Source organism: Protomyctophum parallelum (assembly GCF_964188405.1).
Source record: "Protomyctophum parallelum genome assembly, chromosome: 23".
NCBI classification, from domain to species: Eukaryota; Metazoa; Chordata; class Actinopteri; order Myctophiformes; family Myctophidae; genus Protomyctophum; species Protomyctophum parallelum.
In genome coordinates, this window is record NC_139715.1 from 19,409,490 (window position 1) to 19,553,668 (window position 144,179).

The window sequence follows — 144,179 nt, forward strand, 5'->3', positions numbered from 1 at the left end:
CTAAGAATTGACCTCGGATGTCAACTCCTCCTTATAACCACTAGGTGGTGCTACAGTAAAACATAAATACAACTGGACTTTTAGTTTAAAATTAAATGCACATCTTTAAATGTTGTTTGATATTGCCATTGTTGGGCAGAAACCCTGCAGCTATCCATTTGTTATCTTTTCTTTCTTTTTTTTTTTAACAAGTCAGTGCTATTGAACACACTTTATGCCTGTGTGTGGGCTTTACAAACTTGAACCAAAGTGCTTCTGACTAATTTAACCTCCTTAACTCCATTGGATCCTCAAAACAGTCGGTCAAACCACCTAACTCTAACATTGTTTATTCCATCATTGTTTAGAAAGACAGTCACGGAGTCAGACGTGAACAGTAATGGTCAAAAACCTCCTACCTCCACTTGAGCTGTATTTGGGTAAAGTGATAAATACCAACACATTCAAGTATGTGACAATGTATCGATAGTTTTGTTCTTTGGACAGAGATTTGCTTATTAATGCATACCGTAAACGTCCAGGGAACAGGAGGTGCTCGTCTCTCCCATGTCACATGTGTAGGTGGCGGAGTCGGCCAGGCTGCACTCCAGGATCTGACAGAAGCGTTTTCTCCCCATGGAGTAGATCCTGACGTTCTTCCCCGGTTTGATCTCCACACCGTCCTGTGTTAACACAACACAATGAACAGGTAGACATGTTGGTCTCATCTCCACTCGGTGGTGGAAAAAGTAATAAACTTTTTACTTGAGTGAGAGTATCAATACTGCAATATAGAAATACGCTTGTAGATTGGCTATTTTCAAATGGTCGGTATGTATATGGGGCTGAAATGGTTAATGTATGTTTTGTAATAATCAAAATCTTCAAAGTAACTAAAGTTTTCAAATAAATGTAGTGGAGTAAAAGTACAATGTTTGGATCTGAGATGTAGTGGAGCAGAAGTAAGTACTGCACATTAGAAATAAAGTAACATACAAATACCTCAACATTTTACTTAAGTACAGTAAATGTACTTAGTTACTTTACACCACTGCTCCACACCATTCTATGTTCCCACAACACAATGAACACGCCATATGGTAGGATTAATAGGATCTAAATACTTGCAGTGAGGTTTGACACTAGAGGAGAATCTGGGTGTAACGATACAGTATGGCGGACATTTTGTGGTTCCACAATCTCTCCTCCATGTTGTTCCACAAGTCAAAAGCCCATTCATTTTTTTTCTCCATAGTTTTCGTAGCTCTGGTCTGAAAATATTAATATTATTATATAATATATAATATTAATATTGGCCTGGAACCAAGCCATCCAGGCTCCTGGTGAATCATGACCACAACACTTTTGGTCAGGTTATGAGAAGTTATTGTTTGTGGTGGTATAGTGAAGTTGGCCAGTACAACAACCCATTTTGGGCGGGAACCCCTTTTGGTGTTGGCATTATGTTATGCTTTAGCTATTGAAAAATAGCAGATCTACAAGCTCATACGAGCTTGTAGGTCTGCTATTTTTGAAAAATAGAAACATACGACTGACATAGAAACATAGCTTTTTCTGAAAACTGTCAGGATGTAGAATACATTTTTAGAATCTGATCTCAGGTCAGAATGGGATAATGAACATGACTAGTTAGTTTGGTCTGTAAAGCAGAAGGAAGCTGCATTTAGTTTCTACCTTGAGCCACTTGACCTCCAGGTGCGCCCTGGAGAACTCACACTCCAGGGTGGGCTGTGACCCCTCCTCCACACGCAGGGGGAGCAGCTTTCTGAGGATCGTCACCGGTGTCTCTGTCAATCAATCAGTCAATCAATCAATCAATCATTACAGTCAAACATGATTCTGTTATGCTGTGGGTCTTCACTGTGAATCAGGGTAACCTATTTGTTAATATCAATGCTATTTTTATTTTTACAATTTTAGTATTTATATAAATAGTTCTAAAGAAGTTACCATAGAACCTGAACCTTTAAAGCAGGATTTGAACCCGGTTTCCAGCTCAAATGTTTCAAACTTGATATGGCACATTCTGCATAATGAATACTTTTTTACTTTTAGTACTTTAAGTGCCGCGCTATGAACTTGTAGGTCTGCTATTTTTGAAAAATCGTGAAAATGTGGCACAAATCTTTGAATATATTCTTTCAGAGCGAAAGTTTTTAACTCAAATCTTTGCTTCTGAGGGGTTCCTGGAACAACATATTTTCAGATGTGGGTCGATGGCCAATTACATATAATTTTTGGGGTCCTTGACATGAAATATTGAGCACCACTGATACAGAATCATAGGTATTTCAGAAAACTGTCAGAATTTCCAAGACATCTTTTGAAAAGTCGACGTCGGGCCTAAATGTAACAAATGCGCGTACTTTCTCCACCACTGCTATGTTACCTTTAACGGTGAGTCTGGCGGTGGAGCGCACGCCCTCGGCGGAGAACACGATGGTCCCGGTGTCCTCCAGGGTGAGGTTGGGCAGGGTGAGGCTGTGCGTGGTTCCGTTGACGCTCACTCGCCACTGGTTGTTGGACTTGACCCGTATGCCGTCCTTCTGCCACACCCCCTCTACGTCGCCGTGGGACAGCTCCGCCTCGAAGGAGGCCGTCTCGTGCTCAAACGTCTCGGTGTCGCGGAGGCCCTTGAGGATGGAGATCTTACGAGCTGCGTGGGGGGGGGGGGGGCAGCAGAAAGAATGCAGAGAGAGAGATGAGCTGTTGTAATAGATTTCGGTAAATAATGTAAATTAAAATGACTAGATTCTGAGGAGCAGACTAGACAATTCGCAATGTAGGCATTTAATCCAGAGTGATTTACACTAAGCAAGAACAAAACAAATATATGCAAAAATGTCATCAAGAATCATACGTAAGATAATAACCTAACAGTGGAATATATATATAATGAAACTATGCGTATACACTATTGAGTGCCATGTCTACATAAAATGCTATCTAAGGTACATAAGTTGAGCCTTTGCATACACTTGTAAGGTTGTCGAGGCTGGTGCCACGGGCTAATGATGGAAAGTACTACGACTAGTGACTGGTGTAAAATAAATGCCATTTAATGGAGAGTGTGTGTGTGTGTGTGTGTGTGTGTGTGTGTGTGTGTGTGTGTGTGTGTGTGTGTGTGTGTGTGTGTGAGAGACTGTGTGACTGTGTTCAGGTGGGTGGTGCTAAGGTGAAAATCAGGTATACTTAATTAACTGGTGGGTGTGGCCACATACAGTAAAACATAATTTTAACACTTTCTGTACACTTTTTTGAAAATTATAATAATCTTCCTCCTAGTATAATCATAGTACATGATCATGTTTTAGGAGGGAGGGGGATCATTTTTTATTTATCCCACGATAATTGTAACCCATTTTTCATCCCTGTGTCAATTATCTAATGTGATCCTGGGCTCTACACACCCTGCGCCAACCTGGGGAGAGCAACGGACTTGAACTCATGCTTCCTTCATGCATCCAAGTTGCTCCTTTACACCTGACAGGGGGGAGTTTCCCTGGTTGGACGTAGCGCGTGGAAGGAACACATTATTCCAACCAGTTCCTTTCCCCTCCATCAGTTCCCCGGCTGGCCAGGGGGAGGCAGTTTAGAGACCAGGATTACTGCATGTTTCTTGTGAGGGTACCCAGTAAAAGCCTGCGTATCTCAGTAATACACAGTAACCGTGTTGAGTCTGTTGTTGATTATACGTTCCAAGGACAACCAGGGGACGTTCAACTATAGCCTCTACACAGCAGCTGCTTCTGACATGTGGCATAAAGTAGCCCACACCTAGGCAACGATATTTTAATCCCAGCATCACTCAATACACTATTCTATTGTATAACAGCTTTCACCAAGTGGGCTTTAGCCCCTGCTGGCATCTATTTTTAAAAGGTGAATCCCAGCTACTGTATTAATGGAAGAACTGGCTGGTCGCAGATCATTCGGTGCATTTGTTTTAGTTACAGGATGTACCAGATGGGATAAGTCGGGCAATGGCAGCAAAGATGCCAACGATAGAATAGTAGACATACTATCTACTTTGGGATGCTTTCCAGTGATTGAACGTTATGTCACTGGTGTACACGAGGAGCACTTACGTAGAACACAAACCACAAAATTCAGTGTAATGTATAAATGTGTCGGGGGGGGGGGGGGGGGGGGGGGGGGGGGGGGAGGCAAATGAACTGTTCAAAGTAAGGCCCAAACCACAATGATTCGCCATGCAACTGGTTGCAAGGAGTGGTTGCTTCTGGCCCTCAGGACGTCTTACTGGTTTAGTTCGTTTGACGAAAATATTTATTATTTAATTTTAAGTTTTAGTTAACTACAACGACCTTGGGTAGGTGTGACTTACGTTCGACGTTGAGCTTGACCTGCGTGCGGTCGTGCAGGGTTTCACAGCGGTAGGTGCCTCTGTCGGACAGCGTCAGGTTGCAGATGGTCAAGGTGCGCCTGCAGCCGTCCTGCCCCAGCGCGTGCCGGGGCCCGGGCTGGATCACCACGCCCTGTCTCATCCACTGCACCTCGCCCGTCTCCAGGCTCACCTCCGTCTCCATGGTGGCGTCGCCAAACTCCTCCGCCATGACGGCGTCCATCCTCTTGGTGAACATCACCTGAGCCTCTGATGCGCACAATGGAAAGAATCACAGGTGTCGTCATCAAGACAATTGAAAATAGTGCAGATTTTGTTCACAACTTGTGGAATGGGACATTCTGCAATATGATTACTTTTACTTTTAGTACTTTAAGTACATTTTGATGATACTTTTGTACTTTTGCTCAAGTACACTTTTTTTATACAGGACTTCTAATTGTAACGGAGTACATCTACATTGCAGTATTTATACTTTTACTTAAGTGAAACATTTGAGTATACCTTTTCCACCACTTCCTTCTATAGGCTACATTATCTGTACATTATCCCTTCTATAGGCTATATACAGTACCTTCTCTGTACATTATCCCGTCTATAGGCTATATACTGTAAATTACCTTCTCTCTCACTCACCTTGCACCTTGAGGCTGGCCTTGCTCGTCGTCCCCTCCGCCTCGGCCGTGATCTTGGCGTTGTCCACCAGCTGACACTTCCTGATGACCAGCGTGTGGCACAGGCCGTTCTGCGACGCCTGGAAGCGCTCGCCGAGGGCCACGGCCTCGTTGTCCATGAGCCACAGCAGCTGCACGTCGTCGGGGGAGACCACGCACTTGAAGGTGGCGTCCTCTCCCTCCAGAACGGTGGTGTTGTGGAGGTCCGTGAGGAACTCCACCACCCGAGGCACTGCCAGGAGGAAGGAGAAGGTAAATAAATCACACCCGTGTGAACTGAGCGGTGCAGGCTGCTCGACAACACAGCTGGCTGGCTGCAGTTATAGTTATAGTGCTCAGTGTGCTCAACAGTGCCACTTTAGGTCACTCAGCGGTATTTCAGCTGGGGATCATGGATCACAGGGGAGATACAGTATGTATTTAGGCGTATTTTCGGAGGTGCGTTGACCATGAAATCACAAAATTCCTGGTTCGATTCCGGCTGTCTCTCCTGTCGCACTGTAGCCTACTGTCCTTTAAGCACTAAACACATCATTTATTCCATTATACAAGTTTTTTAAATGCACAATTTTCAAATTTTTCATGTTTCTATCTGATCATTTTCATTTGTTTTTAAAGCGCATCTCTTCACTCACACTCCACTGTCAACGTGGCCGCGGTCCTGTCGTCCCTGGACTCGCAGGCGTACTCTCCGGCGTCCTCCCTGGTCAGCCGGTGGATGGTCAGACTGCGCTCGGTGCCGTCGGCGCGGATGGTGAAGCGCCGGCTCGCCGCCACCTCCACGCCGTTCCGCAGCCACTGGACGTCGGCCTTGGGCTTGCACACCTCGCAGCGCAGGGTCACCATGCCGTCGGCGTGGGCCAGCGTGTCCCGCAGCGCCTTCACGAACTTGATCCTCATCTCTGTGACGAGAGTGATCACAAGAGATGTTAATGTCTCTGTCTCTCTCTCTGTGTCAGGCTACTGTAAGTGCCAACTACAACGTGTTTGTTAACATGTTCTAGTAGGACAGAGATGTCTAGTACACTAGTACCACATTAATTGTAAATTGGCCTCAATCAGTTTTGAACCTCACTCTACGCTCTTAGCTCGGTCGAATGTCAAATTTGATTTTCCAACTGACTTAGGCGCTAATGCCTCTCCGGCTGTGACTTCAATAAGCTATGTAAGTGGTTGTTTCACTCCTGTCTCTGACCTGCCTGTCCTAGGTTTATCATCTGTAGCTCGCCAGAAATATATTTACTTTTTTGGAAACGATACTGCAAAAAATTGTTTTCCCCACTGTTTTTGGACTGCTCAACCCCCTTTTCTCCCTCCTATGCGGAACCTCTTCTCGGAGCGTAGAGTGAGGTTCCAAATGGGGCTGGTTGTAAATCGACCTCACCTCTGACCAGCAGGCTGAAGTGGATGCTGTCAGTGTGGACGTCGCAGGTGTACTCTCCGGCGTCGCAGCGCCTCAGCGGGTCGATGGTCAGCGTGCGTGTGTGGCCCACCATGCTGGTGTGGAATCGCTCGCCCTCCACCTGGGTCCAGTCTCGGAGCCAGCGCACCATGGCGCTGTCCCTGGACACCATGCCTGTCAGGGTGACGCTCTCCGCCTCGTAGGCGGTCACCACCACGTCCTCTTCCTTGTTGACGAAGGTGACCGGATGCTCTTTGGACCAATAGGGAAAGAGAGAGCAGTGACTGGAGGCTCTTTGACCAATAGGGAACCAATAGTGACTGGACACTGCTCTCTCTTTCCAAACACTTTCCAAAATGACATGTACAGCTCTCCCGGACAAACAGTTTATTATTGTAATCAAAATTTTCATTTTGAAATACTCTATATGCATTAAAAAAAAGCAGAAATTATGCAATATTTCATTCAAATCGATATTTAAACATTATAGTTCCAGATTAAATCGAATTAGATTACTGTTTTGTAAGTACTGTATTAAAGGCTGAATTCTAACGGGGGGGGGGGGGTGGATTCGTGAAAATCGTGCACTTGGTGAAGTTTTAGATTAATGGCATGATGTTCGGTATGGGCAGTACCTTGAATCCTAACGATGCTCGTCATCTTGTCGCCCACCGCGTCACACTCGTACTTCCCGGAGTCCGAGGAGCGGACGTCACAGATCATGAGCCTTCTCAGAGTGCCGTAGCTTTCGATGGTGACGCGAGGGTCGTCGTCGCTCAGCGGCCTGTCGTTGTAGTACCACTGGACGGGAGCGGCGGCGCGCGAAACCTCACAGGCCAAGATCAGATCTTCGCCCGCCATCATCTCCTGGATTTCGGCGTCACTCGAGTTGCCCACGATGGTTACCGGGGGCTCTGTGAGGTATGAGAACTTTTAGGACTGTTGCACATTATTTTGTCTAGTTAATTTTATCAACATCGATTGACCTATTGCTTTTATTGTCATATATATATATTTTTTTTGGTGCTTATTACAAGACACTATATGCTGTGATACAACAAAATACATGTATGTATCATATATACTGTATATGCACGCAGATTGTGTAAATATTGTAACATTGCTACTTGACACTGTAGCCGGAAATGTTGGTGCCTCATCCGCCGCCTAGGAGTTGCACAGAAGCCCCCAGCCAAAGCCAAGCATCTATCACATCACACCCAACTGTCTATTGCAAAATAAACCCACTGTAAGAGCAGTTACAACTGGGCTAAAGAAACATCAAAGAACGCTCAAAGAGGATCAAATATAATAAAACCCTGAGCCTTTCGAAGGTTGCCGAACTGGAGAATGCCCTGCAGGCCTGGAAATGTGGAAAGGCAGCAGGATATGACAATATTCTCTCCAGAGTCCATGATACCTCTTGGCCCTTCGAGACCTAACCTGGCTGACACAAATCTACACCAGGATCATACAGACAAACCTAGATGATCCAAAAAGAAGCAGCCAATAAGTCCAATGTATGCTTGTCCACACAAGTAAACAAACTATGGAGCACATTATTGAAGTTTGTCCTCGAGGATTAGATTAGTAACCCCTCCATACAGCAGACCAGGAGGCAGCTGCTGGCTTAAGGACTTTGCATTTGCTAAATAAAATAAAGTCCTCTCTCTCTCTCTCTCTCTCACACTGTCTCTCTTTCTTTCTTAACACTTTGTCGATCCAAAAACTAAAGCCTACGTTAATCCACCGGCTGAATCGGTTTACCTTCTACGGTAACGTGAAAGGTGACGTTGTCGTCGCCGACGTCCAGCAGATACTCTCCAGAGTCTCCCAGTTCAGCGTTGAGGAGGATGAGCGAGCGGAACGCCCCTTCCTCCTCCTCGCAGAACCTCTCGTCGTCTTCGACACGTCGGCCGTCTTTGTACCATCTGGTGGTGCTGGTGTTGGCCCGGGACAGCTCGCATTCCAGTTCCATGTCGTCAGACACCAACACCCTCACTTCTGTTTTCAGGTCCGCCTTCCCGACGATCTTCACCGGAGGCTCTGATGATGATGACACAAAAGTCAATCACCATGATGATAATCATAGAATATTTAATGTGATTAAATTACTGTTATGAATTTAAAAAAAGTATTATACGTTTTATCCCACAATAATTTGTAACCCATTTTTTCACCCAGTGTCAATTGTCTAATGTAATCCTGGGCGCTACACTGATCTCATGCTTCCTTCTATGCATTAGGAGTCCAAGCAGCTTCTTTTCAACCTGACGGGGGAGAGTTTCCCCGGCCGGACGTAGCGCGTGGAAGGAACACGTTATTCCGACCAGTTCCTTTCCCCTCCATCAGGCGCCCCGGCTGGCCAGGGGGACGTAGTTTAGAGACCAGGATTACGGCATGTTTTTGTGAGCGTACCTACCCTAGGGGACACGGGGAGAACATGCAAACTCCACACAGAAAGGCCCTTTCGCCAACCCCGCCTCGGGTATGGGCACTGATGACACGGAGGAGGGAACACACCCCCAGTGCCCACAGCGTCCCCAGCGGGAATCGAACCCAGGACCTTCTAGCTGTGAGGCAACAGCACTGTACCGACTGTGCCACCGTGACCCCATAAATAATTTTAATTGTTTAATTGTCAGGCTAGCAAACTGTGCGTGAACTGTCCAGCATTGAGACACAGAGAGCAGACGGACATCGTTGTGACATTTATATTGAGCATCAGTGACAATCAATTATACGAAGATAAGGTTAAAACATGGGCTAAGCAAGGGCTTCTTTAAACAACGGGTAGTCTTAATTCAACCTTAGACATTTCCCACGTCACAAATGTCCGTACCTGAAACGTTGACCGTGAACTCGACCTTATCGCCGACGGCGTCGCAGGTGTATTTCCCAGAATCCCCAGCTCTGGGAGAGTGGATGGTCAGCCGGCGGATGAGGCCGTCCTCCGACGCGGTCACGTTGCTGCTCTCCTCCACCCGTCTCCCATCCACCCACCACGTCACCTAGTGTTGATTTTGAATTAGTTTTAGTCCTAGTCTTTTGAATTCCATTGAATTACTTTTAGTCATATTTTAGTTATCTGAAATGTTTTAGTGTTAGTCAAGATTTTTGTCTATTAAATCTACAGTTGATTTAGTCGAATAAAAAGTATTTTGGCGGGCCTTGATGGCGGCGTAATGGCTGATTCTAAACTTGGTTGCATGCTGAAAATAGAATATCTACAAGCTCACAACGCGTTTTCAGAAAAATGTGACTTCAGCATAATGTGACTTCTCTCTTCTCCCTAACATTTTGTCGTTTTATTCGTTGACGGAATTGTCAATATAGTCATAGTTTTAGTCATCATACCTTACTTAGTTTTCCTCAGTGGAAAAAAGGTAGTAGTAAAAAATAGTTTGTCGACGAAGAACCAAGACTCACCTCTGCGTTGGGCCTGGACACCTCGACCTCCAGCACCAGCGGCTCACCGGCCAAATGCTCCGTGTCACCCGACAGAGTGCCGGGACGGGTAAGCGTCACGGGAAGGTCTAAAACACGGAAGGAGACAAAGTACAGGAATTTATGTTCATAATAATATACAAAAGATGGCTCCGTTTGGAACCTGACTGGTAGCTCCAAGAAGAGCTTCCATGTCAGGATATCCCTCCATCGGTAGAACGGTTGTTGAGCCGTCCAAAAAACTGTGGCGAAAACCCTTTTCGCAATATCGTTTCCAAAAAGTAAATAATAATCTTGGGACAGACACGTAAAAAGTTTAGACGGGGGTGAAACAACCGCTTACAAAGCTTATGAAGTCAGCCAGTCGGTACCATGTTTTCCCAATGCAATCTTACAGAAGCATTGAGCCATCATCATCATCAGGTGTCCTTACCTGTAATGGTCACGAGGAATGCCACCGAGTCGTCCTCCGTGTCACACACATACTCCCCGGTGTCCTCCGTCGTCGTCATGGGTAGGACGAGCCGCCGCACGGCCCCTTCCTCCTCCAGGATGAGACAGGAGCTCTCCTCCACCTCCAGGCCGTCCTTGTACCAGCGCACCGGGGCAGAGGCCTGGGAGAGCTCGCAGCTGAGCTCCAGACGCTCGGAGGCGCACTGGGTCAGCTCCACCTCGGACTCCTCGGGGGAGACGATTCGGACCGCAGGTTCTGGCGCCGGAAGATGGGAGCGTGGAAGTGTTATTATTTAGTGTTTCGAAAAATGAAATGCCCTAGGTGGGGTTGACAAAAGGGCCTTTCTGTGTGTTTACATGTTCTACCCGTGTCCCCTAGGATAGGTACCCTCACAAAAAACCTGCAGTAATCCTGGTCTCTCTAAACTTAACGTTAGTTACGTTAGTTCAAGATGAGATATTGCATCATATTATATTTATATATTATATTGTCTATACTCTAGTCTGTGACACTCTTCATCCTACCTGTAATGGTAAGCTGGAAGAAGACAGAATCTCCGTCCGTGTCACAGACATACTCTCCAGAGTCCCCCGCGGCTGCACAGAGGACGGTCAGTCTCCGGTACGGCCCCTCGGACGACACTCGGACGTTGGCGTCGCTCTCGTCCACCTCCTGGCCGTCCTTGTACCAGCGCACCTTGCCGCTGCAGCGAGAGAGCTCACACTGCAGGCCGACCTCCTCCGAAATGCAACGCTCCATCACCACGTCCTGCTTGGGCTCCACTATCATGACCGGAGGCTCTGCGATTATATTTAAAAAGAGGTACAAAGATGCACGTTCATGAGTTTGTTTTCTCTGCCATAATACAATTTGCATACTATGCATGGATCAAGGTTCAACTTTATTGTCAACAATACCAACTACAAGTAAAAGGCATGTCAAATTCCAAAACAGCTACAGTCTCAGAGTAATCTAGCTATGTTAAAAACTAAGTTGCTTAAATAACTACAATCTCTAAAACTATATAATGTGCAAGTGCTCAAGTGCAAAATGCCAATAATTAGCCACAGACATATGGCCATATAGTCTGGGCCATGTAGTGTTCAATGATTGAACTTCAATTTGTACTGTACATACTATACTGCATGTGTATGTATTTTTGAACATTTCATTTTTGAATGATTTTACGTCGGTGGACCATATCAATGTGTGGGTGCAAGTTTGAGAACCCTTAAACCTGACTCCACCAGATGGGGGCAAGTTTACAACACAGCCTCCATCTGGAATCGCTGACGCAGTAGCGATGAACCGAACCGGACCAATCAGCGGCAGCGGCGATCTGCCAATCACCTGCCAAGTAGCTTGAAAAAAAAGGGCCCGCCTTCTTCAGCGATTGGACTGCAGTGATACCAGATGGAAGTAGTTTGTGAAACAAGTGTGAAGAGAGCTACTTCAATCTGGCGGAGTCAGGTTACTAGTTACTGCCCAACGCTGCAAAGAGTTAAACTGACCTCTGACGTTGACCGTGAACTCCATGCCGTTGCCGCCAGCCTTGCAGGTGTAGACGCCGGCATCGGAGGCGTCTGCAGAGCGGATGATCAGCCTCCTCATGGCGCCCTCTGCCTGCAGGGTGATGTTACTGTCACTGGGCTGCACCTCACAGCCGTCCTTATACCTGTGGAACGCCATCAGGTGAATAGGAAATTAATCCAAGTTTAGTAATAGAATACTAGGTTTCCACTCCTAGGTAAACGTATTTGTTTGTTTTCAATTTTGAGATATGTTTGTGTTCAGAACTTCCTACTGAACACAAACATAAGAATGTACTTTGGTGCTTCATATTATGTCCGAAAGACTGATCAAAATATTGCTAAAATAATCGTCAAAGAAAAAAACAAAAAACATTGGTTGCAGTCCTACATAAACTGAGCCAATAAAAACAATCTAATACATTTAGTCAGTGTTCTCACTTTATCATACTGTATGTGCAGCCTTTATGTTCCCTGGGTTTTCCCTTTATTTTCCCCACAAAAAAATCGCAAAAGCGTGTGCAAATCTTTGAATATATATGCTTTCACAACAAACGTTTTAAACTCATATCTTCGCTTCTGGGGGAGGGGGTCCCTGGAACAACATATTTTCAGATGGTAGTCGGCGGGCCAATTACATATAATTTCTGGGGTCCTTGACATGAAGTAGAAACATACTACAAAGTTTTTCAGAAAACTGTGATTTAGAAGACATTTGTAGAATCAGGTCTCAATGGGTTTAACTAACGCTCATATTTTGTCCTGCATACCACACAGTTTCAGCGTCCTCTCTGGAGACCTGGCAGTAGAGAACCACCGGGTCCAGCTCCATGGCACTCTTATGCAGCTCCTCTTCAGGAATGGGAGTGAAGTCCACCACGGGTCCTGCATGGGGGAGAGAAGGGTTCAGACGCTGTGTAAAGCAAGGTGAAGAATGATGGGCAGAGGGAGGGGGGACCATTGTCTCCTGAAAGTGTTAGGTTAGAACATTGTTGGGTGTTACATTTCATTTCAGGCATGCATGTTGTTGTCTTTGTGGTAAATCCCAGCTACCTGACACCTACAGTAAAAGTCCTAAAGTGTAGGGCAGGCTATCGTTAAACACGCACGCCCACACACACACACACACACGCGCGTGTGCACACAGCTTTTGTGGCTTGTAGTGACCATTTGTTAGTGGTAGTTTTTTACCATAATATGGCCAGTGCACTAAATGTCGGCACCACTTGGCACCCTGAATATTCCCTTTTTAGTTGGTTTAAACTGGAACTCTGCAAAAAACACTCATTCATCATGACACAAGGAATGTCGTGAGTAAAGAACACATTTAGAATCAATCAATATAATGATCGGCTTGTACATCAATCACAAATTTAAAATAGAAGCTGCAAGATTAGATGAAAACACAATGTTACGACATTCAACGGTAAAAGAAGGACGACATCGACCCTGATAACAAGCGATTAACCGCAAACCCCTGATTTATATTAGGTTAAAACCAACACGTTGACTTTATAGCATCTCACAACAAAGAAACACCAGTAGTCTTCAGCCTTCGTTAATATCACCTTTGACCTCGACCTTAAACGTAGCGCAATCGTCGGCCGTTACACACGTGTACACGCCCGAGTGAGACCAAGCGGCCGACTGGATGAGCAGCGTCCGCCTGTGGCCTTCCTCCAGAAGGTCTAAGCCGGGTAGGTTGAAGACCTGCTCGCCGTCTCTGTACCAGTACACCTGTCCGCACGGCTCCGTGAGGTAGCACTGGAGGGCCAGGGGCTCACCCTCCTCCAAGGACTTGGTCCGCTCATCCTCCGGGATCTCGTAGAACTTGACTGGAGCCGCTATATTTATATGAGCGTTTGGAGTCGGGTTAGTGTGGCAGATGAGACATGAGTTTAGAAAATGGCATTTTCAATGTGCAGGTCGAAATAGACTTTTAACTAATTTGCCGCCTAGAACGTCTTTTGGCGGCTAACAACGTTGAAGTGAACGGTGGCGGTCTTCAAGTATTAATTCAGCCACCAGATGGTGGTGTTGCGGCGTTAAACATGTGTTCAACCAGTTGAACCCAGGCATCCCTATTTCGGGCCTGTCGTTGGAGGTGAATGGTTGTGATGGCATGATGTTCGGCATAATGGGGGTTATTCATAATTTGAAAATGAAAGAACCCCTCCACGCATGCACGCAGACACGCACGCACACACACACACCCAGGACATACCTGCCACCTCCACTTTGAATTGGACGGCGTCCCCTGTACTTTCACAGGTGTACAGGCCCGAGTGCGACGCCTCGGCCGTATGGATGACGATCCTCCTCATGTTGCCCTCCGACTGGATGTTGAGTCCGTCGCCTATCTGTAGCTCCTCGCCGTCTTTGCGCCAGCGCACCATGGCGGTGGGGTGCGACACCTCGCAGTAGAGGACGATGGACTCGCCCAACTCCACCTTCTTGTTGGCGTCTCGCTCCATCAGCGGGCTGAACTTCACATCGGCAGCTTGGTGGGCAACGGAGGAAGAAGACGTGACATTAATGACTCGTCGTAAATGCCAGTGCATGGTGTAAAGTAGGGTTTTTATGTGGGTAATATGTGTATTTTTTCTCACTGCTGGATTACTCCAAGGACCATTGCTGTACTCACCCCACCTTGTGGAGAGGGAGACGCAACATGTAGTCCAAAAAGTAGTGTAGTAAAAAAATCTAAAAACTGTGTTTCTTGTCTCCCAAACATCATTAAAATAACATCTGGTTGCAAATGGGGTGAAATGTCCCTTTATGTACTGTATTTTTAGGTATTTGTACTTATTTTAGATATTTTCATGGACACTGTGCCCACTTCCTTCCTGAACTACAATTCCCGTAATGCTTTGGTGCGCTGCTCCTCCGTGTGGATAGGGGGAGGGCTGTCTTACTGAGACAACATGTAGTCCAGGAAGTAAGTGAGTCCAGCGAAAATATCATATTACAGACATAAAGACCCTCAGGAAAGTGTTCTAAATCCTCTAAACGTCATTAACACCCTTCTTGTAGATCTGTGCAAATCTTTGAATATATATTCTTTCACAGTGAATGTTTTTAACTCATATGATATCTTTGCTTCTGGTGGGTCCCTGGAACAACATATTTTCAGATGGAGGTCGGCGGCCAATTACATGTACGATTTTGGGGGTCCTTGACATGAAAACGTTTGAGAACGACTGACATCGAAACATACCGGTAGGTTTTTCAGAAAACTGTCAGGATTTCGAAGACATTTGTAGGAGAATCTGGTCTCATGGTCTCAATGTGTTAAACATACAGTCTTTTACACCTACGTTTAACCTTGAGGACCGCTGAATCCCGGACGCCGTTGGCTATGAACGTGACCTCGGCTGTGTCGTCTGCGGTGCACGTGTCGCAGATGGACAGGGAATGCAGCGTCTGGCAGTGCTTGACGCAGTAGCGGCCGCCACTCTGCAGCTGGGTGCTGTTCAGGAACCACGTTCCGGCCAGAGACGCCGACAGTTCAATGGAGAAACGGGCATCTTCTCCCTCTGTGACCTCACAGCCTTGGAGTTGGCTGCGGATCTTGGGCCCAGGCACTAGTGAATGACAGTGTGAACAGTAAAGATAATAATTAGGGATGCACTGATATGGAAGTTCTTGGTCGATACCAATGTTTAAAATAAAAATCACACCCGTGTGTCAGATATGACCTACAGTATGACAAATAGACATTTATAAGAATCGTGGCAATTATTGGCAGAGGTTTTCCTCTGATATGCATATGCCGATTTGCTCAGTGACAGACAAACATTAAACTCTGTCCATTGTAGATGACGTTTTTAATGTTTATCAAGACAAGACAAACATTAAACCGCCCCTCAACAATTTAGCTGATACTGATACCGATATTCATATTCCTATGTGCATAGGAGGGGTTCTAGCCCCTCCTATGCACAGCTTTGTGTGTAGGTGTGTTTGAGCACGGACTGTGTTTGTTCACGGATTGTTTGTGTAGCACGGAATGTGGTGATTTGATTGGCTGATGTTTTAGTCTCGTCCGGCCTCCTCCTAGAGGAGCTTCTTGTCCAAAATAATTATTAAAAATAAATGAAAAACACACCCCCCCTCACGTATTAGAAGAACAATATCAGTCACCATAAAAAAAGGTTGGATGTTTTCGATGAATCTATCATGGTTAAAATGGAGTTTGGGGGGAGGGGGGGGGGGGAGGCAGCTAAAATGAATATCAAATATCTAAATACTGAATCAAGTAACTTAAACTGTCTGGGGTGTTCACATAGTAGACGATAAAATTACCAAACGTTTTTTGAAAGCGTAATATCCCTAAAACATTTTAGTACTTTTTCCACCACTGCCGATGGGACTGATATTTCTCTCTTAAAAAAAACTCGCAGCTGTGTCCGACTCACCCAGGTGCACGACATTGGGGAACTCCACGTGGCCGCTCCGCCCGTACTTGTTGATGCAGCAGACCCTGAAGCGGAAGTTCCCCTCGCACGGCACGCTGTCCCCAGTCACCTCCGTCGAGGTGGCACTCTCCGACGTGAAGCACTTGTGCCACTCCTGGGAGCCCACCTCCTGCCTCTCCACGACGAAGATGGAGCGCGTGGTGGTCTGCGGGGTGGCGGGGGCCGGCACCCAGGTGAGGAGGGCACCGTTGGTGGGGCCGTCCATGTCCATTTTTACCCCCGCGGGGCAGGTAGGGGGGCTGTGTCTCGCAGCTGCAGCGAGAAAATGCATTGTGGAAGGATGGGGAAAAGAGAGAATAATAGTCTACTTGCCAGCCCATAGAGCCCCATTGTGAACACGGACATGTTGAGTACACCAAGGTTTTATGTTAGAAATGTTGAGTATGGGTCCCCAGCATGTAGAAACTGCCAGATGCTAACTTGCGTATGTTGAGCAATTTTCATAATTGGCATAATATGTGACAATACCATTAACAACCTGCTAATGCATGGTTGGCTGCGGGAGTACAGCACTGACTGACAACCCCTTTAGGTAATCAGCGTAACAAAAAAAGGGACGTTGTCTCCTTTCTCCAACCTGGAACCGACTCGAGCCCGGAACACAGACCCTGATTGGGTTCAAAATCTGGACAATGCTAATGTATCACTTTCATTGCTTTTATGGGTTGGGCCCTGTCTTATCGCTGCTTGCAGCTATATTTAATATTTATACTTGGACAATTTAATGAAGCGTTAATGTCTCTTGTTTCCTACGACGTACCTTTCACTTTAAGCCGCGAGGACGTCTTTGACCGTCCTGCCACAAACGTGACGACCCCCGTGTCATGATGGGCAACGTTGACGAACACCAGGATGTGGGTTTTCCCAAAGGACTTCAGGATGGTCTGGTGCGACTCGCGAAGCGGCAAGCCGTCTTTGTACCAGCTGACCTCCATATCGTCATCCTCCACCTCCACACAGAAAGCAGCGTTCTCCCCCTCCATTACCTCCAGCTTACGGGGAAGTTTGCGAACAATGGTACCTAGAATATATTAATAGAACAGTAGTGATTTTCCACTTAAGTAAAAGTAGCAATGCCACAATATACTGTAGAAACTAGAAAGTATTGGTATATCCAAAATAAAACTATATAGTATAATAGTTAAATCACTATATTCCACTATATTCCAATTTTGTATGCTCATATATTTGTGTCATCGCTTACAATTCCACTTGTTTAATCTGTATCCTGATGAGTATGACTGCGTTCTATATCCTGATTGGATAAAATTGGTATCCCACGTATGCAGACTCCTGTTACTGAACAATATTTCACAATATTTTTAACACTTATTTTAACCAAAGAAAATCACTTACCCTACCTCTAAGTACTGAGGCCTATTTCATCATATTATTATGCAATTAGTAATGCATTCATTTACATCACTTTATTGTTGCAGCTGCTACAGCGCAAATTTGCATTTGTATCTATAAAGTTTTCTTCTGGGTTGTTGTGGAGTATAAGTTTAAATTTAAAATGCTAAATAGAAGTAAAAGTACCTAAAACATGTATTGAGTAAAGGTAGTTTGTTACTTTCCACTGCATGGAATATCAAAATATAGACTCAATCATGTACATGCCAGCTGGCTGGCAATAGGCTCTAATATTTTGGAAAGAACTTGGACCCCGCCCCCTTCCCTACTTCCTTCATTGGTGTTACCACTAATACTAATGAAGGCTCTGTTCCATTCTGGTCACACAGTCAGGGTGCTGCTGCTATGTTGGCTCACTGGAAACACTCAGCTACACCAGTGGGTCTCTGAGTGTCCTTGAATGGGTTCCAAATGGCCCTGTAGGCCTGTACAGGTGTGTAACTCTGAAAATGTAACAGAAATTGACACTTATGGGTCCATTTGGTTCCATTTGTACACTCTCAGAGTTGTGGGGGTCCTTGAAATTAAAAAAGTTTGAGAACCACCACTGAATGGAACAGAGCCTTAATTAGTATCATCGCGAACACCTGTGAAGGAAGTAGGGAAGGGGCCCGGAAGTAGGAAGAGTTGTTGGCTGTGGCAATACCAGATTGTTCAAATGTAGTGCTAAGTTCTGACAACACTGTTTGACCTCGGCATACCTTTCACAGCCAGCTCTGCGATGCTCTTGCCACCGTCCGGCATCTCACACAGGTACACCCCATCGTCGTCTGCGCCGACGTCGTGGATGGTGAGTCTTCGCTTGCCTCCTTTCTGCTCCATGGCGTATTTACTGCTGGGCATCAACCTCTGGTCCTCGAGGTACCAGGCGATGGGCATGGACTCCTCCGGCACCTCGCACTCCAGTACGGCTGCGTCTCTCTCCCTCACCTCCACGTCTTTCAGAGGACGCCTGAAGCGCACCGCTGGGCCTATGGAGACCACAGACTAAAGTTAAGTGCCAAAAAGTGTGCTTAACTAAGCACACTACTACATGTAGAGTTTACATCTAATATAACTTCTGTACGTTTGTGCTTGACCGGGTTGAAATTTCCTCCAGTGATGTACTGTAGGCCAGCTAGGGTTTGACTTTCGCTGAGGGCCTGAGGCTAAACAAAATTCTACAATTTTCTTCTAATAAATACTGCCAATTTTCCACTGTTGGATCACCATTATTCTCCATTTGCTGAAATAGCTTTTATATATTAAATACTGGACAAAGACAACCAAAACTACGTTGCTTACATTTCATGAGCTTTCATTTGTCAGGTTTCACCTGACAAAAAGAATGAATAACGACAAACGAAAATGATAGTCTAGCCTAACAGACAGCTTACAGTTTACAGACAGCCTGTGCTTTCTATAGTTGCCATTCCATAGCCCATGATTCATGTACTAAAAATATAGCAAGACACGAGTGCCTTGTGTAGAGTCACAATTGGGAGGCAATAGGCGTTGGCGATGGAGAGTTGGAATAGTTGTTGACTATTGAATAGTTGTTGACTATGCCTGTCTGCTGTACTTCATTGGTACAGGAGTGTGGGGAGCTATCTTCAATATCGGCTTTTATATTGATGCTTGAATATCTAAATGTGCAGCAGCTAAAATAATTATGTACTTTGAATAATACTATACACTAATACTATACAGTACACGGCCGATCTACAAGCTCACAACAAAATATACCTACATATAATATGCAGAATTTGGGGATGCCATGGTTAAAGTGGTTAAGCTGGACTCAAGCTCTGTAATTATTAAATCAAAATGTCAGACAAACCTAGTACAGCTGATGCTGCCAGTTGGCAAAGTGTTTTCTATGATGGAGCTATGTGGCCCTAGACTTATCCCTTCCATTATGACGGGATTAGGAGGAAATGATTAGCAGTTAGAAACATGACGTCTGTCATGCCGTTTCTACTGTCCATACAGAGCGATTGGTGGCAGGTGCAGTTGGGACTTAAAGGACCATAGCAGTCTAATTTAGATTTACTGTAAAGCCATTAGCAGAGATGGATTGCCCCCGTCTCCAAAACATGTTGTGTACATTCAGTAAGTGTATGCAGTGCATACTTTAGTAGATCTCAACATACATTATAAAATGTCATTCACTGCCATTCATGTTGTTGAGACTTTAAAGTTAGGTATAGGTCATTCAGATTGAAATTCATCCTTTTGAAAGTCACTACTAGTCATATACCTGTATATATGTAATCTTTAAGGAGTAGTGCCACTTTTCAAAATAAATTTGTGTTAAATCTGTGTGAATAAAATGATATTAACATGACATTATGAGATAATGAAAATCTAGATTTTTCTAAAAAATAAATAAAAAGAAGCCAAGCCTACCTTTGACAGACAGGTGAACAGCGCTCAGAGTGTTTCCCAGGGCGTTTGACGCTGCACACACATAAAGCCCTGTGTCTTGCACCTTGCTGTACAGAACCTTCAGCGTGTAATAACCCTCTCTGTCCTCAAAGATGAGGTGGCGTCTCCCGGCATCTAGAGGCACTCCATCTTTCTTCCAGATGATCTCGGGTTTTGGCTTCCCGGTCACAAAGCAGCGGAACTTTGCATGTTTGCCCTCTGCCACGGCAAACCTTTTCACTTTGGCCGAGTTGACGGGCGGCTCCTCCGAGTACCTCGCTAGGCTGTGCCTCCCTCCCCTATGTTTCGGCGACAGCAGGCCGCTAGAGAGACCATTTGAAGACCTCTTTCTATCCTCCCGCTCCGGAACGGGCTCCACCAATAGAACGGCGCCGGCTAGTGCCTCGCCGTGGCAGTTAACGGCCCTGCAGGTGTAGACGCCCTTGTCCGGCATGCGTGTGCGGAAGATCTTGAGCTGAACCCAGCCCCCCTCTTGTTTGCTGACGCTGAAGTGGGTGCTCTCGAATATGTCGTTCAGCTTCTTGCCATCTTTCTCCCAGTCAACCTCGGGCAGGGGCGTTCCCCAGAGTTTGCACGAGAAGGCGGCGTCCTCTCCCCGGTCCACACGCAAGGACAGAGGCTTGATTAGGAATCGAGGCTTATCGGCCGGCGGCAGGTCCGCTTCACCCGGAGGCTGCAGTCTCTCACCGACGTTACCGTTGCATTTAGCCGATTCTCCATTCTGTCGCTCGCCAAGTATACCACTCAAGGTTTCACCATTTTGGTTCAACGGTGCATTCTGGTGCACTTCAGCATGGCCGTTGACTTGTCCTCCCAATTCTCCATTTCCATGTGTCGGCTGCTGCACGCCATTGACCCCTGTATGCCTTTGTTCCCCCTCCTCACTCTGGGCTTCCCCTTCCACTTTTAGGGTGGCTGCGGCATAGGTTTCTCCTATGCTATTTCTAGCCTTGCAGATGTACTGGCCGGCGTCCTCCAGGATGACTCTGGCAATGGTCAGCAAGTAAGCCTTTCCGTCCTCTGAGAGTCTGTAGCGTCCCTCAGTCGAAATCTGAGCGTTCTTGCGCTCCCAGATCACATCTGGTCGGGGGTCACCACCTATCTGGCACTTCAGAGTGACGGTGTCACCCCAATGTGCCACTACCGGACGTGGATAGCCCAATACGCGTGGGGCACCCCCAAAGATGTCCATGGTGATTTTTTAGCTCTTTCTACGTTTTTGAAGGATGAACAAAGCTTTATCTGGAATCTCCTCTGAAAGTCCCAGTCGTCTTGGGTAGATATATAGAAAAGAGAAAAGAAAAAGGAAGTTTACTTTTGTGGCCATACAAATATAACATTTATAGTTGATTAACATATGTAAACAAAGTCATCATTTCAGAATCTATAGTTTTTGAAACTGAGAACATGCTATATTTGCTCAACTCTTCTCCTTTCCATGACTGTTAGAATGCTTTGTCCTCTCTGTGTCTGTGTATGTCTCCTCCGGTTTACAGTTGTCTCAGCCAGCTGGCATCGCGTCACGTGACAAAGTATCTAATTTGGGAAAGAGATCAGACAATCTATACCGAAATGACTCCCATCAGGGATTTGGACCGCAGGGTGAGCTGAATGACGGTTTCCAAGTAATTCAAATGTCTTAAAATGCCAGTGACCGCAGCTATACTAATGTTAAGGGAATACACTGAGCTCTGAGCATCCAGCCTATGTTGACAAGTCTTCAACAGCTGGTGCTGTAACTCATTGAAGAGTGTATTTATAAATGTGTGTGTGTGTGTGTGTGTGTGTGTGTGTGTGTGTGTGTGTGTGTGTGTGTGTGTGTGTGTGTGTCACACCAGCGTCATCACACCTGCAGTCAGTAAAGCTAATTACTGTGGAACACCCTGACCCTACTACAAATGTTTAACCACATGGACATCCCGATTCTGGGTATACAGTAGCGTGATAGATAGCAGGTGAACATTCTGCAAAAACAATAGGCAAACATTTGGCGGAAATAGCAGATACCGGCTACCGGAGGGTTGATTGGCTAGCTTTTGGATGAAGATATTTAAATAGCAGATACCGGCTACCGGAGGGTTGATTGGCTAGCTTTTGGATGAAGATATTGAAATAGCAGATACCGGCTACCGGAGGGTTGATTGGCTAGCTTTTGGATGAAGATATTTAAATAGCAGATACCGGCTACCGGAGGGTTGATTGGCTAGCTTTTGGATGAAGATATTGAAATAGCAGATACCGGCTACCGGAGGGTTGATTGGCTAGCTTTTGGATGAAGATATTTAAATAGCAGATACCGGCTACCGGAGGGTTGATTGGCTAGCTTTTGGATGAAGATATTTAAATAGCAGATACCGGCTACCGGAGGGTTGATTGGCTAGCTTTTGGATGATGATATTTACATAGCAGATACCGGCTACCGGAGGGTTGATTGGCTAGCTTTTGGATGATGATATTTACATAGCAGATACCGGCTACCAGAGGGTTGATTGGCTAGCTTTTGGGTGAATATATTTGGTGTAGAAGGAAAAAAGGAGGGGACCAAGCATATGTGGTTTTCTTTCTTTTTTTCCCTTTTCTTTAAAAAAAATCACACCAGTGTGAACCGAGTGGTGCAACTCCCGTCTATTGGTTCTCTGTATCATTCCAATTTGTATCGTCCAATTTCTTCTCTGTATCGTTCCAATTTCTTCTCTGTATCGTTCCAATTTCTTCTCTGTATGTCTGGTGCCCCCTACTGATATAAATATGTAACATACTCGTGCTCACTTATACATACATACATACATACAGGTACACACACACACACACACACACACAGGTACACGGACGTTGCTGGATGTACAGTAGGAGTGGTTGCACCACTCAAAAATAAGCATTAAATAGCTCAATATTCTGATAATTATTGCTGTATAGTGTATGTTCAGTAACAGGAGTCACCATGTCTCTCCAACTTTTTCTTAAACAGAAAATGCATTTTCAGGTAGGATACCTATTCTATTTCTGTTTATTAAAGACCTGGAGAGACGAGGAGAACCCAGTTACTGAACAAACACTCTATATACTGTAGCAATGATTACTATCCGAATGTAACGATTTAACCTTTTAATTATTTGTCATTCACTCATACTGGTAGGCCTACTAGCAGTAGAATGCTGCTAGCAGCATTCTACTGCTGTGTCACTAATGTCTGGTTACTGGTACCGTACCGTCTGGCACATGCTACAGCAGGGTACCCCAATAGGCGGCCCGCGGGCCATTTGCGGCCCACAGAGCGCCCCCTTGTGGCCCATGAAAGAATTTCCAAAAAAAAAAAAAAAAAAATGTTCATTTTTTTTTCTTTTTTTTAAGGGTCCCAGATATAAATGGCATTAAATGGGGGTCAGTAGCCTATGCATGTCAAACTGGGCATCCTTTTCAAATGGGGTCTTGCCCTGAAAATGAATTTTCAGGGCAAGACCTCGACCTCGCGCGTGCAGACTCGGCCCACAGCCTGGTACGCTAGTCAAAATATGGCCCTTGAGGAAAATTAATTGGGGAACCCTGTGCTACAGTATAGCTACAGTATAACTACCGTAGCTCTGTGATGGCTGTCCTGATGCTGATATGATCTAGGACACTGTTTCTCAAAGTGGGGTCTGGGGACCTCTATTTCAGAATGCAGCTGTAGTTTCTATTGGCTTGGAATCCCCATTGATGAGCCAGGTTTTTGAGTGTTGCAAGGCCCTCCTATGCACAGCTTTGTCTGTTTGCACGGAATGTGATGATTTGATTTGCTGAGCACGGAATGTGATGATTTGATTGGCTGAGCACGGAATGTGATGTGCTGTATGGTGATGTATAAGAGTCTGCCAATGAGACGCAAAGTAATTGGAAATTAGCAATTAAAAAAGAGCCGATCTACAAGCTCACGTGTCAAAAGTTGACGAGTCTTTTCTTATTCCCTGGCACAAAATATTTTGCAGCCAAATAATACTCAAATACTAAATCAAGCCTTGAAGTTCCTATCTTGTTTATATTTCCATAGGTTCCAACATTTCAACAATGTGTATTTTGTTGTTCCATTATAGGCATGTTTTCATAAGGACGATTTGTAGTACAGTTATTAACTACTTCATCATTATGGTTTAGCGTTTCCTTAGGAGCGGTTTGTTTGATGGTGTAGCCGATGGAAATGACACTGTAGCATTTCACAGAAGACGCATACAGTATGCAGGCCAGGAGGAAACTATTTTTGTTTACATGAGCGAGTGTGATATTTAGAATGAAAACAAATCCACAGGGTAGAAAACATTGACTAGCTACAGCTGGTAACACAATTACCACACTTTTGCGAGCTGCTAATATTTCCCACATCCTCTAGTTGTACCAAATTAGTTACAGTAGACCTCTAATTACAGTAGATCCACATTACTAACAAAAAAAGGTCAATAGTTAAGCATTATTGATATCAAGGTATTTGGTCAAAAGTATTGTGATATTTTAGTTTACATTCATGTCTGGTGAGTGAGTATACTTTGGAAATTGTTGTTAATTTAATTCATAGGCTGAGCTTACCGGTGGGAGGTCTGTGTCCTGTTTAGAGCATTACATTGACAGTATGGCGCTACACAGACTTTGCTGAAGATCAACAAGTTCAAGTAGATTTATGACGCCGGTCTGCTTAGTTGAATTTCCACTAGTGACCTTTGCCCCATGTGCAAGTGATTCTCGGAACCACTCAGAATGGAGAGCATCGGCCGCCTGCGTGTCGCACCGTTGTCCAGCAGTGTAACTCCTGCGTGCTTCCTGAAGGGTTTCGTTCCTGTGGATTCACGTCATCCAGTCCTGTCGTGTGCCGTTTCTGTTGACATAGTCTGACGGGATTGGCTTCAATCGATCAAAATCAAATCAAATCAAAGTTAACAAAATTCAATTGAAAAACATTCCATTCACAACTTCGAGGTAAAGCTTGTGGTTCCTCCTCTGCTCGTCTTGGTCATCTTGGCCCTTTGGTTTTAGCATTGGTTAGTGATGGTAGAGTCGCCGGGAAATGGACCATGTTCAATTGTTCTGAACGCTTGATATTTGTGTCAGTTAGTCCAGTCGTGGCCTGGCACGACAGGGAGAGAGAGAGAGTGTGTGTGTGTGTGTGTGTGTGAGAGAGAGAGGCAGAGAAAGGGACAGAGAATTGGGTTTGGAGGCGGGCTGTGCGGGGCAGTGGGGGGTATTGGGCGCTTTCTCAGCTGCTGCCACTGCGAGCCACCCCCTAAAAATAGCACCAGCTTCGATGACAGTGAGTCAGATAAAGTTAGGCACTCCATTCACAGACCGTAGGTCTGCTAAAGATAGAGGGGCAGGCAGAGCTCTGTGGTGGATCACTCAGCTTAGCAGATATCCTGACATAAACCCCACAAGAGAAGACCACCCCACCTGCTGGGCCGCTGAATCCCTGCGTCATGGTGTGTACTGTGTGTACTGACCTCATTGGCAACAACACAGTGTCGCTTAAGTTGACGTGTGTCATTGAAGAAGCATGAGTACCGTATGGATTTCTGGTGTTCATGTGTGTCTGTTTTGAAAGATGTCGGAGCTCATCGTGTGGCGGATTCCTTTAATTTGATCTGAAGTCTTGTTTATGGAACAATCTTCAAATAAATGTTTTCTGATCTTAGGGGGGGGGGGGGGGGGGGGAGACAATCAGGATCATGAACTGAGCTTTGATTCAAAACACGCCGCTATGCAATTCAAACAGTTTTCATTTGCCTACAACTTTTTTCCAGTTCCAGAAAGCCCCTCAAACAAACGCCAAACTTTGCAGTGTCACTATGTAGCAGAGGGGCTCATAGCCTCAGCCTGATGGCCTCAAAAGTCTAATATCTCCCCCGGTCCATAGGGATATGCCTTTGGTCTAGTGGTTAAGATATTGGACTTTCACACGGGAGACCCGAGTTCGAAATCCGGGCGTTTAACACAACTTACAGACAAGTTACGACTAGACTAGACTTTGGAGACAAGAACACACTACACAGTGAAATGGAGTCGAGAGGTTGTGACACATGTGTCACGTCGTGTGAATGAATGGACCCCTGTATGTCATTTGTTGTGATAAGGCCACTATGGACCACTCACTGCAGTAACGTATGGGACACGGATAAGGAAGTGACAGTGAGTGTGTTGTGCACTGATGAGGTTCATTATGATCTGGCACATAGAGGCCACCGTTATGCCTTATTTCTACTTGGTTGTGCATCATGTTTCAGCGCGTTGCAGCACAACATGTTGTGAGCTTGTAGAGGCTATCGAGTAATAGTATAACTCGGGGTGGATGTTCATCAGTTGGTCATATATATTACCTGCCGCCATGTGGACCTCCTGTTCTGTGTTACCACTTTCACCTGTATTATGCTTAATGCACCTTAATACCTAATGTATACTGGGTGCATTCGGATGCACACACCGCCCGGGAGCGCACTCACGTATTGGTTTGTATTGCACGGTGCGCTATTATACAAACGCACCTATACTGCTTACTGGTCTTATGCTATATGTATACTGTATATGTAGATATCTTGATCTTTTATGTTATGTTCTCTTTGACATGTTAGATTTTGTCCCTCTCCCTGCCTCCTTTTGATCTTCTTCTCCCTTTCTGAAAGAAAGAAATGACGGAGCTTACGCAAAAACTAATTCCAGCCATTGCTTTACCAGTGACACTTGTTCAGTGTCACTGGTACTTGGTGCGGTGGGGAAACGGCCACCCTTTATGACAGGTCTGGATCCCCTACTGACACGCATTCGTCCACATTCTCAGACGATAACTCGCCAAGCTATCACTGAAGTGGAGTGTTTGGGGCACCCAGAGACCGGTCCAAAACGCAAGCTGTCATCGTCAGCATTTGACCTTTTTTAAAGGAGGTCTCGTATCTCCATTTCCTTTGTTTTATTTGGGTGACAGTTGTTGACTGACATCACTTGACATTCCTTTTCAAACTGGCCTCACACAGGAGAATCACATTGTGTTCCTTTCTTACCAGACTTTGTTGTCCTCAGGGGAAAGGGGTGTGGTTTTCTATAACGCAAGTTTCTCTACTATTCAGGATATCGGCGGTTTTCTTTTGTGCTATATTTAACAATGAAAGTCCAAATCCCTCAAGTGTGAGAAATGTATTGACTAGAAATGAAGAGGTTATCTACTGTACATACAGCTATTATTTACAGCTCGAAAGAAAACGATGTACTCGGCTAACATGAAGGTATTGATGTAATGATTTATCTGAAATGTTAGTGCCGTTTGAAGGTCTCAAGCCACAGTGACCACTCCACATAAGGTGATCAGTACTTCTGACATTCTCATAGCCACAGTCATCCCTCAACATCTGTGGAGCTACAGTATGACAACCGTAGTAGGAATCAGATTCATACTGTAGAGCGTAGAGTGATTGGATTTCAGTATGTGCTCTTCACTAATGGAAGGCGGATAAAAGCCCTGCTGTATATTTGCTGTGTAGATGCTCACCCTAGCCAAACCAACCATGATTATATCGAAGTCTCAACATTATTTACAAAGGAAAAACAGTAATTTGGACGGAGCTGGGGTCTATTTTATCAGGCACGTTACAGACTAGTTAATGCTCTAATCTAGAGAGAATTAAAATGAAAGATATGGCAACGTTCATTGTTTTCTTTTGCACGGGAAGCGATTTAACACAATGTTGTAATGTGTGGTTTCTTTGTTTACATTTTTACACTGCATACAAACCACCATTTCCAAATGGAACAATAAACCATTGTGTTAAGTATAAAATTGGAACTGAATTATGCTGAACTAAATTGAACTGATCTCAATTGAACTGATCAAGGAGATTGCAAGGAGAACCTGGCATCCAACCTGACGACCTTTGTTCATATAGCTACTGCATGGATCAACATCTCGAGCTTCAAGAAGCCTTGTTTTGCCTGAGGGGAGGTAATGAGGTACTGTTGCATTAGCAGCCACAGTCACCTGAGGGGAGGTAATGAGGTACTGTTGCATTAGCAGCCACAGTCACCTGAGGGGAGGTAATGAGGTACTGTTGCATTAGCAGCCACAGTCAAACAACACTTGTCAGAATGAGATATAGGGCTCGCCTCTGCCAAGAAAAACACAAGTGCTGACACCCTCACTTCACTTGTGTGGGTGAACGTATCTCTGTGTCTGTGAGCATGCATGCCACGTGCATGTGTGTCTTTGCAATCCGGCCACATAGAAGAGGTTTAGTGGGGTAAACCTATAGAGGTGACTGCAAACAATTGTTACCTTCGCCGCCATATCCACCTACCTATTGGTGCCTGATACACAATGGGGTGGGCAACTTTGAAGCTGGAGAGGGCCACTATATAGTTGCACACTCACTCCAGAGGGCCACAGTGCATATACTGTTCTGTTCTGTATCAAATATAGCAGATCTACAAGCTCATGTGTTGAGCTTGTAGATATGCTATTTTTGCTATATTTGATTTGAAATCCTGATTTATTTATTTTATTTTTAGCTATTTATTTTTTCAATACTAACCGCTAACAAACAATCCGTAATACCACCACTTTTACAGAACATAAATGATACAAACCAACGGACAACTACACAACCCTTTGTTGCTCTCACAAGAATGATGCTGGCAAAAGGATTCAAGATAGAGGGTTTATTTGTCACTCACTGATACAGGTACAGTGAAATGATCATGATGGCACTGGCAGAATGGCAGCAGGCCTCTCCCAGTGGCCTGCCGCATATTGGCCTGCCTGCCAGTCAAAAATAAATAAATAATGATCGTATAACTTGAGCGGCCCCCTACAGTTTCGGCCCACCGGGAATATGCCTGGTACGTCCTATGGCCAGTGCACTGGTGAGGTGAGACCAGCTATGTTGTATGGTTTAGAGACTGTCACACTGAGGAAAAGACAAGCCAAGCTGGAGGTATAGCAGAGACTAAAATGTTGAGGTTCTCTCTGGGAGTAAGGATTGATATGATCAGGATCGAGTACATCAGAGGGACAGTGCATGTCAGATGTTTTAGAGATAAAGCCAGAGAAGCCAGACTGAAGACACCTGAACGTGTACAGAGGGATAGTAGTGAGTATATCGGTAGAAGGATGTTGAGGTTGGAACTGCCAGAACAAAGAAAATATTTATGGATGTAGTGAAAGAGGACATGAAGTTAGTTGGCGTGAGAGAAGAGAAGGCAGAGGACAGGGTTCTGTATTGTTTATACTGTTTCATCCGTACTGCGGTGCTGCAATGATGACAGAATTTCCTTTTGTATTAGTAATGGTCTATCGCATGCTGTCCTGTCATATCCTATCCTGAATCCTAGTACCTAGTAGGGTAGGATTCACACTAATGTCCATGTGCTACTGCGTGTTCCCTTGTCCTGAAAAGACAAAAATGTATTCTTCACTTCTTAACACGTCTTTCTCTGCTCTCTTCAGGATTAGAAGAAGAATATAATCTGGTTACTGTAACTTTGGCCAATATACTTCACACTGGTCACTTGTGTTGAATGAGGGCTATACTTTTGTGCTCATTGTTAGTGATATATGATATATCATTTGCGAGATTATTCAATAATTTGCTGTAGGGCGAATGTTCCATTTGCCGGCATAGAACTAAGGAGTCTTTTGTGTGTCTCTGAAACTGAAACGCTGCCAAAGTTGGGCTGAAGGGATGACTCCAGTGATGTCACTGGGTGGGAACGCGATGCGACACGTGACCACGAGCTTGTCAAAGTGGTTAAAGTTGTAGTTAAAGTAAAGGTAATAAATCAGTTTACAGTACAATTAGTAGTCTGTCAGAATTTGCGATGCAATGTTCTCAACCCCCGTTGGTATACACTACAGCATGTGTTCAACTTTGGGTCTGTTTGTGTGAACATCCCTCTTTGTCTTGTCAATCAAAATGTTTTCCACTTAACGCCAGGTTAGATCTCCTTGATGGTGGCGGTGCTATCTCTGACAGGTGTTTTTGTCTCACCACAGGCGCACACAGGTCGCAGTGCATAAGTGGCACCTCAGAAATTGCCCTTCCTGAGTCCTTGACAGCTATATGGTAACAAAGACGACGGCTGGAATGTCGGAGCTCTACGGAGGGCCTGTAGTGCAAGACAGCCGAGGGCAGGATTTCGGAGCAGTGTGGTGAAATCACCGCGGAAAACGACCTTTTTTTTTTTTTACATGTACAGGCAGGATTGACATTAGAACTAAGCACGAGGGAGGGGGGAGTTCAGAGAGACACTCTGCATCCACAGGGAGAGTTGTGTCAAAGGGAGGATTCTTCTGTTCAATTGTAATGGTTCGCCTCCTTTAAAGGAGCTCATGGGCATGTTCTGACAGACCCTATTAAAAGGCACTGATATTTAGGCCTACTTAGCTTGGCTCACTGCGCTGTGAAAAACAAAGATGGATTAGATTCAGCAAACTGTTTAAGAAATGAAAGCAAGTTATGACTTTCTGCATGCCCTGCATCTATTCTATTGTGTTGAGTGATGTACTGTATGTGACCATGTGCCCCGGCCCTCCGGACAAACGGCAGTGATGACTTTGACAAGCTCACAGTGCATGATGCAGCGACTTAATGTCTTCAAATAGATATACCGGTATTTAGAAAATGTTAGCTTACCGGTACTCAAATGACAGATATATAAAGTTGATACTGTATGCCGGTTATGTCATGGGAGCTGGGGATTTGTCTTGCTGCTGCGTGCGCATGTGCGTGATCTGTCATTCTCCAGCCTTTCTCTCTGTATGGAATGCAGTATTTGGGCCAGACCTCAGACAGGTGCCATATGCTACTATAAGCCAACAAGTCTGAACAGGGATATAGTCAAATACATGTGATGCTATGCCCTTTGCAATATTGCACATTTCTGTGTATCACAATTATGACTGGCTGCCATATGCCTGCCATGACTTAAATGTAAAGCCTCTGTCACATGAAGAAGTGTTAAACCTTTAGAGACTCTGGGCTAAAATTGTTCAAATAGCTGATCTACAAGCTCACAACATGTAGATGTAGATCGGCTATAGTTTAACTATTTTAAAATAAGTTTAGGGAAAAGGGTGGCGCAAGATGGAGCCCTTGAGAGAGAGAGAGAGAGAGAGATAGAGAGAGAGTGTGTACACGTGTGTGTGTGTGTGTGTGTGTGTGTGTGTGTGTGCGCCCATGTGTGCGCGCGCGCCCATGCGTGTGAGCGCGTGTGTGTTGTGATTCTCTGGATTTTGCCCCGCCCCGAGGCACACAATCCCACGGCTTTTAAATCTCGATCGCAAAGGCTTGTCAGAAATTTTAACTCAAATGCCCCGGAAAGTATAGACCTATAGGCCTGCCAACTGCGCGCTAATATCGTCTTCTAGTAACAATCAATCACTTGGAATAAGATTGACAGTAAATTTTACAACCCTTTAATTATAGGACCCTGGGGGGGTATATAAGTCGTCGCCTCACAAAGTTCAAGTTCATTCAATATTGTATATCTTTGCCCCAAGCAGCACTCCGCGCAAGTTTAGCCTACTGTAGAATTATTGGAGCGCTTGGACTCAATTGCGCCTCATTGCTGCAGCCAATTGAGTTGAGTTCACATACAGTACAGTACAGTACCGGCAGCACTGACTGCACTGGCAGGTACACGAGAGGTCAGGATCTATTCTATACTGTCTATATCTATACTGCAAGCAGCCCGACGGACGCGCGGAGGAGGACGACAACTTCTCAGTCGTTCATATGAAAGGATTTCGGCTCTTTATTGCAGCATGCATCAACGCGACAGGTGGTGGTCGTTAATCGGATCGCAGACCCTCGTTTTCCTCCTCTTCGTTGTCACACCGATAAATGCACAGCAACCAGGTATAAATGCATGTATCTTCACGTGTGTGTGTGTGTGTGTGTTTGTGTGTGTGTGTGTGTGTGTGTGTGTGTGTGTTTTAAAACACAAACTGTGCTACAGTTATATAATTTCCCATAGGCTATTTTGTGTATTGTGCATGTGTACTGCAAAGGATAAATTGCGCATGCAGGACTAATTAGGGCAAATAGCCCATTACTGTGCAATGCTTTGAGAAAGGAAAAGAAACATCTTGTCATCTGCAACTTGCTTGTATTAATTGCACGATTTTAAACGACAGTGTTGCACTGTTCAGTGTTCACTCAACGGAAATAGACTTGAGAGATCAGGTTGAATACATGATTGTTGATGATTTATTGATTTGACGAGTATTATGATGATAGGAAAGCGCCTGATATTGATATCTCAGCGGCGCTTGGTTTTTGAGGGATGAGGTGGTTTGTAGCCGCCCTAAATGCCTGGACTTGTCTGTTGGAATTGGAAAAAATGAATTACTTTCTCAATTACTTTCTTCTCTTTGAAGTTGATGTTCTGTTTCATCATATGGCCAGGTGCACTGGGACCTAATTAAATTGGATATGGATGAGTAGTATATTGACCTTCTCCATCTGAAGTATTTTGCAACAATGATTGACATTCTTGAATTGGATATAACTTCTTCTAAAGTTTTACTGACAATTCCGCTAAATCAGATCCACTAACCCTCTTGTTTAAACAAAGGGCATGCAGGAGCCGGCCTTAATGCACTGATAGACATGAGTGCCAATTTGTGTGCATGTGTACAGTATGTGTGCATGCTGATTGCTGAATGGGCTTGTGAGTGCAAGTTGATGTGATTGTGTGTTTGGTATGTATGGGGTGAGAGGTGTGTGTGTGTGTGTGTGTGTGTGCGAGCGCATTACACTGTTGTAGTATGTGATTGTGTGTGTGCGCGCGTAGGCCTACAGGGTTGTGATTTGCGGTGAGTTCAGATTTTCCCTTCTTCGGGGCTTGTCCTTCCCTCCAAAGGGAAACAGACTGCTCTCTTCATCTCCTCGCCTGACTTCATCTGCCTTTTGTTTCCTGTTCCTGTTGAAGCAGCTTGGACCCCGTCACCCCGGTCCGTTTTTTAATTTACACCCTGAGTGCTACACTAACACCCATCCCTGAATCCTTCACTGTATTATAGATGCATTTACTGTATAGTTGTAATTTGCAAACATCTGCACCATGCATGCAGATAGTACTCTGGACATGCAGGCATGTGCAGTCATGCACATACACACCAGTGGACACTGGACAGATATAATTATGCATGGCCACAATGCAGTGCACTGCAACAGCAAAAGAAGGAGGAAGTCGGCACACCGTTTTAAATGCTCCCCAAAAACGTTTATTACCAGAGCGGAAAACAGATGCGTTTCGGCCTCTGTGGCCTTCGTCAGGTATACTGAATAGCAGTGCATAAGACAGACAGGTATATATAAAGGTAGCAAAGTGGGAAGATACACGAACACTAAGTAAGCAGCACCCGGGGACATAGCCCCAAGTTAGGGTTGAACTTGGCAATGCGACAGTCAGAACAAATGAAGAAGCCATTAGTATCCTTATGTGGCCACCAGGGGAAGAAAAATACAAGCATCAAGAACCCGTATATGCACAACCCGACCAAAGTAGAAACAGCTCTCTGAGCTATACAGAGAGTAGCCTACACATGCACTGTCAGTTCTATGTAATAACAAAGGACAAGACCAATAATAGATTAGAACTATTTACAGGAATGGTTTGATATCAAACTCCCCATATGGGGCCAAAGTGTTCAAATGATGAATATGGAACATTTCTCGTTGCAGCAGGCAGCGCTCCTGATTTCTCCAGTTCTTTTGCAGTTTATTTCTTTTGTTCAAGCACCCGTTACCGTTACATGTACTGGGATGTGTGTGCACCTCAATTTACAATTTACAATTTAGGCATTTAGCAGACGCTCTTAATCCAGAGCGACTTACAATAAGCAAGAACAAAAGCATGGGAATACATCACAAAAAAGCATTTATCATAAAACATGCGTAAGCTAAGAAAGTAACAGTGGAATATCTATATTATGAGACTATACATATAAACTATATATATATACTACTATGCTATACATATGTACTATGGCGTGCTATGACTTATTATACAATGCAATTATAGTGCTGTCTACATAACATGCTATAAGTCTGTATCAGATGCTATCTAAGTCTACAGAAATGCTATCTAAGGGGGTAGGGTAGCCTCCTGACCACACCCTCAGAAACAGACATGCAACACACATGTCCACAGAGAGGATGGTTGTTTACAGCCACCCAGAAGATTATTAAACTGTGTGGGTGCGGGCATGGACATGATTTACGGGGGATCCACCATAATCAGTCTTTGTTACTGTGGACATTATGTCAAAACCAGTCACGACAGAGGAGGGGTCGATGGATGACCTTTTTCCTTTCAAACCAAAGTGCCTCGGGGTTGCCTCGGGCTTGGGAAAAAAATGTTTCATTTCAGTAGATTCTTTTGGTATTGGTGTGGCTTGAACATGAGGTCCTACTCTCTAGAGAATGCAACTGATCTCTACTCGCATATGACTTTCTCTGACCCTACATTACAAGGAACAGATGTTTTATTTCCCTTGACAAACAAAAGAAAATTCCCCCTTCTCCACCTGTTTGTCTGGGAATAGAGATGCTGCATCATGTGCGTTTACAATTTACCATGTTGGCATTTAGCAGATGCTCTTAATTCAGAACGACTTGCAGTAAGCAAGAACAACAACAAGGTAATACATCAAATGCATAGAAATAGTCATCTAGGATCATAAGTAAACCAATATCCTATCATCAGACGTATGTTGGACCACAACATACATACATACACACACACACACACTTGCAGACACCACAAGGAGGCGCTGTTAAGTGTCTTACTCAAAGATGCAGCTCTACCTGGTACCCACCTAATGGGCTACAGCTGCCCATAAGTACTAATAATACAAGATTGATGTAATATCAATTCCATTCCCCACCAACCTACGTCACGTGTTTGGCCAAACAAAAGCTGCTGTTTGCAGCTGTTTCCGTAGTGATGCACATAACCCTTTCACCTACAGCATACATCGGAAATGAAGCAGCAGATGTAATGGGGAATCTTATGGTATAATTACACCAGCGGATCAAATATGGTGTATAAATAATATGGGTTATTTCCTGACTGCACAGCTGGTTCAAACCTGTATGAACACGAGTCACTCATGTCTCTACCATCACAGTTGTTCTCATTGCATTTTATTATAGCTATATTTGCCCGTTGACATTTTGATGTGTTGTGGGTTTTAGGCATCTTAATTGCGACAAACGTTAACGGCGTCTGTCGTTGGCGTCTGCTTGGCTTTGGGGAAATGACTGTACTGTACTGTTGTATGTAAGCCATCCGTAACGACGACAGACAAGTCATCTTATGTGGATGTCATTTAGATGCAGACAGTTTAAAAGCAAACAGTTTAAAAGCAAACAGTTGTTTTGTTTCTTTTATGAAATACTGTTAACACACTGCACATGTACTGCAGTTCAACAAGATGAGTCGTAGCACATCCTGGAGTTATCAGGAGTACGTTTTCATGATGATCCACTGTATTATTAATTCTTTGAAATGATTGATTGGTTGACTATGCTGTATAGTGGCCAGTGAATCATTTGTCAATTAAAACGGACATGAAACATACAAATGATAAGCACACATTTAATGCACCTAAAGGCAATGAAGGCAGTTGCTTTTCAAGGCAGATGTACTGTAGGTTCCTCCTCTGTTGCTCATTATAGTGTAAAAGGGTACTTATGAGCAGGAATCCAGCCCTTTGGGCATGGCTGGCAAACACGTCTGGCTCGGTTCTGTTTTAGCATGCCAGGCTCATTAGCATTTAGCTTCTCTCTTTGCTGTTTAAGGTCCAGAGTTTTTTAGCATAGAAATGACGGTCATATCTATCTATATTCTGAACGAGTTTGTATAGATGGTAGATTTACACATACCGGCATGAGACCGATGGCAGATAAGTATGGTGACGGAAAGTTGAAAATAACTTTGAATTGGGACTTAAGAATTGGATTCAAGAATAATCAACAGAGCTTCAAATCAGTACTGTTTGTAGTTTGAAATATCAGATGGAAACAACAAAAGTATATTCACATTTTTCTTCCTTCTCCCTACTAACATTTTTAATCTGCTCTGAGGAAGGCTGAGGCCAAAACGCGTTGGCGTTCTCAATGCATCTGAGCCAGTCTTGCATCCTTCATTTCGTATAGTGTCGCTTTTTCCACTTCCGTGGTATTTGAACTTAGTTGTATAATGTATAGCTGAGCACCCACTGAATAAACAAAAAGGCATCCAGAGGAAGTGCACCCGCTTGTTTGTTTGTTACTTACCAGTATACAGTATGTCTTTCTAAATACCTGGAACAAGTAAGTAACCAACATGCATAGACTGCAAGGTGGAGGTCATTCCACAGCTTGGGAGTCAGGAGGGAGTCTATAGGACACTTGGAGTGTCTACTTCCCACTAGTTTAACTCTCTCAGACAAAGTTGAGGTACTCCTTCTTATCTGTAGATTCTGTACGCAGCTTTGAGGACGGTTCTTAGTAAGGTTAACTCCATATTCTGATTTTCATTTTCATTTGTAGGCCTAAAACTGCTGTAATCCTCTGTCTGCACCGTTTTACCTGTCCTACCTTGACAAATCCTGTTTTTAGTTATTGAGTTATTGGCAGAAGTGCCTCTTTAATGGCAAAAAGACAAAATGTAGAATTTTTGGACACAAACAAATACTTTAAATCAAATTCCAATCCAAAATCGGAAGTAGTGGTGCTTTTCTGTAATTTTGTCAAATATTATGAAGCAATTTCGTGAGTAAAGGTCTTCTCTGCAGTCTAAAATGCTGAGAAGAATCGTACACAGGAAGTATACGTGGGTACAAGTTGATTTTGAGAGGTGAGAGGATGTTTTGGCTCGCTCTTTCAGCCACTATTATCAGATCTCCAGTCTCAAATAGCCATTGAATAATTAATCTCCGACAGTGGGGAATGTAATGTTTCCCCAGCTCCTGACAAAGATGGCTTTGAAGTGGTTTGGGTAACTGTTGCTACACTGAGATGAGGGTAGTGATACCACGTGTTGTGAATATCCTCCCCATTCAGCTCTTTTTTTGACTACACTTATCATTTTAGATATTTTGACGATGCCCACATCTCACAATGAGTGAGCAGACAGGGGTCCATTTGAGCAAGGAGACACATGGCTGTTTTTGGACAAAACCTGTGGCCTTCCAGTGGCAATGGTCCTACAGTGGGTGCTTACTACCAGTTAACCACTTAAGCAATATTATACTTTGTTGTACAATGTCAAAGTATCATATGATTTGCGACTATCATAGATCTAGTTCAATGTGGTCTCTATGGCATGTTAAGCTTGTGAGGTCCACCCATAGACACCGCCACGCACAATTTTAATATAAGATGTTTAATGAAAAAATAACAGGGATGCCAGTTTGGAAGTAGAACCCTGAAAACAAGAGATATACATTTAGATAAATGTATTTAATGATCAGATAATGTTTTATATGTGTATATATCTACGTTCACTTGACTGCACAAGCACAGGCCCTGATGGCTCCTGCTGTGCCTATACCTCCCACAGCACAGCCAGCGGTGCTTTTACTGGGAAACTGTCCATAGATCAGTTAGCCAGTGCCTTCTTCCCCCCCGAACAAGAATTCCCAAGCCGTGGCTTTATTTCCCTTACAAATAAATCTTTCTCTGTTTCGTCCCAAACTGTGTATGTTTTTAGCTTTTCTTTGGCTGAACCATCCTCAACCCAAAGCAGAGATTCTTTCCACATTTTCCGGGGGCATGTTTGTGCGGCACCATACAATGGGCTGAGGAGATAATGTGAGAGCCACATTATGGAGGAAGTTTGTGTTAAATCATTTCCACCATGGTGGGCCAAACGGGGCACCATGCCTGTATCAGCCACAAGAACTGGCCAGCTGCCAAGAATTAGGGCGCTCATGGAACCACTTAAGACCATCACCACGACACTGAGGAATGACATAAGAGTTGGATGAAGGGATTACATTGTGCCTGTGAGGACAGCTCGTCTTTTTATTGACTAGCAGATTTACCGACCAGCGATTCCACCATTGAACTCGTGGTTGATGTTTAGGCCTGGCCAGCATAGAGTTGTTATGGCAGTCTAGAGTTGTGGTTGTTGTTGTTTATGCCAATCTAGAGTTGTGGCTGATAGTTATTCCGAGCTATACAGTTGGGGTTGGTGATTATGCCGGTGTAGAGTTAATCCAGACTACCAGTTGACTGTAGTGAGTTGTATTGTAGGTGTAGGAGGAGCAACTATGCAAAATACATAATTTATACGTGGGAGACAGACAATACAATATTGTACTATCTCACTATTATTACTGTTGTCCCTTTACGCTCATTCACACTCATTCAATTTGACTTGACTATAGGAAATCAAGATCTTCTCTGACATGCAGTATACAGTACTGTGTGTTTATTTTTTAAGACCGACTGTTGTGCAAAAGTATGCTGATATCAGACCGAAGAGAAGCAGTCCACTCAGTGGGCAGAGCCTATGCAACACGGCACATCTTTCCTTTGTCCATTGATAATCACAGATACACAGTCAAATTCTCAGTGTCAATGTATCGCATTCAGAGCTCAGAGTTCTGGACTCAAACCCATGACACGCTCTCAGGCATGTGCCTATGTGGTATGCGCCTGGACCGCTAGGCCAGCGGGCGCCCCGCGGTTTGCCTTTTATCTACCCCAGATGGTACAGGGCCCTGTCTCGCTGGGATTGCGAGGGATTCTTCTTGCGTTCATGCATCATTGTGTACAGTAACCAGGCTCCTCTGTCCTGGAATGTAACCCTAGCAGTGAGCTTGACAGACAGGGTTTAAAGCCAGCCTCTTCCACTTGACTTGAATGTCACATCCCACTGGAAGCAGCCTCCAGCTGAATGCATTCGTCACTGACAGGTGAGAGGCGGAGAGCCCGAGACAAAGAAAGACGAGTGGGGAGGGTGTGCAACAGAAACGGGAGAATGACTATACTTTATTCTGTTAGAATATTATTATGTCAGTTGGCATGATAATAGAAGATAATCATTCGACTATTGTGAGCTTTAAATTAGAGTAACGACTAAATAAATACAGTTTCTGTTTCTTCCTACATGTCCTTCCTACATGTCCTCATGAATACAGTCCACTACTTCTGGTCCTCTGACCTCCCTCTGCATGCTCAAATTCAAACCGAAACACAGTGCCAGTTCTTACACTGTGATTTAATTGAACAGACCTGGTAAGCGCATATCTATAATTTGATATTACTTTGTCATGGTGTTTTTTTCACAATTTTCCAGTTTGAACATTCTTCTCTCAATATGTTCGGCTATAATGACATGCCACCATGGAAGCCACAATAACTTGCCTGACCTGGCAGACACCTCCAGTTAAGAAGTGTAATTAGTTTGTTTATTTTTTCTGCTGGCGGTATTCATGTGCATGCGTGGCACACAGCTTTTCACATAATCTTCCATTGCAGCTGCATTTCGCACAAACAAATTGCCTCCATAACAAAGAATGGGTTGTCTGTCTGGCTTTATCCAGATCCTCCTGTCTTATTTAATGCTACTTGGGATGAAACCAAGCTAATCCGTCTGACACCCTCTCGTATGAAAATGCCCCGGCAGAGCCGCTGTCCTTGCCAAAACACAAAACAACCACTTCAAAATACCACAGGGTACGAGAATGACAACCAGGGAGAGGGTGAAGAGGCAAACAGAGTGGCGTTGCTGGTGATTTAATTTCTCAGACAAATCTGCCAAGATGTCACGCAGGGCGGCATTCTTTTGTTCCTCACTCTGTAGAGGAGAGATGGGACATGAGATGTTCTGGCACGGTCCACAGACACCGGCGTCCATAGAGGAACGCTGTGTGGTCTCATAGATTTTGGGGCACGACACGACTGAATGGTAAACATGGACAGTGTGAAACCAATTTAGAAGCGCGGTTTCATTTCTTTAAAGGCTTGAAGTCTGTCTATACAGTACTGTCTGTCTGTCAGTGCATTCCCTCATTTCTGTCACCTCAAGCCACTTTCATACTTGATAATATAAAGAGAAGCTGATAATTAAGGAGTTTGTGTGGGTCACTGGGTCTATGTATTTGCCTCCAAGTGGATTTCTTCTCCTTTTACCACCTTACATTGCATTACATACTGCAAACAGCAGATGGCGGCATTTCATCATCTTTCATTTCCTCGGTTTATTATTGCATAGCTCAAGTATCTTGACTGTATGGAACCTCCATGCTATTGTCCACTGATTGGTGATTACAATAGGAAAGTAAAATGTTCGGGGAATATGGGACGTAGTTTCATTTTTTTTGTGCGTGCTTGAAGCCAAGAATATGAAACAATAACATAGTTATTAGCCACTTTTATGGGAAACATAAAAGTGAAGTGGAGGACTAGACCCTCAGCTCCAGTGCTAGGTTCCTAAATATATTGTGTTTTATTCTACTAGCTGCTATTTAGACAGGTGACACCAGGTGTCCAGCAGTAGCTGAATACAAGTGGACTAGCCAGTCACTGCCTCCATAGTGCTATCTTGTGGCAAGTGTCAGTATTGCAGGCATCATCATCTTCACGTTACAGCACATTTTTGACTACTTTGCCTTCCCCGTGTGCTCTAAAGTCTAAATGAGATTGAAAGCAGGAAAATCTTGAAACTGTGTGACAAAATATATTCACGTGGAACTGATGTTTGTCGGTATCGAAAACAATTTTGAAAGGTTTTAAAGAAAAAATAAATACATTTTTGATTAATAATACATTTTATATTATTAAAATCTTGGCGCCATAGGATGGGAATCGCTGGCTAGATTGGACACTAGATGGACCGACACCGAGAGTGTGAACATGGACAATAAATACACTTCTGGATTGTAGCTTCATTAGGAATGTGTCTGCAGTGCTATAGGGTTAAGGCTATAGGTTGCAGGGTTCGGGGATATGGAAGGAATTTAAGTCATTGTCCCCAAAAGTAAGTGTGTGTGTGTGTGTGTGTGTGTGTGTGTGTGTGTGTGTGTGTGTTCATTTTCATGCAGCTGTGCTAGATTAACAGTGCAGGGTCCTGGGTCTAAATCTCTACTTTAACCTGAACTAATCGTTGCGGCAACAAGACACTCCCGGAACTGTGGGACTACTGGGGGTCTCCCTCTCTCTCCCAATAATCTCTCTCTCTCTCTCTCCCCTGCTCTCTCTCCCCATGCTCTCTCAATCTCTGTCATCTCTGTATACCATCAGTCAGTCTATCTTTCTCTCCTCTCTCCGTCTGTCTTTATGTTTGTGTTTGCGACATTTGCCTGCAGGTTTGTTTAGTGTGTGTGTGTGTGTGTGTGTGTGTGTGTGTGTGTGTGTGTGTGTGTGTGTGTGTGTGTGTGTGGATGTGTGTGTGTGTGTGTGTGTGCGCGACTGTGCGTGCGCAACTGCATGGAAGTGCATATTTATGGTTGTATCAGTACAACATTGTGGTTTAAATGAACTAATGCTCTAATGTCTTCGTTGTTTTGCCCAAACACAGTGCCTAGCCCTAGCACACACACACGCTCACGTGTGTCTGTTCAGACTTGTCACCAGCAGATAATAAGTGATTATACTACTACTATCACACCCATTTGAACAAGAGCCACTGTATCCTACCTGCAGTACCACGTTAAAACCCTGCAGCAGTGGCTCAGGGGTATAGTGGCCGGTAGAGCAGCCAGATGGCAACCGTGAGTTCCCCAGTTCAATCCCGGGCTCCCGCAGAGTTAGTGTGGAAGTGTCCTTGAGCAAGTCTCTGAACCCCTGATTGCTCACGATGTGCAGATTGGTGCCTTGCATGGTTTCCCCCGCCATCGATGTATGAATGTAATGCACAATCTATGTAAAGCGCCTCGGATAAAAAGCGCTATATAAATGCACTATTTACCCCCTAACCTCATTAAATGTGTTGTCTGTCTGTCTGACCCTCCCCCCCACACACACACACACACACAAACCTTTGCTCAATCCCCTTTCTTGCCCCCTCTCTTCTCTCTTTCTCCCATCCTCTCCCTCACTCCCTCCCTCTACAGTATCTTTCTTTCTCTCCTATACAGTACAGTATCTATCTCTCTCCCAACTTCCCTCTCTCTCTCTCTCTCTCTCTCTCTCTCTCTCTCTCTCTCTCTCTCTCTCTATCTCTCTCTCTGTCTCTCTCTGGGTGCATGCACATCTCTCCCGTGTGTGTGTGTACAGTATATGCTCATTTGTGTAGTCGTGTGAGGTAAAACGGCGAACGTGGGAGAATAATTTGATGAAATATGATCCTTCCTCCCATCCATCTGTCCCTGGACTTCATGGACGATTGGTAGCGGTCATTAATAATCGGAGAGTCATGTCTCATTGCGACTCCCTGAGGCGTCATGCTGCGGCTCACACGCTCAGGCCCACGGCCATGAACCCAAACACACACGCGTGTGCAAAAACACACACTGTAAACACAGGCACGCATGCCTTGCCGGCCTGTATGCGCAGATGTGCATGTGTGCCTTGCCGTGTGTATGCACATTATTATGCCGGATTCATACTTGATCGCGCACACTGAAAACAGCAGATCTACAAGCTCACCGCGTGTCGTGCTGCGACAGGTTGCGAGCTTGCAGATCTGCTGTTTCTGGGTTGCGCGACACCGGCTCGCGACCGAGCACAAATCCGGCTGTTCACTCGAATCCCACGCGCATCGTTTGGAATGCGCCCATAGGTGTTGCGCGGTAGGTAAATACCAGGTGGCTCTGTAACTCACATCCATTGACGCACTGAACCGTCCTCCCCCGCCTGGGTCTGTTGACATGCAACAGACCCATAGGAGCGAAATTAATTGAATCCCTTGTTTGAGCCCAATCTGGTTTGCACGTGGTTTGTTGAACTCCCTTTGGTGTTGTGAGTGTGGACTTCGTTGACATTAAGGAAGTATTTAGACGGGTACATGGGTATGACACAATGTAGAAATATAGTTATGTTAAGTAAATGTCCAGTATTCAAAATGTACTTGAGTAAGTAAGGTAAAAAAGTATCGTCATCAAAATATAGTTAAAGGATGATGTTTAGAGCTTAATACAACTTTAATCCGACCTTTGCAGGTAATGAACTAATGTTTACATGGGCAGATGACGGCCTGGAGTGAAGCAATCTGAGAACCCATCGTCAAAATATTACGGAAAAACATCGCCCTCTTTTCCTTGAATTGTGTGAGTCAACAGTCTGTCTTGAGAGACTATAGGAGTCAAAGAGGCGACACTCCCATTAAATCCCATAGTAAAAGTGCCTCCGCCATATTGGAGTGATGACGTAACTTCCGGTTGCTTTAAAAAACATTAAAAAGTCATGCTGTACAAAACAAGAACTTGTTTTAATCCTATTCTACTCTCATATGTATTTATTTATCATATTTATTAATGGCTCAAAGCAGAACTTAGTAACATATTCATTCAGAATATAAGGGTGCATGTGTGCGCGTGCATGTGTGCGCGTGCATGCGCAACCGTGCTTGTTTACGTGCGTGTTTGAGGCGTTACAAAGACAAAGCGTTGCTGCCATATTGGAGTGATGCCGGCAGCACTACCGCAGTCCGCTGCGCTATCTAGTGGTGATTCCAGATATTTGAGGACTGTCGTCTCTTTACATAGAATCTCTTTGTAGGAGTGAAGCTATGAATTGGAAGATGCACTTCCAGTTCACCGAGCGAGCGAGTTCACGGCTCTCTAGAGAGTCTTATTTCCATGCATTATGCTGGCACTGGCTCCTGGAGTGGAGCCATCTGGTGTCGGCATGTATTTGATTAAAGTACCAAAAGTAAAAGTACTTTTACCCATCAGATAATACTGGTATGTGTAAAATTGAAAAAGATCTTTTGATTTAAGTACATTTGCCTTTCAATAAAAGTACTGAAAATGTAAATACTCCAGTGCAGTAAAAAAGAAAATCCTAATTAAGTGATATTGTTTGGTTAAAATAAAATGTTTTTTGTTAAAAGGTTAAATCACTATATTCTGATAGTAATCATTGCATTGTTCAGTAACAGTGGTCTCTTTAACACAATCACAATCAGCGCTGGGATTTCTTTCAAAATAACAGCTCGGGGTGCCGCGCAGATATGGCCGCTTTTAATCTGTAAAAGGATAAAAAACGTGAGAAATGTTCACCTCGCTATCATTGCGATAAAGTCGCGGAATAATCCATCGTTCATATTTTGAACGAGAGAAGTCGAAAATGAAGAGATTAGTATATCCATCTGGTCAAAACCACGGAGTGCTCCTTAGATTAGGAGATACGAGGCATTCTTTCTGAGCCGTATACATGTGCAAAGAGCAAGGAGTATTGTGCAGAAGGAGAGGCCAACTCCAAAAAAAAAAGAGTTAAAGAAAATCTGAATATTTTTCTCTCGTTTGATATCAATGAAAATGCGCTACATCCTAGCAAGCCGTCGGTTGGATTAGTTATGACGTTTCCACACGTCGTACGGTCCAAATGGGTTAATAAACGGACAATACATTTGTCTTTTCATTTCTTTGTGTCATCACTTACAATTCCACTTGTTTAATCTGTAAGATTCCTGACTGCCTTCTATATCATGATTGAATAAAATTGGTATCCAGACCTGAAAGTACATTTTCTGTTTAATAAAAAGCTGGAGAGACATGGAGACTCCCGTTACTGAACAATAGAGCTTTTAAGCACTTATTTTAACCAAAGAAAATCACTTGCCCGATACCTTTAAGTACAATTATTGAGTGCATGCACTTGATTACTTTCCATCACTGCAGTGTTGATTTTGACAGGAAATTTAGATTTTAGTTTTAGTCATAGTCTTTTGAATAGTTTTCATTAAGTTTTAGTCACATTTTAGTCACCTGGAATGTTTTTGTCGACCACATATAAGATTTCAGTAGACTAAATCTACAGTTGATTTAGTTGACTAAAATGTATTTTGGCACGCTCCGACACGTTATAAGCTTGTAGATCTGCCATTTTCAGCATGCAACCAAGTGTGAAATGACTTATTCCGGATCGCTTGTCCACTAGTCCCTTCCTAACATTTTAGCTTAGTGTTCATTTAGTTTCCATTTAGTCTTCGTCAGTGAAAAAGGGTATAGTCGACGACCATGTTTTGTCATAGTATTAGTCGACGAAATAAACACTGCACCACTGCCCCCCCGTCCAGGTCTGTGTCATCTCGCTGTGATGAAATGCATTGGAAGCATCGCAGAGAGGTACAGGGGGGGTTGGGGGGGACTCAGACCGTATGGAATGCACCACGGAGAGGTTAGTCATCTGTATTCATATAGTACACTGACGTTTGTTTGAAATACAGCAGTCTCCTTCTCGCTCTGAATGCATACTTTGAATACCTGTTTTGAGACAAAAACCTGAAGTTCGTACTGTGGGTTTTATTTAGTAAAATTATGTTTTTGTTGAAAGGACCACTGCATACTAAATAAGTAGTTCTGAATTCCGTGATATCACGATGTTTATGCGTGACTATACGGTGTTGATCATTATGGCTTTTTTAGGTACAAAACTCCTGCCACATGCAGTTTTTCTTAAAATGTCGCCCCACTTATAACCACTTAACCTCCCTCTAAACTAGACTATGTAAACTGGAAGTGAGTTGGCTAACTTGGCTCTGTACTTGGACGACACGTTACGAGCTCTTCGACTATTTTAGAATATCCATATATTTTCGAATATGAATGCTGGGGTTCAAGTGGATAACATTTCATAACAAATCTGTATGAATATTTCATTATGCGTGTGAGCAACGTCACACATCTCTTAGTTGTATGTATCCTCTATGACTGCATGCTGGCAGTGCATGTCTAAACAAGTGGCAAAGTGTTTTATTGTATTTAAAACACCTTTAGTAAATACACAACGTTTCGTCCGTGAACGGCCTTCATCAGGTGATCAGCAAAGCCTGTGTGCGGACTACTTTCTTCACTACCTTAGTCCAGCACCAGCCAGGAACTGGATGTGCGCAAGCCACCTGCTTTTTTAAACAAGTGGCAAATCACTTGAATACTGTACACACTGTATACACATGTGTATACACTATGTAAATATACTGTATATATCGTGTATATGGTGTGTGTGTGTGTATATATATATACTGTATATAATTACAAAGTTACATAACCTCTTCTTTCTCAAGTTGCCAACATCACAGATCTCATTGCCTTGTGTCGTTGATAGATTCGATCACAACAGCCAATTTGTCCTTTTGAACAGGTTTTGATTCAGTGCCATTGGGCAGAACACTGTATGGTCCCTCACCCTCCCAGCCATTCTAATTGGCTGAAGAGATAAACCTAAAATCACTCGCACCTCAACGTATATCAGTTATTTTCTAAATTAATACTAAAGTTGAAAGCAAAAAGGAGCATGGAAAAACAGAAATGACAATGTCAGATGTGATCAAATATTGTTAACGGAGTTGAAAAGTTGTATACTCCAGATAATCTTGCGAACTGCCGGACCAATCCGTGCCAAATCTCTTGTGTACACTGCCAGTAGGCCTGCAGGCTTATGCAAACGCTAAAATGTAATTTAGATAGCATGTTATGTACTAGACAGATGTCATGTCATTGTACAGTTTCAATGTAAAGATTATTATATTTAAAAAATAAATGGGCGGGATATTCTACTGTTAGATGATAGGTTCTATGGTTTAGCTTTGATCCTAGACCATTAAGACGCCTGAGGTTGCGTGTGCGCATCAGCCTGGGTGACAGCAGACTGCTGGGCGAGCGCTGGCGCTTTGGAATGGGGGGTCAGATCAACATATCCGCCTGGGTGACAGCAGACTTTGGCATGGGGGGTAAGATCTTAATTTTCCAGCCTGTTAATGAAATGTTAATGAAAACTCTAGTTTTCGCCGGCTGTTGGGCGCGGCTGCACTAATAACTTTGGGGCAGGCCCGTCTAGAATTTGAATGTACAGGCAGGTATCAGTCAAAAGGGAGACATCAAAGAGGAAGGATGGAAGGGGAAGGATCAACACATTTCCCATGTGTGTTCGTGATGTCATGTCAGAGAAGCCACACTGTTATTAGAGTTTCTGAGCAGCAAGAGTTCTGTTACAGAGGACAGGACCGTGTTGAGTTCTTTGTATGTAATCCCATGTTTACGTACCAGAAGCAAGTGGTCTGGTATCATCATAGCCTTCATAAATGGCAGATATTAGATCAAATCTTTTTTTCCACCTCCGATTCAGTTTAGACGATAAATCTGCCCTGAGCAGAAAATCTGACGTAATGACTGGCTGACTAAATACTTCATTGCACCGGGATGTCTCAGACAGCTGGTTTCCTAACACAATTCTGGATTTTCTTTTTTGTTACATTTTGTTCCTAAAATGTATAATTTATAAACGTATTTATAAATAATTTATACATTTATTATTTTATTAGTTATTTCTGAGCCCAGAAGATTCTAGGTCCAAATTAAGATCTCCACCAGCTTAAGAAAATATTGCACCTTATTGTCTTACAAAATATTTGCACACAGGTACTGTATATTGGAGCAGCCCGATGATTCCATTTAATCATTCCCATCAATTCCCATTGCAATCAGAACTGCAGACTCACTCCCAATCTTCCATCGTAATCTGAAAACCTCTACTCCATCTCTTAGCCCATAGCACTTGCCCTAGCCTCGACGACCTTACAGGCATATGCAAAGGCTCAATTTATGTAATTTAGATAGCATTTTTATGTAGTCTTAACAGTCTATAGTGTATATGCATAGTTTCATTATATATTATAGAGCATCTGCTAAATGGCTAAATTATAATCACAACATTAATCCTTCTGCGGCTGCCTATACTTATGCTACGCTTGTGAGGATTAATAATATATTCTATTATATTTTCAAACTAGGAAATGATAAATGAACAAAGTCTTCTAGTTTCCACACCTCCAACAGTTCATCTTCCATACGTGGCTCTGCTGACAGGCAGCCGGGGCGCTGCAGAGTGCACGAGAACGCCGGTTCACACCGATATCGGATCTTTGTGAATGTGCAGCTTACGGGGGGGAAGAACGGGAGATATAGCAGCAGCTTTCAGGCCTCCAAATGTCACGGGGTGCGTGACTGCGTGTGGGCGTGGGAGGTCCACGCACTGGAATGTGCAACAGCTGGAAGTGCCGGCTTGGCAGATGAGGGCGACGGGGGAGGCGAGCCCGGTTAGGTGGATGATGGGGGCACGCAGGGCCATGCAGAGGAGGAGGAGGAGGAGGTGGAGGAGGAAGGGCAGCCAGCCGGCCCCCATACCTCCCTCCACCCCATCTGTGGGAACTGAGAGCCGGGCAATTAACGGAGGCTTTTTTGCAATGAGGCAATGAGCTCTGTCCCCGGAGAGAGGAGAGCTTAAGACTTACATCCCATCAGATATGCCTCCCCTCCCTCTCTCCCCCTCTCTCTCCCTCTCTGTCTCTCTCTCTCTCCCTGTCCCTTGCTGCCTCCGTCATTATGTCAGCTGCTGTTCTCCATTCTCCGTAAAGATGATTTGCACATCATCTGCTGGTGTTCTCACTATTTTTGTCCACCCATTTAGCAGTGCACACGCTGGCGTGTATTCATCCTTAGTGATACGCTAACCTTGTTATTTATTTATTTGCCAATTGAACCCTAAACCTATAGTTGCACGTCAAGTAGTGAAGATTGCTTGTAGAGCTGCTAGTTTTGCCAAATGTTCCCCTTATTACGATATGCCCAGAATAAGGACGTTCTTCGTTTCTATTATTTAATTGTATAGGATTGTATCGGTGTTGATGAATTTCAATCTGAAATGGCTGTGTGTTGCTGTCAAGAGCCCATAGGCAATTAGGCATTCTGAGTAAATTGTGTGTGTTTTTGTTGTTGTTTGCCTTCAGACAGTGTACAGAGACAGGAAATTGAGAAAGAGGAGACGAGATCTTCAACGCAGGTCTGCACACAGAAATGGACCGGAGATGTTGTTGCAATTATGTGGTCGTCATTAATGACTGGCGGCGCTCCCTATGTGTTTTTCATTCTAGCAGCACGGGGGCCCGTGGATGGTAATGTTGTTGGTCAGTCACTTCATTTGCTGGTCTGTCCGTCTGTCCACCGCATTGGTTTCAGACAAGCTATCTCAAAATCTTCATTAACTGTGCACCTTCATGCATGATACGGAATACTGATGACCCAATGACCTTTACACTAGCGCCACCTTCACGACAAAAAAATCATAATCTATTGCAGGATGAACCCTAATATTGATATAGGTGATCGCATGGCCTAGCACCACCTTTCAAGCCAAAGTTGAGTGCCAATATCCAGTTGAGTGTAAGGAGAACATAAGCATGGCGTCTTGTTGACCGACAACATCAAGTCATTCTTTTGTGTTTTAAATAGTGATTTTTTTTTTTACTTTTTTTTCAAATCTTTCCACCAAATAATGAAGTGATATTGATTTTGTGAGGTAAAGCTGTTGAACATAGAAGGTGATCCTCTCATGCTCTACCCCTCATTTCATCCTTTTTCAAATCTTGGCATCCTCAAGTTCACCGTTTCGGTATTACCGGTATTCCAATTCACAAGTTCCCTGGCTTCTGCACTGAACCAAATGCCAGGCGCGATTCAAACAAGTCGCTGCTAAAGGGATTCATCTCCTAAACTTATGTTGGTGCAGGTGTCTGCATGTTTGCTTTCCTCATCCAATTACGCTAGGCTAGATGAATGTAGGGAACAGGGAGGATGTTAAGAGTTCTGCCCTGGGACACGTACTGTATGCCTAAATTATGTTCCCTTGTACAGCGGTGTCGTATACTGTAGTGTACACCGTCCTACAAACAAAGTATAAATCAGCCTTCAGACAAGTAACATGGCTGTCCCAGAGATCAGACATGTGACTTTTCACTTCCATGGTCTGTCTCTGTAATTACCTGTAATATGTTCAACTTTCCAGACGGCATGATTTGCACATTTTTGAAACATCGTTTCATCGCTTCTCTCGTCCCGAGAGAAGCTTGCAGTAGCCTATGTGTGTATGCAGTTGAATACTTAAGTATATCATTTTGAGGGATTTTCACTTTACTGGAGTATTTTAAAATTGCAGTACTTTTACTTCTACTTCTTACATTTTAGAGGCAAAATGTTGTACTTTTACTCCACTACAATTATTTGAACACTTTAGTTACTAGTTTCGTAGTAACTAGTAACTAAGTAGTAAAAGTTAGTTACTAGTTCTGTAGAAACAAACATACATTAACCACTTCCGCCCTATATACATGTATATATGTACAAGCTCACAATGTGTCACGATGCAGATCTGCTATTCTCTAAATATTTTTATACATTTGAAAACATGTGAAATATGACATTCTGCACAATAAGTACTTTCTACTTTTGGTACTCTTAAGTACATTTTGATACCAATACGGTTGTACTGTTACTCAACTTCTGACTTTTTCAGAGTATTTCTACATTGCCGTATTGATACTTTTACTCAAGTAAAACATTTGAGTGCTTTTTCCCCCACCACTGCACACATGTGTTCTCTTCATGCTGGAGACACTCTGAGGAGACTCACTCATCAACTCCACACAAGGGCGGGGGGGCAGGGGACAGGAGGGGGGAGGAGCCGCAGTGTGACTCGTCAGCCAATGAGTTCTGCAAGCCTAGACACTGGGGTCTCCCGCTGTGCGTGGTCGTGCGTGTGTTTACGTGTGTGTGTGTGTGTGTGTGTGTGTGTGTGTGTGTGTGTGTCAGACAGCGCTCTGGCAGAGGGAGGGTCTCTGAGCGTGCAGCGGGGTGTTTGTCTGTGGTCTGCATCATTTGGCAGTTCCTCGGCGGCCCATGCATGGAGGAGCAGGGATTTAACTGTTGTTGACCCCGCTGGCTGTAACAGGTGCGCCGTCCCCCAGAAGTCACTCGTATACCTGACCACCTCAGAGAGAGAGAGAGAGAGTAATGGCCGGTGTCCAGCTGTGGTTCCTGCTCCTGGTCCTGGGTGCCGGGACCTTGGTGGACTCGTGGTGGTGGGTCGAGGAACCGAACCCAACGCGGGCCACCACCACGCCGGGACCCAGGAAGGCCCCCGCGGCGCCCAAAGGAGGCAAGAAAAAGGACGACCTAGCCGGGGTCGGGAAGGAAATCATCGACGTGGCCAGCGGCATCCGTAAGTTTGTGGAGAAGTGGGACGAGACCGACCCGACCGTGTGGACCACTACTAACAGAGGACTGGGAGACGAGACCTCTAACAACAGCACCACCACCACGGGTAATGCAGACGGGTCCAGAGAGGGGGGGGGAGGGGTATCCGAAGGCTCTGGGGCAGGCGGGGACGGGGGGTCGGGGTCCGGGGCCGGTTCCCTGGACGCCTCCTCGGGCGTCGCGCCGGTGCTTTCCGTTTCCTCTGGCTCCGACCCGCCGCCGTTCTCGTGCCACCCCGTGCCCTCCGATTGGCCCATTTGCGCCGGCAGGGCGTTGTCGTCGTCGTCGTCGTCGTCGTCCACCAGCAGCAGGCGGCACCTCGCGCTGCCCAACTATTTCAACCACACCTCCGTGGAGCAGGTGGGGGCGGTGCTGCGGGAGTGGGCGTGGCTGGCGAGGAGTGCCGGCGGCGGGTGCCACCACGGCGCAGAGTGGTTCCTCTGTCTCCTGTTGGCGCCCGGCTGCCCCGAGGTGGCGGCGCCCAGCGCCTCCGCCTCGCCGTCTGCCCGGGATCGGGTCCCCGCATCCGCCCCGCGCCTCCTGCCTTGCCGCAGCTTCTGCCATGTTCTGCAGGACAGCTGCTGGCCACAGCTGGAGAACGGGCGTCTCCCCGTGGAGTGCCATCTCCTGCCCGACAGGGAAACGCCCTGCGTATCAGTTAGTAACCGGAAAGGTAACTCCGGCGGGTTAAAATGTATCCACCCCGCGCCCCCCCCCCCCCCCCCCCCCTGCGGCGGCTGCGATACATTTTGAATCCGATGTCGTCTGGCTTGTCTTGCTGACGTCGTTTCTGCTGGCTGCGTGCGTGTCGTACTTCCCATTCTGGCCGATCACACGGCCCGTTTCCAATGCTTTGATCTCTGCCTGACTTGGCAGAGATCGCCTTTCTGCAGGCGATCACTCCTGATCTTGTGTTGTTGTTGGCGCTTGTCATTCTGCTCTGCATTTATTTTTGAGAAGTGGCTTGACTGACTGCGAATGCATGGCCCCACACGCATCAAACCACTTACTGCCACAGGTTGCATGCTATGGCGCTTGTCACTCTCCTGTCAGCTGCACAGCAATGAGGCTGAGCCCCACAGTTCACACCCTGAGCTAAGCAGCAACCACAGCTATTTATAATACACAGCACAGCATTTTTAATGCAAACATGTACTGAGAGTGAGTTTTATTTGCACTCAATCCTTTTGGGTATTCTGCAACTGTGATTTTGTACAATACAGGACATTCCAAGAACGCCACATTAGTTATTTATGGGAATTGGGAATGGAACAAATGAATGTGTCCGATAGTAAACGTTTTTGGAAACAGGAAAAGACCTTGAGACCAGCTCTCACACTGTGGAAAAAGTCATTATGTTGCCATATGTTCAGTGCAATTGTACAGGGTATAGAATCTGTAGGAAAAGTAAATGCTTTAAAATGGCCAGAAATCCAATTTCCCTGAGCAGAGCCTCTTACGACAGAAGGAAACACTCTGGGGGCCTCAGGGGTCAGGCCAACTTGCTTTTAGCAGCTCCATAAATTGCACATAATACACGATTCATATGGGAATTGATGGCCCGTGTTCAAACACATAAAACAACTACTCCTTCCATGTTTATCAACCAATTTGTTTTTCCCATAGAGGTTTCTGGTTGGAAAGAGTAGGAGGTCTGGTTTTACGTGTCAACTCGTCTTTCTTTTAACATCAAGTGCCACTTTATTCCAGATAGGGTTCTTGTTTGGATAACCTTTGCATCTTTTACATAACACATGTTCTTAGTCTAAGCGCATACAAACGGCAGCCATTTTTCTCTTACATTACACTCATTGAGGTTCCCCACACCTAGTAAAAAAAGATCACACCTGTGTGAAGTGAGGGGCGCTCTTATCATCCTACATCATCTAATTCCGGCCAATCTGAATTTGCGTCCTCACCTTGTCTGTGTAGGACAAAGTTTGTGTTTGCACATACACTTAAAAAATCGTCCCTTAAAAGTTTTTGTGCAATCATTTGTGCTGTTTAGTTTGAGTACAGGGGAAACTCTCCATATATGGTTTTGAGTATATGCTGCCTCACTCTCAAGGGAAGATAGCAAACCTTGCTGTCCTTTGACAGTTCACTGTTTATATTGGCTATACCCCAAACACCTTAGTGCTTAGACACGGTAAAGTCCACAGTGTTCATAACTTTAACTCTGTGTGTACTTTAACAAAGTCCATTTGGTTACATAAACACAGAGAATGGCACACATAAACATCTTGGATTCGTGGATTTTCCGTATCTTGTATGTTCTGTATTCACCCATGTTATGGCAAAGCATCTTATTTCAGTGTGGAGAGCAGCTATTACTTATTGTGTAGACATCTCGTGCTGAAAACGCAAGTCTGTAGCATTGTCCGTACACAGCCTGCCTAGGAGATAATCAGAGGGCATCCGCTCCCTTATCCTGCGATCGCATTCTACCACCAAGGCCGTGCCACGCATATCTATAGTATCTTCTGCACTGTGCGATTGTTGTGGATCACAGTCTGCGGTCGGACATCAGCTGGTATGGAATGCGCCATGCGACCAGTGAGCTCTGGGGTCTCAGCGTCTAAAGACATAGAGAAACAATAGCACTATCTGATCCAGATTTTGAGGAGGGGGTGGTCTCCTTTGCGTTTATGATGCAGGCCGTGGGTGGGGGAATGATCTTGGGAAGAGTGTTGCGATTGTGTCGCCCCCGCCCCCCCCCAAAGAGAGGAGCGAGGGTGGTGGTGTTGATAACAAGGGAATCCTTGTGGCGGAGATGAGACAGTACTGCTCAAAGACTCCATCAGGGGTCATAGGGCGACAGCGAGTTGCACACCCTCATGCACGCACTCGCTGCCAATAGCAACCAATTATAGTGAATGGTCGCTAATTCGATTTGTGGCTGGCCATCAGAGGACGAGCTGAGAGCGTACGTGTGACCATGTAAGAGACGCTTTTATGTCGGCAGGAAACGCTCTTTCACTCATCGTCGAGGACAGAAATACAGTCTTCCTGTCCAAAGAAGAGATCAAAGCCCAGTGATAATCGCTTTAGACGGCAAGGGCAATAAATATAGGCTGGATTCGGTCTTGGTGACATTCGTCCGGAGACGCGACAGTACAGCACATCACAACGCCTGTGGTGTCATCAAGGGACATCAAATTAGAAAGGGAACCCGTGGCGTAATATTGGTAGTAAACAATACATATCATTCAACATGCATTCTAATAGTACACAGTCAACTTTATATTAACAGTCATTCAGTGTTGGATACAGTAAAGCAGTCATATCTACACACAGTGTCCAGATTGTCCACTCGGATAATGACGGACTGGATCAGAGCCGAGGTGAGACCGCCAAAGATGCCCTTACAAAGTCTAGCGCTGGCGACAGGCTGATGTCATCCAAACTGAGGCCGTTTGTTTTCCCTGATCCCCCTATCAGCCAACTTTAATTGCCTGTGCTCTCAGCGAACCAAACATGGCTTAAGAGCTGGGGGGGGGGGGGTTCTAACAGAGTTGCCCCAGCTGTGTCGCCTCTGTTTTGACGTGTTAACTGGTGGGCAGAGTTTTGCCTATATCCTCCCCCCAAGTATAGTTCACGTTTACCCTAGCGGGTACAATTACCTATGAATGTGTTAATGGTCGGACCCATTGGCTTTTGTCGTCGAAGAGTGAGAGGGGAATAGAGTCACTTAGCACTGCCTGTGCCTGAAGAGTTCAAACTGACTGAAAAGTGTACTGGTTAAGTAATCAATTTGCAGGTGTGGGGTTGGGGCAATCAATTGGCTGAGGCAGAGGCTGGGAATTGCACAGGTGAGGGGACTTAGGCTGATTAGGCCCACTAGCAGAGCCTGAGCAGAGCCTTTTGTGGTGGTTCTGGAGAACCGTGGGTCCGACCGACTCGGTACCGGGCACTGCACTCCCTGTGGGGGTGTGGAACGCATGTGTCGAATGTGAAGTGACAAGTCGGTGGGGCAAACGGTTGTCGAGTTACATGCATTACAACCGTACACACACACACGCACTCACGCAAACACACAAACGTGGCGCATTTATTTGGATTTAAGTTGTATTATTAATCATTGTAGAAAACACATTTCCTTTTCAAACGATTGGTTTCCCATTTTGGAACAAAATGACCTGCAGTTTCTTTTTCCACATCTCTGCAACAGAGATGAAACTACCTCGCACCGCCCTGGGGAGGTGCTTCACACTTTGAAGACCCCTCGAGCAGACCATTGGTGCCAAGAAACTAAGTTTGTTTTAACTGGCATGAAGTTTGCACGCAGCGTCAGCTTTAGGGACTGCTATTTAATGAGAGCTACAATGCACCGATTCCCTCATGGTCCACTTTCCCATGGACATGCATTTCCTTAGACTCTGTCTTTTGAATGTCTCGCCACCACACGCGCGTGCGCGCGCACACGCACACACACACACACACACACACACACACACACACACACACACACACACACACACACACACACACACACACACACACACACACACACACACACACTTCCTCATCCCTTTGCCCCATCCCACACACTTGTACATCAGACCTTTCTTTTCAATATCCTCATTGCACTTCCTGTGGGATATATGTTGGAAAACACCATCTCAATGATCTACGGAAATAGACTGGGTCATTGTCTGCAAGGCCGTAAAATAAACTGGAAATTCCTAAATGAACCATCAAGTCAGAGCTCCAGTGGCGTGCACAGATAGACACTAGGTGGTGCTAGAGCACTTGCCCTTTGCCCTCTGGACAGCAATGTGCCCTTTTGAAAAAAAAAAAAAAAAAAAAGTATGTGGACCATGGTGACATTGATCAATTCTTGATGAAAAATCCAATATATATATAAATATTTATGCCCCAAAATCAATAAATCTCACACTATTAAGGCAACTGGCTTAAAAAGGGGTTTTTTTCTCACTTGAGCAGCTACCCCTCTAAATTCTGTGCATGCCACTGCAGAGCTCGAATGTGAAGTGTTACTTTTGAATTAATATTATAACAATATTATGATGTATGCACTATGCAGCACATTAACCATTATTAAACAATCAATCAGATATATCAGTTCAAATAAATAAAAAACGTTCTCCAAAGATGTATTTAGAGCTGCAAAAGGTTGAAACTCTGAAATCAGAAATCCTTGATTTCTCAGAACTTATATTTTAAGGAACACGTACTTTAATAAGCTGTATTTCCAAAAGTGCAAGTGATACCTCACTGTGTTGCTCTGCTTGCATATAAAACGAAATTAATAAAAAAATTCAATGATTGTTCCATTTTGGGCAGGAACCCCTTTTGGTGTTAGCATTATCCTATGCTTTAGCTATTGAAAAATAGCAGATCTACAAGCTCATAGCGCGCCACCGAGTGGTGCGCTACGATGTTGTAGGTCTGCAATTTTTTGAAAAATCGAAGAACGACCGATCATAGAAACATAGCTTTTTCAGAAAACTGTCGGGATGTAGAAGACATTTTTAGAATCATACGATATGATTAATTTATTAACCCTATTTCTTACTTTCATAACACGTTTTGAGCTTGTGTGAATCTGCTATTTGTGAGAAAATTAAATTGTTGGTGACATTTATAGAAAGATATATAGAGAGTTGTAGTGTTGTCCAGCACCTGTAAAGTTTTACTTTTTGGATGTGCGTGCGTTCCTTTAGATGGAATGACTTACTATGTTCTTTGGCAGCGTTGTGTTAGAGATTCTCCCTCGCTATCTAGCTTACTCATTCATGGGATTCAGGAACGAGGAATGTTTGGCCTGCGAAATGAGCATTCATTCATCTGGAGGTTGGGTGTAATGTTACAAGCGTCCCAACCAGAAAACTGGGAATGTCCGAGCTTGAGCACAAGATATGCTATTAATTTCCAATTATTACAATATCAGTTTTTAGATCAGAAATGCATTTTTTAACACATGTTCATGATTGATTGATTGATTCTTTATTGCAGACTCAGGGGAATCCATATCACAGTACAGAACAGCAACACAATAGATAAGAAGATAATAATATAGAAAGAAATATACAATAAAAAGAGTTCCACCATATTCAGTTTCGAACATACAGACAAGTTCGCCAATGGTTCCACAGTCTGGAGGAGAACCTGACAGAACTACGTATCGGGTTAGTGATGACATTAATGATGTCATTTACTGACTCAGATACCCTACACATGAATTTATACATAAGATTGCGTAGCACAGCAGAGCAGGTGGGAACCCCAACACTGACAAACATTTGACTTGCACTGGAGCTGCTTGGATGTTTACAGGACTCTATGCATTCTCAAACAATACTTGGATCATGTAGTGTCACTATGGCAGTTCTAATCCAAGGGTTCAAATGTTATTAGAAAATTGTTAAAAACATAGGATACCAAAGAATAGGGATATTGTGTGTGTGTGTGTGTGTGTGTGTGTGTGTGTGTGTGTGTGTGTGTGTGTGTGTGTGTGTGTGTGTGTGTGTGTGTGTGTGTGTGTGTGTGTGTGTGTGTGTGTGTGTGTGTGTGTGTGTGTGTGTGTGTGTGTGTGTGTGTGTGTGTGTGTGTGTGTGTGTGTGTGCGTGCGTGCATGGAGACATACATACATAGAGACATACATACTGTACATATAGGGGGATACATAGCTGTTCATTGGAGCGGTTAGGCACCGCTCAAAAATGGGCCCTGACTCATTGTTTGGTCTGTATGATCTGACCAGTGTTAATTTTTGTTTGCACAGTCAGTATTGACCAGCACATTTTTATTTTTGTTTTTGTCATAGTTTTCGAATAGTTTTAATTTAGTTTTTGTCACAATTATGTCACCTGGAATGTTGTAGTGTTAGTCTAGTTTTAGTCGACTAAATATCATAAGAATTCTGTCGACTAAATCTAGAGTTGATTTAGTCTAACATGTATTTTGGCTGGCCTTGATGCCGTCGTAATGGCAGATTTCACGTTGTGAGCTTGTAGATCGGCTATTTTCTGCAACCAAGTGTAAAATGACTTGTCTTTTGCTTATACTGGATCTCTTGTCCACTAGTCCCCTTCCTAACATTTTAGTTTCCATTTAGTTTTCGTCAGTGAAAAAAGGTAGTCGACGAACATTTTCATAGTCATAGTATTAGTCGACAAAATCAACACTGGATCTGACCACAGCTGGACGGGTCCTGTCGCCATGTGAGATTAGTCAGTAGCAGGTGCACTCTGTGGGAATCATTGTAACCCATATTCGCCTCTCCAGTGCTAATTGGCTGAAGTCCCACACAGATCTCGCTGATGTGTATGTTGGATAAAGTTACGTCACTGACCACTCAACACTGCGTGCGTGCCTGCGTGCGTGTGTGAGAAAACATGTGTTATGCATTAACCCAGACAGATTTCAAGTTAGCCACTGCAGATGTGACATAAGTTTAGTTTGCACCATGCAAGTTCTCTTGACAGCTTTGCCCCAAGGGACGCATATAATGCCACTGTTATCACCCTGTAAACCGATTATTGCACTGAAAGATTATTGCTGTGAACACGACTCCCCAGAGAATTTATTTTAACACTGAACATTTGCCATGCCGGTGAATGATTAAAGTCTGAAGGCTTTGCATTAGGAGTGTAGATTGTAGTAACAGCGAATTAAGTCACGCTTCAGTCAGTGCTAAAGAGGCGGTATTTCACTGTGAAGAAAGGAAATGTAGTTAATTTACTTTCGATCCAATTGTAGCATTGTCAATTCTTTGATGTATTTTTAAACAGAGGTGCCCAGTCACTGTGTGTCAAGTGTGTTTTCCGATTTTTAACCACATTGAAGTACCGGGAACACCGGGAACGTGGTGAATAAACTATACAAAATCACGTTCGTTTGGTGAAGCCTCATTCATACAGGTTGATGCTTTTATTTTAAAATGAATATGGTGCTTGCCTTTATTGATGTACTCATGTGAAAATGCAGTTAATGGAAATTGAAGTTCACATTTTGCCATTTGGAAGGCAGAAGTACGATTCCCAGCGTAACATGACAAGTGATTTTTCATGTTAATTAAAATATGGATTCAAAACCCCCGGTTTCCTGTGTGGGAAACCAACCAACTACCGTTCAGCCAAACACCCGGCCAGCCAAGACAAATAATAGGTTTGTGGGCTACAGGCAGGGCTACTCTGCTAGACAGCCATGTGAAGTCCCAAGTCAAAACGCTTTCATTACCGCACGCAATTAGTGAGCATCTATTCTACAAAGATACAGAGCGCGTGTGCTTTATTTGACAGCCAGCGTGTGAGACCTCTTTCACACAACGGTTTTTATCATAATTTGTACAGTTTAAAAGCTTTTGACAGTCATTAATGACAATGGGTGGAAAATATAGCTCTCTACCCTGGAGGCATCTGTCAGATGGCCAATGAGTTATAGCTTCCTCTGCACTCGGTTCTGCTTTGAATTTGTCATCATAAGCCGATGTATACACTATACAGAACACCATTAACAAAGGCTTGGGAAAGTCTTATAGTCTGTGACCAGTTAGTGACCTTCTAATGTGCAGTTAGGACGTTTTGGACAGCTCCTATCGAGAAAGGGCTGTAGTCATGAATTTATTGTGACAGGCCACCCTCGAGACACTGTTGTTAGGATTCGGAACTACTGTATATCTGCTGATCTTAGTGCTTTGGTCCCATGTGGTGAGAATTCATGTGAATCTAATAGTCAGTCTCACAGATAGTTGCTCATTCTAGTACCCTACAGGGCTATTTTAGTCTATGGGAACTGAATCAGCAAATCTTTTCCATGTGCAAAATATTCCTTTGACCTCTTCACCCACACCAAAAGTCGCTCTGAAGTTTGTCCGCGTTAATATTGTTTCGCTTACTATAGATTGCCATCATGCATACGTACCTGCCGTTTGTCGTGAGCATAGTAGATCTGCTATTTTCAAAAGATTTTTACACTTGAAAACTTGAAACGGGACATTCCGCATGAGGACTGTCGCCTTTGGTACTTTAAGTAAATTTTCATGCTGATACATTTGGACTTTTTATACTCAAGTACATTTGTTATTCCGGACTTTTACTTGAAACAGAGTACTACGTATACATTGCAGTAATGCGAGTATACTTTTGAGGCCAGTGGTCGTTAATGATCTTTGCAGGAGGGCTAGCAGTGTCTTAGGAAACAGGAACTGTGGTGAGATGGTGGGGGGATTGAACACGCCAAAGGCTATAGAGGTCTTCCGACAGAGCAGGAAGTACTGTCCACATAGGGGGATTTATGGCACGTACACTGCAACATGAATTATGATGGCACATGTGGTGTGTATCTGATTTACACACACTACAGTGGCACAGAAAGGTGCCATCACGTCAGCATCAGTGTTGGGGGTGTTGTTGCATTACATAAGTAACACATGATGCATTCACTTTTTCTAATGGATTAATTTCAGAGATTTAAGCTTGTAATGAATTCATGCAGGGTTCAATTTATAAAACAAAAGTGTGTGTGCTGTGTGTGTGTGTGGGTGGTTGTGGGTGTGGGTGTGTGGGGGGGCGAGTGACTAATTCCTGTGCCAGTTGCCGTGGGCTCCCCCCGCCCCCCCCCCCCCCGCCCCCCCCCCCCCCCCCCCCCCATTCTCGACAGGATGACAGCGCGAGCGGTGTCTTTGTATCGTTTATGATAGTCAGGCATTCATATTGTTGGGGAGGTGTCTCTGTATGGTTTATGATAGTCAGGCATTCATATTGTTGGGGAGGTGTCTCTGTATGGTTTATGATAGTCAGGCATTCATATTGTTGGGGAGGTGTCTCTGTATGGTTTATGATAGTCAGGCATTCATATTGTTGGGGAGGTGTCTCTGTATGGTTTATGATAGTCAGGCATTCATATTGTTGGGGAGGTGTCTCTGTATGGTTTATGATAGTCAGGCATTCATATTGTTGGGGAGGTGTCTCTGTATGGTTTATGATAGTCAGGCATTCATATTGTTGGGGAGGTGTCTCTGTATGGTTTATGATAGTCAGGCATTCATATTGTTGGGGAGGTGTCTCTGTATGGTTTATGATAGTCAGGCATTCATATTGTTGGGGAGGTGTCTCTGTATGGTTTACGATAGTCAGGCATTCATATTGTTGGGGAGGTGTCTCTGTATGGTTTACGATAGTCAGGCATTCATATTGTTGGGGAGGTGTCTCTGTATGGTTTACGATAGTCAGGCATTCATATTGTTGGGGAGGTGTCTCTGTATCGTTTACGATAGTCAGGCATTCATATTGTTGGGGAGGTGTCTCTGTATGGTTTATGATAGTCAGGCATTCATATTGTTGGGGAGGTGTCTCTGTATGGTTTACGATAGTCAGGCATTCATATTGTTGGGGAGGTGTCTCTGTATCGTTTACGATAGTCAGGCTATCATATTGTTGGGGAGGTGTCTCTGTATCGTTTACGATAGGCAGGCATTCATATTTGATAGTCTGTCGCGTGGTCGCGGCCAGAGGAGCGGGGAGGCGGGTTGGCGGGTGTGTGCAACTGTGCGTGCGTGCGTGCGCGTGCATGATTAGTTCATCTTACAGCTGGCAGGCTTGAAGTTTGAGAGTGTTTCACATTCTTCGTTCATGAATGTACTTCATGTTTTGTATTTTCCTCTAAATGTGGCTGAACAAAATGTGTAAATACCCAAATAAATAAGACATGTGGTGTTGTGAACGTAAAGATTTCATAGCACATATCAAAGACAGACGCTGCTGGAGTGGAAGTGAATGGAATAGAGTTGTACAAATTGCATCTTAATAATGTAAATTAAGTTGTCTGTAATAATGCAATATGAATTTAAAAGTAATTGAAAAAAGAAATACAGATTGCATGTTGAGCTACGTGTTGAGCATTTAGTATTTATATCATGTTCATAGGAAATGATGCAGAGTCCATAAAGGGTCTAGCCATAATTTATAGCCATAATTTGCTACTGTAAGTTACATGTGGGTGTCACGCACAGAAAACAAGCCCTCAACACATCGCGCTGCAACATGCATTGTGTGCTGGCAGATCGGTTATACTTGTGGTGCGAGACACTACCGCCACGCTACTGAAGTGGAAATCAGACACAAGAACAAGACCCAAGGAAGGAGACTTCACTCACTGACTTGTCTTTTGAATTCGTCCTCGTGGGGATAGGCTTGAGCGCTTGACTAACTTAAAACAACAGGAGGAACCCAGCTTTAGTTAAAGCAGTGGTGGTCAATGTGCGGTCAACATGTCGCTGGGATTCTCTCATTGAGGTCTGTGGTTCACCATTTTGACCTCAGGGGGCTATGGGTGGTTTGGCCTATCGAATTAGACGTCTGTATTATTCCACCACATTATGACCCGAGGGCTTTTGGTGGACTCAGTGAATCAGACTTAATTGGCTACTACTTATCTGCACTTCCTTCTTCTCACTGGCCATTTAGTTAGCCCAGGTGCTAGGTATATGCTCACATGCTATTCCTTTAACTTTGTACCATTAATATCAGTATCTATAATATCTTTGTTTTCTTGCACTTCTTAATTTCTCGACCACTTACCCATGCCGTTGTTGCCTGTGGATATTAACTTCTTGTCTCTCTACGAGCAGAGTTTTGAGATTTAAATAACTCAATAAAAACACTTTATTTCCTCAGTTGTTTGTGTTCCTCTAAAAAAAGAAACACACGTCTATTTTAATTGTTTTATTCCGTTACAGAGGAGAGTGGCGTGTCTCTGCTCCAGTTGATTGGAGACCCTCCGCCAAATGAGATCACCCGGATACTGGGGCCGGGCGGCGGCGTGGCCTACCTCTTCGGGCCCTCGGCGACGGCCGGCCAGCCGGCCCTGGCTCACGTTCCCAACCCGTTCTACCGCCACTTCTCCCTGCTTTTCCACGTCAAGCCGAGGACCGACGACCAGGCCGTGCTGTTCTCCATCACCGACGGCCCGCAGAAGTTCATGTACATCGGCGTCAAGCTGAGCCGCGTGGCGCCCGGGGGCACCCACCGCAGGTCGGGACGGGCTAGCTGTCACCATTACACATTTTTTAATAATATCTTTTGAGTGGTGCAACCACTCCTATAGACCGCTATGAGTGTCCCTGAGTCCCTGGGTATGTCCCTGGCTGGGTCCCATGTATAGGTATGTGTTTGTTGTGTACTCTGTTTTGCAACGTGTCTGAGCTGTTTGTCTTTGTCATAAAGATTTAGAAATCTATAAAAAATCTGACCCGTCTGAAGTGAGTGGTGCTGTACTGTACTTGTGCTGTACGTACTGTACAAGCCCTCATCCCTGGCATGTGTGTGTGTGTGTGTGTGTTAAGCTGTGCAACAGTGACACTTGCTGGTGAACAAACGCTATAACACTATTTTTGTGCTCGGACAGACCCAGGGACCCAGCCAGGGACAGACCCAGGCACACACATAGCTGTCTATAGGAGTGGTTGCACCACAAAAAAAAAACATATTTTGTAGGACCACTTCCCTACTTCCTCCTCAGGTGTTAGCGATGATATACTAATTAAGGCTCTGTTCTATTTAGTGTGCAGTGGTTCTGAATTTTTTTCATTTCAAGGACCCCCACAACTCTGAGAGTGTACAAATGTTACAGTTACAGACCCATACAGGGCCATTTGGAACCCACTCAAGGACACTTTGAGACCCACTGATGTAGCAGAGTGTTTCCAGTGAGCCAACATACACAATAGCGGCGCCCTGATTTTGTTTGACCAGAATGGAACAGAGCCTTCATTAGTATCATCGGTAACACCTGTGAAGGAAGTAACACCTGTGAAGGAAGTAGGAAAGTGGCCCAAGTTCTTTCCAAAATGGCGTGTGTGCATAGTGCCCATTGTCAAACAAATAATTGCGATTAACAATTAATTGTGTTCTTGGCATAATAATGGGAACATTATTTATAAAATGTATACTTAAAAATAGTATAAAAAAGCGGAAATAGCTGCGTTGTAAGCTTGTAGCTCTGCTAATTCTAATAAAAAGATTTTGGATGCGATTTTGACGATCGTGACAAAATTGTCGCAATTATTATCGCGACAATTTTAAGAATTGCGATTAGATGATTATGTAACACCCGTGTCCATCCTAACAGGCTGCACTTCTTCTACACCGAGCCCGACTCGGAGGAGTCGTACGAGGCGGCCGCCTTTGACGTGCCGCGCCTCACCGAGACCTGGACGCGCTTCTCGCTTTCCGTGTTCGAGGACCAGGTCACGTTCTACCAGGGCTGCGACTCCACGCCGCAGGTGGTCAAGTTCGAGCGCTCGCCCGACGACATGGAGCTGGACCCCGCCGCGGGCATCTTCGTGGGCCAGGCGGGCGGCGCCGACCCCGACCGCTACCAGGTAACGTGGCAGGCAGTGTTGATTTTGACAGCAAAATTTGATTTTAGTTTTTGTCATAGTGTTTTGAATAGTTTTCATTTAGTTGTAGTCACATGTTAGCCTCCTGGAATGTTTTAGTCGACTAAATATCATAAGAGTTTTGTCGGCTAAATATGTTGATTTTAGTCGACCAAATTGTATTTTGGCGGGCCTTGATGTTGTCGTACTGACAGGTTTTTCACTTGCTGAAAATAGCCGATCTACAAGATCACAATGCCCTCATGCGTTGTGAGCTTGTAGATCGGCTATTTTCAGCATGCAACCAAGTGTAAAATGACTTGTTGTGTCTTACTTATACTGGATCTCTTGTCCATTAGTCCCTTCCTAACATTTTTCATTTTCATTTAGTCTCATTTTCAACCAGTAACTAACGTTTTCAAATAAATGTAGTGAAGTAACAAAAGAACAATATTTTCCTCAGACGTAGTGGAGTAGAAGTAAAAGTATTGGAAATGGGAAATACTTCAGTAAAGTAAAAGTACCTCAAAAATTTACTTAAGTGCAGTACTTGAGTAAATATACTTAGTTACTTTCCACCACTGACCATAGCTGTCAGTGGGGCTGAATAGTAGTTTTGAGTCATTTCAGTGCCCTAAGAAATTCTGATAATTCAACTTTGAATTTATAGCCATTTTTTAAATTGATTTAATATTTCAGAATCAGAACTGTAACATTTTTAATTGGCCCATAAGGCCACATTAAGCTGAGCTTGGGGCAGTAGAGGCCAGCAGTACAAGGATATACTGTAGGGCTGTCCTTGACCAAAATAATTCTTAGCTTATTTATAGTCATGGGAATTTGTCAACTAATTAATTGGTTAATTTGATCAAATAATCTGTTGTATTTTTTGCTGCATACAATCATACAGATTGATGAGGTTGAGAAGTGAATTATGATTTCATTATGGCTACTGGCTATTGGCCTGTAGACTGTTAGAATCAAAAGGGCTATATCTAGAGTTTATGGGAAATGTGCTCAAATAATCAAACAGCCATTATTCACAATTTCAAGTGAGTAATTGTCTTGTTGCACAGAATGGGTCTCGAGCAGACTTCTGTATCACGTTTTGGGTCAGGCCGGCCTTCTTTAGGCAGAATTGGCTCAAGCTTGTACAGCTTGAGCTAGCACACATGAGTTCAAATGTATAAATCAAATGTATATATCCTAAATCCCTACTTGAAGCTCTCCCTGTGGCATATCGTCAGTGTCTGGGTCACTCAGTGCTAACAAGAAAGACAGACTTAATCCTCCTCCTATCCTCTGTAAAGCTATGACACGACCTTTCACCTCTGACCCCGGCCTTGTGCCTAGTCAGTGACCCAGCTGACCACATGTGATGGTCACATGAACCCTGAAAGTGACAAAGTGGTAATTAAAATCCTTAAATATTTCTCGTGGCCTGTAGTTTCCACTGAATGTCTCCCATGGTTTTGCACTCCCCCCCCCCCCCCCCCCAGTTTCTGCACCTCCACTGTGTGTGTGTGTGTGTGTGCGTGTGTGCGTGTGTGCGTGCGTGCGTGCGTGCGTGCGTATACGTTATCTTCATCTTTTCTATTATATCCTATTTGTCCGTTTTACCTGTGTCTGATCATCCTTTACACGTACAACACGACTCTTTTGTTTCCATTTTGCCATCCAGGAGATCAAAGGTCATGAAATCCATCTGCTCCGCAGGCCTGTACCACGTTTGACGTGGTGAAAGTGGGCCGGTACGCCGTGCTTTTGACTCCGTTTTATAATGGAAGTCAAAAGTGCTCTCTCTGGCCCCAGGCTGATCAGACACCCTCTATCTCTATATGTCTCTAATATACACTATGGGCTGTATTTTGCATGTCTTAAGTACCTGGTCTTATTACTTAACTTAAGACCTGGAGGCGTGATCAATGCCATTTGGCTATTCTGAGTGGCCAAAGAGCATTGACCAGGTCTTACGTTAAGTAATAAGACCTGGTACTTAAGACACGCAAAATACAGCCCTATATGTCTAATGTGATTGTCTCTGTGTGCCCCGTTGGTGTCAAAAGCGTCCGTCCATTGAATTAATCTCAGACGGTGTACGCACGGACGAGAGGAGATATACGAGCTCATAGCATGTCACTCCTCGCTGCCGCCAAAACGCTGAGCACAGAGAGAGTGTTACCCTACTGTTTCCCAAACAGTGGGTCGGGACTAGCCCCATATGTTCCCTCTCCCTACGCTCATTCTGTAGCTCCGAGATGAGGTCACACACTGGGCCCCTCCCACCGCGTTTCAGAAACGGCGCAAGTTTCCGCTATGTAAGTTTCTTACCCTGACGCCACGATTAATCCAAACGTGAAGGGGACGTGAAGGGTTTACACTAATTCAATCATAACAACGCCCAAGAAAATCCAACTAGAGATTTGAACCGAGCCTTTACGTCCCGTATTTTGTCAGTCGCTTCCATGTTTATCAAGGAAGTGTGCGTGTGCGCGTGCATGTCGAGTGAACTGAAGTCAGTTTCGACCAGGGGAGGCGCCGGGGAGGCGCTAAAGCTTTTCAACTTCCTTGATAAACATGGAAGCGACTGACACAATACGGGACGTAAAGGCTCGGTTTAAATCTCTAGTTGGATTTTCTTGGGCGTTGTTATGGTTGAATTAGTGTAAACCCTTCACGTCCCCTTCACGTTTGGATTAATCGTGGCGTCAGGGTAAGAAACTTACATAGCGGAAACTTGCGCCGTTTCTGAAACGCGGTGGGAGGGGCCCAGTGTGTGACCTCATCTCGGAGCTACAGAATGAGCGTAGGGAGAGGGAACATATGGGGCTAGGTCGGGACCCACTTGTGGGTCACAGACACATTGTTATGGCTCCCCTTATTATTTTTTTCCCCATGTTTTTATGAATTAAAAACTGAATTCAATGATTTATTTTCAGTGATTTCATGAATAAATTAAATAAAAATCTAAGAAATTCCATAAATTAGAACCAATATTTAGAACATGTAGATCTGCTATTTTCACTTGTTTGGGGCGAATATCCAAGTTCTGTGTTGGGTCACGGTATAAAAGGTCTGGGACAACCATGGTGTTACACTGTGGATGCTATGAGTCATGTCTCGGCCACGCTCGCATTTTCCACCTCTCGGCAAGGTTCATGGCGGATTCATGTTGTGACCTGATTGATTGCCAGCTGCGTGGAATAACAGACAGGAGTTTTGTCATGTCAATGGAATCGCTCACTGTGTGTGTGTGTGTGTGTGTGTGTGTGTGTGTGTGTGTGTGTGTGTGTGTGCGTGTGCGTTTATACATGTGCGTGCGTCTGCGTGCACGTGTAGGGTGGCATCGCCATGTTGAAAGTGGTGGGGAACCCCCAAGCGGCCGAGCGCCTCTGCGATGACGAGGATGACTCTGACGCCGTGAGTATTCCTCCTCAACCCTTTCACACCACGCCACTTGTTTGCCGGCCGGCTGTCCAGCTGACGGATCGCTCCTCGCCTTAGACAATGCATGGAACCAGAAACACAATTCCAGACATGCTGTGAAATTGAATTTGGCATCATACTGCAGCAGTGTCTAAAACCCATGCCTGACACATCTGCCCCTTCTCTCTCTCCCTCTCTCTCTCTTTCTCTCCCCCCCTCTCTCTCTCTCTCTCTCTCCCTCCCCCCCTCTCAGGGCTCAGGTGATTTTGGGAGTGGAGATGGGGACAGGAGACAGACTAGTACCAGAGTCAAGGTCTGTCTGTCTGTCTGTCTGTCTGTCTGTCTGTCTGTCTGTCTGTCTGTCTGTCTGACTGAAGTGGTTAATGTATGTTTTTAATCCAAATCTACAAAGTAACTAGTAACTAAAGTTAAATGTAGTGGTGTAAAAAAAAAATTGGATCCGAGATGTAGTGGAGTAATAATATTGGAAATTGGAAATACTCAAGTAAAGTACAAATACCACAACATTGTACTTGAGTGCAGACCACCCCTCTCTATCTATCTGTGTTCCTGTCCCCCCACAGACCACCCCTCTATCTAACTCATTGTCCCCCACAGACCACCCCTCTCTATCTAACTAATGTGTTCCTGTCCCCCACAGACCACCCCTCTATCTAACTCATTGTCCCCCACAGACCACCCCTCTCTATCTAACTAATGTGTTCCTGTCCCCCACAGACCACCCCTCTATCTAACTCATTGTCCCCCACAGACCACCCCTCTATCTAACTCATTGTCCCCCACAGTCCACCCCTCTATCCAACTCATTGTCCCCCACAGTCCACCCCTCTCTATCTAACTAATGTGTTCCTGTCCCCCACAGACCACCCCTCCGTCTCTGCGGCCGGTGCCAGAGCCCAGCCTGACATCATCAAAGGGCTCCAGAGTCTCAGCAGGCTCAGGTATGAACACTAAAATCACTGGCGTGTACTTTATCTTTACGTGGATTTAGTCGGCTGTACTTGGATTAAATAAATATGAGCCGATTTAGTTCAGCGTTCATGGTGGTCGAAGCTTTTTTTTTAATCACAAATGAAAATACGTTGGTAGTGTTCAGGTATGAAGGAAGGCAGTCGCACATAACACTTGCAGACACAATGCAAGAAGGATTTATGAAATAAAAGCTACTATAGTACTATCGTTTCAAGTCTTCTTCAGGGTATTGAGTGTCATACAATCTCAACAGTCAAATGACTGTTGAGATTTACAGTATAAATGCCAGTTATTCTCAACCTTTTTAATAAGGACTCCCAGTTTGGTATAGACCCCCACAATTTACTGACAATCTATGGGATGCCAATGCACACTGTAGAATTCTCAGTGCTAATTAAACTCCATTGGCCGGAGTTATCAACCTCTAAGTGTCCATTTCGTTCCTATTAACTATCAATTATTTAGCTGGAGACCCCCTGGATCCCCCTAAACATAATAAATATACATATATAGCAGCTGTTCTGCCAACAATAGACCCTTCCTAAAATTTCAGTCAAAATACTGTAGGCCATTTTAAAGACATACACGTAAAAGTAGTTGTCAGTAAGCTTAGACGTGATATGGATATGAAGCTCTCTTGGGAGACTGAAAGCAGAATGACCTGTTTTTGTCTTTAGAACAAGAGAATAGAGTATATTTTCAAATTTCGAGCCACTGCTACTAGGTGATAGATGGCATGGATTTGTGGTTAGTGTCAAAAGATAATCCCAATTTATACTTGGCCACACGACTGTGTCACTAACAATGATAACTACCGTCCGTAACTGAACTTCAACCAAAAAGATGAATTGAACATTAAATATATTGGGCAAAAGATGCTGTCAGTGTAAAGTGTCAAATAATGTTATGATTGATGCATAACTGCATATAAATAAATACAATCTTGAATCTGGGTTCTTAAATCTTTTAGGGTTGAATTGAACAACTGACTTCACTAAGGCATGACTAAGGCAGCATTGCAATGTCCTGTCTCTACCCCTTTCTTTTTCTACTGTACATTAAAACAAACATGCCACAAAAATAATCTCTGGGAAACAAAAGCCCAAAAGCAGTCACTATAAAATTCAAACACATTGCATTATATGGAATCTGGTTATGAACGAGACTGAAAGCTTGTTAAAACAAGGATATTTCTCTCATCACTTTTCATTCAAGAGATTCATGGAGATTTGAACAGGCTTCTCTGTGCAGGCTGGTACACGCAGCTTCCTTGCATCCAGTGAAAGGCACTGAGGAAAACATAGCTCTGTGTTGTATTTGTCTCAACTGTCGCTATAGGCTGATGCGTTCTTGTCAACCCCCAGTCGACTACAAACATGGGTCACTGGGAAAACAAAGCCTCAGCAACCTGCCCCTGAAGAAATACAACGGATTGGGGTTAAAATGCGGCTCACTAGTTTTGAACGTCCTATCATGGTATAGAATGGACAATGTGTTAGGCTAACGGTTTGGTTTTGAGTCATCTAACTGCTTTGTATTGAGATCTCCAAAATAGTAGTTACTTATTAGTCACGCACTAATGATCCAATTGTAAAACCTTGGCTCCAATTATGGATCTCGGACTTCATGTGGCCATCCTGTGGCATTACAGTCGCAAACTCGGAGACGGAGCCATTTCTTCAAGAATTTCCATGCGTTGAAGAAAGGGCTCAGGTCAAATCACATTAATCTGTAGGGCCCTTAAAGGACCACTTTTCAACTTATCTTGATCTATGATAAAATATTAAAAAAATATATATACTCAGGACTACTCATAGGACTCAGGGCTGTGGGCAGTTCAGAAACCCGTCCACCAGTGACATCATCGTTAACCAGATCTTTTTTTTTAAACAATAATTTTGTGTGTATGTATTTGTATTATCATGACACCTTCCAGTATTGCATTTGCATTGCAACTTTTCAGCAATAGAAAGCCTGCAGTTTCTATTTGCTTGGATTCCCCATTAATGACGTCACTGGTGGACATGTTTCTATATGGCCCACAGCCTTACTATGAGATACAGACCAAGTAGAAAAAGATTGTGGAATTTTATCATGAACATTTACATTAGTGAGGACCAATTATATGAAGGTAGGTTGAAAAGTGGTTAAGTGGTACTTTAATCACTGCTACAGTCTCAAAGGGCTTCATAGGCCCACAACAAATAAAACTAACTGATTTGCAACATTATCTGAGAAAGGAATGATCAGATAATGCTATGGCGTTAATAAAACTATGCAGGGATTACTGTGCTATTGGTATGTATTATGCTATATCGCCACCTACTGGACACAGTACTACATTACTTCTGCTAACATGTCTACTGTTGTCTATTTCATTCAGGAATTGCTGACAGCTAAAGACAAGTGAAATATCACTCTGTCATATTATATTTGTGCTGCAGTATGAGCAATATTTGGTACCTTTTGTTTTGTGGCTAGTCTCAGGGCTAAGATCCTACAAAACTAATAGAGACTCACGAACAATGTCTATATTTGAAGAAGACTGCAAGGTGGAAACATTGCATTGTAGGCCTACATGCTGTTTTGAATAGTGTTAAAAGTGAGTTGTAAGCCCTTCTTCTCACTCATTAAAACATGTATTTATCCAAGACACATGAATACACCAATGGCGGAGGAAACCATGCGAGACACTGCACGACTGAAACATTGTTGCATCAATAAAAACCTGTCGTGAACATGTGCAGTTATATCTCTACAGATTGATCTCACATACTGTTCGACGCCTACGCACCTGCTCTGAAACTGACTATGTGTGCTGCATATATCTAGTATACTGTGTGTGTGTTCGTGTGTGTGCACTGTATATAGTTATTGGCAGTTAAATATAGCTTGTTCTCACAAAAAACACCTGCCTGGGAACGGAAAGCAGAGAATTTTTTTTTTTGTGAAATCCTATAATTCTTCCGTCTTGGTTTAGTTTTTTGTGCTCTGATCCGGAAGCCCTAGATTAACTCACAGGTTGCGGAACAGTGCGGCTGGTGTAAACCACTGAAAACACACATTGACGTCTGTAGATGACAATGGTGGTTAACCGTTGGATTTGAAATGACGTCAATGGTAGACAATGAAGACGTAGGGATAATGAAAAATATGTTTTTCACTCTTTTAGAGCATATCTGTGGTCATCATATGGGCATACCTAACAATCTTGCCAAAACAATGGGAACATTTCCGTCTTTGTGTATTTTCATATCAAATGTCGTCCTGGTTTTGATCACAGAACTACTCCATTTTTAATCTCATTCAAGATGACATCCAGACAGTGAATTACTCGTTTTAAACTTAATCATCACGCTAGAATATGTATCTGAAAACATTTTTCAGATACATATTACATAGGTTTGAAATAAGCCACGAGCTTTGCTGCCCGTCTCTCTGACATCATCATCATCATCATCATCATCATCATCATAATATATTATTATAATTCACTTAATGTCTGAATGAATGAATGTCTGTCTGAAACACTGTCGTAGCTCCTCACTGCCTGCACCAATCGCTCCCACTTTTCACACAGGCATTAACCATAATATTACGGAGGTCTTAACGCTATTAACTTTTTTCAATTCAACAGATTATTGATAAATAATTAATGTATTAGTGAATAAAAAATCGACTTACATGGGAAAATGCGAAAACTCACATGAAGTATTTTCCTCCATGGTGGCGCTATAACAGCCCACTTTACATTTATCCTTATAACTCTTGCATCGTAGTTAGTAAAATCAAAATTTCACGTTCCCTGGATTCCTTGGGTTATCCCCATATAGGCCCATCAGGATAGATTTCTGCCATTTTGACTTTTCTTCAAAATACTTTTTGCTCTTGAACTCTGGAGGAGCCCGGGATCGAAATGGGAACCTCGCGTTTGCCATCCGGCTGCTCTGCCGGCCAACCAAATGGCTCAGAGTTACATTAACATTGATTTTACAATATAAATTGGGGTTCCCACTTCCCACAAACTTCCCAGAGATAGAAATGCCAGGCTAGGTCCGTAGCCTAATGCATGTAAATCTGGGGGTCCTTGAAATTAAACTAGAATCCCTGCTAGAGCCGTAAAAATCTTCTCTTATGGGGGTCTCTGGCATATCTCTTCAAATGGGGGTCCGCGGGCTAATTAGTGTCAACTTAGGGGTCCTTGATATGAACAAGTTTGGGAACCACTGTCCCAGTAGGTGTGTGTATTAACCCTGACCTTTGACCTGTGACTGTCCTCCAGGTCCTGCAGCTAGAGGTGAGAAGGGTGACCGAGGGGAGAAGGGCGGCAGAGGGGACACGGGCCTCGCGGGACCCAAGGGAGAATCTGGTTCCAGCACCGGATCTGGGTTCTCCGGATCTGGAGGAGAACGAGGGCAAAAGGTATTGTGTGTGTGTGTGCGCGCGTGCGTGTGCGTGCGTGAGTGAGTAGTAGTGTCAAACATTACAGTGCCCAGCGCACACCAATGACATGCCCAAAATAGATAAGGTTGGAAGTTGTAAAAACAATTTAGAGGGGGAAAAAGGCTTTGTATAGATTTTGCCCCTGTTTTAGGAAATGAGTGCATACAAAGTACTGACATACAGTAGTAAACAAAAAAAGAACGTATAACCTTTTGTGTGGTCAAACAGTATAGAAAATCCCAAGGCACAACTGTCTCATTATGGCACACCATTTTGGAATGACTGATTATACTCAGAGCAGGTTCGTAAATGGGAACTGTTGATTCAACCTGAAACACGATAATGTTCCCGTGGTCATGTGTTTATCAAAATCAGAATCAATTTGATTAATCAGTAAAATATCCATGCTCTGAGAACCCACCGTGTTCAGTGGTCAGATGGGTGGGCTGCAAATGCTGTCAGCTGATTAATGCTTTCCAGACATGCTGGGAACAGCTGCTGAGGTGTATTCCATACTATTGAACCATATGCAATATGGAATGTTGAATATCTTAAACGGTGTTTGCTACAGGACAGAAATGAAACAATTTCCACAATGTTGTAATAATCTGTACTTACTCTTTGTTTCAGGGTGACAAAGGCACCAAGGTATGTTCTCTTTAAATAATTTCTTCCCTCCCTATTTTCACATTATCTTCATGGGGGATGAAAGTCATCCTTATGACAGATGTTTGTGGGGCGCTAGCCCCTCCTATGTCCAGCTTTGAGGGTAAACTCAAAAATTGAATGCCATTGACAATGAATGGCCAGTTTTGTGTGTTTGTGCAAACACTAGCATACCCAGGCTTTCATTTTCGTCTGCGCAAAACTGGCCATTCACAATGAATGGCCAGTTTTGAGTGTTCAAACATTGAAGACGAAGGTGAGGACACAAACAAATTGTGATTGGCCTGAATGAGATGATGAATGATGATAAGATGACACGTCCTCCACCACACGGGTGTGATTTTTATCTACTTGGTTAGGCACCGCAAATTGTAGATCTCCATAACACATTTGGGAGTCATTCAGTCTCTTCAGCATTACAGTGTTGTTTTTTCTCCTATACCAGGGAGGTTCGGGGGTTGGTTACCCTGGCAACAAAGGAGACCGTGGTCCTGCTGGACCTCGTGGCCCCCCCGGTCCTAATGGGCCCGCAGCGGAAGTGGTCCGGCTCGGCGATGGCTCCAGTGTCCAGCAGGTGGCCGGACCCCCGGGGCCAGTGGGACCCCCGGGGTTGGAGGGGCCCGCAGGACCCCCAGGAGCTGAGGGAGAAGCTGTGAGTCATGGGTCAAAAACCTTGCCGTGTAGTTGATAAACAATACAGTAGCTGGATTTCTCATTATATTGGAATTGGACCTCAAGTGTTTTGAAGGTTTGGACTAAGACTAAACTGAAGAAAGCCAATTTGTCACAAGTCATTGATTATAAATATTCTATCTTACAGGGAGATCCTGGAGAGGATGGGAAAGTGGTAGGTGTTAACTAATTTCAATGAAAACCCTGGTATGACAAAATGGCTTTTAAACATTAGAATAATTATAATGATACATTTGATTATCGTGTACCAGGGTCCCGGCGGACCAAGAGGTTTTCCAGGAACACCAGGAACATCTGGACCCAAAGGAAATAAGGTGTGTGTGTGTGTGTGTGTGTGTGTGTGTGTGTGTGTGTGTGTGTGTGTGTGTGTGTGTGTGTGTGTGTGTGTGTGTGTGTGTGTGTGTGTGTGTGTGTGTGTGTGTGTGTGTGTGTGTGTGTGTGTGTGTGTGTGTGTGTGTGTGTGTGTGTGTGTGTGTGTGTGTGTGTGTGTGTGTGTGTGTGTGTGTGTGTGAGTGGGTGGGTGGGTGGATTAATGGGTGTAGATACATTGTGAAACTAGAACTGCACTCTGTCGAGTGCATACTTGCTTGTTGCACACTAGTAGGCCATAAATGGCCAACTAGTGCGCAAGCAGAGCGCGCATGTAATGTTTTCGCCCGCTGTAAACTGCCAAATCTCAGTATCTCTGTGAAGGAATGTTTGAAATGATTAATGTTTAGATGTAATTATTTGCTACCTACTATACATGTAAACATTTAGTATTAAGTATGATTCTAGTTTCTATCTATATAAGAAATACTGTTTTATCATTGTAGATATATTCTGGATCCCTTTTTTTTTTCAGAGAAAAATAAATCACTTATAGGTGTTGAAAAAAAAAGGTATATAAACTGAATTAAAATATGTTATACAGTATACTTTTTCTGTAAACGGTGGAATCTCAATATCTCTGTGAAGGAACATTTGAAATGTGTAATTATTAGGTGTAACTATTTACTACCTATCTAATTTATGTATGTAAACGCCTATAAAAAAAAGTATATAAACTGAATTAAAAATTTAATTTTAATTTTAAATCTATTTCATGTTAGACTATAGTGATATTAATACTAAATCATGGTCAGAGTAATATGTGTCTCTAACTTCAATTTCTATAATAATACTTTCACATTTGTTAAAATATACATGATCTAAAATATTTCCGTAATCTGTAGTTGGATTTGTATTTAATTGTTTAAAGCCTAATTTTGACATGTAGGTCTTTATACTTCTTTCTATCTTAGTATTATGGTCTTCATTGAAATCTCCTATTATCAAAATTGCAGAAGTCGGAGATGATATATACTGTACCATGTATTCGAGAAATGTGTTTAATTTTGAAAGCTCTGTTTTAGGTGATCTGTACATAAGAATGATATATAGATTTTTATCTTTTACATGTATACATATATGTTCTACTTTCTCTAATATCCTGCTTTCAGTTGGAATTTCTTCAATGGAAATATCTTCTTTTATAGCAAACATAACTCCCCCACCTATATCTTTTTCTCTATATCTTTTCCTCATCCGCAGAAAAACATCAAATCTGTGCCCGTATTGCTGGATCAATGATGACGAAATGACCATATTTCTTACGTCATCATTTAGAGCTAGTCATACACGTATTTCTTACGTCATCATTTAGAGCTAGTCATACATCAAATCTGTACCCATATTGCTGGACCAATGATGACGAAATGACCATATTTCTTACATACACACCACGTACTCTAGTCCCAGCAGATCAGGCACAATTTGGTAAATTATTTTTTTATTGATTATGTATATAGTATACGTATGACTAGCTCTAAATGATGACGTAAGAAATATTAGTATATATATAGTATACTGTATAAAGTGTGTAGTTGTAAGTTGATTAGCGGTATTCTGTGGTCACTTTGGTCCAAAAACCGTGACAGCCGTTCCGCCATTTCAGGACCCCCCCAGAAAAACATCAAATCTGTGCCCGTATTGCTGGACCAATGATGACGAAATGACCATATTTCTTACGTCATCATTTAGAGCTAGTCATACACGTATTTCTTACGTCATCATTTAGAGCTAGTCATACACATACACACACATTTGAGGCTTACGCAGAAAAACATCAAATCTGTGTCCGTATTGCTGGATCAATGATGACGAAATGACCATATTTCTTACGTCATCATTTAGAGCTAGTCATACACGTATTTCTTACGTCATCATTTAGAGCTAGTCATACATCAAATCTGTGCCCGTATTGCTGGACCAATGATGACGAAATGACCATATTTCTTACATACACACCACGTACTCTGGTCCCAGCAGATCAGGCACAATTTGGTAAATTATTTTTTATTGATTATGTATATAGTATACGTATGACTAGCTCTAAATGATGACGTAAGAAATATATATAGTATATATATAGTATATAGGCATATACTATATATGTATACATATATACTCTATACTCTATACTGTATAAAGTGTGTAGTTGTAAGTTGATTAGCGGTATTCTGTGGTCACTTTGGTCCAAAAACCGTGACAGCCGTTCCGCCATTTCAGGACCCCCCCAGAAAAACATCAAATCTGTGCCCGTATTGCTGGACCAATGATGACGAAATGACCATATTTCTTACGTCATCATTTAGAGCTAGTCATACACGTATGTGTATGACTAGCTCTAAATGATGACGTAAGAAATACGTGTATGACTAGCTCTAAATGATGACGTAAGAAATATGGTCATTTCGTCATCATTGGTCCAGCAATACGGGCACAGATTTGATGTTTTTCTGGGGGGGTCCTGAAATGGCGGAACGGCTGTCACGACAAATGGACCAGGCCGATCACATTACTTGCGCGCTCTGCTTGCGCAAGTAAAGATGGATGGATCAACAGATGTAGATACCTACGTGTGCAGAATGTATTTCCGGCCTTTGTGAATGTGCACGTGACCGAACAGCTTATGAAAAATGTAACGGTGTTGACCTCTGACCTTTGAAGGGAGATCGTGGTGACGGTGACGCAGGGCCGCGGGGTCCCCCAGGCCCTCCTGGACCTCCAGGGTCTTCCACTGGTGACCGGCCGGTAGGTGCACTGCACTCTGAGAGAACACTGCACTGCACTGCACTGCACTGCACTGCACTGCACTGCACTGCACTGCACTCTGAGAGAACACTGCACTGCACTGCACTGCACTGCACTCTGAGAGAACACTGCACTGCACTGCACTCTGAGAGAACACTGCACTGCACTGCAGGTGCACTGCACTCTGAGAGAACACTGCACTGCACTGCACTGCAGGTGCACTGCACTCTGAGAGAACACTGCACTGCACTGCACTGCAGGTGCACTGCACTCTGAGAGAACCAGGGGTGGAAAAAGTAAAAGTATAAATACTGCAATGTACAACTACTCCAAATGCACTTGAGTAAAAATACAAAAGCATTGGCATCAAAATGTACTTAAAGTACCAAAAGTGGAAAGTACTCATTATGAAGAATGTCCCATTTCTCACATCGCGACGCATTGTGAGCTTGTAGATCGGCTATTTTCAAGGAAAAATTATCTTATTATCTATCTTATCTGGCCTGGTATCATTGAGGATGCGCTAGGACGTCCTCACACGTCCTATGTACGCGTCGGTAGGTGGCGCTATGATGTGTGGCAACGTCCTATGTACGGAATCGGTTAATGTATGTTTTGTACGTAGTACAATATAGTACAATATATTGATCCGAAATTGGCCAAATGTAGTGGAGTAGAACTGTAGAAGTAATAGTATTGGAAATTGGAAATACTCAAGTAAAGCACAAATACCTCAAAGTTGTACTTAAGTACAGGACTTAAGTAAATGTACTTTGTTACTTTACACCACTGGAGAGAACACTGACGTGAGGATTGCCCTTTGCATAACATGTACAGTACAGTACTGTAGAATGTCATTTCTATATGCTGTTTTGTAGACATACTTTGACATGGAAGGCTCCGGTTTCCCAGATTTGGACAGATTACGGGTAGGTTGATCGCCATACTAAAAGAGATTTAATGTTCTGGATGCAATGCATTTTTATACAAAAAAAGAAAGTACCCACATAGCTCAAATGCAATGGAGATGTTAATTGTTCTTTGTATGGTTCCCCAGGCGACCCAGGGGCTTCCAGGGCCCCCGGGTCCTCCCGGACCCCCTGGCAGGTCGGTTGCTCTGGGAGCCGATGGCGCCAAAGTAGCCTTTGGACCCCCTGGACCTCCAGGGAGTAATGGAGTGCCAGGTTTACCTGTGAGTATCAAGTGTGTTTTATCTTTGTGAAAGTGAATGGGTACAAATCCCAACTAAAGACCTACGTCGAGTTGAATGCCACGATCCTCCTCATTCCCGGCCTCCTCTTTTAAGGTCTCCTTCAGCTTTCGGCTTGAATGAGGAAGTGTCGCTCTCACTCTCAACTCATAATAAGTCCGCTAAAAACATCGAGAACAAGGCAGGCACCCACAGAGCAATGCTAATGCTATAGTGAGGCATTTCAGACATTCAATCACTCATTGCCATTTTATCACTTTCTGAATTGAAATGTGAATATGGTTATATATTATGGTATCATTTGCACTTCAGTGGGGAACCATCCCCGCAGTATTTTGCCACATTACTACTGTACTTTGTCTCCATCTCTAAATATTATATTTCTTCATTGGCTTTCTGAGGTAGGAGACAGTGTATACATTACTTTACAGAACACGTGATCTGAGGTAGGAGACAGTGTATACATTACTTTACAGAACACGTGATGGTCTCACTTTATATCTGTCTTCTGTTTCAGGGACCCCCAGGGCCGCCTGGACGGGTAGGACCATCTGGAGCCGCTGGAGCCAAGGTGAGCGTGCATGCTGAACACACACACACATTATACACGCACGCACGCATGCACGCACGCACGCACGCACGCACGCACGCACGCACGCACGCACGCACGCACACACACACATGCGTGTACGCACTACAAACGGAGTCCTCTGTTTGTACTGTGTAGCATTCAACATCTCTTAAAGCTATATACTGTACATTACATTACTGTATTTATCACCTACCACCATTTGGAGTAAAAAATACAACAATCAAATATTCTGAAATCCAAAATGCAAGTGTGCGGGGTTAGAGTGCGAACCCACGGACAATCTTGAGGTCATCATGTCACCCCAGTGTCACGCCATACGTTGATTTCATCATATTCTTTTAACCATTTTTCAATCTTCTTTTAGTTTCAGTGTTTATCTCTGAGACCCCAAGCTACACTATAAAAAAAGTTATAGACTCCATTTGGGTCGATTTGATCCCAACTATAAACCATTTGTCTGGACCCAACATTGAGAACATTGAGTGCTTTCAACAACTGTCAGAGAAACAGATTATTAATGTCAGGATCTGCCTTCCGTGTGTTGTGTTTGGTGTTCCTGAATCTTATTTTGAAGTGATGCTTTTGTGTTTCCTATCCTCGTTAATCTTGTGCCTATTTAAGCCCCGTGTTTGGTTGTGTTCTCTGTTGGATTATTGTATTGTCATTGCCAAGTCTGTTTTATGTTTGCTAGTGTTGCGCTACTGCAGGTCTTTGTTTGAATAAAGAATTCTAAGATCCCGACTTCCTTGCATTTGGGTCCTGCTTGAAAACCACCCCTGACAATTAAAATATGTTATAAACCTCTCTGTTCAATCTTTCATTTCTTCAGGGTGACTGTGGTGACCTTGGCCTTCCTGGATCCGCTGGAGAGAAGGTGAGTTTTACAATGGTCCCAGCAGGTGGATTAATTTTACAGTGAATAACAGGAATCTGATTTATTCATTTACTCTATAGTATATTTAACTTTAACTTTAACTTAAGTATGTGTAAGTTCTAAAAAAATGTTCAATTCCAGGGGAAATAAAGCCTAAAGTTTGTTTGGCTGGTACAAAAATGGATGGGTTTCTCTCCTTGATATCTACCTTCCTCTAGCAAGACTCATCTGCCTCCGACTTTTTCACCGGTCTCCTGTCTTACTTTACTCCTGGTACTCCTGCGTGTAACGGGGAACAGGTATTGGGTTTCTGCTTTGGTTTGGTTTGGTTTCCATTTTTTTTTCTTTTCTGCTGTTTCTATCGCCTTACTAACCCCAATACAGCAGAGTCAAAGTCTGTCATTTCTCCTTGTTATCAATACATGATAACTCAGTGAGTGTTTACATGCACGCAGCACACTAACACACAGTGATTACTGTGAATAATCAGGTTATTTAATGCATTGACACTCATTGCATAAGTGTGATTTTGGCAACAACAACGCAAGTTTACATGTTTTACTCAGTCAGGCTTCTCTATGAATACTTAAATACTTTTTATGGCTAGTATGTACATAGCCATATAGCATTTAACTGACCAAATAATTTGAAATTAACTATTTCAATATTGCCTTATTAATTGGGGAAACAGTGTGTTAATGTGAAGGTAAATGGACTTTACAATGATTGATATAGAAAAGGACTATTTGTCATCTTAACATATTTAAAAATGGTCTGATAAACAAAACAAATCCATCTGGGTTTGATTTCAAAACATTGTTTACCCCAATGTTTATTATCTTACCTATAGTACAAATTGACTTGACTTGTTCTTATTCATTGAAATTATTCAAGTTAACTTGCAAAGGGTTTGATTGAATTGATTGTGCTCTTCGTCATCACCTGCTTTGGTTGTTTTCATGACATCATCCGTTATTAATTACACGTTTCCATTGACTACACGTCTTGAGATTGACTTGGCTCTAAACTCTAACCTCTGCACAGCTCTCTTCCATGGGCTTGTTTTTGTGTTGGACCTAATCTTCACCGTTCATTCAGAAGACAGCAATGACTCTGCACCTCACGCCTAATGTTTCCTTCACTGTTCACTTATTTGCCTGTGAAGACCAGCCCGTTTGATGCATTCCGCATGACACAACACATTTTCTCTCGTCCATGTTGTTTGGTTTTGTGTTTGTCACCCTCCTCATGCATCTCTCTACCCTGAGTCCAGGGTGCTCAGGGCGCGGCAGGACAACCGGGCACTGCAGGGGAGGAGGGGCGTTATGGGCTGCCCGGACCCATGGGACCTACGGGACCCACCGGGCCCCCGGGGCCGGGAGGCTACGTAAGTATTGGTCAGATTCAAAAAATGTCTGTTTGAAAATGACAGTTTTTTTTTATTTTTCAAAAATAGCAGACCTACAAGCTCGTAGCGCGCCACTCGGTGGTGCGCTATGAGCTTGTAGATCTGCTATTTTTAAATGGCTAAAGCATAACGTAATGCTAACACCAAAAAAGGGGTTCAACATACAGTACAAAGTACTGATCCTTTGACGCAGCGTCACAGACGGGGGGAATTCATTGATGGATAGTTGTTTGATAATAGATGACTGACGTCATAGTACTGCCCTCTGTATAGATGGAGATGACGGCCGAGATCCACATGGAAGCCACGCTGTTATTCATTTGTTTATTTTTCAAGCTGGTCAAACTCGTCTTTTTTTCTGAATTGTGCGATTTCTTTCCTGGAATATGCAATTTGTTGGTCTATTGAACGGCACCTTAACTTGTTCTGTGCTATCCTCGAGATCTCTCGTGGAAGCATCTTGGCCATCCACGAGAAACACGATATTTGATTAAAAAATATATTTATTTTTAAGCCTCAGTTAGCTTCTATCTATCTATAGGCCTCTCATTGTAGAAACAGCGTACATGATAATCCGCGGTATACGCTCACAGGGTTATTAGTTTTATATATGCTCGGAATGGCATAAAATGTTTATAGCCATGTTTATATAGCCTATTAAAACGTTAATCCGAGCCGCGCTGATCATCATCGCTGCTCTGGGGGCCACCGTGCGTCCACCCAGAGCGCATTGGATCTCTCAGTAGTGATCAACCCCTAGTAATGGATATTCTTTCCGCTGCTCGTCCTACAGGACGAATATGGAGTGGGCAACAGTGTGCCAGGAGCGAGAGGACCTCCAGGACCACAGGTGACCAGATTACTCGCTCTCTCCCCACAGTGTTGTGTCCCCGTCGTCACGGTGGATGCACCGTGTAACGCTGTGCTGTGTTCTGTTTCAGGGTCCACCTGGTATTGCAGGCTTGCCAGTAAGTAGTGCCGTCCGTGTTCATTCATTCATATGAGCCATTATACATTTTTGCGTTGTCTGAGAGAATGGTTGAGGACAGACGGTCTAAATTGAGTGACGGTGAATATTGAAAAATCATCTTCGTTTTATGTAATATCACTGAAGAGTATGGGTGGGAGGGTTTGAGTTTTTTTTTTCCTTCCCTTTTTTTCTTCCCGTTAAAAATAATATACATTTTACAACCTGTTCTTAATAAAACGTATTTGACAAAAGATTTTCGGTGGCCACTGCCTGGGAAACTCGATTGGTCAACCCCATCGAGGAGAACAATGTATTGAGGACAAGACAGCCACATATTGTTGTTTTGTTTTCTTCATTTTATAGTAGTAGTAGCATAATTATAGTAGGATAATGTTTCTGCTGCTATTACTTATAAATAATGTTTTATTTTCTCTAGGGAAGGGCAGGGTTCCCAGGTATTGTTGGACAGAACGGAGCAGAGGGACCAAGGGGGCCGATGGGAGCACCAGGGCTGGATGGATTCCCTGGGCAATGGGTAGGAAGTAGGGATGTCCCTATCACGTTTTTGTGATCCCGATCCGATCACTTGATTTTGAGTATCTGCCGATACCGATTTTTCCCGATCCAATATTTATATTTTTTATAGAACACTTATGCCATATCACAACAATAGTACAATGTCCTAAATCACAGACAATATCCAGTCTAATATCATGATATGGCTATAATATTGAATAGGAATTTTCCGACCACTGTGTTTTTTATCCCGATCCGATTCTGAACATTTGACGTGATCGGCCCCAATTTACGATCACGTGATCGGATCGGGACAGCCCTAGTAGGAAGTCTAGGAACTTATTTGTTTATTTATAGGAGAAAACAAATCATCAATAATTTCTCGTGATCCTTCCATAGGGATCAAAGGGAGACAGCGGAGATAAAGGCGATGTGGTGAGTTTCAGATGTTTCGTTTAGCTCTGTCGTTAACTGCCAATTTCAGCCTTCCAGAATCCATCTCAAAGGGCTTCTGTTCCACAAAGCATGCCAGACATCATTACAGCATTAAGGCAATTGAAGAAACATGTCCCTTTCAGTTCATTTGTACGTGGTAAGGAATAGTCTGTTTAGCTTTTGTTCTTGTGTCCATTGCCGGTGTAGGGTGCCCCAGGAAGAGACGGAGGTCCACCGGGGCCCCCGGGCCCCCCGGGGCCTCCAGGGGAGGTCACTCACCAGACAGCAGGCAGCGATGTGAGTTGGACTGTTGGCAGCCTGAAACCTGTTCATTCAGAGATTAACCGTCATGCTCTGTATAGTCCGCTCTGATTGTATTCTCATTCAGCTTTGTTGTCACAGGTTTTGTCACAGGTTTACAGAAAAGTAAAGAAAGTGGGTGAAGTTTGTTTTCGTGCAAGTTCTGTCGTTTTGTTATGTCCATAGAAATAACACTCACTCACTCACTCACTCACTCATAGGTTGGGATCCTTTAGGATTTTAACGATTCCCGTTCCATAACGATTCCCTCTTACGTTCCTTAATCGTTCCCTTTCACGATTCCTATAGGGTGTTATAAATGGACCCTTACAGGTCTGTAACTCTGAGAGTTACAGTATGGTGGTCCTTGAAATAAAAATGTTTCAGAACCACGGCGTTGTAATTGTATAGTATAGCAGACGTGAAGTCCTGCATACCGGCTCTGACAGTGATAAATGTGATGGAACCGATTCCGGTTCCTCAATGTCGGATCCGGTTTCTCCCGGTTCCTCCGGTTCAGGATCCCAGTCCTACTGTACCTACCTCCCTCACTCACTCACTCACTCACTCATCTCATTCACTCATCTCATTCACTCATCTCATTAGCTGAATTCCAATACCTCAAATCTCAGCCACACGCTCACTCACACTCGCTCACTCCAGCATGGTGGTGTTACGGTGAAATATGTGACAATTGTCTAGACGTCACAATTTCGGTGTCTGAAGTCGTACATCATTGCTTTTTGTTTATTAGCAGAGTTCAATCTAGTGGTATTTAGGCCACGTATTTAAATATCTCCATGTAAGTTATGTGAAATGCACAAGATGGTCACATATTTTGGCAGGTCACCAATTTCACCATAACACCGCCATGCGCTGGACTAGTGACCGAGTGGCCGAATTTTGGTGTGTTAGAATTTGGCTCACTGACCCCCATCACTCACTCAATCACTCCTTCACCCTTTCCCTTTCAGTTATGCACAATTGCTCACTTTGCTTGTTCACTTGTTACTAGTACTAACTGACCTAACTTTGTTCCGCCGTAGTATAACGACCTATTTGGGAACGACGAGTGGCAGGTAAGGACATTCACCCTCCAGCCTGTTAACTTACCATACAGCCCAAAAATACACTTTACGTGTTTCAAAATATACCAACATTGTCTCTCTTGAAAAATGTATGTGATGAGGCCAAAATACAGTACATCTATGTGATCTATTGTAATAAGAAATACCAGTAGTAATTGTAGAATGATACGTAGCTTGCAGAGTTAGTTCAGTCAGATATACTCGTTATGCTCTTGGGCGCAGTCATGCGTATTACAATGGTACCACACATATTTAAGCTCACCTCGGTCTCTGTTGTTCCTGCTGTCATTTGTCCCTGGACTGTTGGCATGTGCCTGTTTGCTCCCACCGCCTCCCCAGCACTCTGCTATAGTTCCCAATTATTATTATCTATCTCCCTGCTCTTATGTTTAACGATGTGTTGTTTAATTATGCTGAGCAGGGAGAAATATATAGCCGAGCCGAACACCAAGATAAAATATTATATGCCCACTTGTATTCTCATTCTATAATAAATATGTGTTCGTCTATTCGTGAGTTATCTTACTGAACTATAGTAAAAGTCGTCCAAAATCGATAATAACTATATATCGTCGCTGTCGGGCAGTAAACTATTTTGTATATAAATCAGTGCTATTGAACACCCTTTACATCTGTGTGTGGGTTTTACAAATTCTTGAACCAATGGCTTAAAGACTAAACCTCCCTAACTCCATTGGATCGTCAAACTTCGTCAATCGGTCAAACAACCTAATTCCAACTTTAGAGATGTATATATATATTTTTTTTTTCCATTATGGATTAGAATGACTAAGTCGGACAGAAAAAACCTATCGCTGCATTAATGGTCAAAAACCTCCTAACTTGAGCTGTATTTGGGTAAAGTGATGATAATATAAGGAGTCAAGGACACATTCAAGTATCTGACAATATATAAAGTCTAAGTCACCATAGCAACTTTGATGAGTATTGTGTTTTAATTTCCTGAAAAGTTAATATTTTGGACATACTGTAGCTGGTTTCTGCCCAACAGCAAAGATATTAGTTAGTATATTCCTGAAACCATTACAACCCTGTAGTATGGGCTATAGTATTTATGTGTAGAGTTCTAATGTATAATTGAATATATTGAATGTATAATCAGTGAAGATGAGTTTTTCCTCATGTGTGTGTTTTGATCTATTTTGTAATCAAGGTTCCAGGAGCAGCAGGTATTCCTGGAAGAGCTGGATTCCCAGTATGTAATGTTATGACTTTCATGACTTTTTGACTGAAAACTCAACTGGACTAAAAATTTCATTAAAGCTAACGCTTGGAGTCAAATGAAAGGTATGTTTGTTTTGATACAGGGGCCCATGGGACTCAAGGGAGACAGAGGGGAGATAGGGCCTTCCGGTGAAACTAGACAGGTAGGTTATTTTATTCTAAGAAAGAGTGATTCAGAATCGTATTGTTGGATTATATTACACTATTTCTCCTAATAGCAGCTCTATTGACAAATAAGCCGGAAAGTTGCTTCCTTGGCGCATAATGTTGGCCGTTATTGTATTGTAGCCAACGGTCTGTCTATAAAGTAACCATGTCCAGAAGTCCACACAACATGACACGTGGCTATCCCATCTACCCCATCTGGGTGTTCAGGTGGCACAGGGGAAAGGTTCATATCAACACAGGGAGGCTGGCAGAACCTTCTCTAAAACAGCCGGGACAACGGATACCGTATGTCATTTTAAAAATACTGTTATTTGTTTTTGTTCAGGGTCAGAAGGGAGAGCCTGGTATCATTATGGGACCTGATGGAAGACCCCTGTACCTGGGTGGGCTGGGAGGACCCCAGGTAAACAACCCTAGTACTGTACCTACTGTTGTACACATTAAAATCCTCATAGGTAAGTTAACTTGGAGAGTATATAAATTGAGCCAAATGGAGCCGTGATTCAGAAAGTGTACCAATGGAACCAAATGGACATTCAAAGCCCAAACCACACCAGTTGCAACCCCTTGCAACTGCCATTGGGGATAATGGGCTACAAGTAGTTGCATGGTGAATCATTGGTGTGCTTTAGGCTTAAGGGACCATTTGGTTCCATTTGAGTGGAACTCACTGAGTTAAGTGATTAATTTACACTTAGATTTGTAGCCCAGATAACTCAGTTTGGGCAAGGTTGAGTCATTCATATGTTGTACCACAAATTGTGTGTGCCTACAGGGAGACCCTGGACCTCCCGGACCTCTGGGACCGCCTGTAAGTAGCATATATACCCCGTTGTAGGCTACTTTGGAAGTGCTACATGTACATTCAGCAGCTACAGCTAACATTACAGTATTACATTAACGCTGTTATAGGCTCACGGCTGTGTGCAACATACACAGCTATCAGTGCGGTAGAGATACACGATATTGACATTTTGACCCATATTGATATCCGTTGATATGTAGGGTCATATCGGCAGATACCGGGTCCAATATATATTACTTATTATGCATTATATTTATATTGAGCTTATTGCTGATTTCTTTTTACGTTTTCATTTTCAAAGCCATTAACGGTCACATTATTATTAGGTCTATATCGGTGAAATATCGGTCAATAATGGTGTTCTGACTTCACAATGATGTTCTGACATCACAATGATGTCCCCTTTATTAGCCAATTGATCACACCTGATCACCCCCCAACGGGCACTGTTCTAGTTATTTTTGGGGAAACATTATTTGTATTCAACCTTTTTAATAATTAATTTTCTTTTCCATTTGTGTTATTGATTGTATCTATGTGTCCTCTGTAGGGTCCTGCTGGGCCTTTTGGCCCTAAAGGAGAAATTGGATTTCCAGGTCGACCGGTGAGTAGGTTTTGCTATACAACACATTTCTAAAACAGTGAATCTCAGGACCCGGTTCACGGACCAATTTTTGTGTATTGTTTTTGTTTCCTACATATAAACAGATTCAAAAGATTAGAAAAAGAAAAAGGAGAAAATCAAACACAACTTTTCATCAATTAAAAACAAAATGTCTTAAATAAAATGAAATAATTCCATAAATAAATGTAAGAACATGCACTGTTTTGTTCATACACATACTGAAGACTATATTCTTGTGACTGTGGTGCTTCATTGTAGGGTCGTCCTGGGCTGAACGGGGCGAGGGGAGAGAAAGGAGATTCGGGTTCTGGAGACGGTGGACATGGCTATCCAGTAAGTTACAACTGTGGTTGTCAACCTCTGGGTCGGGACCCCCACGGGAAGGGGGTCCCTGCATGGTTTCGGGGGGCGGTCCCCACATGACTGAAGTTAACAATGTAAGAACTAGTGAGAAGTACTGATTTACTGTAGAAGTCATTTGTACTATCAGCCTCAGGTCTTAGTGGGTTAACCATGGTTTACTTTCCCCCGAATACACAAAGCCAAGCCATAGTACCTATACCCCCAGTGGTGGAAAGTAACTAAGTGCATTTACTTTACTTAAATACATTCTTGAGGTATTTGTACTTTACTTGAGTATGCCAAATGTTCAGTGCTTTTACTTCTACTCCACTACGCTACGAGGCAAATATTGTACTTTTACTCCACTACAATTATTTGACAACTTTAGTTACTTTGTAGATTAGATTATTATTACAAAACGTACATTAACCACTTCAGCTCTATATACATACCATTTGAAAATACGACACATTGAGTACTTTTGTACTTTTACTCAAGTCGATATTGAATTACGGACTTTTACTTGTAACAGAGTATTTCTATATTGCAGTATTGAAAACTGCCTCCCCCTGGCCAGCCGGGGCGCCTGATGGAGGGGAAAGGAACTGGTTGGAATAACGTGTTCCTTCCACGCGCTACGTCCAACCAGGGAAACTCCCCCCTGTCAGGTGTAAAGGAGCAACTTGGACACTCAGGCATGAAGGAAGCATGAGTTCAAGTCCGTTGCTCTCCCCTTGTCCCCCATACTGTATATGGGGACTAGGTTGGTGGAGGGTGTGTAGAGCCCAGGATCACATTAGATGATTGACACAGGGGTGAAAAATGGGTTACAAAATCGTGGGATAAAAAATATATAAAAAATATATATATAAATATTGCAGTATTGATACTTTTACTTAAGTAAAAAATGCGAGTACTGGCCTGGGCCGACCTAACGGTCCAGGCACCTCTGGTAATCCAGCCTGACAGCGTGTTGCAGGTTCGAGCTCCGACGACCTCCCGACGATCTCTCTCCCCGTTTCCTGTCGACTTACTGTGAATCTATCAATAAAGGCAAAAAGCCCCAAAAGGAGTACTTTTTCCACCACATATTTTCACCAGTCCTCTTGTCTCCCAGGGTCCCCCAGGAGCACCCGGGCCCCCGGGACCCCCTGGACCAGCCGTTCCTCTTGACAGGTTCACCGTGAGTAGAGAGCCGCCTGTCACTTCCCACACTACACTTCCCACAATGCACCACTAGTTGACCTGCAACTTCATATCTGGTGGAGAATTGATGGACCGATCACATCTATGTTCATTAGACAACCAATACTAAAAGAAACATTTATTCAAGTAATACAAATTATTTTGAGCATTGACACTATTGTTGTTCTTGGGTTTGATTTCAGGGTCACACTGACATTTCCAGGCACTATCCTGGTAAGTTTTAACTCCATATTCTGTCAAATGTATGTCTGCTGGATTGGTGAAGTTAAAGGGACAAGGTCACAATTTCAACCTCATTTTTATAGATTTTTTTGGAGGACTAATGTTCCAAAATGTGACCTAATGTGACCAGCTCAGACTGTGGTTTGAGTGTCCGCCCTGGGACTGGGAGGTCTGGGTTCCATCCCCGGCCAGCTTATACCAAAGGAAAATGGCACCTAGTGCCTCCTTGCTTGACACTCGGCATCAAGGGTTGGATTGGGGGTCCCTGCGACATACTAGCGTCATGTCCAGGGGGTGTACTTGTACATCAAGCTGCCTCACTCTACAGACACAGGAGATACGCTCCTGCCCTATGGGCCTCATGGCTCGACAAGGTTTACTTATGCTTGCAAGCTATTATGTTGTCCCATGTATAGTAATACCCATGAATAGAATTCCAGTTCAGATTGTGTTCCGTTGCATCTGTTTCAGATCCTAAGGGAGACAAAGGTGACCGGGGAACACCGGGCATACCTGGAATTCCAGGTAGGTTCAGGATAGAGTATATTCTACCACAGGTCGTTTCGAGGAAGCAATCTGATTGATTGGTTGAAACCTTAGAGTATATATGAATAGAGAAAGCACCCAGCGGAAACCCTGAGGTGAAATGGACATAGTGGCCGAATTTGATATTGCAGCCTGGCCCCAAACACATGAACGCGCTGGTCCGTTGACTATCATTGTGCACGTTCACGACGGCAGCACGCTCGTGCGCGTTCATGCACGTTCATGTGTTCACGTTCATGTGTTTGGGGCAAATCCATCCCAGAATGCAATCTGTTCCTACCCGGAAAGAGGAGTGAAATCGCCTCATGCGCTTTTGAGCAACTTAATGCAAGTGGATGGAAGGAGAACTCGGATCATCTCTGTTCATATACACTCTAAGGTTGAAACAGCCTTCTAGCTGTGGGTTAAACCAGCACCGTTCAACACCTAATCAAAACAAATAATTCAGCTGCTCTGTTCTCCCAGAGCGCTAGCAAACTCAGTGGCTAGGCTAGCTAGTTTCTTGGGACATTTGTGGTCGTAGTGACTATATCTGTCATAAAAATAAATAAAAAGGTCATTACACACTGGCGAATTAGCGACGCGATGCGAATAAGCGATCCGAGAAATGCAAAATATTTGCCCGGCGAATTTAGTCGCGTCTGTACACATATAAATGCGACGCGTATTGTGCGATTTATATTCACCACATGTCCTCTCCTCCTCTCCTCTCCTCTCCTCTCCTCTCCTCTCCTCTCCTCCTCCACTCCACTCCTCTTCTCCTGCGTTATGTCAGAATTGGTATCCTTTCTTTCATACCCTGAAGAGAAGGCACTCAGGTGCCGAAACGTTGGTCTATAATATAAGTTTTTTGTATCGTGATTCGTGACTACGAGCTGTGCAACCTCTCCTTCCTTTACAAGTTTGTCTCCCGTCCCGTGGTCAGCACCTCCTCACTATTGGTGTGCAGTTTGTATTGGTATATTCTACTATCCTTTCCACCACTTCTTGTCTTCTTCACTACCGTGATGTGGAGTCCAGAGTCATTTGGGATCGACGGCCAGTCGGCTGCTAACCCGTGCCGTCGATAAAATTAAATTATAAATAGGGTGATGTCAGCTCATTTGGGCCACTTTTTGGTAATTTGGTAATTAAACTGAGAAAAAGCAATGCATGACACTAAATTGGGTTTATATAATTATTATTGACTGTTTAATATGTTTAAGTTAAATGTATTTAATAACAAATAATAGTTTAGACCCTACAGCTTCTGAAAGCTGTCACATATTTTTAAGATGTAGCATTTTCATGTAAAATAAGCCACCTGATCAGCTGCATTCTGATTGGTCAGAGGTGTTGCAGTTCGCCTGCGAATGTCTGCAAAATTCGACACCAGAGCGAACAAATAAAGAGCGAAAACTGTCGCATTTTCGCACATTCGCCACTGATGTGGAAGCTTGCATTGACTTCAATTAGTTTTAAAAAAAAAGTGAATTATTCGCACGAATAAATCGCATCACCAATTCGCCAGTGTGTAATGACCTTAACTGTGGTAGAATTGCAATATTACACTCGAGTAATATTGCTTAATTAAGCAACACCATATAGTATGTGGGATGCTGCTTAGAAAGAGAAAAAGGTGCTTAAATGCTATCACTTTTTCTTTACAATAACGTCCTTGACCACTTACTTACGCCATTGTTGGATGACTAAGCTTCATATGGCCCTGACCTTGCACATGAGCAAATGAGCATCTGCTAAATTCCTAAATTGTCATTTTAAATTCCACCTTCAATGTGGATTTGACCTGCCTATAACAGGTATAGGACAAATTCAATTTGTATCTTTACTGGGACATTGATGAGTGTGAATGAGGGAATGAGTGCAGGATAGGTCTACTTACAGTATATACAGTACAGTAGCCTCCAACACCTGTGCGTGGCCAATGGACAAGCTGCCATTCACTGGATGGGAGTTACTCTCCATGAGCCTTTTGACAGTGACAATCTTTGTTTTCTGTTCTAGGTCTTACCACAAATTTTGATATTTACACCTTCAAGGTAAGCTGCAAACTCTTCTAGTTCTACCCTGTCTGTGCCGCTGCTATCCGAAACATTGATGTAAATTAGAAGTGCTCGAATATGAGAAGTGTAAATGGCTTGTTTGTTACAGGGATGACATCTTGTGTAGGCCAATGGAATTGTTTCATTTTGTTTTGGATACAGCTAGCAAACATAATTTATGCTTATGATAGTCACATTTGATTCCCATGAGACTGTGACTGATATTGCCGTTATTTGTGTTATTCATGTGTTGTTTGACAAGTTTCATGGCATTTCATGGCATTCACGTGGACTTTGCAAGTACCTCTCTCTGGATAAGAGTATTTGGCTTGACATTGTAACTCATTTGAACTTGGTGCACATTTGAATGAGTTTGTTGTCTGGTTTTCCATCAGAATGAGATGAAAGGGGAACGTGGTGACCCAGGTTTTAAAGGGGACAAAGGCGAGTCAGGAGGAGGGTATTATGACCCCCGATATGGAGGCGGAAGTGCTTCTTCTGGGCCTCCGGTAAGATCGCTTTTTCCATAACATGTTTTTTGATATAGAAATGTGTGGCTGTTTAGTCATTGTGGGACATTAACTGTATCAACCGAGGATTGTATCATGCAATACGATTTGTCTGTCCAACTAACACCTGTTTTCTTCCCCAGTCCCGTAGTTTTCTGATCCTACAATACCCAGAATTCATTGAAAAACCTTGATGCCTCCATCAGTTCTCGATGCCTTTGTGCCCATAGTTTTTGAGTTGAGCGTTGCACTGTTCATGAATATACTTTGGAGCACCGTTTGCTCCATTGTATTCATGTTAAATGGTGATAATCAACTAAAAACTATGAAGTCAATCACCATTAACATGCAACCATATTGCATGTCCCGTAAACAAGACATATAGCCTACCGGTATTCTCTGTAAAGTAAAGATATAGACATTGTTAATCTAGGTTCTGATCAACCTCATAAAAGTAAATGAGCAAATTTTCATACGAAGGATTTGTACATACTGTATCTGTGGTACAGTATGTTATTTGGATAATTTACCAATGGAAATGTCATTTCCATTCCACTTGATTGATTCCTGTGGAAATCGGTTCTTTTGTCCCATCAGGGACCCCCAGGCGAGTCCACCGAGGGCCCCCCGGGGCCCCAGGGCCCACCTGGTTCTCCAGGAGCAGGGCACCCTGGGCAACCCGGACAAACGGGGTATCCTGGCCCACCTGGGCCCCCCGGACCTCCAGGAGGGTCACTCCCAGGACCTTACAGGGGCACTCAGAGTGAGCCTTATTTAAACACACGCACGCACGCACGAACCACGCACACACGCACATATACATACATGTGTACTGTACTGTATGTTGTTGTGCACATCATGTTATGTTTCTGTGCATGTGTAGTCCACTATAGTTTCATGTCACACAAAAGAGGTAGACTTTCTCTAAATTGTTATTATCCACTTTGATATGACCTCTGTTGACAATCGTGTAACATTTGTATGCTAGCCATCACTATCCCAGGCCCCCCAGGCCCCCCCGGAGCGCCTGGACACCCAGGATCATCATCAGGAGGAGTGAGTTCTAATTATTATTATCAGTTGTTTTATTCAGAAGCCACTGTGCTTTCATGGTGTTGTCGCGCATTGACTTTCTAATGTGTTGATTAGCCGTGCGATCAGATCAGCCAACGCAGGGAAGCTGGAGGTACAGTACCTTCACTAAAAACGCCGGGACAATGGTCCACACGTCCCAAAACTATGGAATGAACTTCCCATTGCAATTAGAACTGCAGACTCACTCCCGTAGTCTGAAAACCCACCTCTTCCGATTCCATCTTAGCCCGTAGCTCTTGCCATAGCACTTGCCCTAGCCTCAGCGGCCTTACAGGCATATGCAAAGGCTCAACTTATGTAACTTAGATAGCATTTTATAGATATAGCACTCTATATTATACGTAGTTTAATTATATACTGTATACTGTAGATATTCCACTGTTCTTAGCTTACGTATGATTCATGATGACTATTGATATTTGATGTATTACCATGTTTTTTGTTCTTGCTTACCGTAAATCACTCTGGTAAGCATCTGCTAAATGCCTAAATTGTAAATGGTTGACAAGGTGATGGTGCTGAGGTCCTACCACACCATGGCAGCCACCGCTAGAAGTCAAGCAGAAGGAACGCTGGTGTACGTTCAGGAACAAACAGACCTCTACCTGCGAGTACGAGATGGAGTCCGCCAAGTGCAGGTACAACAGTACTGCTGTAAACATACATTACCCAACACTAAAACCAATGGTAAAAGTATCAATATTGTAGAAATATACTCTGTTACAAGTGAAAATCCTGAATTCAAAATGATGAGTAAAAGTACAAAAGTATACTTGGCATCGAAATGTACTTCAAGTACCAAAAGTTAAAGTACTCATTGTGCATCCTAAGCCCTGAAAGGCCGCAACATGGAAGTGTTAACACAGACTCTGCAACGCCGCAGTATAACTCTATGGCCTCAGCGCTAATGTTATGAGCTATTACTGGAGCTACACAACAAAACACAGTGATTGAACCAAAAAAAGAACGTCAGAAACAAACACAAGCGACAGGTGCACAACGGAGAGCATTTGTATCACCTGGCAGTTAATGATACGCATGTCATTTTAGTTTTTTGTTATATTATGTTGGCCATTCAAAATGCATTTGTCTTCTACAATATATTTTTGGGACATAACATAATTTATTTTCATTGTTGGAATGAATATGACAACCTTGAGAATTCAGTATACTTCATTCTTCTTTTGTACTTTTCTCAGCTCGGGCCCTACATTGCCTTGCCCAACGATCAGGTGAGTTTCTATAATAATAATAATAATATACACCTTGCTTAGGATGTCTACGTCTATGGAGTGACGATGTGTGCATTACATTCACATCATGCCCACCGCCATGTGAGAAGCTGGAAGTACCCTCACTAAAAACGCCGGGACAACGCTCCACACGTCCCAAACTCTTCTCCCTTCTGGCTCCAAAACTGTGGAATGCACTTCCCATTGCAGTCAGAACTGCAGCATCACTCCCAATCTTCCGCCGTAGTTTGAAAACCCACCTTTTCAGACTCCTTCATGGCCCATAGCACTTACCCTACCCCCTTAGATAGCATTTCTGTAGACTTAGATAGCATTTGATACAGACTTATAGCATGTTATGTAGACAGCACTATAAGTGCATTGTATGTAGTCATAGCACGTCATAGTACACATATGTATAGCATAGTTTATATGTATAGTTTCATTATATAGATATTCCACTGTCACGTTCTTAGCTTACGCATGTTTCATGATAAATGCTTTTTATGTGATGTATTCCCATGCTTTTTGTTCTTGCTTAATGTAAGTCGCTCTGGATTAAGAGTGTCTGCTAAATGCCTAAATTGTGTCTTTCGAAGGGTAACGAGGTGGCTGCTGTGGAGCCCCCGCCGGTGGTTCCCTACAACCCACAACACCACCCCAACGCAGCACACCCCACAGAGGAGCCTCGGAGACGGGACGAGGGTCAGAGCCCGGTGGAGCCCCGATACCACCCACAGCCTGACCCGGCACAGCCAGATCAAAGATACCCTTCAGAACCGGATCACAGATACCAACCCCAACCAGATCACCGATACACACCCCAGCAACCAGACCACAGATACCCATCGCAGCCAGACCACAGATATCCGCCTCCGGCTCAGCCGCAGCCCCAACCCGATACCAGAGTCCCGCAGTATCCCACGCTGCCAGACCCGCAGTACCCGGCGCCAACGGATCCGCGGTACCCAAGCTTCACCGAGCGACTGAACCACCCGGACAGTCGGCAGCACCACGAGCCGCCCCCGGAGCGCCCGGTCTACCCGGACGGCCGCTACCCGGTCACTCCTCAGCGACGACCCAGGCCCCCAGAGCCTCAAAGGCCAGTCCATGATCACACCTCGGGGCCTTCGGTAAGTGGAGTAGAGGGACTCATGCATGGAGGGACTCTTGTGTGAAACGGTCATGATGTTGTGCTTTTGGATTTCCATGGAGAAAATTGGACGCGACACTCCATTTGCAATGAATGAGAGTTCATCTCTCTATGGCAGTGGTTTTCAACCAGTGGTCCTTGAGAGGGTTCTAGGTGGTCCCCAGATAAATGATGGAGAGTTGGTAACCAAATGGACCCTTATAGAACTTTAACTCCTTAGATTGTAACATGAAACCAAATGGCATTTGGTTTCATTTTACACTCACGAGTTACATTATTGTTAAACATCTGTATTTAATTAAGAAGTCTACACAACTAGAGAATATAGATTTATTTTTATTTTGATCAAACATTTGCCTCTTATTTCTCCTATGGTAGCAACATCAATTCAGTATGGAATTGTGCAACTTATGCAACAACAACAAAATATTCCTTAGTTTTGGGTCTGAGAGGCCTACATTTCATCAAATGGTGGTCCAACGTGGCTCAAATGCAGAATAAATAATGGGCCGTGATATGAAAAGGGTTGAAACCACTGCTCTATGGATGGATTGTTGTCCCCCTCCAGCTCCACATGATGGCGCTCAACAGCGCCCAGACGGGGTCCATGCGGGGTATCCGCGGGGCAGACTACATGTGCTTCACGCAGGCCCGAGCCATTGGGCTGATGGGGACGTTCCGGGCCTTCCTCTCCTCCAAGCTCCAGGACCTGCAGAGCATCGTCCGCAAGACCGACCGCGGCGGTTTGCCCATCGTCAACCTGAAGGTAGAGACTCTTCCATGTTTAGCAACATTGCACTCTGGTTAACCCCATTTAGACTATGAGGACGCATCTGTGTCACCTTATACTAGTGTTTTAACTACTTTAACCATTATTTTACACTTTCCAGTAGCTGTTGAAAAAATAGCAGATACACGAGCTTGTAGATCTGCTTTTTTTATCGTGAAAACGTGCAATGATATATATTCTTTCCCATCAAACGTTTTTAACTCAAATCTTTGCTTCTGGGGGGAGGGATCTCTGGAACAAAATATTTCCATATGGGGGTCGGTGGCCAATTCCATATAATTGTTTGGGTCCTTGACATGAAATACTTTGAGCACCACTGTCATAGCAGCAAATCCAAAACTAACGTTAAAATTATAACAATATTTCTTAACCAATCTGTATGGTACAGTATGTTAATACTAACATGGATACCGAATACATGGTCAAATGTGTTGTCTGGTCTCTGTTCAACTGACCACTCTCTTCTTGGCCAGGATGAGATTCTGTTTGACAGCTGGGACTCCATCTTCAATGGCGGCACAATGAAGGACGACGTGCCGATATACTCCTTCGATGGCAAGGACGTCCTCACTGACAGTGCATGGTGAGCCACTCGACCGTGTCCTTTGAACTGTTAACTTGCAATTTGGAGCATGTGGATATACTGTACCACTGCATTGGTGTGACGCTGTAGTTATGATCAAGTAGGGAGTGGAGAGAGTTGGAAACCAAATGGACCGTTATATATCTTTAAGAGCGTATCGGTATCGGATCTGTCTCAAAATAATCCAGATTATAAAATTACGTTTTCACCATCAAAGTAATTCATGGAAAATGTAAAGAATCGTCAAAGGGTTCAATAACAATCAAGAGTGTCTAGCATCTCTAGTCTAGAACAAAGGTCAAATCATGCATGTAAAAAAACTTTACATTTTCCTACATTTAATTTGTGAACTCTACTCATCTCATTCAGTAGTCATTCAGTTGTGAAAACAGACCACTTGGAAAAGAGTATAGGCTATTTTATTGATTGATTGACTACTTTATTAACAGGCTTTTGTTTCCATTGTGGTCCTCTGTATAATATCGGAATCGGTCAGAATCGGTATCGGCCAAATAATCGGAGATCGGATATCGGTCATAATTTCATAGCCGTGCACCCCTACCTGGAACCTTTCTCTCTCTCTCCCTCTCCACCCAGGCCAGAGAAGATGCTGTGGCACGGCTCGACCGCGGCAGGCCACCGGCAGGTGGAAACGTACTGCGAGACGTGGCGCGTGGGCGAAGCGGCGCTGTCGGGCGTGGCCTCGCCCCTGCAGGGCGGCGGCAGCATCCTGCAGCAGAGCTCCAGCAGCTGCTCCAGTTCCTTCGTGGTGCTGTGTGTCGAGAACAGCTACGTTGGACCGTCCAAGAGATAGGCCTCCCGCGCACGCACGCACACACATAGACGCACACACACGCGCGCGCGCACACACACACACACACACACACACACACACACACACACACACACACACACCACGCCACGCCACGCCACACCACACCACACCACACCACACCACACCACACCACAACATCAGACATGAGGTATAGCAACATTATTGAACATTATTGAATTCACGTAAACACACCAGTTACGCCAGCCGGTCTGAGGGAGCTAGAGGCCTTCCCATGAGAGTACATGCCGATACATTAACTTATGCACACACCTTCATACATTTACACACACACACACACACACACACACACACACACACACACACACACACACACACGCATATATTGTACATATAGACTACACGGCCACATCAACTACAACTAAAGCAGTCAAACACTGAAATCCTCACACTGTGTGTTCACACACACACACACACACACACACACACACACACACACACACACGCATATATACACACACACACACACACACACACAGTACACAGAAACGTATGCACAATATGTCGTGCGGTTTGTAAATAAGCCCTTTTTCGAAATAGTTATTAGTTTGTGTTTGAAATCCACTCATATGGTGCTATACAATGACCATCCAGTAGGGGGTGCACCTCAGTGCCCTAGAATTGTGAAATTTTCTTTTGGGGGGGGGCGAATTTTAAGAGCCAAACCACAGTCTGGACATGCTTATCTCATGGTCATCAATGATGAGCAAAATGACCTTGCTTTCATGTGCCTTGCAGCAGTATCTAAACATCCTTTTTTAAGATAATTTTTTTTCTTGAATTTTATGCCTTTATAGCCTTTACCGATCTGTATGGTAGAGTATGTTGATATGACTACTATCACTACTATCTGCATTGGTTGGGGGTTATCTCCCTACTCTTCCATTGTGTTTTTAGATGTTTTAGTATTTCCATGTCCATGATGTCCTGGACACTGGGCTCACTTACTTCCTGAACTATATGTTGTCTCAGTAAGACAGCCCTCCTATCCAGAAGGAAGAGCAGTGCACCAAAGCATTATGGGAATTATAGTCCAGGAAGGAAGTGAGCCCAGTGTCCATGACATCATGGACACTTTGAAATACAAAAATATCTAAAAACACATATTACCCACAAAAAAACACAGGAAAGTGTTTCTTCTCTCTCAAACATCATTAAACTAAGATCTGGTTGCAAAAGAGGTGAAGTGACCCTTTAAGAAATGTAGGCCCTGGTGTTGGGTTATAATAATAATGTCAAAGGTATTTGAAGCAGACCGCACACATCAGATTGGGCATGTGCCACCATCTTTATTATAGTTTGGACATGCAATTACCTGTCCATTGGGGGAGAGGGGAACAACGGACATACAATGTACGGGTTGCGGCTTTAAAATATCACCCTTCGTTTTTGGTCTTCCATCATCTGATTTCATACGTCGCAACAATCTGCACTCTGTGTCAGATGTCTGTGGTAGAAACTACTTCATTACCAATCTGTTGTTAGCTAGATCGTACTGATCGAGCCCAAACCAAAGCACATCATTTTGTTCAGCTGTCCAAATAAATCCACTGGAACCTGGTCAGCTCCTCACCAAGTACTGTGAAACTGATTCAAGACACCAGAGAGAAGAGAAACAAACTCTTAGCCTTATTATTCCCCTGTTTTCCTGCACTCGGGAACGACAGTAGCTGACCAAACTGTGTGATACTAGTACTACACACTCGCATGAAAACTAGCAGTCTGCGCTGTAGTTTAGACTAACGCTGTTAGTAAGCTTGCACGGTCACATCTAACGCCACAGGTCCGTGTTGTTTCTCCGTGAATATCGTGTGTCCGAGTGAAACACACATACACAAAGTGTATATTTTGAACCAAGGCAGACGGCCATATGTCTTTGGACAATAGCTGGCACGCTGTGGGAAACTAAAGTTGTGCACGTCGTAAGCGCAGAGGTCAAGTCAGTGACGTATCACGGCCACATCGCACTTCTGCATACTCCGCGTAGGTGACGGTCTACGACTTGGCCACCTAAATGTGCACAAAGTTTTGTGCATTGTATAGAGAGATAATGTCATAATGATATCCATATCTCCTCCACCAAACTGTTCAATTGAATTGGAAGATGGATCTCACAGTATGGTCATCAAGGCCTATATTCCACTGTCGAGCTTAATGGTCATTCATTTCAAATGTTATCTTCTGTTTTTGTATACACTGCTATAATAACCTACAACTAGTAGCACTTGAATAACAGACTTTTTTGTATTTTGCTATCTACATACAAGGGAAGATATTTTCAAATGTCTAACAAAGGAGTATTTATTTTTGATTAACAAAGTAGTTTTAATGTTTTATCGATGTGCAGTGATTTATTCTTTCCACAAATTTGGACATCTAGTATTAAAGTCTCACATCGGGTAAATATTCCAAACCTTCCAAAAGATTTTTTCTTGAGTGGAAATTCCTGTGGAGAGAGCTAATAGGGACTTTAAGCAATGACTGTTTTCAGGACGGCGCCGTAGCTGTCAAAATCGTTAAGCAAACAGCCTCCGGCGACGGCGACTATGATTACATCCCGTTGGGCGTCAGCTAACTTGCCGATATTGCTTAATTCTTACATGCGCTGGACATGATCAGCAGTGGAAAGAGTAAGGTCCTGGAGCAATCTGTGTTATTCTAAAACCGTTTTAATAAATATGGTTAATATGGTATTAGTGTTATTTCTTCATTCAGAGCATGCCAACACATTACACAGCATAAGAGAGGATGGAGCAATCGGTGTAAATGTATAACAGCTATAATTTCAATAAACACGTAGAGTCTAAATTTGATTGTAGACTCTACGTGTAAGTGTAGGTTCTGCCGTAGTAGAAAGGTCTGCGACGGAGAGCAGGTTTATGTATCGAGCACTGATCCATTTCCGGTTGCCGTAGCCGACTGCCGTATCCGTCGTTGCTTAAAGTCGCTACTAGCATTTAAAGGGAGGACACATGAAAATATCATCATATGCCTGCACGTACAAAGTGTATGTGCAGATACCACATAAGGAATCAGCCATGAATGTCTTTCTCTTGTCTATGCACTGTTTATAAGGATCATCGTGATTTTGTTTTGTTAAACGTTTTGTCGCAGGAGTTTTTATTCATAAATGATGATGCACTGTGCTCTAGCTACGCTACCCAATTCACCCTTCTGTCAGCCTTCTGATTGGTCCCTGACTGACTAACCAGCAGGCTGCCTTATTCCGCCCTCGTTCCGCCTTGTTTGAATTTGCAAAAACATCATTTTTGGAGAAAAAAAAAAAAAGATATGCCCAGTCACCATGCTGCACCTGTGATGTTCCTTTTTACTGACAGTTTAAAATAACAATTGAGTGCACAGAATATCAATATGAAGCGACTGAAAAACATGTTATTTAAATGGTAGTGGATGGATAGAGGATTTTTGTCCAACCACGAAACTGCAACCAATGGGTGGGAAGAGGGCCACAACCACGGGCGCGACTTGACAAAGGGTGAATTGTCCGAGGGAGAGAACGCGGACACTGATATTAAAATGTGTCACTTGATTTGTATCAAAAGTGTCATTCATCATTTTTAGTTGGAAGTACACAGCGGAATGCTATTCCTGTACAGTTGTAACCACATTATGTGTAAGATGTGTATTAACTTTTATAGATATAAATTTTTCGTGACGTGTCTTTTGAAACGCATTTCCTAAAATAAAACCTTTGTATAAATCAAATGTGTCATGGGCAATGTTGTGGTGCTATTTCTTTCATACTATAATGGCCAAGTGTGGAATCTTTCTGTCTCTGTCTGGCTGTCTCTTTTGTTAAAGTCACAGTATGTTGTTTGACGCTACAATAGTAGGACAATATTTTATAAAGAACAACTCAATAGCACTAAAAGACAAATGCGGTCTAATGAGCAGGCTCTCAGCACAGAAATGCCATTTTCAAATCCCAGGTCTCCTATAGTTCAATACTGGAGTACTCTGAATATTTCTAAATATTACATGGTTTAGCTAAGTGCCTGCATAGGGGATAGTGGGTGCTGAGGATCAACTCATCAAAGGCACCGCTCACTTGACAGTTCACACTGGGGTGTGATTTTTTTTATTTGTAACATTTATTTTTTAATTGCCAAATATCTAATACATATCTGTAATAATATATCTTACTCATTTTTAAGGCAACATTGCAGCTATCATTTCAAGTTGTCTTGTACATTCATCTCCCAACTTATTCAGCTTCTCCTCATTTAGTGTTGAGGCCCTTGGCCGATTTGCTACAAACTTGTTACAAACATTTCTTTGAATCACTTACAGATAATTAAAGCAGGTCTTTATAAACAATGTTGTCTGTTATTCCCTCAACATCATCATCCATAATTAAATGTTGCTGGACTGCTGGTTGTCTTTTCCCTGGAGAGCTGGCCATAAGCAGACCTTTGCTGATGGTGACTGAGAAGAGAAATCCAGCCTGACGGAACTGCTGCCTGACAAAGTTGAAGAGTTTCTATACTGGTGAGGTATCCTTGCCAGATAGAAGTGAATCATTTCTCTAATGGTGAGGTATCCTTTAGTTGCCAGATAGCCGGGTCATTTTGATGATAAACAAGAAGTCAAGGGTACATTTAGATCAGATAATGATGTTTCGTGCATGCTCAAAGCATGTATACACTACATTATTTCCGACCACATTCCAAATACATTTACTCTTATTTTTATTTATTTTTTTCATTTTTGGAGAATTTAATGTTGAGCTGCCCACAAGGTTTATCCTTTATCCCATTTACTTGAGTAAATTATTTGGGTATATAGCCTACTCACCATGATAGTGAGAATATCTACAAGCCCAACAAATTGCATCGCAACATAATTGACTTTTATATCAAGGTCAGTACAGTACAGTATCAGCACGAGATGTTCTGCTTAGTAAAATGAGTGTAAAACAACCTGGAGCAGAGCTGACCAAAGTTCACAAACACAACACAACGCAACACTGACACCTGTTGGACACAACGGAAAACAACATGTATTACGCATAGTGCAGATGGTTCCCAAACAAAGCAATGTCATTGGGCAATGACCACACAGGACAGCTGTCAATCAACTAGTCAACATTTTGCAGGTTTGACAGGGGGTGGGACTAAAAAAATGACAGGAAGGAAAACAGTCTGAGAGAGAGAGAGATCTGTGGAACTGGAAACAGCTCTGTTTATAAATTAAAATATCTGGTAAAAAAAAAAAAAAAAGAGCCAGCGATTAATATCAGTGTGTTTGAAGCTGGGTTTTCGCTCAGTATTTCTACCAAAACCAGCTGACATTAATAACAACAAGATGGACTGTGGCTGGTGAACTTGTGAGAGACATTCCAACAAGTTTCTGAGTGAGTATGGATGCTATCTGAGAAGTGTAATGGGACATTTAGTTAATGTACTGTCTGTCTAGGCCCTAGCATTCTAGGGCTATAAAGGTCCTAGACTCTAGGACCTTTATAGCCCTAGAATGCTGTCATATTGCATACATTTCACCAACACAGGATCGAGGGCATGTGTAGTGTATGTAATATCTGAGCCATTCTAGGGCTAGAACCGTCCTTTAATAGTGTTCCATGTGCAGGATAGGATCCAGGTGCACAAGCCCCTTTCGGCACCCTCAGTTATACTGTATATTTGTGTCCAAAATTCAGAAAAGGTAACCGAGGGTGCCGAAAGGGGCTATGTGCACACAGACAATGATTTAGAAACGAAAGCAGAGAGATTCACTGCTTTTTTCTCTTTTTCATCTGTGACCCAGCTTTAATCTTAAATTAATTTTAAAATTAGACCACTCTTTCAGGCCGTGACCACACACTCTGACAAGCAAATGTAGGCGTTAACTTTAGGCCTGCCGCCTACAGTAGGCTACGCCTATTACATTTTGTTTGACTCAGTTTCATAGAAAAGTATTGTGAAAATAGCTGCTGATCTACAAGATCACAACGCCTCTGTTGCGAGCTGTTGGGAGCTTGTAGATCAGCTATTTTCCATTCCTCTTTCTTATATTTAATTATTATTATTATTATTATTTTTTTAATACTACCGGTATATTGTTTGTTGATTACTTCTGATGCAATAATAAGTTATTAAAAGTCCTTAAAACTCAAACTAAACTAAAAGAAACTCAAACAAAACTAATAATCAACAAAAAACTCAAAAATGATTCAATATAAAAACTGAAACAACAAATCAAACAATTAGAGGTTCAAGCCTCTTGAAGAACATTTTCACTGTCCTTCTGAAAGGTGCAGTGTTTGAACCTCCTAAAGTGTGCATTGTTTTTTAACCTCCTAATGGAACTCCTAAAGAACCTCTATATTCTGAAAGGTGGGTTAAGTCAGACATTCTCAACTGCATCACTTATGCCTGTGTGGCTCATGAGTAAAATCCAGTGTTTGTACACCAAAGGTTGCGAGTTCAAACCTGCCACGGTTCAAGTCCCCTGAAGAACATTTTCACTGTCCATTCTTTATTCTGAAAGGCTGGTTAAATATAAGTTCCCGATTGTACCTTACATGCCAGTGTGGCGCAGGTGATAAGCCTGGGGTTTGTAAACAGAACATTCTGGGTTCAAGTCCCCTGAAGAACATTTTCACTGTCCATTCTTATTTCTGAAAGTTCAGTTATGTAATGTTCTCAACTGCATTTCTCATGCATATGTGGCTGAAGAGTAAAATCCAGAGTTCATTTCTGCGACAGAACATTTTCACTGTCCATCTAAATTCTAAAAGGTGGGTTAAATATAAGTCCCAGATTGTACCTTACAGCCCAGCGTGGCTCAAAAGATACATCTGAGGTTTACAACCCAAAGGTTCCTGGTTCAATACTCAAACAAAACTAATAATCAACAAAAAACTCAAACTAAACAAAAAGAAACTCAAACAAAACTAATAATCAACAAAAAACTCAAACAAAACAAAAAGAAACTCAAACAAAACAAAAAGAAACTCAAACAAAACTAATAATCAACAAAAAACTCAAACAAAACTAAAAGAAACTCAATCAAAACTAATACTCAAACAAAACTAAAAGAAACTCAAACAAAACTAACAATCAACAAAAAACTCAAAAAATATTCAATATAAAAACTGAAACAACAAATCAAACAATTAGAGGTTCAAGCCTCTTGAATAAGATTTTCACTGTCCTTCTGAAAGGTGCAGTGTTTGAACCTCCTAAAGTGTGCATTGTTTTTTAACCTCCTAATGGAACTCCTAAAGAACCTCTATATTCTGAAAGGTGGGTTAAGTCAGACATTCTCAACTGCATCACTTATGCCTGTGTGGCTCATGAGTAAAATCCAGTGTTTGTACACCAAAGGTTGCGAGTTCGAACCTGCCACAGGACATTTTCACTGTCCATTCTTTATTCTGACAGGCTGGTTAAATATAAGTTCCCGATTGTACCTGACATGCCAGTGTGGCGCAAGTGATAAGCCTGGGGTTTATAAACAGAACATTCTGGGTTCAAATCCCCTGAAGAACATTTTCACTGTCCATTCTTTATTCTGACAGGATGGTTAAATATAAGTTCCCGATTGTACCTGACATGCCAGTGTGGCGCACGTGATAAGCCTGGGGTTTATAAACAGAACATTCTGGGTTCAAATCCCCTGAAGAACATTTTCACTGTCCATTCTTTATTCTGACAGGATGGTTAAATATAAGTTCCCGATTGTACCTGACATGCCAGTGTGGCGCACGTGATAAGCCTGGGGTTTATAAACAGAACATTCTGGGTTCAAATCCCCTGAAGAACATTTTCACTGTCCATTCTTTATTCTGACAGGATGGTTAAATATAAGTTCCCGATTGTACCTGACATGCCAGTGTGGCGCACGTGATAAGCCTGGGGTTTATAAACAGAACATTCTGGGTTCAAATCCCCTGAAGAACATTTTCACTGTCCATCTAAATTCCAAAAGGCTGGTTAAATATAAGTTCCCGATTATACCTTACATGCCAGTGTGGCTCAATAGATAAAAACTAGGCTTCATAAACCAAACGTCATAGGTTCAAACCTCAAAGAAAACCAATACTCAACCAAAAGGTCAAACAAAAACCAAAACCAAAAAAATAAATAATAATCAAACAAAACAGCTGAAATAAAGTGTCATAAAAAACTCAAATATCTCAATAAAAACTAAAAATAAACTGGTTCAATCAAATTAATGTGAAAAGTACAAAAATCACTTTGCTTAATATGTACATTTCTTAAGCTCCGCCCCCAGGAGGCAGGCTCATAAAGAAAATCCCGCCCCAGAGGCGGGTTCCCAAAAAAGATCCTCCCCCTCCCACCGGAGCCAAAAGAGGGCGTGAGGAGGGAGGCGGCCTGCCTCGGCACTTTGGCCTTAAAAAGCCAGAAAATGAAGGTTTGCTCTGAGCAAGATTCAAACCCACCACCTTCAGCTTGGGAGACCTATGCTTTCCTCTTGCGCCACTAGGCATTTCACACTAATAAGAATTTGGAGGTTGTATTTAAGGTTGAAGGCAGAGGTGACAGGTCAAGGGATGAAAATCCTTTTCAGACACCTCTACCCCTTGCCAGAATGATTTAATCTAAAGGTGATGATCAGGGTTCATGACGACTCAACTGAGATTTAGGTTATTGTTTAAAACCATCTGTGGGAACATTTTTACTCTGTTTCCCACATTTACTCTTTCATTGAGCAAACAAGATGTTTAGTTTGCCATAATGTAATTACATTGCATACCAGTTATTGTCATCTCTTACTCTTAGTCTTAGTTTTAGATGACCAAAACTTTTGCACTTTTAATCAACCAGAAATATAATTGTTTTGTTTAATACATTACTTTTGCTGTTCTCACTCCAGACTTTATTTAAACAATTAAGTTGGATATAAAGTTTTCAACTAGTTTCTCAAACAGTGCTGTGACCACAGCACTTCTTTGATAAGCTGAATAAAAAATAAAAAATAAACTACTTTAAAGTGAGAACAAATGCACTATAGCCTGTTTATCAAAACCTAAAGTGTTTGTGATTAGTATATATTTTTTTTACACTTACACATTTTTGTTAAAGAACATTTGCTGTTCTCACTTTAGACTGTTAAACGTCTTTAAAGTTTTCAACTCAAACAGTGGTGTTATGACCACAGCTCATCTTAGAATAGCTTATTTAATTTAAAAAGAAATACCACTTTATACACTCATGGCATGCAGCATGTCAATCAAATCAATTATAGGCTGAGCTCCATACTTGTGAACTGCATTCTGTTTTGAGCTAGTGACTCAAGGATACCTTTTTTAAATTGAATCCAACAAATTCCATTTCATGTATTTATTGCAACAAACACCAAACAATTAAATACAAAAACAAACAACAATTTGGGGTAAGAACAGGACTATGGAAATTGTATACATGTGACCATGGCAGAGTAAGAACAGCTCAGTAAATTCAACTTGATGGTATTCCATCTTGGGAATCCATTAAAAGTGCTAAGGTGACCACACTGTTGATGTGTTCCACAATGGCAAGAGTAGACAAGCCTATAAGTAGAACTCTGTTAGAACCACAATATGAAGGTACAGATCACAAAGGCAACATTTCTGCACATTTGGTCATCAACACTGATGTGTAGAGAAGGGAGGCCTGCGAAACATACATTAGGACCACCAAGTCCAAAAAGAATCAATGGCCTAAACTCAAAAAGTGCTAAAGCAATTACAAGCAGCTTCCTACTTTGCTCAGTCAGTGCAAACAAAGAAAGACCAAACAGGAAAGCTAGCATGGCCAGTAGGCTTTATAGGGGAGGGGCTAATCAGTGACTACTTACACCTGGGTAATTGGGGGAAAGGTTAAGTGTATGGTTATCAGAGGCATCTTCCATGCCTTTGTGGCATAAGTATAAAAACAAAGGTATATAAACCAAAAGTGATAGGTTCAAAACTCAAACATGACTCAATATTAAAACTAAAAGAAACAATACCATTGAAGATGTCAAACAACTCCAATTTATGAGTAAAATAATTTTCAACAAAAACGTACTGACTCAAAATTTATGTAATGTTCTCAACTGCATTTCTCATGCATATGTGGCTGAAGAGTAAAATCCAGAGTTCATTTCTGCGACAGAACATTTTCACTGTCCATCTAAATTCTAAAAGGTGGGTTAAATATAAGTCCCAGATTGTACCTTACAGCCCAGCGTGGCTCAAAAGATACATCTGAGGTTTACAACCCAAAGGTTCCTGGTTCAATACTCAAACAAAACTAATAATCAACAAAAAACTCAAACTAAACAAAAAGAAACTCAAACAAAACTAATAATCAACAAAAAACTCAAACAAAACAAAAAGAAACTCAAACAAAACAAAAAGAAACTCAAACAAAACTAATAATCAACAAAAAACTCAAACAAAACTAAAAGAAACTCAATCAAAACTAATACTCAAACAAAACTAAAAGAAACTCAAACAAAACTAACAATCAACAAAAAACTCAAAAAATATTCAATATAAAAACTGAAACAACAAATCAAACAATTAGAGGTTCAAGCCTCTTGAATAAGATTTTCACTGTCCTTCTGAAAGGTGCAGTGTTTGAACCTCCTAAAGTGTGCATTGTTTTTTAACCTCCTAATGGAACTCCTAAAGAACCTCTATATTCTGAAAGGTGGGTTAAGTCAGACATTCTCAACTGCATCACTTATGCCTGTGTGGCTCATGAGTAAAATCCAGTGTTTGTACACCAAAGGTTGCGAGTTCGAACCTGCCACAGGACATTTTCACTGTCCATTCTTTATTCTGACAGGCTGGTTAAATATAAGTTCCCGATTGTACCTGACATGCCAGTGTGGCGCAAGTGATAAGCCTGGGGTTTATAAACAGAACATTCTGGGTTCAAATCCCCTGAAGAACATTTTCACTGTCCATTCTTTATTCTGACAGGATGGTTAAATATAAGTTCCCGATTGTACCTGACATGCCAGTGTGGCGCACGTGATAAGCCTGGGGTTTATAAACAGAACATTCTGGGTTCAAATCCCCTGAAGAACATTTTCACTGTCCATTCTTTATTCTGACAGGATGGTTAAATATAAGTTCCCGATTGTACCTGACATGCCAGTGTGGCGCACGTGATAAGCCTGGGGTTTATAAACAGAACATTCTGGGTTCAAATCCCCTGAAGAACATTTTCACTGTCCATCTAAATTCAAAAAGGCTGGTTAAATATAAGTTCCCGATTATACCTTACATGCCAGTGTGGCTCAATAGATAAAAACTAGGCTTCATAAACCAAACGTCATAGGTTCAAACCTCAAAGAAAACCAATACTCAACCAAAAGGTCAAACAAAAACCAAAACCAAAAAAATAAATAATAATCAAACAAAACAGCTGAAATAAAGTGTCATAAAAAAACTCAAATATCTCAATAAAAACTAAAAATAAACTGGTTCAATCAAATGAATGTGAAAAGTACAAAAATCACTTTGCTTAATATGTACATTTCTTAAGCTCCGCCCCCAGGAGGCAGGCTCATAAAGAAAATCCCGCCCCAGAGGCGGGTTCCCAAAAAAGATCCTCCCCCTCCCACCGGAGCCAAAAGAGGGCGTGAGGAGGGAGGCGGCCTGCCTCGGCACTTTGGCCTTAAAAAGCCAGAAAATGAAGGTTTGCTCTGAGCAAGATTCAAACCCACCACCTTCAGCTTGGGAGACCTATGCTTTCCTCTTGCGCAACTAGGCATTTCACACTAATAAGAATTTGGAGGTTGTATTTAAGGTTGAAGGCAGAGGTGACAGGTCAAGGGATGAAAATCCTTTTCAGACACCTCTACCCCTTGCCAGAATGATTTAATCTAAAGGTGATGATCAGGGTTCATGACGACTCAACTGAGATTTAGGTTATTGTTTAAAACCATCTGTGGGAACATTTTTACTCTGTTTCCCACATTTACTCTTTCATTGAGCAAACAAGATGTTTAGTTTGCCATAATGTAATTACATTGCATACCAGTTATTGTCATCTCTTACTCTTAGTCTTAGTTTTAGATGACCAAAACTTTTGCACTTTTAATCAACCAGAAATATAATTGTTTTGTTTAATACATTACTTTTGCTGTTCTCACTCCAGACTTTATTTAAACAATTAAGTTGGATATAAAGTTTTCAACTAGTTTCTCAAACAGTGCTGTGACCACAGCACTTCTTTGATAAGCTGAATAAAAAATAAAAAATAAACTACTTTAAAGTGAGAACAAATGCACTATAGCCTGTTTATCAAAACCTAAAGTGTTTGTGATTAGTATATTTTTTTTTTACACTTACACATTTTTGTTAAAGAACATTTGCTGTTCTCACTTTAGACTGTTAAACGTCTTTAAAGTTTTCAACTCAAACAGTGGTGTTATGACCACAGCTCATCTTAGAATAGCTTATTTAATTTAAAAAGAAATACCACTTTATACACTCATGGCATGCAGCATGTCAATCAAATCAATTATAGGCTGAGCTCCATACTTGTGAACTGCATTCTGTTTTGAGCTAGTGACTCAAGGATACCTTTTTTAAATTGAATCCAACAAATTCCATTTCATGTATTTATTGCAACAAACACCAAACAATTAAATACAAAAACAAACAACAATTTGGGGTAAGAACAGGACTATGGAAATTGTATACATGTGACCATGGCAGAGTAAGAACAGCTCAGTAAATTCAACTTGATGGTATTCCATCTTGGGAATCCATTAAAAGTGCTAAGGTGACCACACTGTTGATGTGTTCCACAATGGCAAGAGTAGACAAGCCTATAAGTAGAACTCTGTTAGAACCACAATATGAAGGTACAGATCACAAAGGCAACATTTCTGCACATTTGGTCATCAACACTGATGTGTAGAGAAGGGAGGCCTGCGAAACATACATTAGGACCACCAAGTCCAAAAAGAATCAATGGCCTAAACTCAAAAAGTGCTAAAGCAATTACAAGCAGCTTCCTACTTTGCTCAGTCAGTGCAAACAAAGAAAGACCAAACAGGAAAGCTAGCATGGCCAGTAGGCTTTATAGGGGAGGGGCTAATCAGTGACTACTTACACCTGGGTAATTGGGGGAAAGGTTAAGTGTATGGTTATCAGAGGCATCTTCCATGCCTTTGTGGCATAAGTATAAAAACAAAGGTATATAAACCAAAAGTGATAGGTTCAAAACTCAAACATGACTCAATATTAAAACTAAAAGAAACAATACCATTGAAGATGTCAAACAACTCCAATTTATGAGTAAAATAATTTTCAACAAAAACGTACTGACTCAAAATTTATGTAATGTTCTCAACTGCATTTCTCATGCATATGTGGCTGAAGAGTAAAATCCAGAGTTCATTTCTGCGACAGAACATTTTCACTGTCCATCTAAATTCTAAAAGGTGGGTTAAATATAAGTCCCAGATTGTACCTTACAGCCCAGCGTGGCTCAAAAGATACATCTGAGGTTTACAACCCAAAGGTTCCTGGTTCAATACTCAAACAAAACTAATAATCAACAAAAAACTCAAACTAAACTAAAAGAAACTCAAACAAAACTAATAATCAACAAAAAACTCAAACAAAACAAAAAGAAACTCAAACAAAACAAAAAGAAACTCAAACAAAACTAATAATCAACAAAAAACTCAAACAAAACTAAAAGAAACTCAATCAAAACTAATACTCAAACAAAACTAAAAGAAACTCAAACAAAACTAACAATCAACAAAAAACTCAAAAAATATTCAATATAAAAACTGAAACAACAAATCAAACAAGTAGAGGTTCAAGCCTCTTGAATAAGATTTTCACTGTCCTTCTGAAAGGTGCAGTGTTTGAACCTCCTAAAGTGTGCATTGTTTTTTAACCTCCTAATGGAACTCCTAAAGAACCTCTATATTCTGAAAGGTGGGTTAAGTCAGACATTCTCAACTGCATCACTTATGCATGTGTGGCTCATGAGTAAAATCCAGTGTTTGTACACCAAAGGTTGCGAGTTCGAACCTGCCACAGGACATTTTCACTGTCCATTCTTTATTCTGACAGGCTGGTTAAATATAAGTTCCCGATTGTACCTGACATGCCAGTGTGGCGCACGTGATAAGCCTGGGGTTTATAAACAGAACATTCTGGGTTCAAGTCCCCTGAAGAACATTTTCACTGTCCATTCTTTATTCTGACAGGCTGGTTAAATATAAGTTCCCGATTGTACCTGACATGCCAGTGTGGCGCACGTGATAAGCCTGGGGTTTATAAACAGAACATTCTGGGTTCAAGTCCCCTGAAGAACATTTTCACTGTCCATCTAAATTCTAAAAGGCTGGTTAAATATAAGTTCCCGATTATACCTTACATGCCAGTGTGGCTCAATAGATAAAAACTAGGCTTCATAAACCAAACGTCATAGGTTCAAACCTCAAAGAAAACCAATACTCAACCAAAAGGTCAAACAAAAACCAAAACCAAAAGAAAAAAAAAAAATCAAACAAAACAGCTGAAATAAAGTGTCATAAAAAAACTCAAATATCTCAATAAAAATAAACTGGTTCAATCAAATTAATGTGAAAAGTACAAAAATCACTTTGCTTAATATGTACATTTATTAAGCTCCGCCCCCAGGAGGCAGGCTCATAAAAAAATCCCGCCCCAGAGGCGGGTTCCCAAAAAAGATCCTCCCCCTCCCACCGGAGCCAAAAGAGTGCGTGAGGAGGGAGGCGGCCTGCCTCAGCACTTCTGCCTTAAAAAGCCAGAAAATGAAGGTTTGCTCTGAGCAAGATTCAAACCCACCACCTTCAGCTTGGGAGACCTATGCTTTCCTCTTGCACCACTAGGCATTTCACACTAATAAGAATTTGGAGGTTGTATTTAAGGTTGAAGGCAGAGGTGACAGGTCAAGGGATGAAAATCCTTTTCAGACACCTCTACCCCTTGCCAGAATGATTGAATCTAAAGGTGATGATCAGGGTTCATGACGACTCAACTGAGATTTAGGTTATTGTTTAAAACCATCTGTGGGAACATTTTTACTCTGTTTCCCACATTTACTCTTTCATTGAGCAAACAAGATGTTTAGTTTGCCATAATGTAATTACATTGCATACCAGTTATTGTCATCTCTTACTCTTAGTCTTAGTTTTAGATGACCAAAACTTTTGCACTTTTAATCAACCAGAAATATAATTGTTTTGTTTAATACATTACTTTTGCTGTTCTCACTCCAGACTTTATTTAAACAATTAAGTTGGATATAAAGTTTTCAACTAGTTTCTCAAACAGTGCTGTGACCACAGCACTTCTTTGATAAGCTGAATAAAAAATAAAAAATAAACTACTTTAAAGTGAGAACAAATGCACTATAGCCTGTTTATCAAAACCTAAAGTGTTTGTGATTAGTATATTTTTTTTTTACACTTACACATTTTTGTTAAAGAACATTTGCTGTTCTCACTTTAGACTGTTAAACGTCTTTAAAGTTTTCAACTCAAACAGTGGTGTTATGACCACAGCTCATCTTAGAATAGCTTATTTAATTTAAAAAGAAATACCACTTTATACACTCATGGCATGCAGCATGTCAATCAAATCAATTATAGGCTGAGCTCCATACTTGTGAACTGCATTCTGTTTTGAGCTAGTGACTCAAGGATACCTTTTTTAAATTGAATCCAACAAATTCCATTTCATGTATTTATTGCAACAAACACCAAACAATTAAATACAAAAACAAACAACAATTTGGGGTAAGAACAGGACTATGGAAATTGTATACATGTGACCATGGCAGAGTAAGAACAGCTCAGTAAATTCAACTTGATGGTATTCCATCTTGGGAATCCATTAAAAGTGCTAAGGTGACCACACTGTTGATGTGTTCCACAATGGCAAGAGTAGACAAGCCTATAAGTAGAACTCTGTTAGAACCACAATATGAAGGTACAGATCACAAAGGCAACATTTCTGCACATTTGGTCATCAACACTGATGTGTAGAGAAGGGAGGCCTGCGAAACATACATTAGGACCACCAAGTCCAAAAAGAATCAATGGCCTAAACTCAAAAAGTGCTAAAGCAATTACAAGCAGCTTCCTACTTTGCTCAGTCAGTGCAAACAAAGAAAGACCAAACAGGAAAGCTAGCATGGCCAGTAGGCTTTATAGGGGAGGGGCTAATCAGTGACTACTTACACCTGGGTAATTGGGGGAAAGGTTAAGTGTATGGTTATCAGAGGCATCTTCCATGCCTTTGTGGCATAAGTATAAAAACAAAGGTATATAAACCAAAAGTGATAGGTTCAAAACTCAAACATGACTCAATATTAAAACTAAAAGAAACAATACCATTGAAGATGTCAAACAACTCCAATTTATGAGTAAAATAATTTTCAACAAAAACGTACTGACTCAAAATTTATGTAATGTTCTCAACTGCATTTCTCATGCATATGTGGCTGAAGAGTAAAATCCAGAGTTCATTTCTGCGACAGAACATTTTCACTGTCCATCTAAATTCTAAAAGGTGGGTTAAATATAAGTCCCAGATTGTACCTTACAGCCCAGCGTGGCTCAAAAGATACATCTGAGGTTTACAACCCAAAGGTTCCTGGTTCAATACTCAAACAAAACTAATAATCAACAAAAAACTCAAACTAAACTAAAAGAAACTCAAACAAAACTAATAATCAACAAAAAACTCAAACAAAACAAAAAGAAACTCAAACAAAACAAAAAGAAACTCAAACAAAACTAATAATCAACAAAAAACTCAAACAAAACTAAAAGAAACTCAATCAAAACTAATACTCAAACAAAACTAAAAGAAACTCAAACAAAACTAACAATCAACAAAAAACTCAAAAAATATTCAATATAAAAACTGAAACAACAAATCAAACAATTAGAGGTTCAAGCCTCTTGAATAAGATTTTCACTGTCCTTCTGAAAGGTGCAGTGTTTGAACCTCCTAAAGTGTGCATTGTTTTTTAACCTCCTAATGGAACTCCTAAAGAACCTCTATATTCTGAAAGGTGGGTTAAGTCAGACATTCTCAACTGCATCACTTATGCCTGTGTGGCTCATGAGTAAAATCCAGTGTTTATACACCAAAGGTTGCGAGTTCGAACCTGCCACAGGACATTTTCACTGTCCATTCTTTATTCTGACAGGCTGGTTAAATATAAGTTCCCGATTGTACCTGACATGCCAGTGTGGCGCACGTGATAAGCCTGGGGTTTATAAACAGAACATTCTGGGTTCAAATCCCCTGAAGAACATTTTCACTGTCCATTCTTTATTCTGACAGGATGGTTAAATATAAGTTCCCGATTGTACCTGACATGCCAGTGTGGCGCACGTGATAAGCCTGGGGTTTATAAACAGAACATTCTGGGTTCAAATCCCCTGAAGAACATTTTCACTGTCCATTCTTTATTCTGACAGGATGGTTAAATATAAGTTCCCGATTGTACCTGACATGCCAGTGTGGCGCACGTGATAAGCCTGGGGTTTATAAACAGAACATTCTGGGTTCAAATCCCCTGAAGAACATTTTCACTGTCCATCTAAATTCCAAAAGGCTGGTTAAATATAAGTTCCCGATTATACCTTACATGCCAGTGTGGCTCAATAGATAAAAACTAGGCTTCATAAACCAAACGTCATAGGTTCAAACCTCAAAGAAAACCAATACTCAACCAAAAGGTCAAACAAAAACCAAAACCAAATAAATAAATAATAATCAAACAAAACAGCTGAAATAAAGTGTCATAAAAAAACTCAAATATCTCAATAAAAACTAAAAATAAACTGGTTCAATCAAATTAATGTGAAAAGTACAAAAATCACTTTGCTTAATATGTACATTTCTTAAGCTCCGCCCCCAGGAGGCAGGCTCATAAAGAAAATCCCGCCCCAGAGGCGGGTTCCCAAAAAAGATCCTCCCCCTCCCACCGGAGCCAAAAGAGGGCGTGAGGAGGGAGGCGGCCTGCCTCGGCACTTTGGCCTTAAAAAGCCAGAAAATGAAGGTTTGCTCTGAGCAAGATTCAAACCCACCACCTTCAGCTTGGGAGACCTATGCTTTCCTCTTGCGCCACTAGGCATTTCACACTAATAAGAATTTGGAGGTTGTATTTAAGGTTGAAGGCAGAGGTGACAGGTCAAGGGATGAAAATCCTTTTCAGACACCTCTACCCCTTGCCAGAATGATTTAATCTAAAGGTGATGATCAGGGTTCATGACGACTCAACTGAGATTTAGGTTATTGTTTAAAACCATCTGTGGGAACATTTTTACTCTGTTTCCCACATTTACTCTTTCATTGAGCAAACAAGATGTTTAGTTTGCCATAATGTAATTACATTGCATACCAGTTATTGTCATCTCTTACTCTTAGTCTTAGTTTTAGATGACCAAAACTTTTGCACTTTTAATCAACCAGAAATATAATTGTTTTGTTTAATACATTACTTTTGCTGTTCTCACTCCAGACTTTATTTAAACAATTAAGTTGGATATAAAGTTTTCAACTAGTTTCTCAAACAGTGCTGTGACCACAGCACTTCTTTGATAAGCTGAATAAAAAATAAAAAATAAACTACTTTAAAGTGAGAACAAATGCACTATAGCCTGTTTATCAAAACCTAAAGTGTTTGTGATTAGTATATATTTTTTTTACACTTACACATTTTTGTTAAAGAACATTTGCTGTTCTCACTTTAGACTGTTAAACGTCTTTAAAGTTTTCAACTCAAACAGTGGTGTTATGACCACAGCTCATCTTAGAATAGCTTATTTAATTTAAAAAGAAATACCACTTTATACACTCATGGCATGCAGCATGTCAATCAAATCAATTATAGGCTGAGCTCCATACTTGTGAACTGCATTCTGTTTTGAGCTAGTGACTCAAGGATACCTTTTTTAAATTGAATCCAACAAATTCCATTTCATGTATTTATTGCAACAAACACCAAACAATTAAATACAAAAACAAACAACAATTTGGGGTAAGAACAGGACTATGGAAATTGTATACATGTGACCATGGCAGAGTAAGAACAGCTCAGTAAATTCAACTTGATGGTATTCCATCTTGGGAATCCATTAAAAGTGCTAAGGTGACCACACTGTTGATGTGTTCCACAATGGCAAGAGTAGACAAGCCTATAAGTAGAACTCTGTTAGAACCACAATATGAAGGTACAGATCACAAAGGCAACATTTCTGCACATTTGGTCATCAACACTGATGTGTAGAGAAGGGAGGCCTGCGAAACATACATTAGGACCACCAAGTCCAAAAAGAATCAATGGCCTAAACTCAAAAAGTGCTAAAGCAATTACAAGCAGCTTCCTACTTTGCTCAGTCAGTGCAAACAAAGAAAGACCAAACAGGAAAGCTAGCATGGCCAGTAGGCTTTATAGGGGAGGGGCTAATCAGTGACTACTTACACCTGGGTAATTGGGGGAAAGGTTAAGTGTATGGTTATCAGAGGCATCTTCCATGCCTTTGTGGCATAAGTATAAAAACAAAGGTATATAAACCAAAAGTGATAGGTTCAAAACTCAAACATGACTCAATATTAAAACTAAAAGAAACAATACCATTGAAGATGTCAAACAACTCCAATTTATGAGTAAAATAATTTTCAACAAAAACGTACTGACTCAAAATTTATGTAATGTTCTCAACTGCATTTCTCATGCATATGTGGCTGAAGAGTAAAATCCAGAGTTCATTTCTGCGACAGAACATTTTCACTGTCCATCTAAATTCTAAAAGGTGGGTTAAATATAAGTCCCAGATTGTACCTTACAGCCCAGCGTGGCTCAAAAGATACATCTGAGGTTTACAACCCAAAGGTTCCTGGTTCAATACTCAAACAAAACTAATAATCAACAAAAAACTCAAACTAAACTAAAAGAAACTCAAACAAAACTAATAATCAACAAAAAACTCAAACAAAACAAAAAGAAACTCAAACAAAACAAAAAGAAACTCAAACAAAACTAATAATCAACAAAAAACTCAAACAAAACTAAAAGAAACTCAATCAAAACTAATACTCAAACAAAACTAAAAGAAACTCAAACAAAACTAACAATCAACAAAAAACTCAAAAAATATTCAATATAAAAACTGAAACAACAAATCAAACAAGTAGAGGTTCAAGCCTCTTGAATAAGATTTTCACTGTCCTTCTGAAAGGTGCAGTGTTTGAACCTCCTAAAGTGTGCATTGTTTTTTAACCTCCTAATGGAACTCCTAAAGAACCTCTATATTCTGAAAGGTGGGTTAAGTCAGACATTCTCAACTGCATCACTTATGCATGTGTGGCTCATGAGTAAAATCCAGTGTTTGTACACCAAAGGTTGCGAGTTCGAACCTGCCACAGGACATTTTCACTGTCCATTCTTTATTCTGACAGGCTGGTTAAATATAAGTTCCCGATTGTACCTGACATGCCAGTGTGGCGCACGTGATAAGCCTGGGGTTTATAAACAGAACATTCTGGGTTCAAGTCCCCTGAAGAACATTTTCACTGTCCATTCTTTATTCTGACAGGCTGGTTAAATATAAGTTCCCGATTGTACCTGACATGCCAGTGTGGCGCACGTGATAAGCCTGGGGTTTATAAACAGAACATTCTGGGTTCAAGTCCCCTGAAGAACATTTTCACTGTCCATCTAAATTCTAAAAGGCTGGTTAAATATAAGTTCCCGATTATACCTTACATGCCAGTGTGGCTCAATAGATAAAAACTAGGCTTCATAAACCAAACGTCATAGGTTCAAACCTCAAAGAAAACCAATACTCAACCAAAAGGTCAAACAAAAACCAAAACCAAAAGAAAAAAAAAAAATCAAACAAAACAGCTGAAATAAAGTGTCATAAAAAAACTCAAATATCTCAATAAAAATAAACTGGTTCAATCAAATTAATGTGAAAAGTACAAAAATCACTTTGCTTAATATGTACATTTATTAAGCTCCGCCCCCAGGAGGCAGGCTCATAAAAAAATCCCGCCCCAGAGGCGGGTTCCCAAAAAAGATCCTCCCCCTCCCACCGGAGCCAAAAGAGTGCGTGAGGAGGGAGGCGGCCTGCCTCAGCACTTCTGCCTTAAAAAGCCAGAAAATGAAGGTTTGCTCTGAGCAAGATTCAAACCCACCACCTTCAGCTTGGGAGACCTATGCTTTCCTCTTGCACCACTAGGCATTTCACACTAATAAGAATTTGGAGGTTGTATTTAAGGTTGAAGGCAGAGGTGACAGGTCAAGGGATGAAAATCCTTTTCAGACACCTCTACCCCTTGCCAGAATGATTGAATCTAAAGGTGATGATCAGGGTTCATGACGACTCAACTGAGATTTAGGTTATTGTTTAAAACCATCTGTGGGAACATTTTTACTCTGTTTCCCACATTTACTCTTTCATTGAGCAAACAAGATGTTTAGTTTGCCATAATGTAATTACATTGCATACCAGTTATTGTCATCTCTTACTCTGAGTCTTAGTTTTAGATGACCAAAACTTTTGCACTTTTAATCAACCAGAAATATAATTGTTTTGTTTAATACATTACTTTTGCTGTTCTCACTCCAGACTTTATTATTTAAACAATTAAGTTGGATATAAAGTTTTCAACTAGTTTCTCAAACAGTGCTGTGACCACAGCACTTCTTTGATAAGCTGAATTTAAAAAAAAGAAAAAGAAAAAAACGAATTTAAAGTGAGAACAAATGCACTATAGCCTGTTTATCAAAACCTAAAGTGTTTTGTGATTAGTATATATTTTTTATATGCTCTCACTTTAGACTGTTAAACATCTTAAGTTTTCAACTCAAACAGTGCTGTTATGACCACAGCTCATCTTAGAGTAGCTTATTTCATTTAAAAGGAAATACCACTTTATACACTCATGGCATGTAGCATGACAATCAAATCAATTATAGGCTGAGCTCCATACTTGTGAACTGCATTCTGTTTTGAGCTAGTGACTCAAGGATACCTTTTTTAAATTGAATCCAACAAATTCCATTTCATGTATTTATTGCAACAAACACCAAACAATTAAATACAAAAACAAACAACAATTTGGGGTAAGAACAGGACTATGGAAATTGTATACATGTGACCATGGCAGAGTAAGAACAGCTCAGTAAATTCAACTTGATGGTATTCCATCTTGGGAATCCATTAAAAGTGCTAAGGTAACCACACTGTTGATGTGTTCCACAATGGCAAGAGTAGACAAGCCTATAAGTAGAACTCTGTTAGAACCACAATGGCGAGAGTAGACAAGCCTATAAGTAGAACTCTGTTAGAACCACAATATGAAGGTACAGATCACAAAGGCAACATTTCTGCACATTTGGTCATCAACACTGATGTGTAGAGAAGGGATGCCTGCGAAACATACATTAGGCTAAAAGAATTACAAGCAGTCAAGCAGTTTCCTACTTTGCTCAGTCAGTGCAAACAAAGAAAGACCAAACAGGAAAGCCCAGCATGGCCACCAGGCTTTATAGGGGAGGGGCTAATCAGTGACTACTTACACCTGGGTAAATGTAATTGGGGGCATGGAGACAGAACTTTGCACCTGGACACTTACAGGACACTTCATTAACATTTTTGTAACATTCAGGGGTGTGGTGGACATTTATATAAATTCTTTAATTTTACCACAGACATACAAATGAGCAAACAATAATATTACCAGAAACACAAAGAGCTGTAGCCTTAAATGACCTTAACAGATCTGTAACTCTTGAGAGAGAATGCACAAATAGAACCAAATGTAGCCTACCCTTACGGGTCCATATTGTTCCATTGGTACACATTCAAAGTCATGGGGTCCTTGAAAATAAAAAGTTATGGGGTCCTTGAAAATAAAAGGTTTGAGAATCGTACTGTCCTGTACTGTATATTATTATTTACTCCTTTATTATATATATATATTTTTGTATAGGCCTATAGGGTTTATGTAGTCCTTTAATGGCAATGTGTAGGCTACATATGTTTTAATGCAGACTAATAAAAATAAGGCAACATAAACACAATTGAATAAGTTTGAATGCTTAATGAACAGTAAAGACATCAGGATTAGGATTAACCAGGATTAACCTGGCTGTTAGTCTGGTCCGGAGCAGGCTAAATCCACAGCATTAGTTTCCATTGTGAGTTTTGGGCATTGCTTTCATGAAACTGAATCAAGCCTCAACATATCCAGGTTAACTGGCTAAATTAATCTGGCAAGATTAACCAGTTTTCATGAAACCGGTTAATCGCTGATCCAGGATATATATATTCCACGTTTCGTGAAACAGGCCCCAGGTTATACCTGGCAAAAATAAATGAATAGTACTACATGTACAGCTCAATGGGTTTCAAACACAATACAGAAATGTATTACATTGTACTGTTGTCAAACATGCTGTCCTTGCCATCCTCTCTTTCACAACCACACTGCACACACAACGCAAAAATCAATCATTGACATGTTATTTCTTCATAACTTTAATCATTAAGAAAAAACGAACGGAAGACTTGCAAATCAAGCCAATCAGATTCACAGTCATGACAGGGAAAAAAAATCATATCAGAACAGAAACTCCTTCAGTAACCTATAGTAGATTTGCATAGTATGTAAAGTAAGTGGCCACACAGCAGCTAGAGGCAGAGCAGAGACGTGAGGCCACACACACACATTTAGCCTAAAATTTAGACTCGTAGATGTAATCGATAAATACATCTACGAGAGTCTAAATATTAGGCTACATCAACTTCACTTCAGAGCTCTTGTGGCCCTTAAAGTGCTAGAGGTTCAGGACCTCTCCCTATCGGACATGACATGCTGTAGGATTGTACGTCTAAAAATACAAGCAGGCTGGTTTTCCCCCTCTGTAAAACATTACTTTTATGAGGTGATTTCAAAACGTGGCAACATCATGATTTGTGAAACTGAACAGGTTACACGTACGTAGAACAAAGAGATGTGCTTTAACCACTTAAACCCTACTTCATTGACCGGAGTTCCCCAGGGCTCTATAATAGGTACCCTCCTTTTTCCACTCTACTCCAAATCTCGTCTCTGAATCTACAAGCACACATCGAGTGACAACATGCCATGTTATGAAGTGCAGAGCTGATATTTTCGGCAAATGTTTGCTCCGGTATTGGGACGCTACGATTCAAGTGGTTAACATGGAGTGCGTTGAGTGTACATGTACCAGAACAATCATCTTTATTTATATAGAATGCTCCAAGTGTGTCAATTCTCCTAAATCAAAGCATAAAAAAGCTTCTCTGCTGTTCACTGATCTTTGACGCAAGCTGTAGAGACTAGAGGTTGAGCTCGGAGCAGCTATAGGTGGCTTTTAGTAGAGGGTTAAAGAGTGAATACACGGTCCTGTAATTCAATGCCCACAGCCAACTGTGTGCCTGTGCAGGGTCTCAATTTTTTGATTTCAGTACAGTGATCAATTAAATTGCCAACATCCGATGTCCCTGTAATCTCATGTAAATTAATTAATCTGAAGACAATCACTTTCTCCCAGACCACATTGCTAGGACTGTAAAGCACTGGTAATAAACCACAATACAGCAAGCCACCACCATAAAATAGTGGCATCAAAAGACGATGCTCGATTTGGTTCAAAGTCTGCCTGCGGTAGTTTTATAACAGATAAAACATCTTGTGCAATATCAGATTAAAGTACACGATATTATATTACAGATGGTTCGAACCCATTTACAATTTGACATGGTCAAACCCATTTAAGTGGTACAATGAATGGAACGATGAAATGAGATCCCCAAAGTGAAAGACCACGGTCACAAAGTTACTCCCATATGTACAGTGCCCCAGGAAACTATTACAGAATACTCATACAATATGTACAGATTGTGCATACTGCTAAATGTGCCTTCTAAAACCCATACAGTAGAATGTCAGTGAGTTATGGCTCTCCCCCTGCTGATGAAAAACAGAAACTCCATAAATAAACAAAAGTAACATGCTATACAATTTTAAAATCCAATACCCAAAGATACATTAAAATGTTTACACATCAGAAGATCAAGCTATTAACCCGAAATAAAATAAATAACAGTAGTTACGACAGTAACTTCAAGGGGACGGTATCACATTGATAAAATACAACATTCGTGCCAGTTCAATTCAATAAGAATGGTTCCCTAAACCCAGTAACAAAAAAATTCCCATGACACAAGTGAATTTTCTGGCTAGAATATTCACTTACATTCAAGTAGTCCCTAGTAAGGGGGATACTGTATGTATATTAACATACAGCAGAATAATAATACATTATTATTTGGTATTATTATTGGTATTATAATCCTTTTGACTTGAGGAAGTGCATTGCCAGTTCTGTTGCACCAGATAATATTAAGTCCATGACTGAAGGGGGAATCTGACCTAGCAGGAAGAAGGCCCATTTATACTCAACATTAAGTCCATGTACAGATATGGACAGAGACTTTTGTCTGTTTGCTTTATACACAAAAGGTCCTTTCGCCTTTCCGGGTATGGGCATGACTTTTGTCTGTTTAACATGCTCATTTCGTCTGTCTTTCTGTGCATATTCTGAAAGCTTACGGATATGGATGGACGAAACGCCGAAGGGCCTCCAGAAATCGTGATTGTAGAGAAGGCTGGGCGAAGAGTTTTTAAAAGTTAGTTTTCGAACATCTACGGTATGATATATCGGAATTTCGCTTAAAATGAGCACAGGGACAAACAGTTATTACAGAACAGCTTTCTTTTAACAAGTATATTATTGCGACCTCCTCGACCTCGTCAAAACTTTTGACTCTGACCTGCCCTCAAGTGGATATATTGATATATCACAACATGATAATTATTATGATCAGTGCTTTTACTCATTAAGAAACTAGGCATTTTAATTGGCATCCTTGTCATAAATTACATAGGAGCTAATTTTTATAATCTTCACCAATGCTTATTGGTCTTGAATTTCACTCAAAGAGCCTAAAACAGGCTATAGAGGGATGCGAGAATACTTCACCCGAGTGTTGTCAGTGGACGACTTTTAAAACATTTAAAGGGCCTTAAACACCATTATTAAAACATTTTAAAATAGTACAAAATGTGACATCGATGCTAATGTAAAGGACGGATACAAGTATGTGAGCCGCGATCATTTGAATATGTCTCGTTCATTTATATAAAAGGGAGTATAAATGGGCCTTACAGCTTTTAAAGCAACTGGTCTTTAAACATGCTTGTGAATACAGACACAATAGACGTGCGCACGCACGCACACACACACACACACACACACACACACACACACACACACACACACAGGAGAAACTCCTTGACACAAGCTGTGCTGAAAGTCTATTCAGTAACCATAAAAAGTGCAGGACATTTACAGCATAGGGAAGCTTGGAAGACGTGTGCGCAGGCGTGGGTTCTACTCCAGCAGGGGGTCATCATCTTCCTCATCCAGCTGGAGTCTCTGGAAGGGCCTGGAGGCTGAGGGACGGTGGCGTTTCATCAGCTGGAAAAGGCCTGAAACGACAACATTGCCTGGTTAATTTGTTCTGTGACAAAGACCACCTGTTGCTGGAGGCCTCCGACGACTCACAACATCGTCCTGTTCTAAGCCCTCTTGTTCTGCCATCAGGTCACAAAACACCCTGATAAGTACGGTAGATTAAAGCTCCTTGGTGGCATGTTTTTTATCCCGTCTGAAGACTTGATCCTGTGTTCCACCGGCCTACACTATCTCTCTCTCAGGTTCCCTACTGTATTTATAAAGCACACACACACAGGAACGCATCTGTGTCGCCTTAGTTTTTAACCACTTTTAACCATTATTTGATACTTTAACTGTTGACATTTTTTTCCACTCGAAAACATGTTCATCAGGTATTATGGTTATATAAGGAACAACATTTAAAATACAAAGGGAAGACCTCATTGCACATAACCACACCAAGGGGTCTAATAAAGTCACCTCATTGGCACGTTTGAATCAAGGTTTCAGCCTCCAGGAAGAAACCCTAAATACAAAGGGAAGACATCATTGCACATAACCACACCAAGGGGTCTAATAAAGTCACCTCATTTTTTTTTTTATCACAGCACTCCATATTTAGTTGCACCACTCAGTTCACACCATGGACAAAGTAGTTCACATGAACGATGCTGTAGTGGCTGGGGCATTTGAGGGGCAATATATGTTTTATATGCACGATTACAAATAAAAGAGAATTAAATTGAGAGCCAGTGAGTCTCGTCGTGTCAGTCGTGTGATATTGTCAGTATTGTCAGATATTGTCAGTCGTGTGATATTGCGATTATACTACAGTTACCCTTAAAAAAACATGTCAACATGACTCAATGTCATTGTTGTAACTAAGATGGATGGAAATTCATATTTTTTTAATGTCATATTTAGCCATACGAGCGCAATATCCATAAGCGTCCCTCCCAGCAGCAACAACAATCCCATAGCCTGAAGTGACCTGGCTCGGCCAATAGAATGACAGGGGGAGGGGGGGTGGAGCTATTTGAATTCTGTGTACAAACACTGGAAACTTGTCTATATCAGCTTTAAAGTCAGAAATGAAGAGCTTAGTTAATAGTATATCCATCTGGTCAAAACCACAGAGAGCTCCTTAGATTACACGCGCCGAGCATTTCTATGTTAGCAGTAAACCAAGGAAGCTCTGAGAAGGAAGTGAAGTGGTCACGTGACTGGGCTGCGCCATGACACTTTCATGGACACTTTCATGGGAGCCAGAATGCACTGGAGTCAATGAGAGCTCAGTGACCAGCTCATGAACAAACATTATTTATGAACAATTGAGACCTTTTGTAAAGTAATCACTTCTGGAAAATAACAGAAGACATGTAACACATTATTGTCTGCTGTGTTGTTATTCGATGTGTACACTGTAATTTTTATAGAGGTATGGTATCTAAAGAGCACAAAGTACCTTTCTGAAAGCACAAAGTATCGCGAGACTTCCCACCGTTTCCTGTCTGGCAGCCAAATCTCGGGATACTTTGGAGCCAGAAACGATACCTGCTGCTGTTTCGATCCTCAGATAAAATTATATACTGTGCACTCTGTGCACATCGAAAAGTAAGTGATTAGAAAACAACCTGTGATATGTCTTCTGTTATTTTCCAGAAGTGATTACTTTACAAAAGGTCCCAATAGTTCATGAATAATGTTTGCTATGAGCTGGTCCAGCCGTCTCCATTCACTGTCATGTATTCATTGCACTTCCGGTGTGAGTTTGGCTCCCATGAAAGTGTCCATGAATGTGTCATGGTGCAGTCCAGTCACATGACCACTTCCCTTCCTTCTCAGAGCTTCCTTGTGGTAAACCAAGGAAGCTCTTAGAAGGAAGTGAAGTGGTCACGTGACTGGGCTGCGCCATGACACTTTCATGGACACTTTCAGGGGAGCCAAACTACACCCGGAAGTTCGGCAGAATGCATTGGAGCCAATGAGAGCTCAGTGACCAGCTCATGAACAAACATTATTTATGAATGACTGAGACCTTTTTAAAGTGATCGCTTCTGGAAAATAAATTAATATATATAACACGTTATTTTATGCTGTCTTATTTTTTTTATGTGCATACTACTTAATGTGATTTATTTTTTCAAAGAGCAGAGAGCAGCCCAGGCAGAAAACTTACTATGTGCTCTTCTATAAATACCTCAATAAAAATAAATAGTTATTAAGTCGAAAAACAACCACTCGGAAAAAACGTGTGATATCACTTATGTCTTCTTTCATATTCCTGAACCAATTATATGACAAAGCTCGCAATTGTTCATGAATAATGTTTGTTATGAGCTGGTCCAGCCGGCTCCATTCACTGCCATGTATTCATTGCACTACCGGTGTGAGTTTGGCTCCCATAAAAGTGTCCATGAAAGTGTCATGGCGCAGCCCAGTCACGTGACCACTTCACTTCCTTCTAAGAGCTTTCTTGTGGTAAACAGGGAAGTGAACGACAACGAGCATGTGCGAAGAGCAAGGAGTATGGTGCAGAAGGAGAGGCCAAAAAAAGATATCCAGAATATTTTTCTCTCGTTTGATATCAATGAAAATGCGCTAGGACGTGTGTACACGTCGGTTGGATTATGACGTTCCCACACAATGGATTAAGGACCTACCAGTGAGTGTAGTGAGGACGAGCAGGACTCCCACCACCAGGCCCACCACCATGGCAGCGCCGACGCAGCGCTCCCCAACCAGCATGCACCTGGCCTGGTCCAGGGTGCCATTGTTGGGGCCCGGAGGCACAGCGAGCAGACGGCACATCAGCGGGTAAATGTCCACGCTCTGCAACGCGGCCATGCGATAACCCCGGCGGAAGCTGGGCCCGGTGGCCGCCATGAAGGGATGCATGCTGGCTAGGGAGTTGTCATAGCCATGATCGCCCACTGGGGGGGGGGGGGGGGAGAGAGAATGAGAGAGAAGTTTGCATTTACTGTATGTATGCGAGAATGTGTGTATTTTGTGTAACTACCCATTGTGCCCAATATGAAATCAGAACATTTATGGACCAAAAACACCAATTTACATTTACAGAGTGACGAGATTGAAATAAGCAGAGAAGCGTGAACTTTAGTAAAAGAAGAACAACAAAGAAACTAGGATACCGGGATAAACAATTAACCTAGCATCATCGGTCTAAACAATATGCCATCTGAATAACGTTCAGTACATTTCAAACTATCTCATTAATATGATGAGCCTTGATATTGGCGCTTTTGGTTTTGTTCCAGAATAACACTACTACAGTAGATAGTGCTGCACAATTAATCGAAAACAGATTGAGATATAGATTCAGACACCTATGCAATCTCATTTCTTAATTTGAGCAAGAATCGTGCAGTACTAGTTGGCTGTCCAATTCATTTTAGTTACTCTTGCCGGTATGTTTTTGCTACAAGAGAGAGACTTTAAGAGAGGTTTAAGTCAAGCACTTTTATGTTGTCTGTTTAAAACCACAGTAGTTGGCTTCAACACATTTTTAATGTTGTAATGTTCAGCAACTACATACTAAAGACAATACAATTCTTCACGGAAATAATGAGAATTATGTGAGAATCGTGAGAATTCCTCAAATTGTGGAGGAAAATCGAGATTCACATTTGAGCAGGAATCGTGCAGCACTACTACTAGAGTGTTTCCTTCATCATATTGTATGTAACACAACAATGGGGTGGGAGCTATCTTTGGGAGAGCTTTTGTTCTGTTTTGTTTTGTCCTGTCTGTGTGTATGGTTGTACTGTTGTATTGTTTTGTGAACTGTATTGTACAATGTATCTGTGTTGAGGACCCCCTCTAAAATGAGATGCGACATCTCAAGGGGCTTATCCTTTCAATAAAGGTATATAATAACAATGGCAACTTTATTTTTCTTGCAACATCTGACTTACACCGTGGCAGCTTGCTGCTCCCGTCCTTCACGATGGTCCAGCCCTCGTCGGCGACTAAGATGATTGGCTGAATGTGCTGGTTGTTCTTGTAATGCAGCCTATCAGGGATGGAGTTTTTCAGGTAAGCCGTCATGTGGGGGTGGCACTTTTTGAGCAGAGCGAAGACTGTTTCTGGATCTGAGAAAGGCACACGCACACGCACACACACACACACACACACACACACACACACACACACACACACACACACACACACACACACACACACACACACACACACACACACACACACACACACACACACACACACACACACACACACACACACACACACACACACACACCAGTGAACCCCATATTCCTGTAGAAACACTTCTGCTTCTATTCACATCTATTTATGTGTAGCTGTACCATTGACTGATATAAACAAAACTGTAGCTCCATTGTCATATGATAAAAGTAAAATAGAGAAGTTGTGAAGATTATAATAGTTTCACAGTCTTCATAACTTTCATGTGCATGTCCTGGTTGTACAGAAAATGCACCGGTGCAGTGTAAATCCATGAATGCTAAAAAGTAGGGGGTAGTAAAGGTTTTAGTGCTGTCGAGACGTTTTTGATGTTAATGACTAGTATATAATGACTAGTATATAAACAAGGCTCCAGACCTCCCAAAACAAACTGGTCAGGCTCCTACTTGGCCTCACCCCCCGAACCCACCTCACCCCTGCCCACTTTGACAGGCTGGGATGGCTTAGGGTCGACGACAGAGTACAGCATCTTGCAATGGGTCTGGTCCACAAGATTCGATACACCACCAAGATACCCATGATGTACCTGTCTAAATACTTCCTTAATGTAAACGAAGTCCACACCCACAACACCAGAGGGAGTGCAACAAACCATGTACAACCCAGATTTGGCACAAACAAGGGACTAAATTATTTTTGCTCCTATGCCACCAAAATGTGGAACGCCCTACCAACAGTCATTAAGACATGTGAATCCCTTGACTCCTTCAAAACCGCTCTCAAAGGGCACCTACGGATGGCTGCAATTCGAAACTGGCCTCTGTAAAATCTGAATCCCCCCCCTTTTTCCCTCACTGTATATGTATCTTTTCCCTTTTTGCTTCCTATATGATGAATTCCTGTTCTGTACTTTAGCTACATAGAAATGTCTATTTGTATGTCTCTAAATGTTTTGATAAATATTTCAATCAATCAATCAATCGAGCCCCAGGAGTCTCCTATTTGAAATGCACAGGAGTTGTATGCTCAAAACAACCTGACATCCTGGTTGTACACATGAATGTTCCGTTTAATTCTATCCTCACGACTCTGCTGGTTCATGCAGGGGTGTACATACCGTAATTTCCGGACTATAAGCCGCGGCTTTTTACCCATGATTTGAACCCTGCGGCTTATACAACGGTGCGGCTAATCTATGGATTTTTACAGCTAACGCAGAGCCATCTCAGGCTCTGAGCTAACGTAGCTGCGGCTTATAGTCCGGTGCGGCTTATAGTCCGGTGCGGCTTGTATATGGGATTTTCCCTAAATTTGGCTGGTGCGGCTTATATTCAGGTGCGGCTTATAGTCCGGAAATTACGGTAGTCTCGCGTTACTTGCCAGACTGTTGCCTCTCGCAATTTTCAAATGCTTCCGTCATACAGTCTGGAGCAACGGAAGCTCTATGATGAGTAAAAAAATAATAAATATAGTAAAATGTGTTTCGTCTTTACAGTCGTGCAAATTTATCCTAATATAAATAGAAATCATCCAAGCATACATAGCTTGTTGCTTAGCAGAAATGGAAATAAAACAATAAGCTCTAAAGATATTTTTGTGAACTGAAATGACAAACAGATTACTCAGATTTGGGAGGTGTAGTTCCAGATTCTATTTAGCATTCGGAGATTGTGGAAAAGTTGTCTGGCTACGCGAGACTAGGGTGCACACATAACTGGTGCGCATGTGTCGTCAAAATGCATGCTGGCAGATCAAAGGCACGGAGGCGCTTTTGCGTACCAAGCCCATTACAAGCTCTGGTGTCACATACTACAAATGTCTATCTACATCCTGTAAGTAGACTTAGAAATAAAACCAGTAGTGTTGACTAATCATTACAAGTGGCTCTTATTTTGAAGAGGAAGTGTGTTTACTTTCGGTTGTGAAACCAAACCGACAGTTGTTGAAACTTGAAAGTTAAAGTTGTTGCAGTTCAGAGCGCTAGTAGGTAAACAAGAACCCACGTGGATTAAACACAAGCTTTTAGCCAAAGTTCGTATATTTAACCAGTGGGATGAGGGCAGCGACAGGTGTAGTGTCCACCAGGCTGTAGTTGTCTTACCTTTGAGTGGGATGAGGGCAGCGACAGGTGTAGTGTCCACCAGGCTGTAGTTGTCTGGGTGCAGGCAGTCGCTCAGCCTGATGAGGCGGTCGGCAGAGCACTGGGCCATGCCGTGGTCACTGGTGATCAGGATGTTCACACGCCCCCACAGGCCGGCACCCTTCAGGTCCGACACCAGCAGCCCTATGTGGTCATCCACCTGCACGCATGCACACACACACACACACAGACACACAGTCACACGCACACACAAATAAAGGCAGTTGAACCAATAGAGGGACAGACAAGCACAGAATAGGGCATTAAGCAACTAGTCGACTAGTAAATCCACTAGTCGACCTTGTTGGTACCAAACTTGGTTGACTAGTTGATAAGAAGAAAAAAAAAGTTTCGTGATTTTGTAGGCCACATGATCAGCTAGATTATAGTTATAGTCACCAATGTACAGTTTTTAAATGTACAAATATTTATTTCCACAACTAGTCGACTAGTAGACTAGGCAACTAGTCAACTAGTAAAAATGACTAGAAGTGAATGCCCTAGCACGGAAACACATTTGTCATATTAGCGTAGACATCTACAGTGTGTATGGTGTCTGTCCGGTACCTCTTTCAGAGCCTTGGCCATGGCAATGGTGTTTTCAGGGCCATAGATATGACCCGTCCGGTCGGGCTCCTCGTAGTACAGAGCTGAAAACATCACTCCTTTCTCCTAATGGGATGGCAGGGAGAATGGATGAGTGAATATGGACATAGGTTGCAATGGGTTGCCTAGCAATGCCAGTGGGCCAGTGTGGTACGATGTGTATTTCCGTAGGATTTCTTTGCTAAAAGTGATTTTTTTGCTTTCATAGGGACCAAACAGTCATAAAATGATGGGGTTCAAATTTTCCCGACCCCCGCCCCTTATTTGGGGGGTCATATCTTTTGGGACCTCCCATAATAGTATGCCAGACAATTAATGTCCGATTTTCATAATATTAGGGTTGTTTTATAGGTTTTTAAATATTCTGAGTTGATTTCTTACACTTTGAAAGTAGCCAGAATAATCTTTTCTGACTTTTGGTTGGGGTCTTTCTTCACCCGGGGCCCCCCGGACTCATCTCAGTACTCATTACATTCCTCGCTCTGCTCCTGTTCCAGAACAATGTCAAATTAGATAATAATTTAAGCATTAAAAGTTTTTGTAGCTGGGCACCGATTACAAAAATGAGTAGTATTTAATACCAGGGGTCTTCCACAGGGGGTCCGGGACTAGTTTTGCCCCTATTCTTGCACCCATATATTCAGAACTGCAGCATCACTCCCAATCTTCCGCCGTAGTCTGAAAACCCACCTTTTCAGACTCCATCATGGCCCATAGCACTTACCCTACCCCCTTAGATAGCATTTCCGTAGACTTAGATAGCATTTGATACAGACTTATAGCATGTTATGTAGACATCACTATAATTGCATTGCATGTAGTCATAGCACATACAAGTACATATGTATAGCATAGTAGTATAGATGTATAGTTTATATGTATAGTTTCATTATATAGATATTCCACTGTTACTTTCTTAGCTTACGCATGTTTCATGATAAATGTTTTTATGTGATGTATTCCCATGCTTTTTTGTTCTTGCTTAATTTATTTATTGAAATTTATTGAAAAGATTTCCAGCACAGGATGAAATCCTCTACGCCAGACTCACAACAGACATAAATACTATTAAAGTCACAAGTACATACATACATAAATACATTCGTATTTTTTTTATTTTTTTACACTTTAAAACAAACCAAGTTCATGTGGACCCGCCCTCTTTGGTTTTTTTCATATATCTTATACATAATACACTTTAAAGTCCCGTATTTACCAGTCTATGACCTTACAAGCCAGCCCTATAGTTATACAAAAAACCTTTTGTTGACCAAAATCTGTCAAGCCTATTCTTAAAAGTATTAACTGAAGGAGCCTGGACCACTTCCTCCGGAAGTTTATTCCATGCTCTGACAGCTCTGAGTGTAAAGAAATTCTTTCTCTTTTCTGACTGACAATTTAGTGGTAAGAGTTTAAGAGAATTCCCTCTCAACTCATACCTGCTGTCCCAAGAATGGACAACAGGCTCGGCTGTAAAGTCATATATCTGGTGAACAAGTTTATATACCTCGATCATATCCCCTCTGTGCCTCCTATAAACTAACGTTGGTAACTGTAAGTGTCTTAACCTTTCTTCATAAGACCTTTCTTTCAACCCTGGTATTAGTTTAGTAGCTCTTCTCTGAACCTTCTCTATTTTCTCTATGTATTTGATTTTGTAGGGGCACCAGACTGAGCTTGCAAATTCAAGTTGTGATCTCACCAAGGATTTGAATAACGGAATAAATAGTTATTTTCGTAAATTTAAAAAGGTTCTTCTTATTATCGCCAACATGGAGTTTGCCTTTTTTACTTTTTCAGAGATGTGCATTTCAAATTCTAGTGAATTATCAACCACCACCCCTATATCTTTTTCTTCCTCTACTTGATGAATCACTAGATCTCCAACTGTATAATTAGCCAAGGTGTCCGTTTTTTTTACCAATGTGCAGCCGTTTACATTTATCTGGGTTTAATTTCAGTAACCACTTGTCACACCAATTGCTGGTGCTCTGGAGGTCTGCTTGGAGTTGTGCTGTGTCCGTGTCATTGTTTATAGTTCTAAATATCTTTGTGTCATCCGCAAAAAGGTACTTTTTGTTATTTATATAAATGATCTACCAAGGGAGATACAATCCGATGTCTAACAAAAAGTACTGGTCCTAATACAGATCCCTGTGGGACTCCAGAGGTCACTGACTTCCAATCTGAAGTGGCTCCATTAACCACCACCTTCTGTTTCCTGTTACTGAGAAAGTCCTGTACCCAACCTATAACTCTTTTGTCTATACAGTAAGACCTTAACTTTGATATTAGTCTCTTACCTTATCAAAAGCTTTTTGAAAATCCATATAAATTCAGTCAACCGACTGTCCTCTATCTAAGGATGCTGACCATTTAACAAGAAACGTAAGAAGTTGAAGTGTGGTTGATCTTCCAGACATAAAGCCGTACTGGCTGTTACTAAAGAGCTTGTTGGACTTCATATGATCTACAATGTGTGTCCTAATTAATTTTTCGATTGTTTTACATATAACAGATGTCAGGCTGACAGGTCTGTAGTTCCCTGCCAGTGCCTTACTTCCTTTTTTAAATATTGCACTGATTTGTGCCTCTTTCCAACCACTTGGTAAAGTTGCTTCCTCCAGAGTTTTGTTAAATAGCATTGTTACTGGTTCAGCAATCACACAGGCTAGTTCTTTTACTATCCTAGGGTGTATTGCATCTGGCCCGGGTGATTTGTAGATATTCATGCTCTGTAGCAGTTTTTTTGTGTCTTCAGTTGTTATTATAAACTGTTCTACATGCTGAACTTCCACTCTTGGCAGTTCAGGTATAACATGCCCTTCAGGTTCATTCACATATACACTACTAAAATAGTCTGAAAGTATTTCTGCTTTATCCGAGTCCTTCTCTGTTTTTGGGGAGTTCTTGTTGTCCTGATTGACATATAGATCTCCTACTGATGTTTTAATTTTTGTCCTTTTATTAATGTAGATTGTCTTGCTAACTCTTCTTCATATTGAATTCTTAGATTTCTTGTTCTCGTTCTCACACAGTTTCTAACTCTGCGGTAGTCTTTTTGTATCTCTGGATCTTTACTTTTCATGGCCTTTTTTGCAAGAGAGTTTTTCTCCTTTATTTTCATTTTAGTACTACAATCCAAGGGGAAAGTGTGCTTCCTATTCCATGTCCTGCTCTTGCTATTTGGGACTTAATGTAAGTCGCTCTGGATTAAGAGCGTCTGCTAAATGCCTAAATTGTAACTCTGAGGACCCCCTAGGTGTCATGGGCACTCTGTGGAAGACCCCTGGTATTGGCTACTACTATTTATTTTATATCAGAGCCCAGCTACAAATACTTTTATGCTTCATTTATGATCTAATTTGACGTTATTCTGGAACAGGAGCAGAGCGAGGAATGTAATGAGAACTTATAGGCCCAGAGGTCAGTCCGGGAGGTCCCAGGTGAGGAAACACCCCTACCAAAAGTCAAAAAGGATTCTTCTGACCACTTTAAAAGTTTAAGAAATCAACTCAGAATGTTTTAAAACATACAAAACAATTCTAATATTATGAAAATCGGACATTAACTGGCTGGCATACTGTTCTGGGAGGTCCCAAATAGATGACCCCCCCCAGAAACAGGGTGGGGGTCGGGAAAATTTGAACCCCATCATTTTCTCATAGTTTGGACTCTATAGAACCAAGATCTGCAACAAAAGAAAATCAATTTTATCACAAAACTCCTACGGGAGCTGTTTTTTTGACGCATCGTACCACACTATACTATAGAAATCAAATCACCAGTTGGAATCAGGAAAACTATTGTTGATTTTGGCTCACATTTTTGCACTCATAGTAGTGCAAACTAGGAGTTATTTAGTAGGTAAACAGTCAGCTCAGCTATGGTCACGTATGGGAACAACAAGGATTTGGAGGAGTTTCGTCCCTTACCTTTCCGTCCCCTTTCATCCAGTTGGCCACTTTCCCTATCCGTTCCCTGAAGCTCATGGACGAGTTGTACTGCAGGAAGTGTGTGGCCGTGCGGTTCCTGATGACCACGTCCGAGCCGGGCCACATCACGGCTGCCGTCTTGTAGCCGGATTCCTGTGCCGTGATCCAGAGGGGCAGGGCCTCGTTCCACCAGAACGGATCTTTGTCGTTGGATATGCTAAAGTTCTTGTGGTTGATCGGGTCATACATGACGCTGGCCAGGATGCCATGAGACTCTGCATACAGCCCCGTCACCTAGATACAGTACATAACAATCAGACAGTCGGGAAAACTTACAATGTATAACTGAAACCAAGATAGGTGGCTATGTAGCTTCATATATTGTGTAGCTAGCTTTACATCAAGGAAGCAAGCCCGACTCATCTCTCAATCTCTCTGAGCATTATTACCGGGTGCACAGTTGGGAAACTAACCATACAAAATAATCTCAAATGTCGTATGGTACGCTCTGCAGCATACCATACTAATGTATTTATTTAATTAACCGAATTCTAAATGAAATTGCAATTTTTGGATTTGGACGAAAATCGTTTTTCACTTTAACTAGGGTATTTAAGGTAAATCTCTATCGCACTCGGCCGCAGGCTACCGTAGTTTCTTCCTCGTCCATCTTTCTCAGAGAGAAAACCTGAAAGGAGCGTTAACATGTCTGCCACGGGGAGCGATAGGAACAAGGATTAAGCTGATGTGGAGCAAACTAGTAGTGTAAAAGCGCTGTGCTTGTGTTTGTTTTACTGCGGTCACGCCATCCGCACTTAGGAAGGAGACAGTCGCGCCATACCCACTTCAAAATCTGTTGGGCATCTACATGGAGTTTTACAGTTAGGCGAAGTGACGGTGCGTTCGGGTTCAAAACAAGCTTGTAAATTACAAACTATTATCACATACCAACTATGTTATTGTTCCTATGTACACATGTACCTCTGGGATTATCCCCAAGTTGTTTAACTCTACCTATATTTCTTTTTTAAATATTAAAATAGTTGATTATCCCCATCCACTCCAATGTAAAATAATAATAAAAATCGATCAAAATGTTGTTACCAACTACATGTTATTGCCTCCACCAGGCCGAAGGCATGGGGAGAGACTCAGAGTATGTCCGTCCGGCCGGCCGTCCGTCCGTCCGTGTGTGTGTCCGTCAGTCTGTGTAGAGCTAATCTCCGGCACAGTTAACCCGGTCGATGCAAAATTTTGCACACACACTTCCTGGATGCTAATGATGAACCTCTGCCCCAAATTATCCAGAACGGCCTGTTATTGCACCACCAGGAGGCAGACTTTTGAAAAACATTTTTTTAAATTACTCCTCCAGATTCTGTCCAAAAAACACCTTAAATATTTGTATTTCTTTCATAAATAGAGAATCTTTCACTCAATAGGAAGGAACTGCTCCTGTCACAAGTTGAGGATTTCATATGTCCATGTGTCCAGCCCCAAGGAATGTATGGAATGCACATGCTAATAAAAACGTATCTAAATATTGCTTTGATGCTCATATTATCCTTAGGAAGTATTCAGTTGTTTTTATTATAATATGCATTCCATAGGGCTGGACCACACATGGACCAACCTGCGATGGGAGAAGTCCCTATTGAGTGAAAGATTCTCTATTTATGAAAGAAATAAAATATTGATGGTGTTTTTATTTTTATTCATAGAGGGCATGTATAATATTTTAAGGCATATTTATCTTATTAGCCAGGGATCCTTTTAAGGTTTGGACTTTATTCCAATAGGAAACTTCACATTTGTTTGCCTTACAAAAATTGAGGTTTCAGAGGAAAAGAAAATCGAGGTCTTTTTTGCAGGCAAAATCATGCAGCCCTAAAAGGGCCTAAAGGACAGCTCCATGAGTAGTCCGAGTAGAGTACTCAGACTTTTTTTTTTTTTTTTTTTTTAAGATATTTTTTTGCGGCTTACGCCTTTTATTGATTTTTGAAGGGACAGACAGTAGGCTGACAGGAAACGGGAGAGAGATGGGGGGATGACATGCAGTAAAGGCCGTGTCGGGTCCGGGAGTCGAACCCGCGGCACACTGCGACTGGATTACCAGTCCGGTGCCCAGACCGTTACGCTACGGCCTGGGCCTGTACTCAGACTTTTAACCAGCCAGCTAGCTAGAGTCTAGCTAGCTGGCTGGTTAAAAGTTACAGCTAGAGCCCAGGCCGTAGCGTAACGGTCTGGGCACCGGACTGGTGATCCAGTCGCGGTGTGCCGCGGGTTCGACTCCCGGACCCGACACGGCCTTTACCGCATGTCATCCCCCCATCTCTCTCCCGTTTCCTGTCAGCCTACTTTCTGTCCCTTAAAAAATCAATAAAAGGCGTAAGCCGCAAAAAAAAAAAAAAAAAAAAAAAAAAAAAAGTTACAGCTAGAGAATCTTTGATTTGAAATAAACATTTTTCATGGTTTTCAATGACAAATTTACTGGAATAAAAAATGTACTTTTTTAAATTGTAAACTTACTAATTAAAAATGAGTTTAAAGTGAATGCAGGATCAAATGAGGTCAATACAGAGCTGAGAGGTGAGGTGGTGCCATAATGTTGAGCTGTGTCAGCTGGTGGGTGAGACATGTATGCTATTCTGAATGACAAATCACGCTTGGCCTAACTGACAAAACAGAATTCATGTCACCTCAGGCTCTTTGCTGCCATTCGTTTGTGATCCAGCTGTCTAGTGTCAGTAAATATTGACATGCGATACCAGGAGGTACGCTGTTGAATTGATGAGGAAGCTCAAAGAAAACGAAACAATATTGAAACAGGAAACTACCATGTCTGGACCACAACTGTCGGGATATCACCGTTTAAACATCTCTCCACTCTCCCCATATGCCCTTGGGTAAGTACCCTCACAAAACAATATGCAGTAATCCTGGTCTCTAAACTGCCTCCCCTTGGCCCGATGGAGGGGAAAGGAACTGGTTGGAATAACGCGTTCCTTCCACATGCTACGTCTAACCGGGGAAACTCCCCCCTGTCAGGTGAGAAGAAGTGGCTTCCTTGGACTCCTCATGCATTGATGAGGTCCGTTGCTTTCCCCAGACTGGCAGAGGCAGTGTAGAGCCCAGGATCACATTAGATAATTGACACTGGGTGAAAGTAAAGGGGTTCCAAAAATCGTGGGATAAATATTTAGAAAGCAAAACATCTCCCCACTCCACCCCTAATTGTTACCAGGCTGTAGTGGTTGGGAAACGTCTTGGTGACAAAGACGTTGGTCAGATGGTCCACCAGGACCCCCTGGCTGTAGAGACCCGCCAGGTTGGGCATGGGGTACCTCTGCAGGTAGTCGGCACGGAAACCATCAAATGACAACAGCAGCAGGGGCGGAGGGCCCTCGTCACCATGATTGGCTGGCTCAGTGCCCGTGTCTGGCCTCACTCCAGCCAATGAGCTGAGGCCACACACGAAGCCCAGCAGCATGCTGGGTAACATTCTTAAGAAGTAACATAGGGTCACATAAACATGAGGAGAGAGAAAGACAGTTCATTTTGAGTAAGTTGACAGTTGTTACATGAATAGCTGACAGGAAATGAAGAAATCATAGTAAAAAAAATAACTCATCTTTAACAAAGCAACAACTAAAGAACTTGTGAAAAAGGTGAGAACAGATAGAAAAGAGAAGCGGTTCAGCTTTTCCAGGAAGTGACTCAAGCCAGCCACAGACTTTCATTTCAACACCACCACCCCACATTAACCCTAACAGAACTGTATCTAGTGAATATAGTTATAGGCTAAATCACCAGCCAGTAACAGCCCTCATCTAAACAACATAATTTCAAATGATGGCATGGCAGCCTGTGATTAGTTCTACTGTACAATAGATTGTACACAGGGCAAGGCTGTATGTCAGTCTGTCATGGATGGATGGATGGATCTAGCAGCAATTTTAAAGCCATTGTGTGTTTTAGTTAATACTTTATCAGTATATAATTGATGGAGTCCAGTTTACTCCTCAATAAACTCATGGTTAATTTTAAATAGTGTGCAGAATATTTGACTACTCTCTCTGTTCTCCAACTCTTGTTTGTTGCCAAATTAAACATGGAGTGCATTCTTGTCTGGTTACTGTATGTATTCAAACAGGTTACTGTATGTACTTCAAATGTACCTGAATGTGGAAGAATGAATGCTAGCTGGCTCTGATGTTTTCCTAGCCCCTCTCGGGACCCTACATAAAGCTTTTCTGAAATTTTGATGAGTTTTATGTTGGGTCCCTGGTCAGAACTATATTTTCGTATGGAAATTCCAGAACGCGGAAGTAATCATTCTCTCTAAAATAGAAGCTGCGCCATGTGACGGCATTTTTTTGCCTTTGTTATTCTGAATTTGGTAACTTTAAGTACCTATACATCCCGCTGCGAATATCTCCTGTGGCGCGGAAGCCGTTAAGTATTTTTAATCTTTGTTTGACCGATTTGGTCGCTTTATTTCTTCTTGTTTGTTTACCGTTTATTGTACCGCCTCCCGGTGTGCGGTTGGCTTGTGCGGCTATGTCCCTGCCTCTGATCTGCTGTGTCATAGCTATAGCGCCACTAGCTAGCCAGATAGGCGGTACAATGAGGTGTCAATAAACAAGGAAGGAAGAGAAGAATCCAAGCTTCCAAATCGGGCAAACATATATTAAAAATACTTAACGGCTTCCGCGCCACAGGAGATATTCGCAGCGGGATGTATGGGTACTTATACTTTACATATTCAGAAAGCCTCACACTGAAATATGTCGTCACCGAGCGCGGAGAGGCGCTAAACATGTTGTTTATGTTTAAGAATGGCTGTGTACCAGGTGGCATGGTAGTAGTGCAACAGGACCCAATGCTATCTGGGTCGTCAAAATGTCAGAAACTTCAGTAGCATTTGGGTTCTGCTTGGAGGGCTAATGTTTTCCCATTACAGCAAGACATTTTCAAAGCAGTGTCTCGTGTCTGTGTTCCTCCTTGCCTTGACACATTACGCCCCATAGACTCACAAGTCACAAATCCATGGTCATACACAAAAAAAATTAGGCACTCCAAAACACAAACACAAAACAAATTCCAAAGTACACAATGTCATTGTCTAGAGTAGACAGCACCCTGGCCTTTAGTAAATATAACGTATACTTTTACCGTATGTTATTTATATAAGCAGCTTTCAAAACAAAGTTCTGTACAGTGAAACAACAATTTACCCCCCCCCCCCTTCCTGTCCCTGAAATGCAATTTTCTAATTTGCTTCTTGATTTGAAGAAGCTCTGCTGTAAGAGTATAGCTGACTGCGATCTCAAAGGACCGTGTAGAACTGGAGTTAATGTGATGACTGAGTTAATGCGATTGAATTTAGTTAGCTCTATAATTGAAAGAAACGTTTGGAGAGCAAGTAAGCAAAACACACATTAAGTCATTCAGGTTCATAATCTCCTTATTCACACACACACACACACACACACACACACACACACACACACACACACACACACACACAGACACACACACTGACACACACACACACAATAAAACTTAGCAAAAATAAATATACATCCAATTACAAAAGAACGTGCACTTCATACATTTTAAGTATGCAAAGCACATCTTGCAGAACAACCCAGGAAGTTCATAATTTTGCAACAAATAAGTCAATAAATACCAACAATGAAAGATGCCACCATATCAGTATGTGTAATATTTGCGTAATATTTGATATGCGAGCAGCAGGGTAAACAGTAAACACTATTGAATTACCTGGCAGAAATCAGGAACTGTAACCTTATATACACCTGGCTAGCATTAGCAGGCTAATGTCACACACACACAGCATTGGCATTTTGCATGCCAAGCAACAGCTAAACAGCTAATATAATTACCTGCTGGGTTTTTTGTGTGTCCACAGGCGTTTTACAACAGCTCGTTCCCTGCTTCAGGTTAAAAAAAAAACATAAATAAAAAACTTTTTCCAATCAGTCTAGTTTGTCAACACAGAGCAACAACATTCTGTCTGCACTAAAGTGCACTTCCTCAAAATAGACCCATGCCGCGTCACGTTTTGGTTAAGCCGAGTGACAGCTCCACGGGCCAATCGGCATGCGACAGGCTCATCGACGCCGCTGTGAACAGCATCGTGATTGGCCAAGTGGTGAGGTCTCGTGCCCCGCCTACTCGATAGCCGGTGGCCCGGTTTCGTAAATGAAAGTGTGTGTGTGTGTGCGCGTGTGAGCGACTGAGCGTGTGTGCGTGTCCTGAGGGCGAGGGGTGAGGACTTGTAACGTTACGTTATGTAAATTAAAATTGCCTTGCTTGGTTCATGCAGCAGGGTACACTTATGTGTATTTTTAGGTCGTTTGAATTCTATTTCATATTTGACGAATATTTGATGAATTGAACAATGTGGACCCTGTTGTAAACAAGTGTAATGCTTAATTGGGTCCACTCACACTCACAGTTGACAGTCTTTGTATTGAGTTTGTGCTTAAAATGTACTGTAAATTCTACAAACTGTTAATAAATATTTCAATCAATCAATCAAAAACATATTCAGAATACGGTTCGGTGTTCTGAATACTTGGCGTTTTCAAAGAAAGGAGTCACAGTTTTTGATGCCTGTTGATTAACCTCGCGTCACCAGACTTTCCACCCCGGAGGAAATAATAGAAATGCAGTTCATAATGTTCATTCCATATTTATTTTGGTGGCATAACAGTAGACTATAGTGAAACATATTTTGTATTTAACCCCATACATTCCTGACAGAGAGACTGTAATAATTACGAGGGGGTCCATTACCATTACAGTGTATTGTAATGGAGAGCAACCATAACTAAGGTACAGTGAGTGGTGCACTATACACATATAGGCTTGCAGCATTGATGGATTTAAAATAAATTACATGGGAAGTGTGTGTTGTGTGTTTTTCTTTAAGGAGATGAGATCCACTCTCGACATCACCTGTCATCCCTCCCCCCGTCCAAAGTCCCATCCCGGGGTCATAAACCGGGGTTGGATGCAGGAGTGGGGGCATTACTTTCAATCTCTGCTCTGCCCTGTCTGTGTAGACGGCTCACTGTTACTGTCCACCACCAGACCGCCACTGTTATCATCGCCGACTTCCCCCCTACCCCACCGCCAGTGGACACGGAATGGAGTCCATCCCGGAGAACGTGTACGAGACCCCTATGGATGTCACCTACGAGAACCAGAGGAGGTCTGGAAGCAGCCGCTCCTCCTCCTCCTCTTCCTCCTCCGACGAGTCAGGCGACGAGAAAGCCCCAGAGCCAGAGGTGACCTACGAAACGCCCGCAGATATGGGTCTAGTGCCCGTATACCAGAACACCCACGTGACCCAAGAGATACCCAGTCCCCCTCTGCTCCCTGCGCCCCGTCTGCCCGAGGAGAGACGCGGCAGCGCTGCCTCCTCCACCTCCTCCTCCTCTTCCTCTAAGAGCGCCGAAGACGGAGAGACGAGGGAAGAGGAGAGGAAGGACGGCTCCGACAGTGAGAGCGACGATGAAGAGGAGAAGAGAAGCGAATCGGAGGAACGGGACACAGAAGAGAGGGAGAGGTAGGCCTGTCACAACTGTTAGCTACATAATCGCAGTTATTTGAGATAATCATCCTCCTGTACGACAGGGCGTCTCCGGGGGTCAACGAGGATGAGGTCGGAGGTCGGGGGTCACGCAGATCTTCATCGTCGTCTTCATCATCGTCGTCATCATCATCGTCATCTGAGAAAAATAAGGAATCGAGGCCCTTAATAGATGAAGGGATTAAGATATCCCTTTATGTTAAGGTAAGGGCGCGCAGCCGCATGTGTGTGTGTGTGTGTGTGTGTGTGTGTGTGGGTGTGTGAGTGTGTGTGTGTGTGTTATGATATCA

General features: G+C 42.5%; 3 protein-coding genes across 5 annotated transcripts in view; 1 reads left to right on the top strand and 2 right to left on the bottom strand.

The window, feature by feature from the left end:
• The window catches only part of obsl1a (obscurin like cytoskeletal adaptor 1a), a 29,390-nt gene extending 4,071 nt beyond the window's left edge, over positions 1-25,319 (bottom strand). Inside the window, exons 1-23 of one of the 2 annotated variants that reach the window (XM_083758793.1) lie at positions 24,745-25,319; positions 20,149-21,458; positions 18,462-18,731; positions 17,108-17,368; positions 16,288-16,599; positions 15,187-15,453; positions 14,094-14,369; positions 13,438-13,713; positions 12,640-12,754; positions 11,852-12,015; positions 10,865-11,140; positions 10,320-10,595; positions 9,869-9,975; positions 9,282-9,450; positions 8,207-8,485; positions 7,075-7,353; positions 6,422-6,691; positions 5,673-5,939; positions 5,000-5,269; positions 4,346-4,612; positions 2,390-2,656; positions 1,675-1,787; positions 509-662 (exon numbers count right to left, since the gene is read on the bottom strand). In XM_083758793.1, the coding sequence (XP_083614919.1) occupies positions 509-662; positions 1,675-1,787; positions 2,390-2,656; positions 4,346-4,612; positions 5,000-5,269; positions 5,673-5,939; positions 6,422-6,691; positions 7,075-7,353; positions 8,207-8,485; positions 9,282-9,450; positions 9,869-9,975; positions 10,320-10,595; positions 10,865-11,140; positions 11,852-12,015; positions 12,640-12,754; positions 13,438-13,713; positions 14,094-14,369; positions 15,187-15,453; positions 16,288-16,599; positions 17,108-17,368; positions 18,462-18,731; positions 20,149-21,379 (6,166 nt within the window). In that variant the 5' untranslated portion in view covers positions 21,380-21,458; positions 24,745-25,319. The remainder of the gene's footprint in view (positions 1-508; positions 663-1,674; positions 1,788-2,389; positions 2,657-4,345; positions 4,613-4,999; positions 5,270-5,672; positions 5,940-6,421; positions 6,692-7,074; positions 7,354-8,206; positions 8,486-9,281; positions 9,451-9,868; positions 9,976-10,319; positions 10,596-10,864; positions 11,141-11,851; positions 12,016-12,639; positions 12,755-13,437; positions 13,714-14,093; positions 14,370-15,186; positions 15,454-16,287; positions 16,600-17,107; positions 17,369-18,461; positions 18,732-20,148; positions 21,459-24,744) is intronic. The other variant, XM_083758794.1, reaches the window with a different exon arrangement.
• Positions 25,320-51,136: 25,817 nt separating this feature from the next.
• On the top strand, positions 51,137-102,594 carry col18a1b (collagen type XVIII alpha 1 chain b; the record flags this gene model as incomplete). The annotated part of the gene is made up of 43 exons (XM_083758411.1): positions 51,137-52,052; positions 63,084-63,378; positions 64,475-64,727; positions 68,064-68,144; positions 68,404-68,463; positions 69,034-69,112; positions 73,426-73,565; positions 74,217-74,234; positions 74,698-74,904; positions 75,073-75,099; positions 75,197-75,259; positions 77,976-78,059; positions 78,938-78,988; positions 79,117-79,251; positions 79,787-79,840; positions 80,691-80,735; positions 80,954-81,034; positions 82,009-82,122; positions 82,937-82,993; positions 83,085-83,111; positions 83,550-83,648; positions 84,029-84,064; positions 84,272-84,361; positions 84,467-84,499; positions 86,627-86,668; positions 86,781-86,840; positions 87,191-87,268; positions 87,641-87,676; positions 88,221-88,274; positions 88,554-88,628; positions 89,755-89,820; positions 90,026-90,056; positions 90,537-90,590; positions 92,616-92,650; positions 93,049-93,162; positions 93,760-93,925; positions 94,151-94,218; positions 94,767-94,895; positions 95,457-95,489; positions 96,089-96,622; positions 97,211-97,408; positions 97,906-98,015; positions 98,613-102,594. The coding sequence occupies 43 exons, from the start codon at positions 51,137-51,139 to the stop codon at positions 98,827-98,829; spliced, it is 5,145 nt and encodes a 1,714-aa protein (XP_083614537.1). The 3' UTR covers positions 98,830-102,594.
• Positions 102,595-122,314: 19,720 nt separating this feature from the next.
• Positions 122,315-142,331, bottom strand: enpp4 (ectonucleotide pyrophosphatase/phosphodiesterase 4). 2 transcript variants are annotated; one of them, XR_014568896.1, is made up of 9 exons: positions 142,175-142,331; positions 139,507-139,768; positions 136,266-136,559; positions 132,292-132,396; positions 131,686-131,884; positions 129,335-129,511; positions 128,063-128,332; positions 123,099-125,431; positions 122,315-122,835 (listed from the first exon to the last, which is right to left on the bottom strand). XR_014568896.1 is itself a non-coding variant. In XM_083758897.1 (8 exons), exons 2-8 carry the CDS (start codon positions 139,765-139,767, stop codon positions 125,334-125,336), a joined length of 1,404 nt encoding a protein of 467 aa, XP_083615023.1. In that variant the 5' UTR covers position 139,768; positions 142,175-142,331; the 3' UTR covers positions 122,315-125,333. The 2 variants fall into 2 exon arrangements, 1 of the variants encoding a protein (XP_083615023.1); XM_083758897.1 differs by having other exon boundaries at positions 122,315-125,431.
• Between the last annotated feature and the right edge of the window lie 1,848 nt (positions 142,332-144,179).

Coding starts and splice junctions, on each gene's coding strand:
- enpp4 (XM_083758897.1), bottom strand. CDS start 139,767: ATGTTACCCAGCATGCTGCTGGGCTTCGTGTGTGGCCTCAGCTCATTG. Junction 136,560..139,506: donor TTCCCAACCACTACAGCCTG/GTAACAATTAGG, acceptor TACTGTATCTAG/GTGACGGGGCTGTATGCAGA. Junction 131,885..132,291: donor TGGCCAAGGCTCTGAAAGAG/GTACCGGACAGA, acceptor GCATGCGTGCAG/GTGGATGACCACATAGGGCT.